Raw genomic sequence first — 113,281 nt, 5'->3', positions numbered from 1 at the left:
ACCTCACAATCTAAACTAAAACCCAATTGGCTAACAACTTAAAACTTTTCTAAACAGGTAAAAGCAGTGGAGAGCTGGGACATGCCTGTGAGCACGTCCAGCACAGATATCTTGGTTAAAGTACAAGGACATAGAATGTACTGCGTGCCTGTAAGCATGGTGTGTCTAACAGCTACATGGGAGAGGGCTTAACAAAGTTATTAGCACACTTATTCTTTAACAAGAAAGGAAACTTTAAAAAGGAACTTTTCTGCTTCCCCCAGTACCATGATATATATATATATATTTTTTTTTTTTTAATTTTTATTTTAGAGACAGAGTCTTGCTCTGTTGCCCAGGATAGAATGCAGTGGCTCAATCGTAGCTCACTGCAGCTTCAAACTCATAGGCCTCAAGCAATCCCCCCACCTCAGCCTCCCAAGTAGCTGGGACTGTAGGAGCATGCCACCATGCTTGGCTAATTTATTTTTTATTTTTTTAGTAGAAACAGGATCTTGCTGTGTTGTCCAGGCTGATTTTGAATTCCTGGCATCCACAGATACTCCCACCTCAACCTCTCAAAGCACTGGGATTGCAGGTGTGAGCCACCTTGCCTAGCCTGTACCGTGATTATTTAAGAGAATATTCTTGTCGTTGAGAAATATGCATTATAGTATGAAAAGATAAAGGGTCATAATATATGCACTGACTCTCAACTGATTTCAAAAAATGAGTCTAATCCATTTAGAGAGAGAATGACAAAGCAAATTTGTCAAAATGTGAGAAATAGATAAATCTGGGTAAAGAGAGGTCTCTGTAACTAAGAATAATTACAAGAATTCAACTTTTCTATAAGTTTGAAATTATTTCAAAATAAAAAGGTTTTGACTATAGTCCTCTGCGGTACCAGCTGAACCATTGAAGGATGCTATACAAAAGGTTTTTAAAGGGCATATAAACAAGAAAAACAGCCAAATGAGGACTAGGGTATATAAGGACAGTTCCAAGTATCCAGTCAAATTCTGACTGTAGCTTGTTCTTTTTTATCTACTTTCTTTAAAGGGTTCTTACTCTCAACCTCAGAGAGCTGCCACGACATCCTAGGTACCCCATCCAGCTTCTTACCTTCCCAGGCCCTGGCCTTCCTCCCTGTGAAGGGCACCATCTTCCTTCCCCAGCCAAGGGGAGGCTGGTCCTAGGTCCTAGAGTCTAGGATACTTTGATTCCTTTGCTCTTTCCGAAAACAAAACCAAACAACAAAAAACCATTCTGACATTGCAACCCACTCAGGCAATTCCAATGCCTTTATTTTCCTATTGAGGAAAATATCATTTCCCCAGGCCAAGGGCAAGATGGGTGACGAACCCTGGGAATGGCCGCAACCGTTCTGCAAGTAGTAGATCCACAGCATAGGGTTAATAATTTATGCTACTAAGGTTAGGCTATTAAGGCTATTAGGGAACAAAAAAAGGAAGAAGAAAGAAACTTTTTTAAAAAGGCTATTAGGGGGTACGGCCCTAACACACACACACACCTATGAATTAGATATACCTGTCAACAGAAGCTGGTCAGATCCATGGTTAAGAGCCAGATAAGATGGTCTGAATGGTGACTTCAAAGTTGTGTGACTGGCTGGGTGTGGCAGCTCATGCCTGGAATCCCGGCCCTTTGGAAGGTTGAGGCTGGAGGGTTGCTTTGAGCCCAGGAGTTTGAGACCAGCCTGGGCAACATAGCGAGACCCTGTCTCTATTTTATTTATTTAATTTTTTAAAAAGTTCTGTGACTGGGGCCGGGCACACTGGCTCACGCCTGTAATTAGGCAGGCAGATCACGAGGGCAAGAGCTCGAGACATCCTGACCAACATGGTGAAACCCTGTCTCCACTAAAAATACAAAAATTAGCCGGACATGGTGGTGGTGTGCACTTGTAGTCCCAGTTTCTTGGGAGGCTGAGGCAGGAGAATCACTTGAACACGAGAGGCGGAGGTTGCAGTGAGCCGAGATCGCGCCATTGCACGCCCGCCTGGCGACAGGGAGAGACTCCATCAAGAAAAGAAAAAAAGGCTGTGTGACTGAGAGCAAGCCAACTAGTGCCTGGAGCTCATTAACTATTCACGCAACAACAGTACCCACCTTGTAATACCAGACAGTATTTTGGGAGGTAGCAAAATGTAAGCTCTCTGCTCTCAGAGGTTACATTCCAATTGGGTGAGACAGAAACTTTAAAAATAAATAATTAAAATATAGAGTATACCATTATTGAATCCAGAGATTTTGAGGCTGAATTTTGGGAAAGGAGGAAAAGAAGCATCAGTTTTATGAAGTTGAAAAAAAAAAAAACCCAGGTGATTAACTGATTTTATGTTCTGTTCTTCTGGCCTCTCTTTAAAATATTTCTGAAATGGAGATGATTTAAGGAATCTGAAGATTTTATTTTTGTTTTTGCTTTCTGGCTTTGAGTTGAAAAGCAGACTTTTTTTTCTCTTTTAAATAGCTTTGGCCGGGTGCGGTGGCTCACGCCTGTAATCCTAGCACTTTGGGAGGCCGAGGTGGGTGGATCACCTGAGGTCAGGAGTTCAAGACCAGCCTGGCCATCATGGTGAAACCCCATTTTAAAAAAATAAAATAGCTTTATTGAGATATAATTCATACACCACAAAATTCATGCACTTAAGTTTAAAATTCAACAATTTTTAGTGTATTCAGAGTTGTGCAACCATCATCACAATCTATTTTAGAACATTTTCACCATCCCTAAAAGAAACGCTGTACCCATTATCATCATTCCCTGTATCACCCTACCTCCAGCCCCTGGCAGCCATTAACCTCTTTTTTTTAACTATAGTTGAGACATTTTGCAGATACACAGAATCCTTTAAGAGGATACATTGATGGTCTCCAAAATTCTATTGTTAGAGGAAATTAAAATACCATTCGAAACAAGAACAACTATGTTATAGGGGAATTACTAGTAATTTGTGAAATGCTTTTTTTCTCTAAATGGTCAAAATCATTGTGTCGGAGATTTGGATGTTCTTTTGCTATGGTTTGTACAGTCTGTATTTAACTCTTCAAATAACTTTGGAAGACTTTTACATGGCCACGTTACTATTTCCATAAATGATACTTTTTGGAATTGGAAATAACAAAAAGTTCTGGCAGACTTGTCACTTGTCCTTAATAACTCATGTAGCTGTCTCTTTCCCAAAAAGGGACTGAGACGCAACACCAGCTAGGATTTTAAATGTTACATGGATGGATGTTTTTATGTATGACAGTCACAAAACCACGGGACATACAGTTCATTGTTGTCATTATTGTTCACTTTTCTATTGTTTAAATTGCAGAAGAAAAGTCTTTGTGTGCATGTTAAGATTTTTCAAGATTGATAATTACTTAAGGCCCTGGTCTCAAGATACAATCAGTGCCGATTTTGTTTCAGTGTCACCAAAGTAAAATTGATTATAGGATGACTCTGCTTTTTTCTCTCCTGGTAAAGGTTTTTGGGAAAAAAAGTTCCTCTCTTACACTGCCTTTTAATTTTACTTTTTTGAGACAAATTATCACTCCGTTACTCAGGCTGGAATGCAGTGATGCAATCACAGCTCACTTCAGCCTCAACCTCCTGGGCCCAGGCAATCTTCCCACCTCAGCCACTGAAACAGCTGAGACTACAGATGTGCACCATTACGTCTGGCTAATTTTTAAAAAAAAATTTTTTTAAGAGATGGGGTCTTGTTATATTGTCCAGGCTGGTCTTGAACTCCCAGGCTCAAGTGATTCTCCCACCTCAGCTTCACAAAGTGCTGGGATTATAGGCATGATCCACCACACCCAGCCACATAAGTTCTCCATTATTTTGTTGAATGTTTTATTTTTTGAGACGGAGTCTCACTCTGCCAACCAGGCTGGAGTGCAATGACGTGATCTCAGTTCACAGCCACCTCTGCCTCCTGGGTTCAAGCAATTCTCCCACCTCAGCCTCCCAAGTAGCTGGGATTACAGACACCCACCATCATGTCCGGCTAATTTCTGTATTATTAGTAGAGACAGGGTTTCACCATGTTGGCCAGGTTGGTCTAGAACTCCTGACCTCAGGTAATCCACCTGCCTTGGCCTCCCAAAGTGCTGGGATTACAGGTGTGAGCCACTGCGCTCAGTGGGTTGACTGTCAGTAAATTTCAAAAACACTGAATGTTAGTAAACTTCAAAAACATACCAAAAGAATGCATTTGGAATTTTAACTTTATTATTTTCCTATTACAAAAGTAATGCATGTTCATTACATAGTAAAAGGAAGGGAGATCAAAAGATATAAAGGAGTCTATTTTTTTCGTTTTGTTTTTCTAAAGCAGTCTGTTTTAAAATTGCCTATTATCCTATTCCAGGGAAAACTATTAACATTTTGCCATATGTCATTTTATCAGCCTTTTCCTATGTATTTTTTAACACAGCTCAGATATGACTATATATAAAGTCTTGTATCTAGCTTTTTCAACATAAATTACATTAGTTATTTTTACGTTAATAAAAATTATCTTTGTAAACATCATTTTAATGGCACAATAACATTCCATCATATAGATATGCTGTAATTTATTTTAACATTCTCCTAATATCAAATATTTAGTTAGGAGGAAGAGTTAGTAGGTCAAAGCATATAAACATTGTGCAGGTCACTGTGGCCTAGAAAGGCTGTTATTTATTCATTTTTATTTATTTATTTTATTTTAATTTTGAGATGGAATTTCCTTCTGTTGCCCAGGATGGAGTACAGGGGTGTGATCTCGGCTCACTGCAACCTCTGCCTCAAGCAGTTCTCCTGCTTCAGCTTCCCGAGTAGCTGGGATTAAAGGTGCACGCCACCACACCCAGCTAATTTTTGTATTTTTAGTAGAGACAGGGTTTCACTATGTTGGCCAGGCTGGTCTCAAACTCCTGACCTCAAATGAGTCACCTGCCTCGGCCTCCCAAAGTGCTGGGATTACAGGCATGAGTCACTACACCCGGCCTCAAAGGCTGTTCTTGAGAGCACAGGGAGGAAATGCAGTGACTCTGAGGGGTGATGCCAAGGCCAGCAGTGAGGAGGAGAAGGCTCACAGGTCCTGGCCGAGCCGCTCCAGCTCGTTGAGGAGGAAGTCTATATCAGCACAGGTCAGCGCAGGGTTGGCCACAACCACACGGAAGAAGTTGCCCCGGGTGCCGTGGGGCTGGTAGCCAATCATCATGGAGCCCTCCTTCACCATGCGTTCCTTGAGCACAGGGGCCACCTGTGGGAGGGTGGAGAGAGATTCCAGCTGCAGCCTGGGGTTGGCTGACAGGTAGGCTGGCTTCTTGGCCTGCCAGGCTTCCAGAGACCCTTCTCCCTCCCACCCAGCCACCTTCTGGGGGTAGCAGTCCCCTCTGACCTTGACCTTGGCCCCAGTTTATCTTTTCTGCCATATCTAACTGCTTGGCCTTCTCTGTCTTCTGCTTTCCTCCCCATTTCTCCTTTCTCCAAGAAATCTGTCATGTGGGCCATTTTCTGGCAAATCTTGACTTTCTCCTGATTCCTAACACTGCTTTACTCTAACTTCAAGCCTTGGTCATCTAAGGCTTAGTCAACACCCTCTTCTCCCCTCTCTTAATTCCTGTAATATTTTTGATAATATTAATCTGTGCCCTGTGATCTAGCAAGTCATTTACAAAATTGCCTTGAACACATTGTTTTCAAGTGGGTAACTCTTGTCTTACAATAACAACTCCATAAGGGTGAGAACACTTGTCCCTTCAGATCATCTGTAGCACCTGGCAGCACTCTATCTTTAGGGAGCAGGATATGACACAGCTCATCACCTGTAGGTGGCATTTCTGGACTGACCTTCCCAGGTTGCTCTGTCCCCAGCATGGGTGATAAGGCTCTTCCATGATCTTTCTGCCTCATATCTGTCCTGAGCCAGAGGTCTCAGCCCAATTGCCAGCACAGGGCTCTGTGTACTACACACTGGTGACTTCTCTGATTTCTCCTGTAATACCCCCCTTCTTCTTATTTTCCAGAAACATACCTTCTTCCCGATCTCCATCCCCACCCCTACCGAAAAAGAGGGCGCCCACGCTTCAGAGCAAGAAATCGTCAAGGGCACCTGCCATGCCGCTCCCAGCCAGCAGACGGCAGAAGCGCATAAACTGCATCAGCTCCCTAACCGGTAAGCAGAGCAGCAGAGCACCCCTACCTTCGACAGCCTTTTGTGGTAATCTGGACTATCCTGCTTCCCTCGAAGGCTGGGGGGCACGAACCAGAAACACACATTGACAAACTCAGGCTGAGAGGAATGAGAAAGAGGAAGCTGTGAGCTGAGGCAGGGTGACAGTTTTCCCTCTCCCTGCGCTTTTTTCTCTACCAGTGCTTTGGTTGGGGGTTGGGGGCCGCAAAAGAGAAGGGGGTCCTACCTCCATGACTAGCTCAAACCCTTCCCGCTTCTTCATTTCCTCCACCAGGTACCTGTGAACAGACAGTGAGAAACCACAGGTCAGGAGGAAAAGCAGAGATCCAGAGACAGAAGAGGACCACAGAGAATGAGCCACAGAGAGACAGAGAAAAGTAATCCTATGAGTAGGAAAGGGGGAGGGGTATGGACCCAGGAGAGGGAAACAAGGACAACCCCCACACACACCCTCCACCCGCCTACCGGGCAAGGGCAAAGGCCTGGTCGATGCGCAGCTCCAGCCCTTGACTGCCCTGTGCCTTCCACATGAGCCATAGCTTCAGACAGTCCACGCGGCGGCCACACTGCACCACCTTGTCTCCGGTGTCCAGTTCCACATCGTAGAACTTGTCCTGCTGGAAAAGGTAGCTGGCCTGGGCACCATGGCAGCGCTTGAGCAGGTTCTGTGTCAGGGTGAGGACACTGTTAGACCCTACCCTCTCCACTGAGGCTTTTTTCCAGGGCTGCACTGAGCGGGTGGTAGCTCAGGACACCCTGTTCTTTCCCTGGAACCAGGCAGCACTGCTGGGACCACTGCCTGCTGGCTCCAACCTCTTTCTTTGGGTGTCCTCCCAATACTCAGTGTTCTTCCCAAACTCTGACAGCAACTTCAAGCTAGAAACTCCAGGATACCTCTGACTTCAACTTCAAGCTGGAAACTTTTCCCTTTGCGTGAAGACAGGACCCTGGGGGAGTGAAGGAGCCTAAGACAGGGAAGGGTGGTAGCAAAGATGCAGCTTCAGAAGGGATGGGGTAAGGAGAATAAAGAAAGGCCTGGACCTTATCTAAGGTGGGATAGAGAAGGCAGCACTCCAGAGAGAGAGGTGGGGCCGGTGCAGGGGCAGAGGCAGACCCACCGAGGTGTCCTGGAGGAGAAGTGCAGAGCATTGCAGGCCTGCTGCGAGGAGCTTGTGGGGATTCCAGGCCACAGAGTCAGCCCTGGATGGGGTAGAGCAAAGGCAGGTCAGTGGCCCCTCCTCCTTTTCCAGACCCCTAGTAATGGGGCTTTGGTCTTACCCTCACCCAGCATCAGGAAGAATTGATATGTCTGACCTCCCAGCTCCAATCCATGCTCTCTCCAGTCCCCCTCCCATCAGCCTCCTTCCCCAGCCATGTTAAACTCCCTAGTCCATGATGATTCTCTGGATCAATGGTTTGAAGGGTGGGATTTGGGAAGAAAGGGACCATATGCACCTCTGGATCCCATCCAGGAGATGCCTGTGTGTCTGTGACAGCAGGACGCTCCCACCCCAGGCAGCCTGTGGAGCAGGAGGAACAGTGTGGGCCTTGGCCTTGGCTCAGCCCACCCCACCATACCCACCAAGCCAAGTCCCACTCACATCCACATGCAGCCATAGCCCATGACGCTGGCACACATCAGCAATTGCCTCCAGGGGGTCAAAGGCCCCTAGCACAGTGGTACCAGAGGTGGCACTGACCAGGAACGGCACAGCACCCTGTTGCCAAAATGTAGAGGGAGAAAGACATAAAGTCATCTCAAAAGCTACTCAGAGCCTAGTGCTGGGCCCAGCTCTAAGCTGTTTGCATGCCTAAAACAGCCATTTCAACCTCACAACAATGTATTACCGTCCTTTTTAATGTGCAGGTAGAAACATTGATGTTCAAAGATCCAAGCAGAAGCTCCAGAGATGGACACTGAACATAGGTCTTTGAACCTAGGTTTTTATTTCTAAAGCTCATATTCTCAAAAAACCTTAATGTTTTACTAGAAGATCTAAATGCTACTGAAAAAATTTTGAGCCAGGTATAATAGCTCACACCTATAATTTCAGCACTTTGGGAGCCCAAGGCAGTAGGATTGGCCAAGGCCAAGAGTTCAAGACTATCCTGGGCAACATAGCAAGACCATCTCTAAAAAAAAATTTTTTTTTTAATTAGCCAAGTGTGGTGGCTCATGCCTGTAGTCCCAGCTACTCAGGAGGCAGAGGTGGGAGGATCGCTTGAGCCCAGGAGTTTGCGGTTACAACGAACTATGACTGTGCCACTGCATTCCAGCCTGGGCAACAGAGTGAAACTCTGTCTCAAAAAATAAACAGGCTAGGAGCAGTGGCTCATGCCTGTAATCCCAGCACTTTGGGAGGCCAAGGCAGGCGGATCACTTGAGGCCACGAGTTCGAGACAAGCCTGGCCAACATGGCAAAACTCCATCTCTACTAAAAAATACAAAAATTAGCTGGGTGTGGTGGCACATGTCTGTAATCCCAGCTACTCGGGAGGCTGAGGCTGAGGCTGAGGCAGGAGAATTGCGTGAACCCAAGAGGCAGAGGTTGGGTTCTGAGCCAAGATCATGCCATTGTATTCCAGCCAAAAAGAGTGAGATTCTGTCTCAAAAATAAATAAATAAATTTGAATAGTACAAAAGTTTATGCAGACATTGAATTAGTAATTTTAAAAACTACCACAAGCTGGATGTGGTAGTTCATGCCTGTAATCCCAGCACTTTGGGAGGCCAAGGCAGGAGAATCGCTTGAGCCCAAGAGTTTGAGACCAGCCTGAGCAACCTAGCAAAACCTCATCTCTACCAAAAAAATAAAATACACAGGTATATAGTGACGCACCCCTATAGTCCCTGCTACCTGGGAGGCTGAGGTAGGAGGATCACTTGAGCCTGGGGGATCAAGGCTGCAGTGAACTATGATTACACTATTGCTCTCCAGCCTGGGCAATGGAGTGAGGCCCTATCTCAAAAAAAAAAAAAAAAAAAAAACCTACCACAGTGGGAGTCTGAGACAGGAGGATCACTTGAGCCCAGGTGGTCAAGGCTGCAGTGAGCCCTGATTGTGCCACTGCACTCCAGCCTCAGCAACAGAGCAAGACTCTGTCGCAATTTTTTTTTTTTTATGTTAAAAGGAAAAGGGGGCCAGGCGCAGTGGCTCATGGCTGTAATCCGAGCACTTTAGGAGGCCGAGGTGGGTGGATCACATGAAGTCAGGAGTCTGAGACCAGCCTGGCCAACATGGTAAAACCCCATCTCTAAAAAAAAAAAAAAGAAAAGAAAAGCCCAGGCCCAGATGGCTTCACTGATGAATTCCATCAAACATTTAATGAAAAAACTGATAACAGATCACAAACTCTTCCAAAAGACAGAATATACAAAAATCAATTTTATCTCTATACATATTAGCAACAATCTAAAAATGAAATTAAGAAAACAATTTCATTTACAAAAACACCAAACAATAAAATACTTAAGAATCAATTTAACAAAAGAATATACTCTGAAAACTATAAAACACTGTGGAAAGAAATTAAACCCTAAATAAATGGAAAGATGTTTCATGTTGATGAATAAGCACAATTCCTATCAAAATCCCAGTTGCCCTCTTTGCGGAAACTGACAAGCTGATCTTAAATTCATATGGAAATTCAAGGAACCCAGACTGGCCAAAAACAATCTTGAAAAAAGAACACAGTTGGAGGACTCACACTTCCTGATTTCAAAACATACTACAAAGCTACAGCTGAATCAAGACAATGTGGTCTACAGGATAGACATGCAGATCAATGGAACAGAACTGACAACCCAGAAATAGCAGTCAACTGATTTCAGTTTACAGTCAACTGATTTACAAGAATGCCAAGACAATTTATTGGAGAAAAAACTGTCTTTTCAACAAATGGTGCTGGGACAACTGGATATCCACATCACACCCTCATATTAACTCATATTGGATCATACGCCTAAATATCAGAGCTAAAACTATAAAACTCTTAGAACAGTGGAGTGAATCTTTTAAACAGAGAGTTAGTTTAGATATAACACCAAAAACAAGCAACCAAAGAAAAACTAGATAAACTGGACTTCAAATTGTAAAACTTTTTTTTGTTTTTTGAGATGAAGTTTCACTCTTTTTGCCCAGGCTGGAGTGGAATGGCGCCATCTCAGCTCACCACACCCTCCGCCTCCCAGGTTCAAGCGATTCTCCTGCCTCAGCCTCCCGAGTAGCCTGGATTACAGGCCTGCGCCACCATACCCAGCTAATTTTGTATTTTTAGTAGAGGTGGGGTTTCTTCTTGTTGGTCAGGCTGGTCTCAAACTCCCAACCTGAGGTATCTGCCCTCTTCAGCCTCCTAAAGTGCTGGGATTACAGGTGTGAGCCACCATGCCCAGCCAATTTAAAACTTTTGTACTTCAAAGGACACTATCAAAAAAGTGAAAAGTCCAATAGCAAAGACATGGAATCAACCTAAGTGCCCACCAACAGTAGATTAAATTTTTTTAAATGTGGCATATATAAACCATGAAATATTATGCAGCCATAATGAAATGTCCTTTGTAGCAACATGGATGCAGCTGAGGTCAGTATCCTAAGTGAGTTAACACAGAAACAGAAACCCAAATACCACATGGTCTCATAAGTGGGAGCTAAATACTGAGTCCATATGGACAGAAAGATGGGAACAACAGACACTGGGGACTATAAGAAGCAGGAGGGAGGGGAGCAAAGGTTGAAAACATACGTATTGGGTACTATGCTCACTACCTGGACGCCCCAAACCTCAGAATCACAAAATATACCCTTATAACAAACCTGCACATGTACTTACTGAATCTAAAATAAAAGTTTCAAAAAAGTAAAAAGCCAACCTATAGAATGGGAAGAACATATCTGAAAATCACATATCTGATAAGGGACTTACATCTAGAATATATGAAGAACTCCTATAACTCAGTAATAAAAAGACAACATAATTTTTTAAAGGGGCAAAGGATCAGACTAGACATTTTTTCAATAAAGATATAAATTACGGCCGGGCGCGGTGGCTCACACCTATAACCCCAGCACTTTGGGAGGCCGAGACAGGTAGATCATGAGGTCAAGAGATCGAGACCATCCTGGTCAACATGGTGAAACCCCATCTCTACTAAAAATACAAAAATTAGCTGGGCATGGTGGTGCGTGCCTGTAGTCCCAGCTACTCGGGAGGCTGAGGCAGGAGAATTGCTTGAACCCAGGAGACGGAGGTTGCAGTGAGCCGAGATCAGGCCATTGCACTCCAGCCTGGGTAACAAGAGCGAAACTCCATCTCAAAAAAAAAAAAAATATATATATATATATATATATATATATATAAATATAAATTACTAAGCACATGAAAAGATGCTCAGCATTACTAATCATTAGGGAAATGCAAATCAAAACTATGATGAGTTACTACCTCACAACCATTAGGATAACACCTATCAAAATAACAGAAAATGGCCTGATGTGGTGGCTCATGCCTGTAATCCCAGTACTCTAAGAGGCTGAGGTGGGAGGATGGTTTGAAGCCTAGGAGTTTGAGACCAGCCTGGGCAACACAGTGAAGTAAGATTTTGGTAGAGATGGGTCTCTACCAAAAATAATGTTTAAAATTAGCCAAGTGTGGCAGTGTGCACCTGTGGTCTCAGCTACTTGGGAGGCTGAGGTGGGAGGTCAAGGCTGCAGTGAACCATGAACATGCCACTGCACTCCAGCCTGGATGACAGAGCAAGACCCTGTCTCAAAAAAAAAAAAAAAAAAAAAAGCATTGACAAGAACATGAAGAAATTAGAACCCTTGCGCACTAGGAGAATGTAAACTGGTACAGACACTACAGACAACGGTATGGCAGTTCCTCAAAAACAATTCAATAGAATTACCCTAGGCTTCAGCAATTCCACTTCTGGGTATACGTCCAAAATACTGAAAGCAGGATCTCGAAGAGATTCCAAACAGCAACCCAAACAGATTAATGGATAAGTAAAATGTAACATGTATGTACAATGAAATATTATTCAGTCTTAAAAAGGAAGAAAATTTTCACATGCTACAACTGGATGAACTTTGAGGACATTCCGCTAAGTGAAATAAGCCAATAGAAAAAGACAAATACCATATGATTCCACTTACATAAGTACTTAGAACAGACAAAGTCATGTAGACGGTGGCTGCCAGAAGCTGGAGGAGGGGGTAATGAGTTGTTGTTCAATGGATATAGAGTTTCAGTTTTACAAATTGAAGAGTTCTGCTGGGTGCAGTGGCTCATGCCTGTAATCTCAGCACTTTGAGAGACCAAGGTGGACGAATCACTTGAGGCCAGGAGTTCGAGACCAGCCCGGTCAATGTGGCAAAATCCTATCTCTACTAAAAATACAAAAACTAGCCAGGTGTGGTGGCAGGGGCCTGTAATCCCAGCTACTCAGGAGTCTGGGAAAGAATTGCTTGAACCCAGGAGGCAAAGGCTGCAGTGAGCTGAGACTGCGCTACTCTACTCCAGCCTGGGGGACAGAGTGACACTTTGTCTCCAAAAACAAAAACAAAAAAAACAAGATGAAAAGAGTTCTGAAGACTGGTTTCTCAACAATGTGAATGTATTTAAGACTACTGAACTGTACATGTAAAAATGGTTAAGATTATAAATTTTATGTTACACACACACACAAAAAAAAGGTAGAACTTGCAGTAGATTCTCAACAGAGACCCTACCGGCATGTAGAGCTATCCTTGCACACTGCAGAAATGTTTAGTATCCATGTTTCTCTCTCAGTAAATGCAGTAATGCCCTCTGGCTAGAATCACAAAACAGCACAAAATAAAACAGCTCCACACACTTCCAAATGCTCCCTTGATGACTGGGAGACTAGGGTGGATGGCAGCATCAGCCCCAAGCAAGTACCCATGGATGAGGAAGGCTACAGGTAGAGTGGAAACAGTCCAGGCAAAGGAGGGAAGCTGCTCCTGCTCCATATTTTCAATTCCAGAAATATCCCATGGCCTCTGCACACACACAGAATCTTCTTGTCTACCCAAAGGAGCACAACCTAGTTCATTTCTTTTCTCCCTTCCAGTCTCAGCTCAACCATCCCTTCTGAGGGAAGTCTTCCCTGACTCCTTCACCTCTTGATTAGGTCAATTATCCTGTATTGTGTGCTCAAAGAGCACAATGTACCTCACCATCTTAGCACATATGCAGATTTGTACACATATTTGTGAATGTCAGTCTTCCTTACTGGAATAAAAGTTCTATGAAAAACAAAATGGGTGAAAGATCTGAATAGACATTTTTCCAAAGACATACAAATGGCCCATAAGCACATGACAAGAAGGTCAACATCATTAGTCACCAGGGAAAATGAAATCAAAACACAATGAGATCCCACTTCACACCCAAAAGTGGTATAATCAAAAAAAGATACAACAAGAGCTGGTGAGTATGTGGAGCAACTGGAATCCTCATACATTGTTGGTGGGACGGTAAACTGGTGCAGCCACTTTGGAAAACAGTCTGGCAGTTTCCCAAAAGGTTAGATACAGAGTTACCATATGACCCAGCAATTCCACTCCTAGATATATAACCAAGAGAAATAAAAACATATTTTCACACAGAAACCTGTACACAAATGTTTATAGCAGCATTATTCATAATAGCCCCAAGTGGAAACAACCCAGATGTCCAACAACTGATGAATGGATAAATAAATGTGGTATATTCATATAATGGAATATTATTTGGCCATACAAAAAAATGGAGTTCTGGTATATGCTACAGCTTGGATGAACTTTGAAGAGATTATTCTTTGTAAAAGAAGCTCATCACAAAAGGCATGTATAGCATGATTCCAGAATTCAGAACAGGCAAATCTATAGAGACAATAAGTAGATGACTGGTTGCCTAGCACTGGGAGTTTTGGGAGAATTAGAGAGCAGCAGCTATAGGGTATGGGGTTTCTTTTGGGGGTGATAAAAATGTTCTAATACTGATGATGATGACATTTGCACAACTCTGCAAATATGCTAAACCACTAAATAGTTCCCTTTAAGTGGGTAAATTATATGTTAGGTGAATTACATGTCATGTGAATTATATATCAATAAAGCTATTATCATAACGTTTATATAATTAAAAAGAGAAACAGGCCGGGCATGGTGGCTCACGCCTGTAATCCCAGCACTTTGGGAGGCTGAGGCTGGTAAATCACCTGAGGTCGGGAGTTCAAGACCAGCCTGGCCAACATGGAGAAACCCCGTCTCTATTAAAAATACAAAATTAGCTGGGCGTGGTGGCGCATGCCAGTAATCCCAGCTACTCAGGAGGCTGAGGCAGGAGTATCGCTTGAACCCGGGAGGCGGAGTTTGCAGTGAGCCGAGATGACATCATTGCACTCTATCCTGGGTAACAAACGCGAAACTCCATCTCAAAAAATAAATAAATAAAATAAAAAGAGAAACATCACTATTCTCATTGCTGTCCTTAGTGCTACTGAGAGGTAACATCCATATATGAATAAATACATGCTGTTTTCTCTTTTTGTTTTGTTTGAAATGGAGTCTCACTTTATCATGCAGGCTAGAGTACAGTGGCACGATGTCAGCTCGCGGCAACCTCCACCTCCTGGGTTCAAGCAATTCTCCTGCCTCAGCCCCCTGAGTATCTGGGACTACAGGCATGCACCACCACACCGGTTAACTTTTGTATTTATAGTAGAGACGGGGTTTCACCATATTGGCCAGGCTGGTCTCGAACTCCCAACCTCATGATCTGTCCTCCTCAGCTTCCCAAAGTGCTGGGATTACAGGTATGAGCCACCATGCCCAGCCTATACTGTTCTAAATAACAAAAATGTGCTCATAATGTCCATTCTATACTACAATTTGCAATATATATTTAATATATATAGAGGAGATACTTTCATGTTAGTATATATATTCTTACCTTGTTCTTTTTAAATGGTTACCCAGTACTCTAATAATAGTAATAAATAATAATAACAACAAAGGGCCAGGCGCAGTGACTCACGCCTGTAATCCCAACACTTTGGGAGGCTGACGATGGCAGATCATGAGGTCAGGAGATTGAGACTATCCTGACCAACATGGTGAAACCCTGTTCTCTACTAAAAATACGAAAATTAGCTAGGTGTGGTGGTGCATGCCAGCTACTCAGGAGGCTGAGTCAGGAATCTGGGAGGCGGAGATCGCAGTGAGCCAAGATCACACCACTGCACTCTGGCCTGGCAACAAGTGAGATTCCATCTCAAAATAAAATAAATAAATAAATAACAACAACAATTTTTGAGACTCCATCTCAAAAATAAATAAGTAATAACGACAGCAATACCAGCAGCTTGTATTTATACAGTGCAGCTAAATGCCAGGCGCTCTTCTAAGTCTTTACATATACTAATTCATTCAATCCTTACAATAACCCTGTGTGGCAAGTTCTATATTCTGTCCATTTTACAGAGGAAGAACTGAGACACACAGATATACCATAATTTATTTAGTCTACTAATGGTCATTTAAATGTTTTTTAAAAACATTTATGGCCAGGCATGGTGGCTCACACGTGTAATTCCAGCACTTTGGGAGGCAAGACGGGTGGACTGTTTGTGGTCAGGAGTTCGAGACCAGCCTGGCCAACATGGTGAAACCCCGTCTCTACTAAAAATACAAAAATTAGCCAGGCGTGGTGATGCACACCTGTAATCTCAGGTACTCAGAAGGCTGAGGCATGAGAATCGCTGGACCCCAGGAGGCAGAAGTTGCAGTGAGCCGAGACTGTGCCACTGCACTCCAGCTTGGGCGACAAAGCAAGACTCTGTCTCAAAAAAAAAAAAAAAAAAAAGAATTTACATTTATATTTAAACATAAAACATTTACCCTTTGTTCCAGGAAATATTCTCATGTACAGAATTCCACACACTTGTGATGATGATTTATAACATAAATTCTTAGCAGTGGAACTCTGAATCGGAAAGATACATCTAAAATTGTTGGCCCGGCATGGCGGCTCATACCTGTAATCTCTGCACCGTGAGAAGACAAGGTGAGTGATCAATTGAGCCCAGGAGTTTGAGAGGAGCCTGGGCAACATGGTGAAACCTCATCTTTACCAAAAAATACAAAAGTTAGTTGGGTGTGGTGGTGGACGCCTGTAATCCCAGCTACTCAAGAGGCTGAGGATAGCTTGAGCCTGGGAGGGGTACATTGCAGTGAGCCGAGATCACATCACTGCACTCCAGGCTGGATGACAGTGAGACTTGGTCTCAAAAAAATTTTTTTAATAAAAAAATTTTTAAATATTTAAATAAATTTTTAACATATTTAAAAATAAAAATAAACAAAATTGTATAGATGGTGCCAAAATGCCCTCCAAGGTGGCTATAGCAGTTACATACCCCTCAAAGTGGAAGAGAGTGCTGGTGTCCCCTCATCCCCACTACTCACAGCCTTCACCAGTTCCCCTCCCCTCCTCAGCCTCTCCCTGCGCAGACCCTTGCAGCCCACAGGAACCTTCCACACTACACTGCAGGCCTCCAGCACCCTCCCTGTGGTGCTGCCTGGGACTTGCTCCTTGACTCAGTCCTGTCTCTCAGAATCCAACCAGTCCTAGGTGTCTGGGCAGAGCCCCAGAAAGCAACATAGTGACCTCACTCCCAAGCTCCCCATGGTCACTTCAGCCTACAGGGGAGATGGGAATGGAGATGAGGAGGGCGATGGAGGGTTCCTTGAGCAGGGAGAGCACAAATAACCCTCCAAGAAGGCTGGAGGCTCCACTACCCCACCGACCCTCACTCTCACCTCAGCCTCGGCCATACTGATCTGCCTCTCCAGATCCTCGGGGACCATTCTCCCTCTGAAAAAAAAAAAGGAGAGGGTAGAGCAGGGACAGGTTCTCTGTTGAAGGCAGGGTAAGATGAGGTTAGCAATGAAGAGATGACAGTCCTGGTTTTTCCCTCAGGGGATGAAATAGATCTCAGGGCAGAGAGCTAAGATCTCTCTGGGGAGAGATTTTTCTCTCAGGGCAGAAATAGCTCTCAGGCTCTGGGAGACAGGAACAGCAATTCTACCGAATAGTGAGGGGAGACAGGTTCACCAGTGGTAAGGGCTTGATGCCAGAGCATTCTGGCAGCAGGAAAGTACACTGTGCCAAGGTGGGTCACAGTCATGTGGGCCGAAGGACCTTCACCTCTCATCAGCCTTGACCACTCGGACACTGTCAGTGCCAAGTCCCAGAAACGCAGCTCCCTTCTGGATGGAGTAGTGACACTGAGGGGAAGACAGAGGGCAGGTTAGCACAACTTGATGGGGTTGGGAAGAAAAGGTAAAAGTCAAGTATGAGCTGCAACAGATAGGATCCTGTAGACCACGGCTTCTCAAATGTTAGTGTGCATACGAATCATCTGGTTAAAATGCAGATTCAAGTCTGCTAGGTCTGGGGTCTGGGGTCTGGGGTGGGGCCTGAGATTCTGCTTTTTTTTTTTTTTTTGGAGACAAAGTCTTCCTCTGTCTCCCAGGCTGGAGTGCAGTGGCACAATCTCGACTCACTGCAACCTCCACCTCTCAGGCTCAAGCAATTCCTGTGCCTCAGCCTCCTAAGCAGCTAGGACTACAGGCACCCACCACCACACACAGCTAATTTTTTTGTATTTTAGTGACAGGATTTCACCATGTTTCCCAGGGTGATCTCAAACTCCTGAGCTCAGGCAATCCACCCACCTTGGCCTCTCAAAGTGCTGGGATTACAGGCATAAGTCATTGCACCTGGCCAGATTCTGCATTTCTAACAAGCCCCAGGTGGTACCAATGCTGCTGGTCCACAGACCACACTCTTGAGTGGATAGAGTATGGACTGCATCCACTGCACTCACGGCCCCTCCTCTTCCCCAAACTGAAGGCAACATGAGCAGGAGCAGTCACTTGGCCTCCTTGATTGGAAGGAAGCACATCTGCCTGGGAGCAGGCTGGCCTTGGAGGATGTGGGGAGGGTAGGGAGAAGACCTGGAGGGTCTCTACTTAGCTGGCTGGAGATTAGAATCAGGAGCCCAAGGTTGGGCCTGTGCCTCTTCCCCACCTCCTTTGATGTGAATAGGGCCAGGGGCGGCAGTGTGCGGAGGCCCCTCTGCTTGCAATCCGGGTAGCGCTGATAACGGGCCAGATTTACAGCATACATGTTGGAGATGGAGCCACCTGTCACAGGGAGGGGTGGTGGCAAGGGAAATGGGCAGTGGATCAAGACTGGAGCTTGCCTCCCCTTCCTTTTCCACCAGAAGAGCTCATCAAAGAAGCAGGTATGACTGGCTCCCAGCCCACAATTCCCAGGATCACACCATCCCAGGATCAGTAGATCCTCTTGACCATACCCCTCTACACCCAGTGCTGCCCCCAAGAGACAGCCTCTGTCCAGAGACAGCAGGCACTAGACCAGTGAAAGGGTGACAAACACGAGCATGAAGGGACCGGGCAGCCTCCTCCCTGGCCTGGTCTGGGCCCAGCTGGAGAGGAACCATCCCTCCCTGCCAGAGCAAGGGAATAGCTGGGGAGGAGAAAGCCATAAAGAGGCCAAAGGAAAGTCCCCTCCTTCTCACATACCAGGGCAGAAGATTCCATCCCCAGAGCTCCAGCCCACCAGGGCCCGCAGCTTCCTCAGCACCTCCTCTTCCATGAGCACAAACACGGGGGCGATTTCATACGTGTACCTGCCAGGAGAGAGGATGACAAGAAACGACAGATGGGGAGGGGCTGCCCAGACAGGCCCTTAAACTGCACAGGAGTCACAGAAAGGAGGTGATGAGAACGAGCAAAGGAAGAGTCCAAAGAGAACCAGTTGGTGACAGAACTAGGGAAGCAAGAAAGAAAAAACAGGGATCAGGAGGCCTGAGGCAGTTTGGAGAAAGGGGGTCCAAAGGATATGAGGAAAAACTCTCTGCTGCCAGGGATTCCCAGACAGTAGAGAGGGAGCAGAACCATTCTCTTCCCCTACCCTCAGGCACCTCTCCAGCAAACCTAAATCCTTTGTGGGCTGGTAGAGGGGCCTTGGGATGCTCACTGGCTGGTGTTGAGGCTCTCGGTGATAATGCGCCCGGCCAGAGCATGGGGATCCAACCCTGAGAAGAGCTGGTTGAAGAACCGAGGGTGACCTGGAGAAGAGGAGCAGGGCAGGGAGCTCAGAGTGGAGCTCAGGGCAAACTCCCTAGTCTCCTCCTCACAGAAGCCGGGACCCACCGGTCTTGACACTGTAGCGAATCACAGCCCGGCAACGGTCCAGGATCTGCTCCTGCGACTCCCCCTGGCTCCGCAGCTCCAAATCCAGCAGCTTCTTCAGCTCCTCAGGCTCCTTCCACTCACAGACCTAGGAGGAGAGCCAGGGATGCTGGGGGCCTGGGATGCCTGTGGACTGACTGTCAAACCACACCTCCACAGACACGAGACACGGTCAACCTGCACTAACAACAACTTCAGGATGTTTTCAAAGCAAAACCATGAGAATGAACAAGGGTAGAGAACACGGTAAGACCCAGCATGTAAATCCCTGAGGTACCCCGCGGGACAGGGACGAATCCTGGGGAGAAGTTTATCAAAGGAGGAAAGTTCTGAGCCAGATTTGGAAAGAGAACAAGAAGTCTTGATGGGAAGGAGGAGGCGGAAAGGATTTACCTTCTCAGAGGCACTGGTTCCTTTCTGAATGGCCTCACCCACAACAATCCCAAACACCGCCTGGAGCAAGGCTTCCACAGCCACAGGATCCCCAGCATGGGAGGAGAGTGCTTCTGAGTCAGCCATCAGGATCTGTGGCAGAGCAGAGTCATTCCCTACTCAGCCTGGTACCCTACCTGGACCTACCCAGCAGGAGCCCCCTCCCCAAATGGGCCTGAGGTCCGAGTCCTGCAGCTCAGTCTCAGCCTCCAGTACACAGACAAGGGCAAGTGAGAGTGCCCAGGGTGAAAGCCAGGGGGAACAGGTGGGAGAGAAAAGGCAGTCAATGCTGAGCAGGTGGACTCTAGTGGCCATTTCCACCTGAGGCAGAGACAAGCAGCTTACCTTTCTGCTCAGGAGAGCCAGAGGCAGGGTGCACAGCTAGCGCCTCAGAATGGTAGGACCAAGACAGCAGAAGGAGTGGGGTGAAAACAGCAGTCACATGGCCATGACATAATTCTCATGACCTTTGCCCTAAACAGAACTTTGACAGATTTGGGATAGGGACAGCAGGGTGAGGTGACCCTCCCTGAATAATCATTAGCTGACAGAAGGAGATGGGAAATGAGATGAAAGGCAAAACCCGTGGTACATTAACCCCAGAGAGGCGAGAAGCAGAGGATCAGCGCAGAAGAGGGGACTCGCACTGTGCATCCCAGGGCCCAATGTGGGGGTGCATCCCAGGACCCAAGAAACTGCCACAACTGACCCTGGAGACTGAGGGAGAGGGTACCTGAGAGGCAGGGACGTAAAATCCTTTTTTTTTTTTGAGATGGAGTCTTGCTCTGCTACCCAGGCCAGAGTACAATGGCATGATCTCAGCTCACTGCAACCTCTGCCTCCTAGGCTCAAGCAATTCTCCTGCCTCAGCCTCCCAAGCAGCTGGGACTGCAGGCACCCACCACCATGCCGAACTAATTTTTGTATTTTTAGTAGAGATAGGGTTTCACCATGTTGGCCAGACTGGTCTCAAACTCCTAACCTCAGGTGATCCACAGACCTCAGCCTCCCAAAGTGCTAGGATTACAGGCATAAGCACCTAGCTGACATAAAATCCTTTAGGCATAACTCTAGATAGGTCAAAGAAAAAATCCTTTAGGCAAGCCTCATAGGCCAACCTCTTTTGCATCCCAACCCCCAAAGTCTTTTCAGAACTGCCCTGCTTTCTAAAGCCTTCACCTAGAGCAGGAAGAAAAGGGGTTATACTGAGGAAGCATCTGCTAAACAAGTATGATCCTGTGCCTTCTGGGCTGGGAGTCCTGTTTGTAGTGAGCACCAACTGTGTACACCCCATGGTGCTGGGGACTGAGAAAGGCCCCTCTCCCCACTGGGAGGACACAGACACATAAGCAGCAGTTACAGACCAGGGCATGGCTGGATGCTGACCCTAGGTATCCTCAGAATTCAGGAAAGGAGGAGATGGATGGAGGCTGAAGGCTGAGAAAGATCTACAGTGGAACTGGAGCTGAATCCCGAGAGAAGGCAGGAGAAATGGGGTGGGTGACAGGGAGGAAGAGAGGCATTCAGGGGTAAGAGGAGGCAAGCTATGAGCTTACAGAATAAATGAACAGGGCCTGTCCTGAGGTCGGTAGTGGCACCGGGCCGGCAGGAGCATGGGAGTGAAGGCAGGGTGGGCAGAGCTTCATGAGCACATGAGGAGTCATGAGTGTCAGCCAGGCCAAGGAATCAACATTTTATCCTGCAGAAAATGGGAAGTTGCTGAAAGACTGTGTGGCAAGGAATAATGCAGTGTGATGGATGCTCTCAGAAGACTAATTTATAGTAGTAGGATGCAGGAGAATGAACAGGCTCTTGCAGTAAATGAGGCAAGAGATGATCCACACTTGAATAAGAGCAATGTTAGTAGAAAAAGACAGAAGAACCTGCAGGCATGCTCATTCCCTGTATTATGCTGAATTCAACATTTAGGGGAGCTATGCTGCGGGAGAAGGAAGACTCAAAGATGACCGTGGGATTTCAAGCCTGGGAGACTGGAAAAATGATGGCACCCCTCAAAGAAACAGGGATGCAGAAAGGGGAAACTGGATAGAAATAAAGTGGTTATTGCTTGGAAAGACTCATCCAAGTGGAAGTCTTCTCAAACTACAGATACTCCTATGGGAGGGGGTCAGGCCCACAGCTCTGATGAGATGCTGGAATGGAAAGCAGGTTTGAGAGTCAGGGTATAGCTGAAGTCTTGTGATGGGCTCCATTCCTCAAAGGAGAGAACATTCAGGATGGGAGGAGGAATCAAACACCGAGGCCTTGGGGACCCCCCAAATGACAGGGCAAGAAAATCAAGAAAATCTGGAGAGGGAGCAACCATCCTCAAAATGGGCTGGTCTAATATAATCGACTACCAACAGCCAGTAGACCTCACACCACAGTCATGCACCACAGAACGACGTTTCAGTCAATGATGGATCATTTTCAACGGTGATCCCATACAGACTATAATGAAGCTGGAAACTCTCCTAGTGACATCGCAGCTGTCACAACACCACAGGGCAATGCCTGACTCACTGGTTTGTGTTGATGCTGGTGTAAACAAACCTACTGTGCTGCCAGCCATATAAAAGTCTGACATAAAATTACATACAGTACGTAATACTTGATAAGAATTATAAACAACTGTTACTGGCTTATATATTAACTACAGTTATCATTATTTTTTTAAAAAGGTAACTGTAAAACCTTAGCAGGTCCTTCAGGAGGTATTCCAGAAGAAGGCGTTGTTATCTTAGGAGACCACAGTGTTATTGCCCCTGAGGTTGTGGAGGTGGAAGACAGTGATACTGATGACCTTGACCCTGTGTAGGCCTAGGCTAATGTGTGTGTTTGTGTCTTCGTTTTTAACAAGAAAGTTTTCAAAGTAAAAGAAAAAAATTAAAAATAGAAAAAGCTTGGTGAGGTGTAGTGGCTCATTCCTGTAATCCCAGCACTTCGAGAGGCCAAGGCAGGAGGATTGCTTGAGCCCAGAGTTCAAGATCAGCCTGAGCAACATAGGAATACCCCATCTCAATAAAAAATTTTAAAAATCAGCAGGGCATGATGGCACACAACTGTGGTTCTGGATACTCAGGAGGTGGAGGCGGTCATTTGAATCCATGAGGTCAAGGCTGCAGGGAGCTATGATCATGCCACTATACTCCAGCCTGAGCAACAGAGCAAGACTGTCTCAAAAAAAAAAAAAAAAAAAGGCCAGGTATGGTGGCTCACACCCAGTATTTTGGGAGGCCAAGGAGGGCAGATCACCTGAGGTCAAGAGTTCGAGACCAGCCTGGCCAACATGGTGAAACCCCATCTCTACTAAAAATACAAAAATAAGCTTGGTGTGGTGGTGGGTGCCTGTAATCCCAGATACTGAGGAGGCTGAGGCAGGAGAATCACTAGAGTCTGGGAGGCAGAGGTTGCAGTGAGCAGAGATTGTGCCACTGCACTCCAGCATGGACAACAAGAGTGAGGCTCCATCTCTAAAATAATAACAATTGTCAACACTGAAAGATATTCTACATAAAAATACAGACTTCCAGCTCCTTGTGAAAAAAAAATTCAGAAGACCTGATAACCTAATAAGACCTGACTTTTAAAATATGAACAATCAGCTATAGTTGGAGCTGCCCTTTTATTAATAATACGCCCTATTCCATATGCCCTATTCCCACTCCCACATGTAATCATTTTTATTAGTTTATTGGGCATCCTTTCAGAGTTTTTAATACAAATAACTAACAAATGTGAATGTATATTCATATTTTCTGCACATAAGATAAAAAGATAATTATTTGCACATAAAAGATAATACATAATTACTGCACTTTCTTAATTAACAATATGGGGACGATCTTTTCATATCAGTACATTTAAAATTTCCTCACTTTTTAAAAAATATAGTTTTACTGAGATATAATTTACATACCACAAGGCATACCCCTTTAAAGTGTACAATTAAGTCGCCAGCCATGGTGGCTCACACCTGTAGTCCTAGCACTTTGAGAGGCCGAGGCAAGTGGATCACTTGAGGTCAGGAGTTTGAGACCAACCTGGCCAACCTGGTGAAACCGCCAAGCGTGGTGGTGCATGCCTGTAATCCGCAGGAGGATCACTTGAACCCAGGTGGCAGAGGCTGCAGTGAGCTGAGATCATGCCACTGCACTCCAGCCTGGGCAACAGAGCAAGATTCTGTCTCAAATAATAAATATTTTTAAAAATAAAGTGTACAATTAAGTGGTTTTTCATAAATTCATAAAGTTGTTACAACCATTATCACTCTCTCACTCCAGAACATTTTCATCACCCAAAAAATAAAAAACTCAGTAGCAGTCATTTCCTATTCTCCCCTTCCCCGACCCTGGCAACTACTAATCTACTTTGTTTTTCTATAGATTTGTCTAGTCTGGCCATTTCATATAAAAGCGGTCATATAATATGTGGTTTTTTTGTGACTGGCCTCTTTTGCTTAACATAATGCCTTTAAGGTTCATCCAAGTTGTGGCATGTACCAGTATTTCTTTGTATGGCCAAATAATATCTCACTGTATGGATATACCACATTTTATCTATCCATTTCAGTTGATGGACATGAGTTATTTCCACTTTTTGACTATTATGCATAATGCTGCTATGAACATCTGTGTACAAGTTTTTATGTGAATATGTTTTCAATTCTCTTGGGTGTATACTTAGTAGTGTGGAATTGCTGAGTAACACAGTAACGATGTTAAGCCCTTTGAGGAACTGCCAAACTGTTTTCCACAATGACTGCACCGTTTTACACTCCCACCAGCAGTGTATAAGGGTTCCAGTTTTTCCACATCCTTGCCAACACTTACTATTGTCTTTGTTATCATAGATATCTGCGTTTTTAATTTGCAGAGATTGCCTACATCCAGAAAGGTTGTACCAATGTATAAAAGTCCCTGCATCCTCAGCCTCAGCCTCAGCAAGAGTATGTATCAAACTTTTGAAACTGGGGACTAAAAAATGGTATCTCAGGGTTTTAATTTGGTTGAATGCCTATATTAGTCCATTTTGCTATATTAACAAATGGCTTCAGAATCCCACTGGCTTATAACAAGAGAGGTTTCTCTCTCTTTCATGGCTTACATTGGTAGTGGTGTTGGCTACAGCTCTGCTTCAGGTGCCTTTATTCCAAGACCCAGTCTGAAGTAACTGCCCTCATTTGGGACACATTGTTTTAATGGCAGGGGAAAAGAACAAAAGGCAGAGAAAACCACACCCTCACTCTTAAAACTGCTGCTCAGACCTGGCATATGGCATATCTGCTCATACCCACTTGACCAAGGCCACATGGCCAAGCCCTAGGGCAGTGGGATAAGGACATATATTCCTCCCACAGAGGGCACTGTGAAGTGCATGGCAATGGGGGAAAATGTAAACTTCCCTTACAAGATCATTGGGTGCTGGCCCATAGTAGGGTTATTCGTTGTTGTTTGAGATAGAGTCTCACTCTGTCACCTAGGCTGTGCAGTAGTACAATCTTGGCTCACTGCAACCTCTACCTCCCAGGTTCAAGCAATTCTCATGCCTCAGCCTCCCGAGTAACTGGGATTCTAGGCATGTGAAACCACGCCCGGCTAACTTTTGTATTTTTAATAGAGACAGGGTTTCACCATGTTGGCCAGACTGGTCTCAAACTCCTGAGCTCAAGTGATCCGCCACCTTGGCCTCCCAAAGGGCTGGGATTACAGGTGTGAGTCACGGTGCCCGGCCCCACAGTAGGGTTTTGTATTGACTCACCTTAGACTGCACTGCCCTCCTCCCTCATTTACAGATTTCTGAGTACGAACCACTGATATAAAAGCTTCTTTTCCTTCTCCCTCAGGGATGCCCTCTCATTTTTCCAACTCTGCATCCTACCTCTTTCTCACAGGATTTCACATTGTTGAAACCTCACAACACACCCACCTCTAACCACCTCCTCTTCACAGCCAACCTTCTTTAAATAGTTATCTCCGGGCCAGGCGCGGTGGCTCATGCCTATAATCCCAGCACTTTGGGAGGCAAGTGGATCACGAGGTCAAGAGATCAAGACCATCCTGGTCAACAAGGTGAAACCCCGTCTCTACTAAAAATACAAAAATTAGCTGGGCATGGTGGTGCGCGCCTGTAGTCCCAGCTACTCGGGAGGCTGAGACAGGAGAACTGCTTGAACCCAGAAGGCAGAGGTTGCAGTTAGCCGAGATCATGCCATTGCACTCCAGTCTAATAACAGCGAAACTCTGTCTCCAAAAAAAAAAAGAGTTATCTCCATGCAGCTTCCACCTTCAAGGTCACCACATCCAATGGACACATCTCATCTTTGTCCTGTTTGGCCCCTCCGGAGCCATTCAACATAGTTCACCACTGCATCTTGAGACATTTTCTTTCACTGGCTTCCACATTACTACTCCAGTTTGCCCCCTCTCTCTGGCCATTCCTAGCTTCCCATACATTTTCACTTTCCTCTGGCCCTCCTCTAAATGCTCGAGTTCCTCACAATTCTGTCCCAGGGCATCTTTCCTCTGTATCTGTACTAGCTCCTAGACAACCTCATCCATGCCCAGAGCTATCTGCTGGTGACCCCTCCCTCTGAGACCTCTCCTGAGCTCCAGATCCCTGATGCCACCTGCCTGACCTGAAATTCCCATAGGCACTTCACACTCCGCAAATGAGCTCCTTATCAGCTCTCTGAAATCTGCTTGGGTTCCCCAGCTTGGTGAATGGCACAATCTTCTACTGGTTGCTCGAACCAGAGATTTTAACTGATCCTAAACTGATTTTTCCCTTTTTATTATTATTATTATTTTTTTTTGAGACGGAGTTTCACCCTTGTTGCCTAGGCTGGAGTGCAATGGCATGAACTCGGCTTACCACAACCTCCACCTCTCGGGTTCAAGAAATTCTCCTGCTTTAGCCTCCCAAGTAGCTGGGATTACAGGCATGTGCCACCACACCCAGCTAATTTTGTATTTTTAATAGAGACGAGGTTTCTCCATGTTGGTCAGGCTGGTCTTGAACTTTGGACCTCAGGTGATCCACCCACCTCAGCCTCCCAAAGAGCTGGGATTACAGGCATGAGCCACTGTGCCCAGCTCCCCATTTTATTTTTTAAATTATTTTATTTTTTTTTAGAGACAAGGTCTCTCTCATTCTGTAATCTAGGCTGAAGTGCAGTGGCACGATCTTGGATCACTGCAGCCTCGAACTCCTGGCCTCACACAATTCTCCCTCCTCAGCCTCCCACCTGGGATTACAGGCATGAGCCACCATGCCAGGCCTTTTTATTTAATCTTTTTATTTAAACTTCAAAGGCTGTTGCAACATTTTCTCTCTCTTCTCCAACAGAACACTAAAACCTATCTATCAACACAACACTAACACTTGAATAAAACTTCACTTTTTTCCTCTGGGGTATGTTGTAACTTTTTTCCTTAAAAATACAGCATTTTAGAGCTGGGTGCAGTGGCTTACGCCTGTAATCCCAACACTTTGGAAGTCCGAGGCGGGCAGATCACAAGGTCAAGGAGTCTGAGACCAGCCTGGCCCAATATGGTGAAACCCCATCTCTACCAAAAATATAAAAAATTAGACAAGCGCCATGGCACACGCCTGTTGTCACAGTTACTCAAGAGGCTGAGGCAGGAGAATCACTTGAACCTGGGAGGCAGAGGTTGCAGTGAGCCAAGATTGCACCACTGCACTCCAGCCTGGGGACAGAGCGAGATTCCATCTTAAAAAAAAAAAAATTAGCTGGGAATAGTGGCACTTGCCTGTGGTTCCAGCTACTCCAGGCGCTATGTGGGAGGATCACTTCAGCCTTGGGAAACAGAAGGCAGAGGTTGCAGTGAGCTGAGATCTTACACCACTGCACCGCACTTCAGCCTGGGTGACAAAACCATACCCTGTCTTAAAAAATAAATAAATAAAAATAAATAATAAAAAACAAACAGTACTTTAAAGGAAAAGTGGTAGCTTTACAGTGAGGAAACCTGGTGGACACTACCTTGCCCAAGTAATCATCACCAATAAGGGGACAGGCTGACATCATGGGCTTCCCAATGTGAAACACTCAACGTCCCCTACACAATATTTCTGTCAAAAATGGAGAACCCAAATCTAATTGTGACACAAAAATATATTTAAATTGAGGGTCATTCTATAAAACACCTACCCTCTACTCTTCAAAAATGTTAGTGTCATGAAAATTAAAGGGAAGATGAGGAACTGCTCCAGATTGAAGGAGACTAGAGATATTATAACCAAAAGGAATTTGTAGTCTTAGACTGGCTCCCGGATAAGGAAGAAAAATTTCTGCTATGAAGAACATTACTGGGGCCAGGTGCGGTCGCTCATGCCTAGAGTGAGGCTGAGGCAAGGCAGATCGCTTGAGGTCAGGAGTTCGAGACCAGCCTGGCCAACATGGTGAAACCCCATCTCTACTAAAAATACAAAAATCAGCCAGGCATGGTGGCAGATACCTATAATCCCAGCTACTTGGGAGGCTGAAGCAGGAGAATCACTTGAACCCAGGAAGCGGAGGGTGCAGTGAACCAACATCATACCACTGTACTATGGCCTGGGCATCACAGCAAGACTCTGTCTCAAGAAAAAAAATAACATTATTGGTACAACTGGTGGAATCTGACTATGGATGATACCATAAATGTTAGTATTCTGCCAGTGTTAAATTTCCCGAATTTGATAACTGTTTTGTGGTTACATAAGAGAATGTTCTTATTCTTAGAAAACATGCTAAAGGAGCATAACGTCTTCTTTTTTCTTTTTGAGATGGCGTCTCACTCTGTCACCCAGGCTGGAGTGCAATGGTACGATCTCAGCTCACTGCAACCTCCGCCTCCTGGGTTCAAGCGATTCTCCTGCCTCAGCCTCCCGAGTAGCTGGGATTACAGGCACGCACCAACACGCCTGGCTAATTTTTGTGGTAGAGACAGGATTTCACCATGTTGGCCAGGCTGGTCTCGAACTCCTGACCTCAGTTGATCCACCCACCTCGGCCTCCCAAAGTGCTGGGATTACAAGTGTGAGCCACCATACCCAACCTGGCACTTCTCTATGTTTATTGACATATGATTCACATGCCATAAAGTTCACCCTTTAAAAGTAATTCAGTGGTTTTTAGTATATTCACAATATTATGCATTGATCACCGCTGTTTGATTTCAGAACATTTTCATCACCCCAAAAAGAAACCCCTATACCTATCGGCAGTTACTCCCCATGCATTTTTTAAAATACTGAAAAAGGGCTGGGCGTGGTGGCTCACGCCTGTAATCCCAGCACTTTGGGAGGCCAAAGAGGGCGGATCACGAGGTCAAGAGATTGAGACCATCCTGGCCAACATGGTGAAACCCCATCTCTACTAAAAATACAAAAATTAGCCGGGCATGGTGGCACATGCCTGTGGTCACAGCTACTCAGGAGGCTGAGGCAGAAGAATCACTGGAACCCAGGAGACGGAGGTTGCAGTGAGCCGAGATTGTGCCACTGCACTCCAGCCTGGTGACAGAGCAAGACTCCGTCTCAAAAAAAAAGAAAATACTGAAAAGGAAAAAGACTTCAAAATATTCATTTGTGGTTATTTCTGGGTGTTGTTTTTATAGATGATTTTTAACTTTCTTATTTATACACATTTATATTTTTATAACTTTATACAATCATTTCACATTGCTTATGGAATTAAAATAAAGGTTATTTTAAAACAATGTAAAAATTAGCCAGGAACGGTAGCTCACACCTGCAATCCCAGCACTTTGGGAGGCCGAGGTGGGTGGATCACAAGGTCAGAAGTTCGACACTAGCCTGGCCAAGATGGTGAAACCCCGTCTCTACTAAAAATACAAAAATTAGCCAGGCACAGTGATGGGCACCTGTAATCCCAGCTACTCAAGAGGCTGAGGCAGGAGAATCGCTTGAACCCAGGAGGTGGAGGTTGCAATGAGCCGAGATCACACATTTGCATTCCAGCCTGGGCAACAAGAGTGAAAACTCCATCTCAAAAAAATGTGTGTGTGTGTGTGTGTGTGTAATTATTTTAATATAAATATATATATACAATAAACATATGTATAAACTAGCCACGGGTATGGTGGTGGGTGCCTGTAATCCCAGCTATTCAGGAGGCTGAGGCAGGACCCACTTGAACCCATGAGGCGGGGGTTGCAGTGAGCTGAGATGGCACCACTGCACTCCAGCCTGGGCAACAGAGCAGGACTCCATTTCCAAAAAAAAAAAACTACAGAGGAATTAAGGTGCTACAAGATTTCTAAAATATACAAATCATCAGGCTCAAGGAACGTCCCTTGTACATTATGTAGTTTCCCAACTCCTTAATCCACTGTTATCAAAGGTCTAATGGAAAGCAAAGGGAGCCACACACTGCTTGTCTCTATTATGCAAGCGCTCAACCCCTGCTGGCTCTCAGGGAGGGGAATGGGTTCACTTTGCTCAGCAAACATTGACTGGGTGCCTACTTCTGAGCATCTGGCTGGCATTACACCAGGTGCTGCGTCTGCCCTGTGGGCTCCAGCTAACAGGCTGGCAAGCAAGACCTGCAGGTAAAATAAAGGGATAATTGCCACAAGAGGAGTTAAGAGGTCACCATGGAAAGGCAGGAAAGTTCAACTGGCCCAGCGCAGGCTTCAAGGGGAAAACACTAAGGCTCTCTTTAAGGCAATAGAGAACTGGTGCAGGCAAAGACTCAGCAGGAATCATTGCAATGCTATTTGAATAAGTGATGGAGTGGGCCTGAGGGAAGAGAAAGTTAGAGAAGGTCATATAGGAGGAGGCCTGCCTGGGGACAAAGGGATCTAGGCAGTTGTTTCCTGGAGCACTTTCAGCCAGGTTTATGGTTAGAAAGTTAAAGCACTCTGTGCTATCAACAAACCCCACTGACTCCACACCCACATTAATAGAGGTACAAGAGGTACAAATTATCCTATCTTTACCATCTTTTCTCTGTACTTTCCTGGGTGGAGAGAATTAAGTCTTTTTTTTTTTTTTAAGATGGAGTCTCATTCAGTTGCCCCCCACAGGGTGGAGGCCAGTGGCACAATCTCAGCTCACTGCAACCTCTGCTTCCCAGGTTCAAGCGATTCTCCTGCCTCAGTCTCCTGAGTAGCTGGGATTACAGGTGCATGCCACCATGCCCAACTAACTTTTGTATTATTAGTAGAGACGGGGTTTCACCATACCATGCTGGTCAGGCTAGTCTCGAACTCCTGACCTTGTGATCTGCCTGTCTTGACCTCCCAAAGTGCTGGGATTACAGGCATGAGCCACCCTGCCTGGCTGAGAACTAAGTCTTATCCTTCATTAAATAAACTAATAGAAAACAGGCACCCCTCACTACACACTGGAGTCTGTTGGGGGGAATAGGGGAGGGACAGCGGGGGGGTGGGAAGCTGGGGAGAGATAGCACGGGGAGAAATGCCAGATATAGCTGAAGGGGAGGAAGGCAGCAAATCACGCTGCCACGTGTGTACCTATGAAACTATCTTGCATGTTCTTCACATGTACCCCAAAACCTAAAATGCAATAAAAAAAAAAAATGTGGTACATATACACCATGGAATACTATGCAGCCGTAAAAAAGAACAAGGTCATGTCTTTTGAGGGAACATAGATGGAGCTAGAAACCATTATCCTTAGCAAACTAATGCAGAATCAGAAAAAAATACTGCATGTTCTCACTTATAAGTGGGAGCTAAATAATAAGAACTCATACACACAAAGAAGGAAACAACACACACTGGGGCCTACTTGAAAGTGGAGGTAGGAGAGGGGAGAAGAGCAGAAAAAATAACTATTGGGTATTTTGCTTAGCACCTGGGTGATAAAATAATCTGTACAACTAACATCTGTGACAAGGGGTTTACCTATATAACAAACCTGCACATGTACACTTGAACTAAAAATAAAAATTAAAAAAATGGCAAAAACAAATAAAAAAAAAAAGAAAAGAAAAGAAAACAGGCACCCCTCAAACCTTAGTTTTCATCTTCTTGACTGTCCACTCCCCTCCCCCAGGGCCTTGCACAGAGGCATTACACAAACATTTGCTGAATCAATCAATGATTTACAGGTACTGGAAAAAAAATGCTGCATTCTAATTACATTTGATTTGCATCAACCAAGAATCTGTAGTAATGATAACAGATTTCCAAAGGGTGTTTTTCCTTCTCATCTGTTAATGATTTACAGGTACTGGAAAAAAAATGCTGCATTCTAATTACATTTGATTTGCATCAACCAAGAATCTGTAGTAATGATAACAGATTTCCAAAGGGTGTTTTTCCTTCTCATCTGTTATTTCATTTGACCTTCACAGTAGCACCAGAAATCAGCCTAAATAGGTATTTATGCATTCCTGATTTCAAGATGAGGATTCTTAGCTGAAAGAGGATGAACTAACTTGTCCAAAATTACAAAGGTGACATAAGAACAAGCCTAGATGGCTGAGTTTCTGACTTTAGGCTACCTTTTCCACTGAGTCACATTTTAAGTATGGCATTTCTCACTATTTCTCAGCATTGACCAAAAAAAAAAAAAAAAAAAAAAAAAAAAAAACTGCAGCTAAGATAAAAACAGCAACTGAAAATATACAACCATAAGAATATCAGAAGGAAATACAGGGAAATACTTAACAATATTGAGGTATCATGTCACAAAAACCCAAGAGCCACAGGCAGATTTGACAATGAAAAACTTTTTTAATTCTGCATAAAGACACCATTAAAGTGGTTATGGGTAACTGTTGGCTTTACTTTTCCCACTCATTATTTTTTTTATTTTTTTGAGACAGAGTTTCACTGTTGTTACCCAGACTGGAGTGCAATGGCACGATCTCGGCTCACCGCAACCTCCGCCTCTTGGGTTCAAGCAATTCTCCTGCCTCAGCCTCCCGAGTAGCAAGGACTACAAGCGCGCACCACCATGCCCAGCTAATTTTTGTATTTTTAGTAGAGACGGGGTTTCACCTTGTTGACCAGGATGGTCTCAATCTCTTGACCTCGTGATCCACCCGCCTCAGCCTCCCAAAGTGCTGCGATTACAGGCGTAAGCCACTGCGCCTGGCTCCCCACTTATTATTTTATTCACTCAATGTTTTTCAGAATGTTTTTTGCTGTCCTTGCAATGATTCTTTTCCATATAAAATTTTAAATCCACTCCAAGTTCCATGTAAAATCTTGTTTTAATCACAGTTTGCTTTAATTTAATCTGCAGCAAAAACTGATGTCTCTACAATATTAAGTCTTCCTATTCATGTGCATGGTAAAACTCTCCATTTAATCAAACTCTTTAAATTTTTTTTTTTTTTTTTGAGATGGAGTTTCGCTTGTTGCCCAGGCTGGAGTACAATGGCGCAATCTCGGCTCACTGCAACCTCCGCCTCCCAGGTTCAAGTGTTTCTCCTGCCTCAGCCTCCCCAGTAACTGGAATTACAGGCATGTGCCACCACGCCCAGCTAATTTTATATTTTTAGTAGAGCCAGGGTTTCTCCATATTGGTCAGGCTGGTCTCAAACTCCTGACATCAGGTGATCCACCAGCCTCCGCCTCCCAAAGTGCTGAGATTACAGGTGTGAGCCACCGCACGCAGTCACTCTCTAAATTTTTAAAAATTTATTAATTATTTTAGAGAATAGGTTTTGCTCTATCATCCAAGCTGGAATGCAGTGGCACGATCATGGCTCACTGCAGTCTTGAACTCTTAGGCTCAAATAATTCTACCGTATTAGCCTCCTGACAGGCCTGTGCCACCACACCGGGCTAATTTTTTAATTTTTTGTAAACAAGGTCTCACTATTTGCCCAGGCTGGTCTTAAACTCCTGGCCTCAAGCAATCCTCACTTCCGCCTCCCAAGGCACTGGGATTACAGGTGAGAGCCACCTTGCCTGGCTAAAATATAATGTTTTTATTGTGAATTATTCTATGGTATTTTGGTGTTGGTTATATTCTTATATTTTATTTATATAATTTTTGTTTGTTTTTTTTTTATTTTTCAGAAGAGAAAGAAAAAGAGGGAAAAAGAAATATTACTTCATTCCTAAAATGGGTATCAATAATGGCCAATCAATATTTTGTGTGTTTAAAGTGGATAATATAGATTTCGTGTGTTTAAAATGGAGAGCTCTATTGAGTTTATTTGTTCTGGATCTGAGTTCAAGTCCTGGATATCGTTATCAATTTTCTGTCTCGTTGAATCTAAATCTCATTATGGGTCTTATGTATCTGGGTGTTCAGATCTCTTATTATTACATTAATCCTTTTACCCTTGTATCCTTGTAGCTCTGAAATCTATTTTATTAATTGTGAGAATTGCAACTCCTGCTTTTTATTTATTTATTTTTGCTCTCCATTTAATTGGTAAGTTTTTTTCCAACCCTTTGAGTCTTTGTATGTCTTTAGATATACCGTTAGATTTTGTCTGTATCTTTTGATTGGGGGATTTAGTCGATTGAAATTTAGGGTTACTGCCATTTGATATTAACTGGCTATTTTATCCTTTCGTTGATGTAAATTCTTCTTTATGTTAATGCTCTTTACTTTTTGGTGTATTTTTAGAAAGGCTCATACTGGTTGTTCCTTTCTATGTATAATGCTTCTTTTAGAAGTTCTTGTAAGGCAGGCCTGGTGGTAATAAAATCTCTGAGTACTTGCTTGTTCCTAAAAGATTTTATTTTTCCTTCAATTGTAAAGCTTAAATTGGCAGGATATGAAATTCTAGGCTGAAAGTTCTGTTCTTTAAGTATATTGAATATTGGCCCCCACTCTCTTCTAGCTTGTAGGGTTTCCGCTGAGAGATCTGCTGTAAGCCTGATAGGCTTCCCTTTATGGGTAACCTGATCTTTCCCTCTGGCTGCCCTTAATATTTTCTCCTTTGTTTTGATCCTGGTGAATCTAACGATTATGTGCCTTGGGGTTGGTCTTCTGGAGGAATATCTTTGTGGTGTTCTCTGTATTGCCTGGGGTTGAATAGTGTCCTGGTTTGCTAAATTAAGAAAATTTTCCTGGATAATATCCTGAAGAATATTTTCCAGCTTGAATTCATTCTCTCCATCACATTCAGATACACCAATCAAACGTATATTAGGTCTTTTCACATAGTCCCATATTTCTTGAAGACTTTGCTCATTCCTTTTTATCCTTTTTTCTCTATTCTTGTCTTGTTTTATTTCATTAAATTGGTCTTCGACCTCTGATATCCTTTCTTCTGCTTGATCCATTCAGCTATTTAAGCTTGTACATATTTCACTAAGTTCTCGTGTTGTATTTTTCAACTCCATAAGTTCATTTGTATTCCTCTCTATATTGTCTATTCTTTTCATCATTTCATTGAACCTTTTTTCAAAGTTCTTAGTTTCTTTACATTGGGTTAGAACAAGTTCCTTTAACTCCCAGAAGTTTCTCATCATCCACCTTTTAAAGCCTATTTCAGATAATGGAACACAGTCTTTTTCCATCAGGACTTGTTCTGCTGCTGATGAGTCCTTTTCCATCAGGGCTTGTTCCGTTGCTGATGGGTTCTGATTTTGGGTATACTCGGCCTTCTTAAGCTGTTTTTTTCCCTTCATTGTAGATGAACCGCCTTTCTAATTAGGTTTCTGAGTTGATGTCCGATTTATTGATTCCCAGTGCTGGGATCCGAGCAACCCACTGTGGCGGCCTAAATAGCAGTGATAAAACTGATGGTGCTCTTCTGCCCGGGAATCTCTGGTCTGGCTTCCCTATTGAGTCCGCAACAAGCGGCCCTGACTTCCCGGAGCTCCAAACTCCAGTCAGTAGGGGTAGCAGTCCCGTTTGCTCTGCATGAAGAGCTGCTGCTCCGAGGCGCCGGCAAAACCGCTGCGGCAGCCACAAGAGTCGCGCTGGCGACCCGTGGGGCTCCTTCACTGGGAATCGGCTGATCCGTGAGTGACGAAAATTCGTCTAAAAGTATGGCGTCGTCTCGTTCTCTGAGCTTTCACTGGGAGCTACAATCCCGAGCTGTTAGTGATCAGCCATCTTGGATCTATAATTTTTGTTTGTTAATCTGACATCTGGTCATGTTGCTGAACTCCATAGTTTTGATACACTGTCAACTGTTTCTCTTTGTAAGATGAATATATGTGAAACCAAGGAGGCTTTGGGGTAGCAAGGAGGTCTCCTAAAAACATTAGTTTTAGGCCAGGTGCAGTGGCTCACACCTGTAACCTCAACACTTTGGGAGGCCGAGGCGGGTGGATCACAAGGTCATGAGTTCAAGACCATCCTGGCCAATATGGTGAAACATCTACACGACAAAAAAAAAAAAAAAAATTAGCTGGGCATGGTGGCAGACACCTGTAGTCCCAACTACTTGGGAGGCTGAGGCAGGAGAATTACTGGAACCCAGGAGGCAGAGGTTGCAGTGAGCCGAGATCACACCATTGCACTCCGGCCTGGGCAACAAGAGTGAAACTCCACCTCAATATATATATATACACACACATGTATATATATTCGTTTTAATAGTAAACATTTCTGACTTGTTCCTATCAAAAATAGACATGTTTCAAATATTTTCCCATAAAGCATGACTTTATCTCAAAAGCTGAAAGTGAAAAACCGAGAGAAAATATGTTAAATGCAGATGACAAAGAATAAAGAGCTATTATCCATAACACAGAAAGGATCTCTACCATCAATAAGAAATATACACATGATCTACCTTTTTTTAAATGGGCAAAGGATATAAAAGACAATTTACAAAATTAATTCAAAATCGTCAAAAAGCAATATAATAGTCCCATCTATTTGGAAGGCTGAAGTGGGAGGATCATTTGAGCCCAGGAGTTGGAAACTAGCCTGGCCAACAAAGCATGGAGACCAATCTCTTTTAAAAAATAAAATTAGAAAAAAAAAAGGGGGCAGTAAGAAAAGCTTAATTTCACTATTAATGACATGCAAATTAAAACAATTAAATACTATTTTTCATCTATCAAACTGGTAAGTGAATAAAAAATTCATAGCATATACTAAATATTGCCAAAGTTGTAGGAATAGGGAACATTCACACACAGTTCTGAGTGAGCATGGGAGTTATTACAAACTTTTGCAATTCATTTTCACAGAATCTATTAAAATTTTAAATGCACGTATCTGGCCAGGCATGGTGGCTCAATCCTGTAATCCTAGCACTCTGGAAGTCTGAGGCCATTGGATAGCTTCAGACTAAGAATTGGAGACCACCCTGGGCAACGGGGCAAAACCCCATCTCTACAAAAAAAAAAAAAAACTACAAAATTATTTAGGCATAGTTACCCACATCTGTAGTCCCAGCTACTTGGGAGGCTAAGGTGGAAGGATTCCTTGAGGCCAGAAGTTTGAGGCTGCAGTGAGCCCTGATCACAGCACTGCACTCCAGCCAGGGCGACAGAGCAAAACCCTATCTTTAAAAAAAATAAAAATAGGGCTGGGCGTGGTGGCTCACAGCTATAATCCCAACACTTTGGGAGGTCGAGGCGGGTGGATCACAATGTCAAGAGATCCAGACCATCCTGGTCAACACGGGAAAGCCCATCTCTACTAAAAATACAAAAACATTAGCTGGGCATGGTGGTGCATGCCTGTAATCCCAGCTACTCAGGAGGCTGAGGCAGGAGAATTGCCTAAACCCAGGAGGCGGAGGTTGTGGTGAGCCAAGATCGCGCCATTGCACTCCAGCCTGGGTAACAAGAGCGAAACTCTGTCTCAAAAAAATTAAAATTAAAATTAAAATTAAATAAAAGTAATAGGGCTGAGCCTGGTGGCTCACACTTGTAATCCCAGCACTTTGGGAGACTGAGGAGGGTGGATCTCCTGAGGTCAGGAGTTTGAGACCAGCCTGACCAATATGGTGAAATTCCATCTCTACTAAAAAACACAAAAATATTAGCCAGGCATGGTAGCAGGTGCCTGTAATCCCAGCTACTCGGGAGGCTGAAGCAGGAGAATCGCTTGAACCCACGAGGCAGAGGTTGCAGTGAGCCGGGATCGTGCCATTGCTTTCTAGCCTGAGTGATGAGCGAAACACCGTCTCAAAAAAATAAAAATAAAAAACAAAACTAAATTTTTAAAAAAGCACATATTGGTCGGGTGCGGTGGATCACACCTGTAATCCCAGCACTTTGGGAGTCCGAGGCAGATGGATCACCTGAGGTCAGGCGTTCAAGACGAGCCTGATCAACATGGAGAAATCCCATCTCTACTAAAAAATACAAAATTAGCCGGGCGTGGTTGTGCATGCCTGTAATCCCAGCTACTCAGGAGGCTGAGGCAGGAGAATCACTTGAACCAGGAGGCAGAGGTTGTGGTGAGCCAAGCGCCACTGCATTCCAGCCTGGGCAACAAAAGCGAAACTCTGTCTCAAAAAAAAAAAAAAAAAACACATATCCTATCTACAAATCCTTATAAATGCAAAAAGGTAACTAAGGATGTTCATTATTGCATTATTTATAAAGCGAAAAAATCTGAAACCTAAATGTTCATCAAGATGGGACTACACAAAGCGCACATGTAAACTGGAATACTGTGTAACAATTTTTTTTTTTTTTTTTTTTTTGAGACGGAGTTTCGCTCTTGTTACCCAGACTGGAGTGCAATGGCGCAATCTTGGCTCACCGCAACCTCCGCCTCCTGGGTTCAGGCAATTCTCCTGCCTCAGCCTCCTCAGTAGCTGGGATTACAGGCACGCGCCACCGTGCCCAGCTAATTTTTTGTAATTTTTAGTAGAGACGGGGTTTCACCATGTTGACCAGGATGGTCTCGATCTGTTGACCTCGTGATCCACCCGCCTCGGCCTCCCAAAGTGCTGGGATTACAGGCTTGAGCCACTGCGCCCGGCTGTGTAACAATTTTTAAAATGTTAGCTGGCTTAGATGTCTAAAATACACTGTATGGTGCATTATAGGTGCTCAATAAATACTGGATGAAAAGATTTTTGTATGAATGCAGAGAGAAGCCTAGAAGCATATGTTAACAAACTGGAAAGAATGACTTACTTCAGGATCATGGGGTAAGTAGAGAGGGAGACTAACATTTTTGTGTCTTTTATACTTTTGCATTGTCGATTTGTAAAATAAGTAGGAGCTGGCAGGGCGAGGTGGCTCATGCCTCTAATCCCAGCCCTTTGGGAGGCCTAGGCTGGCGGATCACTTGAGGTCGGAGTTTGAGACCATCCTGGCTGACAAGGTGAAACTCTGTCTCTACTAAAAATACAAAACAGTAGCCGAGCGTGGTGGCACAGGCCTATAATCTCAGCTACTAGGGAGGCTGAGGCAGGAGAAACGCTTGAACACGGGAAGCAGAGGTTGCAGTGAGCCAAGATCACACCGCTGCACTCTAGCCTGGGCTACAGAGCAAGACTCTGTCTCAAAAAATACTAATAATAAAAAAATATGTAGGAGCTAATTTTTTTTTTTTGAGACAGAGTCTCGTTCTGTCGACAGGCTAGAGTGCAGTGGCGCAATCTCAGCTCACTGCAACCTCCAACTCCCTGGTTCAAGCGGTTCAGTAGTAATTTTCAAAAAAGGTTTAAAGACTTATTCCTGGTGATGTTTCTTTATCTCTCTCTCTCTCTCTCCATTTTGTCTCTGTTTTAGAATGATCCTAAAAGCACACACACAAAAAAAAATGTGTTTTCAATGGCTCATATCATGAAGTGGCTCAGGGAAATGAAATCTGTCTACAAAAAAAAATGGTTGCGAATCCTTGTCTTTTTTCATCATAAAGATTTTTTTTTCTTTTGGTATCATCATTACTTCTCCTAATGTCAAGACGTTGTATCACTTACAGCAGAAATGACTTAAGTGGAATTGACACCCCCTTCCATCAAGCGTATTTGCAGTCCATCTTTAGCAGGGCCTCTCTCTAATGGCTAAGGCTAGGGAGAAGAATTTGAAGATCGTCTGGTTTCCATTTTCCTAATGCAGCCTGGCATGGGGCAAGTCTCCCGAAAGGCTAGTCTACTGGGGGAGTCAGGGTCTTTTCCAGCTATGGAGGCTAATGTTCGATGCTTGACGGTCTGGAATAAAGGGGGAAAGGAAGAAGGTAACCAGGCTGGCCTCGGGGTGTGCAGACCATGGCTGGGGCTTCCACTTCTGCAGGGACGTGACCAGTGTGGCCTCGGGCTACTCAAGGAACGCCTATGCAAGAACACTCATTTTCAGACTGTGGTTGAGCGCCCAAGGCAGGAGTGTGCAAAGAAAGGTAACGCCTCTCCCAGCTGTCCCCAAAATCTGCAGATCTGGGCCTGATGAAAAAATGTTCGGAGAACCATCTCGACCGAGTTTCGTGAAAAGGCTGGGTACGAACTACTCTGGCTCTACTTGGGGCGCCGGTTCAGAGAGATGGGGAGAACGTCCACGAGGGAGAAAGAATGACGGCGGTTTTTCAAGGAGTGTGAACCAGCTCACCTAGCAAACCCTCCTCCCACCAAGTACCCAGCAAAGGACCATCTCAGGGCCAAGTTTCCTGCCCTGAGTCTCGATGGCGGCCGGGGCGCACCCGCGCCAGGGCGCACGCGCGGACCTCCGCGCTCCCTCCTCCAGGCCTTCCGCGCACGGCACCGCCCACTCACCAGCTGCACCTCTCTGCACGTCCCCAGCCTCACCCGCTCTGAGGCTGCCCCTGCTCGTCTAGCTCCCGAGCCCGGAAGTGGATGCGGCCGCTTGGCGGAGAGGACGAGGGGGAGGGGGAAGTGCTTCCGGGGAAACGGGCCGGGGTTGGTGTTTGTAAACTTGCCTCGGTCCCGGTGGGGGCAGCGGCGGCCGCGGGGTTGGCAGGGTGTGCTGGGGCCTGGAGGAGGCGCCGCGCGGCCGGGGAGCCAGCGGGAGGCCGCGCCTGGCAGGTAGGAGCACGCCCCAGAGAGCGCAGCGTCGTCCGTGCAGACGGCAGCGCTTCAGTAGCTCGCAAGCCGTGGGGCACCGCGCGGGAAGGGGGAGGGGAGGGGAGGAGGGGCGCGTGGCAAAGGGAGGGGGCTCTCCGGGAGAGGGAGGGGAAAGGCCGTGCGCGCACACCGTCGCCCGCCCGCCCGTCCCACCGCGTCCGCGGCCCAGGAGAGGGGGCCAGCTCGGAGGGGACACGGGCGCGAGCACGCACCTCGCGCGCTTCTCGGTGCTCTCCGGCTCTGCTCCGGGTTGGTGCAGCGGGTGCAGGGGCTGGCTGGCCTGAGCGAGCTTCGGGCTTCGCCTGCCTGCCCTCCACCTCCGCAGCGACTTTTCCTACCTTCGGGCGGACGCGGAGAACACGCACGTGTGGGCACTGCCAGTCCCGTTTCTGCCCGCCACCGAAGCACCCAGCGGCGGCCCTTGAGCTTTCCTCCACCCTAGTCTGGCCGCCTCTGTAAACTGCGAGCTTTTCGGGCCGGCCCACTGGGCACAAAAGCCCCAAAGGATCTCCACCCCCTTCGTCCATTCCTGAGATGGCAAATCTAAGCAGTTGCCATGTTGGCAGAGTTCCTCCATAGGAAGCCCCAATTACTTTTGCTCCTGTTGGCTTTCCCTCCTTGCCCAGGAGACCAGTTCCTCCTATTGACCTAGAAAGAAAACTCTTCTTGACTCATGTCCTCGTTCTGAGCTTCACAGAGAGCGCCCAGCAAAAAAAAGTTCACATCGCACATTGTAAAGGCCTGAGGATGTTGCACTTAGCAGCCCCCGTCTTCCTTTCTGGTTTCAGATTTCTGAAACAGATCGTGAGTTTCATCAAGAGAGTTCAACTGGAAAACCAAGACTGGTAGACTTTTTCTTCAGACAATAGGCAGGAGCCAGGCAGAGTCCAGGGATTCTTGGAACACCCATCTTTTCTTTGGAGGACGCTAAGTTCTATTTGAAGACAAAGTTCAATATGGCAACAGGACTCATGGGACACAAAGGAGTCGTTACCGTGATTTGGTGACAGTTCTTCAAAACAGCAGTGTCTTAAGGAAAGGTGGACCAAGGAACTCCTGAACTTTTGGGTTGCATTAAGTGAGAAATCAGCATGGCTCAGGTAAAAAGCTCTAGAGTCCTCCTCCAAGATCACTGGGAAGCCTGTTTGCAGTTTCACTCTTGAATGCTGCCTTAGTCAACACATTGACCAACCCCAGTGATCCAAGCTCTGTATTAAGCACCAGGGGGAGATCTAGAGGAAGGAAAGGAGACAGGCCACAGCCCCTGCCTTCAGGGAGCTTCCAGTCAAATGAAGGAGGTAGGCTATACTGCACCACAGGCACTGATGGGACATTTGCAAAGCAACGAGTACTCAGTTTACATTTGGTACATTAAGTGCTGAGGGGTGTAGGGGAGTGAATAGTACGGTGAATGCTTCGTTTGTTTTTTTAACAGGAGTTTATTGAGTTCCTGTTACATGCAAGGCATTGTGCTAGGACTACGAAGATGAATAAGATTGTCCTTGTCCCCAGTGAGCTTCCAGGCTAGTTGGGGTGGGGGGAGCGATGAAAAGACAGTTATTTATTTTTATATTCACAATGCCTTGTGTAGGGGCTAGCTAGTAGTAGAGAGACTCTGACTCTGTTGATTGAGGAAAGTGCAATAATAGGGTAGGAGAGATCAGTACTTCTGCTTGGATAGAAAAGATGAAGCTTGAAAGATGCATAGGATATTGCTAGACAAGCACAAGGGTGTTTGGACAAAAGGAACTGCATGGGCCGGGGCGTAGAGTCATGGGAAAAAGTGATGAGGTTCCAGGTACTGCAGGTAGTTTGGTAGTTATGGAGCAAAGGATTTAAATGGGGATAGTTACAGAGGTAGTATTGACAGTGATAGGTGAGGAAGTTGTTCCCTGCAGTAAGCAGAATGTAACCCAAGGGCCTTTTATGCCTTGCTAAGTCAAGCAGCAGAGTAGCCTCAGATCAGTGTATGTAGAAGGTTATTATTGTGGAGATAGAGGACGGATTGGAGAGACAGAATGAGAGCTAGGCTGTTGTAGTCACCTGAGTAGAATAGCTGTGTGCAGGTATCTCCAGAGCTTCTCCCAACTTTCTTCTAGGGAACCTCCCCTACCAGTCTCACCAGGATGACAGTCTGATTGTAGCATCATTGGCTTTCCTCCAGCTGCTTCTGAATGCACAGCTTCCTCCTTTCCATATAGAATAGAAGCCGGTCAGTTTCTTCTTCCTTTAGCTTTCGCAGCCCACTTCTCAGCATTGTGTTCACTCTTCTGAGAAGGCTGCCTTCCACTAAGGACTCAACTTTGTACTGGACACTTAAGCATTTTACAACTTAGTTTACTTCTCATCAACCCTGTGAGGATAAGTATTATGACAGGCATTTTTCATATAAGGAAACTGTGGCTTGCAAAGGTGGAATAACTTGCCCAAGATTACACAGTGCAAACAGCTGAGCTAAGATTTTAACTCTGGATCTTTCACTCGAAGTCCCAGAAGGTGGAGGGAGGGGTCCCAGAATATACTGATCATCCAAAAGTAATTTCTTCATAAATTTGGGAGTTTGATGACCAACTTCTTAAAAGTTTTTTTTTCTTTTTTTGGTAAGAAAAGTATTTTCTTTAATGCTGGCTAACCAAGTCAGTCTGAAGAATGTAGCAGTGGAAAAAGGACATTTACTCAAATATAACTTTGCTTAGGTAATTTTTTAAACTATTTGTGGAGCAAGGAATGTGAAAAAAATGTAATAACACATGCACACATGTAAATACCCTAAGAGGTCAAGATAAATAACTCCAAAAATCTTTCCAAGTGGTTTAATTTTTGTATCAGTTGCAATTGGTAATACTTAGGGAATTTAAAATCAAAAGGGAGAAATGGGCTGTTATCCCAGCACTTTTGGAGGCTGAGGCTTGAGGATTACTTAAGCTCAGGAGTTTCAGACCAGCCTGGGCAACATGGTGAAACCCTGTCTCTATAAATACAAAAAAAAATAGCCAGGCATGGTGGCGCTCTCCTGAAGTTCCAGTTACTCAGGAGGTAGAGGTAGAGGATTGCTTAAGCCAGGCAGGTCAAGAATGCAGTGAGCTCAGATTGTGCCACTGCACTCCAGCCTGGGTGACCGAGTCTCAACCAACAAACAAAAAGGAATCTGATAGAAAATACAGTTGGCACCAGCAAGATCTGCCAATCAAAAGTGGGCACTGAAGCTGAAGGCTGTTTTGCTGTTTTTCTTTTGTTGAGTTTCACTCTTGTTGCCCAGACTGGAGTGCAACAATTGGATCTCGGCTCACCGCAACGTCTGCCTCCTGGGTTCAAGTGATTCTTCTGCCTCACCCTCCCAAGTAGCTGGGATTACAGGCATGCGCCACCACACCTGGCTAATTTTGTATTTTTGATAGAGATGAGGTCTCTCCATGTTGATCAGGCTGGTTTCGCCCAACCTGTGTTGTTTTAGTTTTTGTGCTTTTTTTTGAGACAGAGTCGCACTCTATCACCCAGGCTGGAGTGAAGTGAATTGCTTGAACCCTGGCTGGCTCCCGGGTTCAGGCAATTCTGCCTGAGTAGTTGGGACTACAGGTGCATGCCACCACACCCAGCTTATTTTTTATCTTTAGTAGAGATGGAATTTCACCATATTGGCCAGGCTGGTCTCAAATTCCTGACCTTATGATCCACCTGCCTCGGCCTCCCAAAGTGCTGGTATTACAGACGCGAGCCACTGCACCTGGCCCAGCTAAGGGCTGTTGAGAGAGGAAGGAGGAATGTCCCAAAGGAATATCCCATGTCTGTGGGTTAGCAAGATGGAACCTCCTACCCACTCAAAGTTGAGGCCTAGAAATACCTTCAAATAAATATGTAGCCACACACAGTACCTTGCACAGTGCTGACAAAGGTGTCAGTAATACTTGATTGTTTACTTGATCGATATTTAAATGCTGAGGGATGAGAAGTTGTTCCTGGTGAGATGAGTTAGGGAGGACTCTTGAAGGAAGCAGGCTTTGGCAGCGAGGAGGGACAGTCCCTGGAGAGAAGCAGTTTGTAGCTGGGTGTAAAAGGTAGTTCTTTAGAGGATGGCAGCCTGGTTTTGCCCTGCCCTGCCAGGTGACCTGACACCTCATCTCCTTTCAACTTAGGCAAGTCTCCTGGCTTGTGAAGGCCTAGCAGGTGTGAGTTTGGTTCCCACTGCAGCCAGCAAGAAGATGATGCTGAGCCAGATTGCCAGCAAGCAGGCCGAGAATGGCGAGCGGGCAGGTAGCCCTGATGTGCTGAGGTGCTCGAGTCAGGTACAGCGCTTGAGTCCATTGTGGCACCTGGGGATTGGGTGGCCCGAGCTCTCTGCCAGGAGACACCATGCTCTGATTCCTTGATGCTTCTGCATAGGGAAGTGGGACAAGGGGATCCGGCTGGGGAATGGTTGAACACTGGTATTTCAGAAAGCTAAGGAAGGTCTTTTCTGTACCTTCAACTCTTTAAGACCAGGTGCTTGAAGAGGAAATAGTTGTATACTTCCTCTAAGCCTTTGGGGCAGGTGGTTCACTCTCATTTATGAATTTTGTCTGAGAACAGCATTGGGTCTCATCTTGTGTTCTGAGATGGACTGTGAGTTTAGATTTGATTTGTCTTCAAAGGGTCACCGAAAAGAGAGTGATAAGTCCCGGAGCCGCAAAGACGATGACAGCTTATCTGAGGCCTCTCATTCAAAAAAGACTGTTAAAAAGGCAGGTAATGGGGTGATCCCCCAAACGCATACAGTTTGGTAATGGGGTAATATTCCTCCTCCTTCTTTCTACCATGTATCCTGACCTTTCCCTAGATGCTTTGATCGTTCATAGCCAGCGAGTGAGCCCCCAGATTTCATCCGGAGACTACCTTGGTAGTTGACCTCTAGCTTTGCTGGAACAGTGATGGTACAGGTTGGGGAGCATGAGATCCCAGATCCGACGGCATAGGAGCAGGCAGGCTGCAGTTCAAGTCATACTCAGAGTGCTGGGTTTGACAGGGTAGACAGCTTATCCACTCCACCTCCTTCCCCAAAGGGTCTCTTACCTCCACGGAGTACGGGAGATGGCAGTACCTTTAGACAGCATCAGAGAGGTTCCTTTCTCCAACAGCTGGAAGTGGACCCAGAGTAGAACAGTCTCTCCAGGAAGAGGGCAGTGGTGGCCTCATGACATGCCTGATTATTGCCCCCAGGTGGTGGTAGTGGAACAAAATGGTTCTTTTCAAGTAAAGATTCCCAAAAATTTTGTTTGTGAACACTGCTTTGGAGCCTTTCGGAGCAGTTACCACCTAAAGAGGCACATCCTTATTCATACTGGTAAGTCTCTTCCTTATATTCAAAGGGGGAGAATAGTCTATCACTTGTATTCCATGTCTGTGTGTGGCTCTCATTGGGTTTATTTTAATGGGTAAGTATTAGAAATGAAGGAAGAAGATAAGTCAGTAAAGCAGAGAGATTGCATGGCTTTGTTTCTGGTATCACTGAGACCAGCAGCTTTGGGGACCACTCCCTATTTATGATCACTTAGGTGTCTACATATTACTAAGAGTTAAAGTTTCTGAGAAAATAACTGGAGTGAAGTCCCTACCGTACATACCTCCCCACATTCACTTCTCTGTCTCCACCTGGGCCAGGTGAGAAGCCATTTGAGTGTGATATATGTGATATGCGTTTCATCCAGAAGTACCACCTGGAACGCCACAAGCGTGTGCACAGTGGTGAAAAGCCTTACCAGTGTGAACGGTGTCATCAGGTAAGGCTCATCCCCACTACGACCCCCCCACACACACTTTTCCTTTCCCAAGAATCAGGGCCAGCATCCACTCCTACCTGACAAACGAGCCACCGGCATTCCTCACCTTAATAGTTAGACCTTAGCACATCAGGGTGAAGTGCATCTGTCTGGCCTCATGCAGCTAATCATGGGGAGGAGCAGTTAGAACATTGTAATAATAATAATAATAGCATTTCATGAGCACTTCCTCTATGCGAGGCATTGTGAGAGCATACTTTACATAGACGATTCTATTTAATCTTCACATTGACTCCCTGAGGTAGCTGTGTTGTCTTTATTTCACATATGGGAAAACTGGGATTCAGAGAAGTTAAGTTTCCCAAGGACACAGCAGATCACGAACAGAGCTGGGATTCAGTCCAACTTCAGAGCTCATGCACTTTGGAGGAAGAGATACAATCTTTGCCCTGGCGGTCAGTATCTGATCTGATGAGAATGTAAGAGCTGGGGCCAAAACAAGACAAGAACGAGATGAGAAATGATAATAGTTAACACTTCCTGGATGCTTTGCTAGGTCCTAAGCTTTGCTCCGCACTCTTACATAGAATCTTCAGAACACTAGAATAAAAGTTCCATAAGGGCAGAGACTTCATCCCTCTGGTTCTCTACTCTGTATCTGCGTTGAGATAGATACTCAATAAATCTTTGATGAATAAAGCAGCTGTGCTGTGAGTAGGTACTTTTAGCCTCGCTTTACAGTTTTGCAGAGGAGTGTACAGATTCTGGGCTGTTAGGTAACTTGCCCAAGGTCACACAGCTGCTGAGTGATAGAACCAAGATTCAGACCCAGGCGCCCTGGCTTGAAAGCTTACATTTTCCACTACCATGTGCTCCTGCTGTCTGTGCACCTGCTGAGGGGATGGAAAATGCGGCATCTGCCTCCTATGAGAGGAAGGAGTTAGCCAGCAGGTAGCTGAGTTTCTCCTCTCAGGCACTTAACCCTCCCTTTCTTCTCAGTGTTTCTCTCGGACAGATCGATTACTCAGACACAAACGGATGTGCCAAGGGTGCCAGTCCAAGACTTCCGACGGGCAGTTTTCTCTATAGGCGCAAGGGGCCCCGGGTGGTGGGAGTGATCAGAAGAACCTACCGAAGAGCGCACCCTCTCTGGTCTGATGGTCCCACCACCGCCCCGTGTGAACCTGTCCCGCTCCTGGAGGAGTGGACCCAGGAGACCAGAAGAGTGCATCAGGGGACAGTGGCCCCAGAACCTCAGCTCTGTAAATAATCTGAGACTATGAGTATCTCGGGGAAGTTCTTAACAGCATTCCTGGGTAGGAGAGCTAGTCCCTGGACCCTTGGCTGAGGTCATAGGTGGGGACTCAAGGTACAGGACCAAGACTGAAGTGTGGCTCCCACAACCTTGGACTCCAGCTGGCAGCTGAAATGGAAAAGATTGGGGAAGGAGATTTGTTTGTTCTGTTCTTGTTTTTGTTTATCCAAAAGCAATTTCAGCAGGTAAACTGTGGATACAAGTAATCCAGCGGCATAGAGTCCTGGTCCAAAGTAGGGACTACAGCTGCTCCAACACTCCCCAAAAATTGGGTTTTTAGTTGTAGTAGCTCCTCAGTGTTCCACAATCCTGCACTTCACCTTCTTCTGAGGGAGAATAAGATCAGGGATGGCAGCTGAGCTTACTTTGGCCTCCTTATACACTGTAGGGACAAGAGGAAAAATGGGGTGGAGCAGACAAGGGCTCAATCCAAAAAGAGTGGATGGCACCTCTTCCTTTCTCAAGGGAAAAGGAAGAGTTGTGCCTATGGGTGTTGTCATGGCCCATGTCACATTGGCACCTGATGGCGTCAGCTCAAGTGCCTTTAGGAAGGAACTTGGGTGAGCATGGCCATGAAGCCCTTTTCTTCTTTTTGGGGGCAGTCGGTCTTGGAGATAGTTTGTGGCTACCTCGCTGCCATTGACTCCTACAGTGAGACAGATGTGTTGAACAAGGAGTCATGGATGTCAAAGTGGGTCTGTCTCCTTGTGCCCTCTTAGGAACAACCCAAGACTGGTCCCAAGTTGACTAACAGCTGCTCAAGAGACAAAGGAATCTGGGGCGTGTTGAGCAGTAGGCACTGTTCTCCCTCCCCAAGTCCTATCACTGTATTCAGGTAGAGGAGGTAGGGAGGGGTCTATCCTTTGGTCCCAAAAAACAAGATCTCAGCTTCCCTCCTGGTGGTCATCCCTACCCAATAGAGTGGGGGATGGAGGTGGGGGTGCTGCAGAGAAAGGCTGAAGAAGAAACCTAATGTATGTTTCATTCTTAACCATATACTTTGCTCCTCTCTGCTCCAGTACCACCACCTTGTCCACCTCCAAAAAAGTAATCAGGGGTGTGTCTGTATGTGAGAGAGAGAGAGATGAGTGCTTGTATTTGTATGCTTGTAGGAGATGGCATATTATTGAGCCAAACCCTTCTCTGGCCCTCACCTTTGGGGAGAATGAGTGGAAAATAGCCTCCTCTTGCCCAAACATGAAGGGTGCTTGAGGTCTCAGCAGAAGCTGAAGAACACAACTTAGGGAACAGAAGGGCTTTTGTTTCGGAAGGTTTTTTTTTTTTTTAATTTTATTTTTAGATTAATTCAACAGCCTGGTGGTTATGGTGTTTCTAACCAAGCCCAGGGCTTGTGAACATGAATTTTCTAAGATGAAATAAACCTTTTCTTTCTGCTAAAGAAAGAATCCTTATGGGAAGTTCTGGGGTTTGGTTGACCCCACTGGAACCTGACCTGACCTGTGGTGGGTAAGGGAACTAACTGTCTTAGTAATCATGGAGACTGGGTAAACCTGAATGCCAAGCTGTCAGTGAGGTCTGAAATGGGAACCTCCTGGAAGTGTGATTTCATTTCCCAGAAAATGTAAAGAATGGGTAGCAGCAGTGATTCCTGGCTGTCACCTATTCTGGGGAAGGGGGTTGGGGAGGGGGTTGTCCATACCTCGATGGTATGAGTATTTCAGGGAAAAAGAAAGCAGGCATGGCACCCATTCGATTTTCCCTAACAGCATCTGAGATCCTTTTGAGGAGACGCTGAGGAGTGTTTGCTGCCGTTTACTCTTCTAGCTTTGTGCTGACACTCCCATTTGATGTGCTCCAGAACTTAGACCTGAGTCCTTGGATCAGCCTCGTGGTCCCTGCAAGCAGGGGCATCTTTCTGCATGTGAGCCAGCCCCCTTCCTGTTTGAGGGTTCTGCTGGAGCTGGGCTTTTCCTGCCCTTCACTTCTGGGGTGATTCACCCCACATCTTCCAGCACCCTGTAACCCATTTAAAAATGTTTAGAAAACTATCCTCCCAAAAAATGCTTTTGAAAATGAGAGGCCTTCCTCCCTGCCACTTACAGCTAATCTGTTTGGGTTAGGGGTGTATGTGGAGAGACTCACATGAGTCTCACATAAGTGATCTATGCTCTCATGTGTACTAATGTGTGTACTGGGTCAGAAGGTACCCTGGGCTCCCACACACATTGGTTTCCTGTCTGGGTAGGTGGGAGCGAGGGAACTTCAGAGGGCATGTGCGAACAGCCATAGCAGGCCACCCCTGCTGAAGACCCAGTGAGGGAAACTCGGGAGCAGGTGGTTGGTTCAGTTTCCGTGCTGATGTCTGGGGCAATGGATGTGTGAGAAGAGAGGAGCAAAGCAGTGAAAGGAGTGATTTGGCATCCAGAGGGCCCAGGAGCCCCACGGACACCGCAGGGCACTGACTCAAGACCTCTGCTGAGGCTTCTGGGCCCAATGCCCCACCCCTGCTGGCCAGCATGGGGCCTAGCACTGGAAGATGCCTCAGGTGTGTCTGAAATGGGGGAGAGGGAAATAGGGCAGGCTCTCAGAGACAGGATGGGAAGTTGGAGCCTGGGAAAGAGCAGTGCCCGTTCCAGGTGGGCTGCTGCACCAGCCCCTACGACCCTACCAGCCCTGCCCTCCCCAATGCCCAAGTCTTTTCCGTCCACCCCAAACAGCCTCGTCATCACTTAGCTACTGATGATGCCCATGGCTTGACATTGGAGGGTTACAAGTAGAGTCCCACCACAGCTTCTGACCCTATCCCCAGATGCCCTTTGCCTCTGCTGTGGCCCTGGGGTTTTATCAACTGTCCCCTTCCTACCCTTCCTCTCCTCTTTGCCCTTTTTTTTTAATATACTTATTTTGCTATGGGGGAAGGGAATATCAAATGGACAAGATCACTTTTAAATGGTAGTTTTTATAAGATGTTATAAACTTGTATCTTTTTACCATTAAAGTGCAGTGTATGTTCCTTCGTGATATATTTAGGTTATTTAAATAAAAGGAAAATGGGGCTTTTCTACATATTATCTTCTCTTTGGGGAAGCTTTTTCATACTGGTTTTAGTTGTTTTCCTTTTTTCTCCCTAATAATCATCCCACAACTTTGAGCACCCTGTAAGCCATTTTAAAACCCCTTCTCCACAGAGGAGCAAACAACTAGGAGCAAAAACAGGGCATCAGTTCTGAGCAAGAGGAAAAAGCACATGCAGCAGGATAGAAGGAGGTTAGACACCAACACATGCAGTGTCTCTGGTCTAGGACCCACCTGCATCAGCAGCACTTGAGAATTCACAGGCCCTCTCCAGACCTGGCTTCCTGGATCCCAGGCTGCACCTCAGGAGTCTCCTGCACATTTGCATTTGGGCACATCTCCCTGCCCTCAGGTGGCAAGAGGTGGATGGACGTGTTCTTTCCCAAGGCCCAGGCTATAAACAGTCTCCTTTGGCCTTGAGGTAAAGCAAAGTGACAGCTGTGGTCTGAGGTAAGACTCTTTATTGTATACTTGGGTGGGGTAACCCAGGTAGATGCAAGGTTGCAGCCATAGGAAGCAGCCCTCTTGGGTGTCACTCTGAAAACGGAAGTAGAATGGTGACTGTTCCTCACCAGTTAATTAGTCCCCTGCCAAGGTCTTACAGACCCACCCTTCCTCTCACCCTCAGTTCCCACTGTCCTCCAGGGAGAGGAGCCTTGGGTGAGTGTCCTTTCTTCCTTCCTTCAGAGAGTGGGACTGTCTGCCTCCCGAAAGCGAGGATTGATGGTGGTTGTGATGGCGCTTTTGTAGAGTGGATTACTGTCCTGGGGAAAGACATTGCAGATTATAAGCAAAAAGCCCCAGGACTCCTCGTCCCCTTACTAGACCTAAGAGGCCAGCCTGCAACTTGAGCTGAATCCTAGGAGCTGATGGAAGTCAGCAGAGGGGTTGGTTACATGTGCCAGGGGCTGGGGGAACCCAGTGGGGAGGAATCAGGGCTGGGCTTGTGGTGGGGAAACACATAAAAAGGGGCCTAACCAGGAGGTCTCACCTGCTTCCAGTTGAGTTGCTGCCGCTCCTTCTCAAAGCGACTGTATTCCCGACGGTCATAGATTTCCACCAAGAGCCGGTAAGCCAGGACCAGCCCCAGCCCCACTGCTACAATGCCTCCTACACAGCCCAGCACAATGGCCTGGGTGTGGTCTGCTCCTTCTGTGGATGAGAAACCCAACATACTTTTGGGAGCTGGAGCATAGGGACAGATCAACAGTTGCCCACAGTGTGTCCAGCCTCTCCAACTTTATCTGTCACTGAAAGCAAAGGGAATCCAGCAAGGTCCAAGGTTGTACCCTCACTGCCCAGAGTCTTAGCTTTGTCCACTTGCCCAATTGCTTCTGCCTTTGTCCTGGATTCACAGTACTGCTTCAGCCCCCAGCCTGTTTCCCATTATCTTCACTCTGCATCCCCAGAGTTCTGAGACCCTGCCCATCAAACTTCCAGGGTCTGTGGTATCCATGCCCACTTACTTTCTTGGGGTCTCACTCTGAGCACCACCCTGCCTCTGGCCTCATCCTCCACCAAGAAGAAGAACAGCTGGTTGTCCAGGGTCCTCTCCTTGCACCAGCCATCATCCAAAAAAGGGGCCAAGGCCAGGGTCACATTGGTATGGGCACAAGCTGTACTGCAATTGGTGGCCAGGGGGCCAGTCCCGAAGGCTCCACACTCTGCACAGTCCCTGTGTAGTAAATGCCAGTAAGTTACCAGCTGGGCAGTTGTCACCCAATGGCCCTTACCCAGCTACAAGCAGGAAGGAGAGTAGGCAGATTGGAGTGGTTCAACAAGCCCCACTGTGCCCCTGCTCCCAAGATGCAAGACCTGAGGCCCCACCTGTTTCTCTCGCATGGTGTCTTGCAGCCTGGGCATTGGTCGCATAGAGCACCATAGTAGCCATCTGAGCACTGGCATCGGTTGCATTTGCAGAGTCCATGCCCACTGCAGAGCCCTCCCTCGGGACTGATGCAACTGTCCATGTCCCCACTGCATTCGCATGCTCTGCCCGTGCGGTTGCCATGACAGTGACATACTCCACATTGGCAGCGACCAAAGCCTGGGGTAGAGCCATGCAGAGGGTGACAAGCATACTCCACACACACAGTTGACCATCACGTGGCACCAGAAGGCCACGCATCCAATCTTTTTCAAGGATGCCAAACACACCCTCTAACTCATACACCAGAATCTGACATTTGCCCTCCATGCCAGGAGACTCCCAGAACCTAAGTGCCTTTGGGAAGGCCCCTCAGATCCCGCCCTTCTCCCCAAGGTTCCAGGTACCTCCACAGAGGATGCCCTCATGTCGCTCACAGCTGGCATCGTCACACTCGCACAGATGCCCAGAGCTCTGTCCACTGCAGCTGCAGCGTCCACATTGGCACTGACCCCTTCCACTGCACAGAGGCCCTGTGCCATTGGGAGCCCGACACCCAGATTCCAGATCTGAGGAAGACAGCTCAGCCTCGGAGCACTCACAGAGCCGACCTAGGCGGCCAGGGGCACAGCTGGGAGGGGTAGGCAAAGGAGAGAAGTGGGTCAGAGAGTTTGAACATCCCTGACTTGTCTCTCCCAGGAGCCTCTAAACTCATGTTCTCAAAAGAGTTGGAGAGAGACTAGCAGCTGAAGGGATGATGAGTACAGTGGAACACCGAGTGGAGTGAGAGAGTGGAGGGAGCTCCGGTCAAGGGGAGGGCCTGGACATATCTGGGAAGCCTCAAGGGATGTCGAGGAGACTCCTGAGGGAGGATGGAAAGCAGCAGAGGAATATGGGCCAGGGTTGGTCGTTTGTGGGGAGCCAGCTAGGTGAAGGGAAGAGGAGGCCCTCACCTGCACACCCCACATTGTAGGTGTCCCTGGCCATCACTGCAGTGGGGCACGTGGGGCTGCGTGTCACTGCAGTTACAGTCACACAGCGTGTGTAACTCCACAGTCAGCTCCTCTGAGAAGCCAAGGGCCCGGAGCCTCAGGAGATGGGGCTCTGGGAGGCAGTGGGTGGCTTGGAGAGTAACCCAGAAATTCACCTGAGAACGGGGTAGGCAGGAATCAGGTCACGGTTACACACACACCCCAAACCCACCAGTCATCCAGAACCTCACCCCTTAGTAAATAAAGGGATGGGGTCATAGTAACACCCATCTCCTAGAAAAATGTCTGAGGAGGCCACTCAGACCACTCCGGGAAGGATGGATGGAGGGCCACCCCGGGCTCTCGTCACATGCCTGCCCCCATCTTTTCCTGCCTGCTTCATTTCCCACTCCCACCTCCCGCTGCACACCTGCCTGTGCTAGCTGGCTCTCACCGTCTGGTTGATTCGAACATGGTTGCACTGTCCTCGATCCTCAGCCTTGCCCTCCCTCTTCTCAGGACCCTCACACTGGGATTCGTAAGAAATGTGGACCCCAGGAGGGAGTGGAGAGTGTTCAAGGGTCACAGTGGAAGACAGACTCTATGGGAAGAGAGTGAGTGGATGACCATATGAATGCAGGAAAGGACCACACCCCCACTTTATGTCCTCTCCAGGTGTTTCCAATTCTGCCAGCACTCTGCCCTCTGCCACCTGGAGCTCCTTTCATTCTGCCCGGTCAAGAGGCATTTCCGGAGGGAGGATCCATGAGAACCTTGTGTAGAATATACAAGATCCAGAGGCCTCTAATATAGCATTTCAGTGCAGCTGGCAGCAAGGGCCACTGAGGGTCACAGGCTGGCCAGATGCTGTAAACATGCAGAGACCATGTTTGTGAAGCCCCACACCAGGACACAAGCTGGTGCATGCCAGGTCTAAAGGGCAGATTCATTACAGTTTACCCTAGGAAATTTGATACTGTCTCAGATTTTCTTGCCGTTGGTTTAGGAGATGGTCCTTGACCTCAAGAAACTTACAGTCTAGTTGCAGAGATAAGACCTAAACACTAAGATTTTTTATGGTGCCTTCTACCTGTAAAATTCTATGATTCTTATTCAGATCACAGCTCGAATTGTTTATAAACTTAGTGAAAGCAGGCTCCAGATCTCACATTGTTATGTACAGACTGACTAGGGACAAATTCCAGCCCTTCTGTTGGTTATCTTTGTGACCTTGGACAAGTCACTTAGCCTCCTTGTGTGGGTTCCCTCATCTGTAAAATAGAGATGATAAGAGTTATGAAGCAAGGCTTTTGGTGGGGTTAAATGAAGTAGCAAACAGTACGTACACCTAGGATGGTGGGTGCATGAAATAGAAGCTCAATGACTGTAACCTTCCTTTCTTGCCTAGAGCAGAGCTCCAAGCTCTCTGCATGTCAGATGTTTAAGATTTATGAATATAAGATTGCATGGGTGAACAATTAATGACAGCTATGTGCAAACTATTGGTAGGAGCTGTGGAATATTAGACCAAAAAGTGATCATTTCCTCTTAATTCTGCCACCCCACCAAAGGGCCCCTTTCTGCCTTTCCCCAGTGCCCACCCTCACCATCTCCCCCTCCCCTGGCCCCTTACATTATAAGCGTCCATAATGAGCTGTACCACATTGCTGGAGTCCTCACTCAGCTCCCCCACTGCAGACTTAGGAATCAGCTTACTCAGCTCCTGAGTTATGGGGAATTAAGGGTCACAGCTCTAAGAAAATGGGCTCCTGGGGGTCTGGAAGGAGGGCATATGGGGGGCAGAGAATGGATCTTTGGGGGAACTGAGAAAGGCTGAGGTGGGGCTGGGGATCTGACATGTAGACAGCTCTCACCTCGTAGACAGGCAGTGCGGTACTGGTGACAGCAAAGATGGGCTGGATGTTTGCTGCAGAGAGGGCCTGGGCTACCTGACCCACAGAGGGGTAGTCCTGGGGCAGGAAGCAGGGACAAGCTGAGTGCCACAGGTCTCCCCCACAATATGCAAGGTGCCCTCAGCCCAGGGAACCCAGGAACCAAGGTTCCACCAGCTGGAGGAGCCCTGGAGGCTTGCTAAGGAATAGAAAGGAGGTAGGGAATGGAGTGACAAAGGTGTCCTGTCTCGGCAACTGAAAGGAGGAACTGCTGGGGTAGATGGCAGGGTGGTTACTGGTGAGGACTGTGAGGCTGGGAGTAGGTATCCTGGAAGGAAAGAGGTGTGGCTCAGATGGGGAGAGGCAAGGTGATGGTGGGGACTCACAAACTCTGTGCTGCGACTGTAGAGGCCATTGCTGTCCAAGTGGCAGTGCCCATCACTGGGCATGAAAATGCCACCCAACTTCCCATCCCCAGCTGTGTGGAATGTGTCATCTGAAGTGAACACCAGCAGCCGGGACACATTTCTCCAGCCAATCTGCTCCTGGGGTACAGTGCGGGTGGTAGGCTGTGCACCTGGCCATGGCCCTTGAGCCACCCCAGCCAGCTCTGGGAGGCAAGGATGTGGCCAGCCTCACTCTGAGTCAGCTTGTCCATCCCCTTGTCTCCAGTACCTTGCTTCTCCCTGCTCTCCCCAGCCCCCCAAACAAGGCTGCTCCTAGTGGAGGCTCGCTTGTGAATTAGAAAATCATGCCTCCTCCTCAAGATATTTTACTCCAACCCACCAGGTAGTTGTTAAAATATGTATACAAGCTACAGCAACTATGGTATGAATGGTACCCCCTAGAATTGTGCACTATGCAACCATCCGGGCAGTCTTATTCCCAAACAGAACTCCAGACTCAGCTCTCTGTCCCACCTCCTTACCTGGCAGAGTGCAGCCTGCAGAATGGCATCAAAGCCACCTTCAGGCGAGTCCAGATTGCCGGACACGCTCTGGCGCCCCACCTCCCGCTCAAAGGCTTGCGCATCCGCCGTCAGGGACAGCACATGGTGAAAGCTGAAGGGTGACTGGCAGCGCTCCAGCCGGGTGGGGCAGGGGTGGCGAAGCTTTGAGGGCACTGTGCTCACAAAGGGCAGCACCGTTTTGTCCACGAAGGAACCAAAACCTGGGAGAGGAGAGGAGAGGAACAAAAACTGTACCAGAAGTCACAGGGCAGCAGCAGAGGACTCATGAGAGTGCTTGATGGCAAGTGGGGTAGGGAAGACTGTCATGGAAGAGATGATGAGAGAGGGTGCACCCAGGGGGCAGGAACCCAGTAACTGGCAAGCAAAGCAGTCAGACCACCGGCTCAGGAAAGTGGTGGACAGAGGACACTAAGAGGAGGACACAACTCTGGGGACAAATGGGAGCTTCCTGAAGGTCAAAGGTGGCTCAGGCATAGGATGTGATAGCAGCATAAGGCAAAGGAGGGAAATCTGCATAGAGGAGAATTGGCCCAGAATGTGGAACCAGGGACAGTGACATCTTGGCCTTGTCCAAGGGACACTTGCATCGGGGCAGGTTTTAGGTTGGTAGGTCCAGGGCAGCTGTCCAGGCCCAGAGAGGACCTGAACACGGTTTCTCCAGATGCTAGGTCTCAGCTAGACCTGTAAAACGAAGAATCCTACTGGACAGTCTCTTGAGTCCTCTCCAGCTCTGACCTAGAAGATGGGTGTCTTTGGGGAGAGTTGCAGGAACAAACCTGTGGCCTGGCTAGATCTGTCAACAACTGGGAGGGCAAGTCGGGGCCCTTGTGAGCTGAGGATGTTGGCAAAGGCTAAGGCAGTGGTTGACAGGCAAGGGCTAACAGGGCAGGAGTCAGCGCTCGGCTCACCAATGCGCACAGAACGGGTAACCTCCTGCAGCCGGACCAGCAGAGCGTGCCCGAGCTGGCGCACGCGTTCCAGGTCGTCCTTCATGGAGTAGCTCAGGTCCATAAGGTAGTATAGGTCCACTGGGTATCCCTCGGCACGGAGGAAGCGGACCTGGAGCTGCTGGGGCTCCCCTGGGGGTGGGTGGCGGGCGCGGGTCAGCAGAGGGCATTGGAACCCCAGCCTAGACCTCTGTCCTGGTCCCGCCGGCCTTAACTCACCAGGCCTCAGCGTGACCCGGACCCGCTGCGGCGCCAGCTGGGTGGCACCCTCTCCGCGGGTGCCCTGGCCGAGCGGCTGGTCCTGCAGCACCTCCTGCCGGCCGCGAGGCTCCTCCAGCTCCGCCGGCGGACAGCCGCGAGCCAGCAGCTCCTCTCGCCCGGCGCAGCGCCGTTCCTCCGCTTCCCCCGACGCTGTGAAGTTCTGCTCAGCAAGAAAAGGTTTGTCGGGACCGCGTCCTGCACAGGCCCTCCGCCCCGCCCCCTGAACCACCCTGCAAGCCCCTGATTCCCTCCCCTCCTCTTCCCTACACAGCTACCCTGGAACTCCGGTCTTTTTTGTTGTTTGTTTTGTTTTTGAGACAAAGTCTCACTCTGTCGCCCAGGCTGGAGTGCAGTGGTGCGATCTCCACTCACTGCAACCTCTACCTCCCGGATTCAAGTGATTCTCGTACCTTAGCCTCCCAGTAGCTGGGACTACAGGTGTGCGCCACCTCACGCCCAGCTACTTTTTGTATTTTTCATAGAGACGAGGTTTCTCCTTGTTGGCCAGGCTGGTCTTGAACTCTTGACCTCAAGTGATCCGCCCGCCTCAGCCTCCCAAAGTGCTAGGATTACAGGTGTGAACCACCACACTCAGCCATTTTTTTTTCTTTTTTTTTTTTTTTCTGCTATAAAGACAGGGTATTGCTTTGTTGCCCAGACTGGTTTTGAAATCCTGGGCTCAAGCAATCCTCCTGCCTCAACCTCCCAAAGTGCTGGGACTGCAGGCATGAGCCACCACCAGTGGAACTCTGGTCCTTTCTTCTTTGTCAGAGCCCCACTTATCTCAACTCCCCCTTGCCCCAGACACCTACCCCTCTGCTCCCCCATAGAGCCACAGACTTCCTGTTGAGATCTTAGAGACTTTACTACCACAAAAAAATGGGGGCCTTGCCTCCTAGGCCAACCTCCCCAGCAAGCTCACACCAAAATGGTAAGGGGGTCAGACTAAAACACACAGCTCCTTGGAAGGGGAAGGAGGTGCCCCCCGCAATGTGTCTGGGACTGGTTGGGAAGCCACAGGGGAAGGAAATGGTTAGAGCGGCTCCTCAGCTGGCCCTGGGTGTCAGCTCCTAATTTGGGGGTTGGAGAAGCCAGACACAGACCCAATTATCTCAAGAGCTACAGCTCCCCAGCTCCAGCCTGGCACCTCTGCCTCTCTGCCTCATGCAGACTCAGTGTCTACCCTTCTTGTCCTCTCAGATTCACTGTATGCCTTTCTCCTGGGTCCTCTAACATCTGTAGCCCTGTCTCCGCTTGAGTTTGCCCTGATCTCTTATCTGGGCTCCCACACTGATCTAACCCTCCACCTTCCTCTGAGAGAGGCAGACCTGTGCCCATCCCAGCTCAGGCACCCCTCCTGCTCTGCTGCTCCATGAGTACTCTGTCTCTTTAAAGCATAAACAAACAACAGCCTTGTTTGAGGAGCCAGGGAGATGCCTGCTCCCTAGCATCATTCTTGGCCATTTAGGTAGCTGAAGCCTTTCCAGTCCCCCTCAAGCCCATAGGCTTCCACCCCTTCCCTTTCTACCTGTCCAGTCATAGGCTGCTACACACCCAGGAACAGAATGCCCCCACCCTAAACACAGACTTAGAAATCTAACCACACAGTTTCTGCTATGGACTGAACTCTGCACCCCTACCCCACCCCACCCCCACCCCCATCCTGTATTGAAGCCCTAACCCTCCATGTGATGGTGTTTGGAGATGGAGCCTTTGCGAGACACCTAGGCTTAGATGAGGTCCTAAGGGTGGACCCTCTTGATGGAGTTAGTGCCCTTACAAGAAGAGAGGCACCTTCTTGTTCCCACTCCACCCACCTACCCCCTCCCCACTATGTGAGGACATACCGAGAAGGTAGCCAGTCTGCAAGCCAGGAGGAGAGCCCTAACTGGGGAATCAAATCAGCCAGCAATTAGATCTTGGAATTCCCAGCCTCCAACATTAAGAGAAATAAATTCTTGCTGCTTAAACCACCCAGCTTGGCCGGGCGCAGTGGCTCACGCCTGTAATCCCAGCACTTTGGGAGGCCGAGGCGGGTGGTTCACGAGGTCAAGAGATCGAGACCATCCTGGTCAATATGGTGAAACCCCGTCTCTACTAAAAATACAAAAAATTAGCTGGGCATGGTGGCCCGTGCCTGTAATCCCAGCTACTCAGGAGGCTGAGGCAGGAGAATTGCTGAGGCAGGAGGTGGAGGTTGCAGTGAGCCGAGATCACGCCATTGCACTCCAACCTGGGTAACAAGAGCAAAACTCCGTCTCAAAAAAAAAAAACAAAACACCCAGCCTATGGTATTTTGTTATGGCAGCCTACACTGGCTAATACCTTTCTCACATATTTACATGCAAAACAGCTTCCTTTCCCAATACACAGGCATGAATTCCCACAGGCACATACTTTCTCCCAATTCATGGTCACAGATTCTCTCCGTATATACACAAGTACATGGATACAGATATAACTTTATGTACACAGGAAACGTGCACACACACACATATATCCACACACAGGAGTCCTATGTGAATAAACTCAGTTGAGACCGTAACGTGTACCTAAAAATCATACATGTGCCCACACAATCACACATATATATCCAGGCTGCACATACACATACACATGGTTCAAGGACCATAGGACCATCTTTACCAGTTGTTTGCACCACGCACAGCTGGGGTGCGAGAGGATGCACTTCTGGCAGGAGGGGGCTGGCTGGCAGGAGCCCAGCAAGGATAGGTGAGGGTTCCCCCATTTTGTAGCTTCCCCTGTGGATGGGATCTTGGCGTCCAACTCACTCTCACCTCTGCTCAGGACCAGTAGCAAAACAACGACGATTGGCAAAGTCACCATGGCCTGTAATGGGAAATAAAGGACATGTGGGCCCTCAGGGAGGACCCTTAAACTCTCAGTCCTCTGAACTTAGCTGTGGCTATCACTCTCAAAACTCTACCCCAAATCTTTATCTCCCCTCATAGTTTCACTTCCCCTGTGGATTCAGCAGTTTCTTCAAAATGATGGGAAGGGGCAGGTACCAGGCAAAGGTAGGGGCCTCCTGATGTGATGGGTCACACCTGTAATCCCAGCACATTAGGAGGCTGAGGCAGGTGGGTCACCTGACCTCAGGAGTTCGACTTGGCCAATATGGCAAAACCCTATCTCAGGAATACAAAAATTGGCTGGGCACGGTGGCTCAAGCCTGTAATCCCAGCACTTTGGGAGGCCGAGGTGGGTGGATCACGAGGTCAAGAGATCGAGACCATCCAGGTCAACATGGTGAAACCCCGTCTCTACTAAAGATACAAAAAATTAGCTGGGCATGGTGGCACGTGCCTGTAATCCCAGCTACTCAGGAGGCTGAGGCAGGAGAATTGCCTGAACCCAGGAGGCAGAGGTTGTGGTGAGCCGAGATCGCGCCATTGCACTCCAGCCTGGGAAACAAGAGCGAAACCCCGCCTCAAAAAAAAAAAAAAAACAAAAATTGGCCGGGCGCAGTGGCTCACGCCTATAATCCCAGCACTTTGGGAGGCCGAGGCGGGTGGATCACGAGGTCAACAGATCGAGACCATACTGGTCAACATGCTGAAACCCCGTCTCTACTAAAAATACAAAAAAATTAGCTGGGCGTGGTGGCACATGCCTGTAGTCCCAGCTACTTGGGAGGCGGAGGCAGGAGAATTGCTTGAACCCAGGAGGCAGAGGTTGCGGTGAGCCGAGATTGCGCCATTGCACTCCAGCCTGGGTAACAAGAGCGAAACTCCATCTCAAAAAAAAAAAAAAAGAATACAAAAATTAGGGCCAGGTGTGGTAGCTCACACCTGTAATCCCAGCACTATGGGATGCCAAGCGGGGGGGTGGATCACCTGTGGTCAGGAGTTCCAGACCAGCCTGGCCAACATAGTGAAATCTCATCTCTACTAAAAATACAAAAAATAGCTTGGTGTGGTGGCAGATACCTATAATCCCAGCTACTCGAGAGGCTGAAGTGGGAGAATCGCTTGAACCCGGGAGGTGGAGGTTGCAGTGAGCCAAAATCATGCCATTGCACTCCAGCCTGGGCAACAAAAGCGAAATTCCATCTAAAAAAAAAACAAATACAAAAATTAGATGGGCGTGGTGGCATGCGCCTGTAATCCTAGCTACTCGGGAGTCTGAGGCAAGAGAATCGCTTGAACCTGGGAGGCGGAGGTTGGAGTGAGCCGAGATCGCGCCATTGCACTCCAGCCTGGGCAGCCTGGGCGACAGAGCAAGACTCCATCTCAAAAAAAAAAAGGTAGGGTCTTCAGAGACACTGTCCTTCCTGTGTGCAGACTTCATGTGGCCAGGGTGGGCAAATGGCCTACTAAAGAGTCTGGGGACTGGGCCTGGAGGCACTAAAGTCTGCACCCAGGTCTATTTACCAAGATTCCAAGCTGTAGTGGTAGCAGAACCGAACAGGAAATGGACCGGATTCTGGTCCTGCTGCAGTCCCTCACTGGCTGTATGGCAAGTCAGACCTCTCTGGGCATTAGTTTCCACATCTGTAAGGTGGAGGAGTTAGATAAATAATCTGACATACTTTGCAGTTTTCACAATCTTGGATTCTAAATGAGAGAAGAGGGTCAGTGAGTGGGAATTAGGAAAAAGAAAGCTAGAACAGATGAGGGTGAGTGTGTGACAGAGTCAAGGGAGAATAGTTCTACTTGGTTGACATGGTAGCAACAGGAATGAAGATGAGACCACAAGAACTCTCTGCAGGTTAAGAGGAGAAAGAAGGCCAGCGTGGGCAAAAAAGTTGTCTCTTTTCTGTACTTTTCAAGAAGATAATCCAGATTGAAGAAAGAACCTGGAGGCAGAGTAATTTCTCAAGTGACCTTTAGGAAAGCCAACCAAATTCCTGACTTTAAAAAACATAAATTTTTTTTAAATGAGCAGGTAATTTGTTTACCATGCTTCAAAAGTCAAAAAGTTAAATCCCATTGGCCCTTTTTATTGCAGAAATGGAAAAGCTGATTCTAAAATTTATATGGAATTGCATGGAACCCCAAATAGTCAAAATAATCTTGTAAAAACTTACTGCAGAGCTACAGTAATCAAGACAGTGTTGGCCGGGCGCGGTGGCTCACACCTGTAATCTCAGCACTTTAGGAGGCTGAGGCGGGTGGATCATGAGGTCAAGAGATCGAGACCATCCTGGCCAACATGGTGAAACCCCGTCTCTAGAAAAAATGCAAAAAAAATCAGCCAGACGTGGTGGCACATGCCTGTAATCCCAGCTACTTGGGAGGCTGAGATAGGAGAATCGCTTAAACCCAGGTGGCGGAGGTTGCAATGAGCCAAGAATGAGCCATTGCACTCCAACCTGGGCAACAAGAGTGAAACTGTCTCAAAAAAAAAAAAAAAAAAAAAAAGACAGTGTTGGCTGGCTGCAGTGGCTCATGCCTGTAATCCCAGTGCTGGTGGGAAGACAGCTTGAACCCAGTAGTTTGAGGCTGCAGTGAGCTATGATCATGTCACTGTACTCTGCCATGGGCAACAGAGTAAAACCCTGTCTCTTAAAAGGAAAAAAACAAGACTGGGCTTGTGGCTCACGCCTGTAATCCCAGCACTTTGGGAGGCCAAGGCAGGTGGATCACTTGAGATCAGGAGTTTGAGACCAGCCTGGGCAACATGGTAAAACCCCATCTTTACTAAAAATATAAAACGTAGCTGGGCATGGTGGCGAATGCCTGTAGTCCCAGCTGCTCAGGAAGCTGAGGCACGAGAATCGCTTGAACCCAGGAGGCAGAGGCAACAGTGAGCCAATATCAGGCCACTGCAATCCAGCTTGGGGGACAGAACAAGACCCTGTCTCAAAAAAAAAAAAAAAAAGAAAAAGGAAAACAAAACCACAATGAGATACCACTTCATATCTACTAGAATGACTATGATCAAACACTGAAAAATAACAATTGTTGTTGAGAACATGGAGAAATTGGGATCCTTTACATTACCATGTAAGGAATATTTTTATATTTTTATGGTACAATCCCTGTGGAAAACAGTTTTTCTATTTTTATAGTTCAGTTCCTCAACTGAGCATGGGATTACCCTATAACCTGGCAATTCTACTCTTAGGTATACACACAAAAGAATTGAAAACAGGTATTCAAACAAAACTGGTACAGAAATGTTTACAGCAGCGCTATTCACCATAGCTAAACGGTGGAAAGAACCCAGATGTCCATCAGCTGATACACGGATAAGGAAAGGTGGTATATCCACACAACAGAAAGTTATTTGGCCATAAAAAGCAATGAACTACTGATACATACATGCCACAACATGGATGAACCTTGATACATGCTCAGTGAACAAAACCATTCATGAAAGATCACATATTTTATGATTCCACGTGTAGAACATATCCAAACTAGAAAAATCCGCAGATAGAAGGTAGATTAATGGTTACCCAAGGTTGGGGGAAGGGGAAATGGAGAGTGGCTGCTTAATGGGTAGTTTGATTTTGGGGTGATAAATGAGTTCTGGAATTAGTGAATTTACTTAATGCCACTGAATTGTACACTTAAAAGTGGTAAAAATGTATACAACGTATACATTTTGTGTATCTACCATTTTAAAAATCAAAAACTCAAAAAGTTAAGATGATGAGAAATCTCCTACCCCATACGCCATACCCAGTTTCCACACCTACCCTAAATAAATATCATTTATTACTATCTTTGTTTGTTTCTTTTGTTTTGTTTTGTTTTTTGAGGCAGAGTCTCACTCTGCTGCCCCAGCTGGAGTGCACTGTCGCAGTCTCAGCTCACTACAACCTCCACCTCCTGGGTTCAAGTGAGTCTTGTGCCTCAGCCTCCCAAGTAGCTGGGATTACGTGTGTGTGCCACCACACCCAGCTAATTTTTGTGTTTTTAGTAGAGACAGAGTTTCACCATGTTGGCCACACTGGTCTCGTATTCTTGGCCTCAAGTGATCTGCCCACCTCAGCTTCCAAAATTGCTGGAATTACAGGTGAGAGTCACTGTGCCCAGCCTGTCTTTGCTTCTTACAAACTTTCTAGAGATTGTTTTGTGCATATACAAATTAACGTGCATATGCTTTTTATTTATTTATTTATTTTTGAGACGGAGTTTTGCTGTTGTTACCCAGACTGGAGTGCAATGGTGAGATCTCAGCTCACCACAACCTCCGCCTCCTGGGTTCAAGCAATTCTCCTGCCTCAGCCTCCCGAGTAGCTGGGACTACAGGCAAGCGCCACCATGCCCAGCTAATTTTTGTATTTTAAGTAGAGATGGGGTTTCACTTTGTTGACCAGGATGGTCTCGATCTCTTGACCTTGTGATCCACCCGCCTCAGCTTCCCAAAGTGCTGGGATTATAAGCATGAGCCACCGTGCCCGGCCACATATGCTTTTTAAATGGTAGACTCAAATGCCATGATTCTTAAAATGGTAGAAAACACAATTTTTCACTTTTTTCCTTTAACTACTTTTTTTGGAAATCTTTCTACCTGAGAAAGTTAAAAATGTCCCCTGTTTTTTTTTTTGAGACAGAGTGTCACTCTTGTTGCCCAGGCTGGAGTGCAATGGCTTGATCTTGGCTACCGCAACCTCCGCCTCCTGGGTTCAAATTATTCTCCTGCCTCAGCCTCCCAAGTAGCTAGGATTACAGGCATGTGCCACCACACCCCGATAATTTTGTATTTTTAGTGAAGATGGGGTTCCTCCATGTTGGTCAGTCTGGTCTCAAACTCCCAACCTCAGGTGATCCACCTGCCTCAGCCTCCCAAAGTGCTGTGATTACAGGCGTGAGCCACTGTGCCTGGCCTTAAATTGTTTCTAGTTCACCATGACAAATGATGCTGAAAAGTTGTATATTTATTTATTTATTTATTCATTTGAAAGAGAGGGTCTTGTTCTGTCACCCGGCTATAGTGTACTGGTGCAATCATGGCTCACTGCTGCCTTGACATCCCAGGCTCAATTGATCCTCCCACTTCAGCCTCCTAAGTAGCTGGTATTACAGGTGCATGCTACCATGCCTAGCTAATTATTTTTGTATTATTTTGCAGAAATGGGGTTTCCCCATGTTGCCCATGCTGGTCTAGATACTCCTGAGCTCAAGCCACCCACCCACCTTGGCCTCCCAAAGTACCATGAATCCACACATGACCCACCACGCCCAGCCAAATGTCATGTATTTATTATTTCACAGGTGTGCAACTGAATCTGTAAGATAAATCCCTGAAAGAAGATGTGTAGGATAAATAGATAGATATCATTTGTAATATTGGTGTGTATTTCATATACATTCTTATGCTAAGGAAAAAAAAAATATATATATATATATATATATGGATATTGCCAGCATAAGCTCCTCAGGGCTTACACTGGTCCACATTCCCATCAGCAGTGTATGAGAAAGGCCAACTAACTCCTTGTCATAAACCATTTGCATCTTCTTCAACCTGGGCCCAGAGTCAGGTCCAGATACTCTGCACAGAGTGTGAGGAAGGGTGGAGTGCTGAGTCGTTGAACATCCTGGTCCTGCTCCCCACCACCTGTGACCACAGACGCCATATATAACGGAGCCTCCGCCCCTTGGGGAAAGGCTGGCCCCAGCTCAGCCTCAGTGTAACCTCAGCCCTGCTTGCTGTGCGTGCCTGTGGTCACGGAGGCTGGAGATGCTGCAACCCAAAGCCGGGTTTTGACTCATCTCTCATAAGTGGAGCCCCTGCTGCCACACAGGCTTTTCAGAGACCTCAAGCCCACTCATCTCCCTTTAAAGGGGGCCCTGGGACTCCCTGGATGGCCCTTTCCTACCTTTCTTCCCAATTATCCTCTCCTCTTCCCTCCTTGGAGGTACATGTTCTGCCACCTATTTCTCTGTCTGCTTCTCTGTCTCTCTCTGGCTCCTTTCAATTCAAAACTTCTATTGCATCTCTCTGCTGCTTTTCTCTGCTCCACTTCTTCATAGGCTGTTTTACTTCCTTTTCCCCTCTGTTCCTAACTACAGAATGGCAGAATCTTCTACTCCATCCCCCTCCTTTTACAAATGGAAACCTAAATTCCACGAGGCCAGGGTCACCCAGAGAACTAGGGGCAGGGCAGGGCAAGGCAGGACAGGGACTGAGGTAGGCCAGGCCTCTGCTGTGCTTGCTCCTTTCCTCCCTCCAATCCAGGCACCATCTCCATCAATAGTCATGTTCTCTCTCCACTAGCCCTGATGGGCTCTAATCGCATTTCTCTTTCCTTAGGCGTATTTTCCAGTCTTCTCTTCCCTTCCTGGGACCAAGTGATTATTTCCATTTTTCTGGACTCCATTCTGACTCCAATACACACCCTGTGGCCCCCCTCAGCAGCTGAGAAACAGAGCCACCTCTCAACCCATCCATACCTCCCAAGTTAATCAGAACCCTGGGCTGCCCACTGGGAGACACAAGGAGGGAACAGAACTGAGCTGCTGGGCCACAGTGCCCCAGGAGAGTGGAGTCTGTGGCCAACATGCAGATTGGGAAGAAGTCTGAGCTGAAGACAGAGCATTAGGCACCAGGGATGGCAGCTGGGGGTAATGTTGGGAGAACCCTACTTCAGCATAATCCTTGGCACATGGCAGGCACTCAAATGACAGCACTCGTATACATCCCCACCTCCTTTCCCTCTTGCCAGCCCTACTGTTGGGAAACTGACGCAAGAGAGATTGGGCTTTGGGAGAGGTGGGGGTAAGGGCTGTGAAACCAACCGGAGGAGGGAGCCAGCTCAGAGGATCTTAGGAATGCAGAAAGGAGTTTAGAACCTTTCTTAAGTCTGGACAGGACCCTCCATATCCAGATCAAAGCCCTCTTCCCAAGAGGTTGGGACCAGGTAGGCCTGGGCAGAAGGGCTGGTGCCCTGGTACTCACAGGTGCGTGCAGAGCAGCCCTTCCTCTGGTGACAGCAGCAGCCTTTGTGTACTGATCTGGGAGACTACAGAGGAGGAAGTGACACTCCCCAGGGTGGAGAAGATTTGGGGTGGGTGGGGGTGACTGATCTAGAAGGTGGAGCAGATAGGGGTGGGGCTGAGCCAAAGGAGTGGACGATACAGAGACCTGGAAGAAGGAGCTCATTTATTGAGCCCCTCTCATGTGCTGAACGTGACACATTATAATTAACCCTCACAACCACCTCATAAGATAGGGGTTCATATTCCCCCAGCCCCCAATTTTACAGATGCAAAGATTGAGGCTTAGAAGCAGGAAATACAGAATTTTGCCTAAGGTCCCACAGCTAGTAAGTAGCTAGTCTAGTATTTAAAAAAAAAAAAGACTGGGCACGGTGGCTCATGCCTATAATCCCAGCACTTTGGGAGGCTGAGGCGGAATTACTTAACCAGCACTCGGGAGGCTGAGGCAGAATCGCTTGAACCCAGGAGGCAGAGGTTGCAGTGAGCCAAGATCGCGCCATTGTACTCCAGCCTGGGTAACAAAAGCGAAACTCTGTCTCAAAAAAAAAATTTTTTTAATTTTAAATTTGTATTTTTTAATTTAATTTAATTTCTGAGACAGGGTCTTGCTCTGTTGCCCAGGCTGGAGTGCCATGGTTCGATCTCAGCTCACTGCAAACTCTGCCTCCCGGGTTCAAGGGATTCTCCTGGCTCAGCCTCCAGAGTAGCTGGGATTGCAGGTGTGCACCACCATGCTCAGCAACATTTTATATTTTTAGTTGAGACGGGGTTTCACCATGTTGGCCAGGCTGCTCTTGAACTCCTAACCTCAAGTGATCTGCGCACTTCAGCCTCCCAAAGTGCTGGGATTACAGATGTGAGCCACCGTGCCCAGCCTTTTTTTTTTTTTTTTTAAATTTTTGAGACAGGGTCTTGCTATGTTGTCCAGGCTGGTCTGTAACTCCTGGACTCAAGCAGTCCTCCCACTTTGGCCTCCTGAGTAGCTGGGATTGCAGGCACACCCGGCTGGTCTGGGATTTAAATCCAGGTCTGCCTACCTCCATAATTCATGATCTCATTTTCTCATATAGGAAGGAACTTGATAGGAGGGAATAGAGGCAGTAAGTACTGTAGAGACATGGGAAATTAGAGACTTATTCATTTTAAAAACCCAGGATCCATTGTACTAGTGGGGTTGACTGCATAGGCTCTGGAGCCAAGTTGCTAGAATTCAAATCCTGGCTCTACTACTCATTAGTAAGCAGTAAGGACCTTAGTTGAATTACTTAACCCTTCCGGTGGCTGTTTTCTCATCTGTCAAGCAGGACTCATAGGACTGTCGTGAAATTTTAAATAGATAACTTATTTCAATTGCCTATAAGAATACCTAGCACATACGAAGGGCTTGATAAGAGTCTTAGTAGGGATGAGAAGTAACAGAGGTGAGAAGTGAAGAGGCTTTGAGAAATTCAAGGTCCAGACAGATAGAAACTTGGAAGAGAGAGGCCTAGGGCCAGGCTCAGAGCACGTGACTGGGGGGCCAGAAGCCAAGACAGTAGTGAGGCCTAGGAAAGGGGTGGAGGAGGTGAACTGGGAGAAGCAGCGAGTGCAGCAACAGCTGAAGCCAGGCAAGGCTCTCCCTGCCTGTAGGGAGAGCAGGAAAATATTAATGGGATTTGCTCCTGGCCCACACTGATCCCTAAGAGCTTTGAGAAGGAGCTAGACATGAGGTTTGAGTTCACAGGTTCATCTCCCCTACCAGAAAGAGCACTCCTTGTGGGCAGGGACTGGCTCTACCAGGCTCCCTGCTGGAGCCACAGCACCTAGCCAGATACCCGTCTTATAGTACATGCTCAATAAATCTCAAATGAATTGCAGAAGTGTAGCTGCTGGGAGGAGGCAATTGGGGAAGAGGGGCTCCTTCTCTGGGTGGGCTTGGCTGACCTCAGGCTATAGGATAGCCAGGACCTATACCCTTCCCCCATAACCAGGAATTACCATGACAATGACCCTCCTTCCCCACAAGCCCTGTGGTTTCCTCTAGAGCTTCTTTCACTTTCTTCTTCTGCTTCCCCCCCCCCCCCGCCCCGGCCCCCCCCCGCCCGCCCCTAGCCCTTGCCACTCTTCTTTCCCCTACTCCCACATCCTCAACTTTTTTGTCATATCGACAGGTCACCACTGAAGAGGTCCAGGAACAAGGTAGGTAAGGCACCGTCAGAGGGAAGGTAGGACATGGAGGCAGGGCTCGAGGAGAGTAAGAGAGGGAAGGGAAGAGTACAGGGTGCAGCAGCAGAGGCTGAAGGCACTGCAAAGGCAAGAGGGAAGCTGTGTGGGAGCAAGGACAGATATTCAGAGAGAAGGAACTGTACAGGGAGGCGGCGGTGAGTGGAGGTCATGGGGTAAATCGCCGGAACAGAGAGGGTAGGGGGAGTGAGCCATAAGATGATAGTAGGGTGGGTGGAGACAGAAGGCGGGAGAGCTCCCTGGGTGAGGGGCTGGTGTAAAACAGAAACACTATAGCTTAGATGCAGGCTGTGGTTCTTCTCTTCTGGGGCCAGGAACCCTCATGAGAACTAAATGAAACTTCAGACCGGGCGCAGTGGCTCATGCCTGCAATTCCAGCACTTTGGGAGGCCAAGGTGGGTAAATCACTTGAGGTCAGGAGGTTGAGACCAGCCTGGCCAACATGGTGAAATGCCATCCCTACTAAAAATTCAAAATTAGCCAGCCATGATGGCAGGCTCCTGTAATCCCCGCTACTCGGGAGGCTGACGCAGGAGAATCGCTTGAACCCGGGAGGCGGAGGTTGCAGTGAGCCAAGATTGCACCACTGGGCAACAAGAGTGAAACTCCATCTCAAGAAAAAAAAAATAATAATAATAAATAAATAAATAAAACTTCAATGGACTCCTTCCCCAGAGAAGAGCAGATATGCACATATGCATAACTGGAGGTGGGGACAGGCTTAAAGACCTCTAAAGTCCATAAATGCATTCCCAGAGATCCACAGGATCTAACATAAAAACCCACATCAGGCTGAGCGGGTTGGCTCACGCCTGTAATCCCAGCACTTTGGGAGGCCAAGGCGCGCAGATCACCTGAGGTCAGGACTTCAAGACCAGCCAGGCCAACATGGAGAAACCCTGTCTCTACTAAAAATACAAAACTTAGCTGGGTGTGGCAGTGCACCCATGTAATCCCACCTACTCGGAAAGCTGAGGCAAGAGAATTGCTTGAACCAGGGAGGCAGAGGTTGCAGTGAGCCAAGATTGCACCACTGCACTCCAGCCCGGCAACAGAGCAAGACTCTGAACCCACATGTGGGTGGCTGTGGGAAACCTGGTCACTCAAGGTGAGTCCCCATGGCTCCCCTTCCCCCATCCTGTCCTTACTGCAATCCAGGCACATTTCACCCTGTTTTCTTTGTTCCACCGAGAAAGCTGAAAAGTCCAATCGATTACAAGCTTTCCCTCCTCACTCAGCTCCCTCTCCAGGCCAGCTGCTCATTTCCCTACCAACTCCTAAAGGGAGCCACATCGCATGAGTTTCCATCACTTTATTTTGCAAAAATAGAAAACTCAGCAATATGCGATACAGCGGGGTAGAGGGGAGATGTAAACAGAGGGGAGGGGACAGCACCCTGACCCCCCAAGAGAACACGGGGAGCCAGTGGGACTCTTATTTGGCAGCTAAATACAAACTGGGGATTGGAGGAAGAAGGGAGGGGTCACAGGGGCCCTGGGCTCCCCCCACCCAAGACCCCTGGAGGAAGGGGTCAATTCCAGGGTGTAAACAAAAGCTAATAAATAAATAGAGGCTTCCTCTGGGTCAGGGTGGGATCAGCTAAGCAGCATCCTCCCTCCCTGGGCCAAGCTGCTCTGGGGGGCAAAGGGTGGAAGGCACTAGGGAAAGAGGGATCCCCTGGCCCCTCTGTAGTGTAGAAGGATCCCTGCCCTGATGGCTGAGATGGGGGGCAGGAGGAGCCCAAGGCACATGACAGGGCTGGGGGAGGGACCTGTAACGGAGGGCACGGTGTGAACTCTGCACCTGAGCCAAGAGGTACAGAATGGACCTGCATCTATCCGTCCCTTTCACCCTCTGTCCCTGCCCCAGAAATGGAGGGCCCAGCCAGCCCCCACCCTGAAATGGCACAAGGACGGGGCACAGAGGCTGGAGCACCCTGCAGGTGCATCGCACAGCATTAGGCACCAAGGGTAGGGGCAAGAAGATGGGCTCAGCCCTCCTCATTCACCCCCCTTTTGGTCTCTAGTGTTCCTGTTTGCTCCCAGAGAGCCAAGCACCTGGCAGAGAAAGGGGCTGTGGAATGGCAGGGTCTTCCTCTTGCCCTGGGGAGCCTAGGACTCTGGCACCTGAGGGGCAGTGCTGAGATTTTAGAGTCCAAACCCAGACTCACCCCTCTGCCTTCTCTCCTGGTGGGAGCAGGGCAGGCCCCCAGGACTGGCAAGGGAGCCGGTTAGATCGGGAAGGGGATGAACACAGAGGCACCCCTGGAAACTTTGGCAAAAACAAGGAGCTCATTGGAAGGGGTGGGGAGAGGGCAGAGCAGGTCCTCCCCCAGTCACTGGCGGTCTGGGAGATGGTCAGTCTGCTGCCTGGAGCCCCAACCCCCTCAGTGGGGAGGTCAGGGGCCCTGGTCAGGCTGGGGACTTCAGGCCCCCTTTGCCCTGGCCCCCGGGAATCTCATCCTCGCTAGAGGCATTGGGGTGGGGACCAGGCTGCGAGGAGTCATCCTCAAACATTTCAGGGTTCTCCAGCATCTCGCGTATCAGAGGAGGCATCGGGCCTGGAATTTCCATCTTCAGGGTAATGGCCCTTTCAGCTCCTACAATGGAGAGGCAAAGAGGCTCAGGAGGACAGAGGCACATGGCCCTTAAGGTCATCTCCCTAAGCTTTTTCACCTACCCCTGCCTTCCCTGTGCTGGGAGTTCCCAGCACAGGCCCACCACCTCTCTGTCCCCAGCTCATCCTCTTCCCACTAGGCTTCCTGGGTGCCACTCCTTTGTCTGGAACCTCTACTTGGTCTTCTCTACCAGGCCTGCTGGCCATTTGTCCCATTCTTGCAGGCTGTCTCTTCAGAGAGCACATTGCACACAACCTCCAACCAACCCCATTCCCCAACCACCCCGTTCTCCAATGTCCAGGGCTTGCCAGTTGTTCCCAGCCCTATGCCTGCCACCACGCCCAGCTAATTTTTCATATCTTTAGTAGAGACGGGGTTTCACCATGTTGGCCAGGCTGGTCTCGTGATCCACCTACCTCAGCCTCCCAAAGTGCTGGGATTACAGGCATGAGCCACCACCCCCAGCCCTTGCCCTGTTCTTAATAACATTTATTACAGGCCAGGCACAGTGGCTCACATGTGTAATTCCAGCACTTTTGGGAGGCTGAGGCAGGTGGATCTCAAGGTCAGGAGTTCAAGACCAGCCTGACCAAAATGGTGAAACCCCCATCTCTACTAAAAATACAAAAATTAGCCAGGCGTGGTGCAAGTGCCCATAGTCCCAGCTCCTTGGGAGGCTGAGGGAGGAGAATCGCTTGAACCCAGGATGTAAAGGTTGCTGTGAGCGGAGATCACACCACTGCATTCCAGCCTGAGCGACAGAGTGAGACTCCATCTCAAAAAAAAAAAAAAAAATTTACTACAACAGCTAATATTTATGGAACACTGTGTTCCAGACATCCTTCTACACCTGGACTGTCCAATAGAACTTGCAATGACGGGAATACAGTAGTCATTAGCCACATGTGGCCACTAAGCATCTGAAACGTGACTGCTGCAACTGCAGAATGGAATTTTTAATTCAGATTCAGCACAATTCTTTTTTTTTTTTTTTAAGATGGGGTTTCACCATGATGGCCAGGCTGGTCTTGAACTCCTGACCTCAGGTGATCCACCCACCTCGGCCTCCCAAAGTGCTAGGATTACAGGCGCGACCCACCGCGCCTAGCCGATTCAGCACAATTCTAAGTACACTGTATGTGTTGTAATTCTAAGTACACTGTGTGTGTTGTGGGGTTTTTTTGGTTTGTTTTTTGGATTTTTTTTTTTTTTTTTTTTTGAGACCGAGTTTCGGTATTGTTACCCAGGCCAGAGTGCAATGACGAGATCTCGGCTCACTGCAACCTCCGCCTCCTGGGTTCAAGCAATTCTCCTGCCTCAGCCTCCCGAGTAGCTGGGACTACAGGCGCGCGCCACCATGCCCAGCTAATTTTTGTATTTTTAGTAGAGACGGGGTTTCACCATGTTGACCAGGATGGTCTCGATCTCTTGACCTCGTGATCCACCCGCCTCGGCCTTCCAAAGTGCTGGGATTATAGGCGTGAGCCACTGCGTCCGGCCGGAATTTTTTTTTTTTTAGAGGCAGGGTCTTGCTGGGTCACCCAGGCTGGAGTGCAGTGGCTATTCACAGATACAATCATAGCTCACTGCAGCCTCCAACTTCTGGCCTCAAGTGATCCTTCTCCCTTAGCCTTCTGAGTAGCTGAAACTATAGATGTGCACCATGGCACCTGGCTTTACATTGTATATTAACAAATTTAGTCCTTAAGACATCCTTATGAGGTACCTGAAAAATATGCAGAAAGTTTTATTGGACAGTACAGGTTTAGAAGCAATTTGCCCAGCCAGGCACGGTGAATCGCAAGGTCAGTTCAAGACCAGCCTGACCAACATGGTGAAACCCTGTCTCCACTAAAAAAAAAAAAAAATACAGGCCGGGCGCGGTGGCTCAGACCTGTAATCCCAGCACTTTAGGAGGCCTAGGTGGGTGGATCGCGAGGTCAAGAGATCGAGACCATCCTGGTCAACATGGTGAAACCCCGTCTCTACTAAAAATACAAAAATTAGCTGGGCATGGTGGCGTGCGCCTGTAGTCCCAGCTACTCAGGAGGCTGAGGCAGGAGAATTGCCTGAACCCAGGAGGCAGAGGTTGCAATGAGCCGAGATTGCGCCATTGCACTCCAGCCTGGGTAACAAGAGGGAAACTCTGTCTAAAAAAAAAAAAAAATTAGCTAGGCCTGGTGGTGCATGCCTGTAATCCCAGCTGCTCAGGAGGCTGAGGCAGGAGAATTTTGAACCCAGGAGACGGAAGTTGCAGTAAGCCAAGATCAAGCCACTGCACTCCAGCTCTGGGCAACAGAGTGAGACTCCGTCTCAAAAAAAAAAGAAGAAGAAGGAATTTGCACAAAGTCTCCCACTACTATGTGGCAGAGCAAGGATTCCAGGGTGGGTTGCCTGGTTCTCTATCACTCTGTTCTTGTCTCTGCCTGTCCACCTGTCTGACCTGGGAGACAAACAGCCCTGGGAAGACAGAGCGGGGACGCTCACTATGACTAACCCTTAGTGCTGATGCCCCGGAGGTCGGTGATTTTCATGAGCATCCTTGGGAACATGTAGGGCTGGCTGGGCCGCCGGCGCCGGGCGTACAGCCTCAGGGCTTCCAGCAGTGGCTCCTGCAGCTTGTCCACTTTTTCCGGCTCTTCCAGGTCCATGCGGTCTATGGGGACAAATATAGTGGAGTGAGAGGGGAAGGAAGAGATGGGGAAGACACAGTAACAGATCCCCAACTGGCCTTTTGGGAAGCCTGTACAGGGTCTGAGAAGTCTGTGGACGGGGCCGGGTGCAAGAATCACCAGAGGAAGAGACCACTGGGTCCTCCACGCCCCCTCCCAGTCAGAGATCCCACATGGAGAGTGGTGGGAAAGGAGACCGAGCACTGAGTAGACACCAGGGGGCGCCCCCGCACCTCCACAGATGAGGCAGATGGCGCTGAGCAGCCCTGTCTCGGTGTCATCCATCTCCAGGGGCAGGAGCTGCCCAGCAAAGGCAAAGACAAGGTCTGTGAGTGGCCCGAAGCCCGCATTGTGCATCTGGGTCCGGTTCAGGGTCAGCCCATCGGAGAAGGTCATGGTGTCCTGCTCTGGGGTGTACCTTGTGCAGATCCGCAGCATCTGGAGGTGGGGGGTGGGGGATGGTTAGTGCTCTTTCTTGGGGTGGGGAAAAGAAGAAATGAGTGGAAAGTGAGGAAGTTAGGTCCCCAGTGAGTGCAACCTGAGGCAGGCATGGAGAAGGCAGAGGTGCAGGATCTGAGCCTTGGGAGAGGTGGTCCTGGGAAGTCAGGTGGAGACAGGGCATCCAAAAGTATAGGATCATTGATCATAGGGGCAGGGGCTAAGATAAAAAGAGAACTGAGGAGTCCCACATATGTGGCAGGGGGTTCAGGGTAAGGAAATCTTTGCATGGATCAAGGAACTATTGAAGGTCCCATATGAGGGTTGGGGTGTGGCAGGACCCATAGGACCTGACTTACCAGGATATCTAGGCAGGCAGCCTTGAGCAGAGTGATCTGGTCAGCAATGCTGAGCCCTGTAAAGCCAGGCAACCTCTTGGCAAACTCCACGATCTTGATGATGCACTTGGTGGCCAGCTCACTAAACTTGTCCCACAGCCCCAGATCTAGCTGCACTCGGTGGTCTGCACTGGAGTTCTGTAGTGGGGAGGAGTAGGAGGTTAGAAAGCAAGCTAAGGCCCACCTCTGGTGGCTGTCTTCTCCCTACCAATATCCCAAGCCCTCCTCTGCATTCTAATGCCCTCTTTGACCTCAGCAACAGGCGATAGCCTCCAATACAACCCAGCCCCATTCCCTGGAGTGAAGAGTGCGCTGCCCTCACTGGGCTCTGCCCATTCCTCACCGTGGTGTACTTGCCCAGCTGGCAGAGTGAAGGGAAGGTCTCCTGATGGGCTTTGCTGACCTTGGTGATGAGCTCTTCTAACTGGGGGCTCAGCTCATAGCTGTCAGGTGACCCTTCCTCCTTCACCTCTTTCTTCTTCTTGTTCCGGTCATTTCGCACAGCTTGGGGGTGGAGGTGCAAGGAGAGGGTCAGGACCCTCAGAGCCTCCCTTTGGGTGTCTTCTCTCACCCTAATTTAATGTGCTCAGTCCTTATCATGCATATCTATCCCCTGGCACTGTAATTAGTGCCTCAGTTTCCCTATCTCCTATATTAGCTCCTGTTCCCGGGCTGGTTCTCCCCAGCCCCACCCAGAGCCTGCAGCCCCTGCTCCCTCCCCAGGCCATGGCTCCATCCTGCCCTTCCTGTCACCCTGCAGGAGCTGGGGGAGGGGGGGCAGGATATGCAGGCGGCAGGATATCCACTTATAGCCTTGGCAGCACAATGGGGGGGGTGGAGAGGAGGAGCCACCCCATATCCATCTTTGGCTCAGTCCTGGGAACAGGGGAGGGGAAGGGTCTGGCAAGCCCACCCGCTTCATTTTCCCCATGAAACAGGGAAATAAGACCCTACTTATTCACCCATTCAGAGGAAGGGTCAAGCTTCCTGAGTGGGGAGAATGGGAAATGGTGGGGCCTCCTGGGTGAATGGAGCTAATCAAATAAGACCGGCCTGGGAGAAGGCGGCACCCCAGGGCAGGCCAAGTCTCAGAGGTCAGGGAAGTAGGAGTGGCCAGAGGAAAGAAGGCCACAGCCATAGGGTAGGACCACAGTGCTCCTGCCCAGGCCAAGGATGGGAGCCTACCTTCCTTGGACATGCCCACTTCGAAGCACTTCTGTAGCCGGCAGTACTGGCAGCGATTCCTGGTTACCTTGTTGATGATACAGTTTTTGTCGCGATGACATGTGTACACCATGTTCTTCTGGATGCTTCGGCGAAAGAAGCCCTGGAATTGAGGGAAATGGAGAGGGCCTCTGAAGCACGATGCTGGGAGCACCAGCCTCTCACTGGCCTTGCAGGTTGCCCCAGGCCTCACCTAATCTATTAACCGTCTATGCACAAAGCAGTGCTGCTCACACATAGCCTCTGTGTGCCTGGTCTCTTATCTTACTCCAGTAACTCTGGATCCCCGCCTGCCCACCCCCCACCACATACATACCTTGCAGCCTTCACAAGAGCTGACTCCATAGTGGTAGCCAGAGGACTTGTCATTGCATACGAAGCATGGCTTGTAGACCCGAGGAGGCGGAGGGGGCGAGGGCGAGCTGGGCACCATCTCCTCTGAGCTGGTGCTCTGTGTCTCCACCGCTGGGAAGGAAGCAGTGATGTGAGGGTCAGAAGAGAAGGACCCCACAGACCTCCAGGCTTCCTCATCACACACACCCCATGTGCATTGGTTCCTTGGCCCACGGTGACAGCTGTCACTACCACAGTGCACTAGTTCCAGCAGTAAGCACTTCCAGAGTCCTCTAAACCGCCACTATTACCAAAGCTTGTTGTGATCCTGGTCCACCCTCCACAGTCTAGCCAACTTGTTCACAAGAATGCCAGCCATTGGCTGGGCATGGTGGCTCAGGCCTGTAATCCCAGCACTTTGGGAGGCTGAGGCAGGCAGATCACAAGGTCAGGAGATCGAGACCATCCTGGCCAACATGGTGAAACCCCATCTCTACTAAAAATATAAAAATTAGCTGGGTGTGGTGGCACCCACCTGTAGTCCCAGCTACTTGGGAGGCTGAGGCAGGAGAATCACTTGAGCCCAGGAGGCAGAGGTTGCAGTGAGCCAAGATTACACCACTGCACTGCAGCCTGGACAGAGCAAGACTCGGTCTCAAAAAAAAAAAAAAAAAAATGCCAGCCCTCACCCTATATAACATGCTTAATCCTCCAAATTCCAGACCAAGGCCATTCTGGAAATTGACTTCTCTGGGCCTGTTTCCCTAATGATACAGGGGATGGATAGAAGGGTTAAAGCCCTGCAGCTCTGCTCTTTAGTCACTCTCTGTCACTTTGGTAGATCCTTGTCAGGTAGTCTACCTCCCACTGTCTTCCCTGTGGGGCAACAGCTCTGGGGGTGGGTAGGCAATTACAGCCTCTGTAGCTGGCACTGACCAAATGACCTGCTGGGATGCTTAGCAGGTAGACCAGGACCTCATTTCCTCTCCAGTAGTACAGGGGAGATAACTCCTCAGGCTCTTCTGTCTCACACTATCCCCGAATAACCACCAGAGACAGCACGGAGCAGATGGGGCACAGCTCTCAGGGGAGTGAGTTAGAGGATGCACCATAGCCTTGGTTCACACCTGAAGAAACAGAGGCCACAGGAGGGGAAGTGACCAGCTTAGTGCCACACCACCAGCGGATCTAACTGGCTGTGAGTCAGAGAAGTTGGGGAAGGGGAGACTGAGGTTTGCTCAGTTTCTCAGGTCTGAAAGCCATTGGAGGTGTAGCAAACTAGAGAAGTCAGGTGACAGTAGGTTAACAGGACTGATGGGGGTGGGGACCTATTTCTGGACCCTCTCTAAGCTTCTGTCTTTACTCTGAAAATACCCAATTGCAGCTCAAAAGGGGTCTCAGCCCCACAGTATGAGGAGAACATGCTCTGCTCTGTTCAAAAGGCTGCTGGGTAAGAGAGAGAGAGTGTGTGTCTGTGCATGTGCGGGGGTAGGGGGGAGGTCTTCAGGTGGTTGGTTGGTCTTCAGAAGCTGGGGAAATTTATAAATTATTCAACCTGTAGGACCTGTTGCCCAAACCTCGAGGGCCCAAGTTAATGCAAAAAAATTCCTAGGACCCTCCCTAAGGTATGTCCCACGAACCCACCTCATAAACACCTTCTTCCTTCTAACCCTCTGCAGTCCACCTGGTCAGAAGTCTGCCCCACTGCAGCCTGAAGGGTGGAAGGAATGCCCAGGATGCAGGGGTTCCAGGCTAGCTCCACCCACCACACAGGAGGGAAGCCCTCCCCATCCCCAACAAACGCACACTCAATTAGCATAAGAATCCTGCCAGAGTGAGATTCCCCAGTGAAAAAGGAGATGAGGGGAGGAAAGAAGGGTGCCTGGAGTCTATTCAAGACTAGGGACGGGGTCTCCAGGAGGGGCCGGTGCTGAGAGACGTGGGGAGGGCTGGAATGCCTTTCCCAACCTCTCCTCGCTCCTCTGGCCCACCACTGTGTCTTCCGAGGGCACGTGTTCTGTGCCCAAGGCCTGTGCGTGGGGTGGTGCTCACTCAGGCACTGACGCCCTCCCTGCCCGCAGAGCGCTGCCTCATTTCCTCTCTTGCACAAGGGCCTGGGTGCGGTCAGACTGGCATGGGGCAGTGCCAGCAAATTATAAGACTGGGAGCCTCAGGGAGACAGGCCTGGGGGCAACTTTTCCCGTCTAATCGACACTGTCACATCCCCATCTCCTGAACCCAGAAGTGCAGCCTACTGACTCCGAGGTCAATCTGTGGGTGGAAGGCCCAGAAAGCTAACTGGGTCTACTCCAATCAGATCTCCTCCCCAGCCCTGGGCTTAGACCCCACCATTGGGTTGCTGCTTCTGGGCTAGGCAGGGGCCCCTGCTGGGGAGGATGGGGGTGGGCTCTGGGTTTTTCTCCTTTTAAAGCCCAAATTGCTGAAATTGAGGAAATTCCTGACCAGGCTGCTCGGAGCTTCAAACAAACTCTTTATAACCGGCTGTAAACGCTCCCAGCTGCGAGGCCCAAAGCTGAGCAGCCTGGACTCACAATCTAGCACACACCTCCTTGGAGACACACACACTCTCAGAGGTTAACAACACACAGGGGACCAAAGCAGGCATATTAACAATAGGCTTCTAGAACCCTCACTAGATTCAGGCACAGACACACAGCCAGAATAGAGGTACGCTCCAGCTACACCGTGGAGGTAGATGTACAAGTCACAAGGCTGATACACAACACCCAGCAGTCTGCCACACAAGGGAACAGTTCTACCACCAAACACCCCAACCTGCCAACGCAGCACCAGGACACGAAAGCCTCCAAATGGGCACACACACATCCAGCCCACCCCTCCCAGCTGCCTTTCCTCTGAAAGTTTGTGTAGCAGGGGCAGGCCTGAAGCTGGCTTTGTGTGCCCACTAGGATCCGCGAGGCCAAAATTATTGGCCCAAATTAAAATGCAAAAATATACTGCCAGTCAAGCCCAGAGGGCTTCTTCCATAGGCCTGAAAAAAAGAAGGGTCTCCGCCCAGACCCCAGGAACCCTTCCTGGAAGATTCTTTCCATCTCAGCACCCCCACAACATACAACATATCCCAACTCCCCATACTATTGCGCCATGAGAGGAAAGTTAAGAATTCACAGGGATTTGGTGCAAAGCAGTAGTTCCATGCTTTCTCTGCCCTTTAAATGACACACTTTTAGTTCTTGCCCCACCCCACCCAAAAGTAAAGTCCTGGTCTCCGGGTTTGCCATCTCCCTCTTCCAGTCTCCCAGTTGTTAAATCTGAGCAGCTCTGCTCTGGAACCAAAAAAAAAAAAATCCGAACTTGTAAACAGCGCTGCCGGGTGCCAAGGAGCGAGGCGCGTTGGCGGGGCCTCAGTGACCTGGAGTGCGTACTCCCCCAGCGCCAGCCGCCCCGCCTGCTGCCCGCCCCTTCCCACCCTTCCCCGTGTGCCCCCAAGCCCCTAGTCCCCGGCCGTCCGCACCCGGGCTTCGAGCACATCCCAGCCCAGGGTAAATTTAGGGGGTGTTCCACGCTCCAGTCCCAGCCCCTCCCCACACCCCACCCCCGCCAGGCACTGCGGCCCAAGCTTCAAAGCCGCCTCTCATCTGGACTTCATTTTTACTGCCTCTCAGTCCCCAGCTTTTTATTACCGCTCTGGAAAGGGGTTCCAGGGCCCCAGGCCTGGCATCTCCCATTTCACGGAGGGGGAAGATAGGTATTTGGGGACCCAGGAATGGTACTCGCCCTGCCGCTGTCAATTCCAGGCCAACCCCCACCACACGCACAGACTTTGCTTTCAACTTTTCGGTTCCTGCTGAAGTTGTGTGTGTTGGACCCACAGGAAAAAGTCGTCTCTCTGTATATAACCGCATACACATTTCCAGACATTTCTTTCTTATATGGGGCGGTGGGGGGGTGGTGGCGGGCAGAGCTCAGCCTTTTCCACCCGGCATGAGAACACACAGGATGCACTCTCGAACACAGCACTTTCCAAAACCGCCCTCGCAGCCACGCAGGGGCACACGCCCTCCCGGCCTCAGGCCACAAACATCCCCTCACAGGCCATGTGGACCTGCCAGCTGTCGCCGGCGACACTGGTGGAGACCCTTGCTCCCACACCCACACCACCTATGCAAGGCGCTGCACACTCCAGGGATTCACGCGCTCTGCAAACAATCTTTTTTACACTGCCAGCTTCCCACATGAGCTTTACAAACGCCACCCACGGTCCTGAGTGCCATATCCTTCCAGGGTCACAGACCTCAGGGCACACACTACCCACACACCTCGGTCTCTCCCTATCCCCAGGAACTCTGGAGTGGCATCAACCACAGGTTCGAGCTGAACACCCACCATAAAAACCACACATACTCCAAACACTACTGCACACACGTAAAGAAGACGATGAGGCCCCTACGTTTAAAGGGCCAGTACCTTACATAGAAAGGGCCAGAAGCTCCCCCTTGCACCTCACTTCCACCCTTTACACACAGAAAGAGTAAGTCCCAGCCTCTCCTGCACCCTACACCCCAGCCCCGGACTCGGGTACCTACATTGCAGGCTGGCGGGTTGCGGCCAGGCAAAAGACTCAAGTCCGGCGAAACAGGAGCCGCCAGTGGCTCTGCGCAGCAAGCCGGCCCCGGGCCCTGCAGCCCCGTACAGCCGTCGCGGACCCGGGGCAAACGTTTCCATACAGTCGTACATCGCGACCAGGCTTGGAGGGAAGCTGGGTGCTAGGAACACCAAGGACCCGCAGCCGATTCCCCCTCCTCCCCCGGCGGCGCCCCGCTCCAGCAGGGGGGGAGGGGGAGGGCTAACATCGGGCGCTGGGCTGCCTGCGGGGTAAGGGGTGGGCGGGGAAGAGGGGGGGATCCCCAGCAGGGGAAAGGGACTGGGCGGGGCGCGAAGCTGGAGCTGCCGCTTCAGCCTCCGTCCAGCTCTATCTGGGTCCCTAGGCAGCTAGCTCTGGGGAGACCTTTTTTTAAAAGCGAAGCCCGGAGGGGTGGGGGGTGGGGCTTGGAGAGCGAAGGGGGCCGGGCACTGAGATGAGCAGAGCTGAGAGTGGAGCGCACACATACACAAACATACACTCGCTCCGCGGCGCGCGCGCTTGCTTCAACTCATATATGTGCATGCATTTTATCTTGTCAGGCACCAAGAATTTGCAAATATGCAAGAGTGCATACACTTGTGAGCACGCACACAAACTCATAGGTGCACACATGTTTGTACAAACACCTTGCTCGGGAGAATGCTTGCAAGCATACTCTCCACAGCTCAGAGGCTTTGCACGCATTTGCATTGAGGCGCGTGCCCAGGTCGGGGTTGGGGGAAGGAGTGGAGGAACCAAACATAAGCATTTCCTTTCAGTTTTCCCCCTCCCCAAACTCTCCCTTTTTCACACTAGTCAATACAGAGGTGTTAAGGTGGACTGGGGAGAGGGGAACGTGGAGGTCCCCCGCGCGCGCCAGGTCTCCTAAGGCCCGGGACCTGCACTACCTCCACCCCTCTCATTCCCAGGCCTGGTTCCGCCCTCACCCTCCGCGCGCGCGCTTCAGGGCCGAACAGTGCATTCCTGCGGCTCGGCGCGCGCTGCCTCCTCCTGGCTTCCCGTCTCCCCACCCCCGGTCCGAGGGCCGGAGCGCGCTCCCGCCGTGAACTCTCCGGGAACCCCCCTCGGGGCGGGTGGCCGAGCGCGCTCACCTCCTCCTGACCCGGCCCCGCCCCTCCCACCCCGCCCAGGCCGTCTCCAGCGCTGCCGCGGAGTCCCCCGCCCCCCTCCAGCGCCGCCAGAGTCTATCCCTCCTAGCCCGAGCGGTCCGCCCTCCGCCGCGGCCCGGGCCGCCTCCCTCCGAGTCCCTGAAGCCCCATCCCGCAACTAACGCTCCCTGAGCGCCTCGACCGTCTCTCTCGATGCTCCTTACTCGAACCTAACTTCACTTTTAGAGCACAAAACTACCCCCTAAGCTGTGCCTGCCGTGCCAACTGCGCCTAGATGAATCTGCCCCTTAGTGCCAATTTCCCTCCTCCAGTTTCTCAATGCCAAGGGATCCCTCGGCAATAGCTGCCCTTCTGGTCACTGACTGTTCTCAGGGTCTTTAAATAACCCCCAGCCTAGGCATAACCGCCCTCCCTTCGGTGCCACGCTAGTGCCCCTCAGATCTCCTAGGGCCGCCACACTGTTTCTTGGGTTGCCCCTTCCGGCACTGAGCGCCCTCGCCCGGCGGAGAAGGGGGTGAGGTGGGCGGGGGTTTGGCCACGTCAGAAGTTTGCCCTGGCCCGGCCGAGCCGAATGGGGGACCCTGGCCCCGGACAGCGCCAGCGGCGGCGACTCCCGGAAACCGCCCCCTCCCTCGCGCCCCGCCCTCAGCCGCCCGGCCGCCCGGCCTGCCTGCCCAGCCGGCTCTGTCAGCGCGGCTCACACGGGCAGCGCCGAGGAGCGGGAGCGGCGCCCGGCCCGGCCCTTACCCCGCCAGGCGGTTGTGGCTGGGCCAGGGCGGGGCGCGCTTTTCTAAGAATCTGTTGTACTGGGTGGGGGGCGCACTGGGTGCTGCAGGAGTGGGGCGTCTGTTGGAAGAATAAAAGGCAGGAAGGGGTGCCAGAGTAGGCGAGGGATGGCGGGCGCGGGGGGAGGGGCGGAGGGCTACCCGGGCTGGGAATAGGCTTGATTTGTGGATGGGGGGGACCTCAAGGTGGCAAGGCTGACTGGGGGGCCTGATGCAGGGATGAGGAGGGAATGCATTGCTCTTTCCAGCCCAGTGTAAGCTCCCCGTCCTCCCCAACCCCAAATACCCATTTCTGAATCCAGCCACCACCCACAACCAAAAAAAAGAAAGGAAAAAGGAGGGATAACTTTCTGAATCAGAATTTGGCCAGCGGCAAACAAACAAAAATCAATTGAGTGCAAAATACGGAGTACCCCCCAAAACAAGAGGGAAAGAGCCTTGATTAGTCAACTTCGAGCTGTCAGTACCCCACCTCCCCCTCAGAAATCTGAAAGGTCCCAATTAAGTCAGGCCTGCCTGGTTGGTAATTAGAACCAGAAGTGGCCAGGCTACAGGGAGGGGGGTTGGGAGGAGGGCACAAGAGGAGTTGGGGGAGGGCTCCAGGAAGCCATGAGTCCTCAATAGCCCCCGTTTCTCTTCACCAGATGCACCCCACTCCTCATCACCCCATCTGTGTGTGCTTCTCAGACATTGCACAGAGGGGGCCCTTAGGACCAGGCATTAGGATGTCAGGGCTGCCCTCCCCATCAACCATGACCCCCCCATTCTAGACAGACTTAGTACAGCCCTGGGGAGAAGGTAAGAGGATGGGGGATCTAGTGCCCCTCTTTTCCCCAAAGTTTCCCCAGCCCTTATTGCAGCAATTAGACCCATTAGCCTTCTAGCATTTCATGGGAACCAGATGTTCTCCGCCAGCCTGATGGGAGTATGAAGGGGGGCTGCTGCCTGACTCACCCCTTTCCCTATGATCCCCACCACCAGGGCAGAACCCCTCCCACCTAGAGCCCCACAAAGGCATACCCCTAGAGGCAAAGAGGAGTGCACCCCTCCCCAACTAACAAGGCCGTTAGCACTCAAATTCTTTTGGGATCACCCCTCAGAGCCCCTGCCACCCTGGCAATGATGAATTTGGCCAGGATGAGGCAAGGCAGGAACAGCTAACTCCTTATGCACCCCTCCTTTCCCTCCCTGCCACCTTCTGGATGGGGCTTGAGGATAACTGGCTTTGAATTCCTCACACTAAATTCTCCCTTTTTTCTAAAACCCTTCCTCAAGAAGCTGAAAAGGGGGCATTTCAAAGTGAAGCAGGCCCTGCCAGAAGGGTAAGTCCTGAGGTAGGAGTCCCACCTGAAGGGCCGTGGGAGGGCTCTCCGGAGGAGGGGGCAGCAGAAGAGCAGAAGAATTGGGAGGTGTGAATGAGAGTGGGGCCCAAAGCAGGGACAAGAGGTGTGCTGGGCAAGATGGGGGCTGGGACCGGGTAGGGGGCCAGGAGAGGGGGGTGCAGCCTGGGCCCTGGCGGCGGCTTGCCCGGCTCCCCCCGCCAAAGAGGTTTCCTGTTGCAATCAAAGCCCCGTTTGTGTCGGCCTGGAGCTGGAGCCTGTGCCGGAGGAGGAGAGACCCGGGAGGGGAGGGGAAAAGAGGCTGGGGTTTTTTCCTGGAGGAGGCCTCACTGCTGCCTACTCACTGCCCTTACCCGCCTGCTTGTTCTCCTTCGCTCAGTGCCTCACTTCTCTGTGTCTGCACCTTTGGGCCTGGGTAGCTGTCCCTTGTCTTGTCTGTGAGTCTCTCTTTCTCAGTTTCTTTTCAGCAAGACTGTCTCTGTGCCAGCCTGTCCTCAGTTTCTCCATGTGTGGTGACTTAGTGTGGTGAAGTCTGGGCTCCTTGGCCCAGGTACAGTGGCCCCACGGCCAGGGCAGTGTCACCAGGTTCAGAGGATAAACTGGGCTGGGTCATCAGGACCACAGCTTTCTGCTCAGGGTTGGGAGGAGGGCAGGGCTTCCTTTCTCTATCATCACACTCTGTTCCCTGTAGAAAGCTAATCTAGAACACACTAGGATTCACAAACGTAGAGATGCACAGGGACAGAGACGCCAGGGGTTTCATGCACGTGCATGAGTACACACCCGAATGCGCACACACATGCATACACACCCCTCTGCTTTCCATGAACACAGGCCTGTGCTTGCCTCAGCAGCACCCACTCCCCCGAGCCTCCCCTCCACCACCACGCTGTTCCGAGATGCCTGTCTCACCCCATTCAGACCCTGAGAGAGCCCCAAGAAGTAGAGCAAGACTTCAATTCTCAACAAGGATGTCCTCAAGGTGCCAGGGACCTAGCAATAACAACTAAGAGTGCCAGGGAGAAGTGCCAGACCTCTTCAAGGACCACCTCTCTGTCTTAGTCTATGTGAGAGAGAAAGTGTGTGTGTGTGTGTGTGTGTGTGTGTGTTCCATAGAATAAGAGAGAGGGTGATGAGATGCACAAACTCAGGGTGACTATGCCTTTGGCAACAGATGTAGGCCTCTAAACCCTCTCCACTAGATGCTCCCAGCCAAAAAGGGACAGCAGGTCAAGGAAATGAGAGAGGATACTCTCTCACCCTTCTGCTACTCTCCCACTGTGGAAGGCTTCCCAGACTCCTGGATCCCTTCCTCTCCCCTCAGTGCCCCTCTCCGCTACCACTAGGTGCTGCATGCCCCACCCCCATTTAAGCCTTGTAGGGACCCACCCCCAAGCCTTCCCCTCCTGCCTCCTCCTGCCACCTCCCTGCCCAGGCCTGTCCTTCCATGCTAGCCACACCCTCCCCAGCTCCCTGCCCTGGCTCTGGCTCCTCCCTTGGATTTCTCCTTTCAGCCCCCTCCATCAGCACAGCCTTGGAAGATGGAGCACAGCCTGACCACTTCCCTACCTTGGCCTCACTTTGAACCCCGACCTTGATCTCAGTGTTTCCAGGGCACAGGGGTGCAAGGGGGACCTCACTGGGGACTGACTACTAGCTCTAGCATTGTCCCCACTACCATTATCTCTCACCTCTGCCTCCCTACTCCAGCTCCTTTACTTGCCTCTCCCAGAACCTGGGAAAATCAAGTCCCAAGAGTCTGAGTTGTAGGGTTCTCTGCCAGAAGCACATTCATGTGGGGAGGATCGTTCCTTCCCACTTCCCGAAGTCCCTAGGACAGATTCATGAGGTGAAAATGAAGTATGGGGAAGCCCAGCTGAAGTTTCCAAAAAGGGGACTTTGTGTTCTCTTGTTCACCTACATGCCACTCAAAAACCCCCATCGGACTACAGACATGCCACCAGCAGGCCTCACCAAACGCCAGACACAGCATCAGCAGCACAAAGAAATCCCTCCTCACTCCTCACACTGACTGTTGCACACACTGGAATTCTGTACATGAGTAGAGGCTCAGGGAGATGCTGTGCACACAACTGCAGCAAGTCTGGAGGCACCGCACACTCGCCCCTTCTCCAGATGAACACACTCTTTCCAGTGGAGCTGCCAGCCCCACCTAGTCACCCCCTTCACATGCAGACACACAACGGCTCTGAGTGCCCCCTCCTGGAAGCACGGCCACTTCTCCTCCACCTCTGTCTCTGCGCTTGTGGAGCCATAAAGGCTGTGCCTTTATCTTTTTGTCTTTTTTTCTCCAACTCTGTCTGTCTCTCTGAAATTGGTCCTTCCCCTGCCCTTCAGTCACCTTCTCTTGTCCCCAATCAAGCTTTCTCTTAACCAACTTGGCACTCCCACCTGTAATGGCCTGGCCAGGAGGAATAACTACCAGCTGGAGGAGAGGGGTCCCAGAGGGAGGAGGAGAGGCCCAAGCCTTGCCTGCTGTCAGCACTCAAAAGCTTAACCCAAAGAGGGCAGGCCTGGGGGACAAGTAGGGATCTGCACAGCATGCAGGCTCTGTGCCAGACCTGCAGGGAGGGGAGGAGCCCAGAACCCACATCGCTGGAGGAAAGGATGCTTCTGGAACATCCCCTCCACCTCTCTTTCGTACCATTACTTGGTACAAAAGCTACCTCCTTTGCAGTCATTTCCATCCTTCCCAAAACCAAGAAGCAGAGTCTTCAGTAACAGGGTGAGGAGAACAAAAAAAAAAAAGAAGCACAGTATTCTGACCCCACAAATCTTTAGGCACCTGGCACAGGATTTCTTTCCCCTTTTTGCAGCCTCCACATAATTCAAAGCAACTTCACAATTTTTTTTTTTTTTTTTTTTGATAGAGTCTTACTCTGTCACCCAGGCTAGAGTGCAGTGGTGCAATCTGGGCTCACTGCAATTTTCACCTCCTGGGTTCAAGCAATTTCACTGCCTCAGTCTCCTGAGTAGATGGGATTCAGGCACCAGCCAGCATGCCCCACCGCGCCTGGCTAATTTTTGTACTTTTAGTAGAGATGGGTTTTTTTGTTTTTGTTTTTGAGATAGAGTCTCACTCTGTCGCCCAGGCTGGAGTGCAATAGTGTGATCTCACTCAATGCAACCTCCACCTCCCCGGTCCAAGTGATTCTCCTGCCTCAACCTACAGGATCCTAGCATCCTATAATAGCTGGGATTACAGGCATGCACCACCATGCCCGGCTAATTTTGTATTTTTAGCAGAGATGGGGTTTCACCATGTTGGCCAGGCTGGTTTCGAACTCCTAACCTCAAGTAATGCACCCACCTTGACTTCCCAAGTGCTGGAATTACAGGCATGAACCACTGCGCCCAGCCTTTTTTGTGTGTGTGCAATGGCGGGATCTCAGCTCACCACAATCTCCGCCTCCCAGGTCAAGCGATTCTCCTGCCTCAGCCTCCTGAGTAGCTGGGATTACAGGCATGCACCACCACACCCGGCTGATTTTGTATTTTTAGTAGAGATGGGGTTTCTCCATGTTGGTCAGGCTGGTCTCGAACGCCTGACCTCAGGTGATCTGCTCACCTTGGCCTCCCAAAGTGTGGCTGGGATTACAGGTATGAGCCACCAAGCCCAGCTTTTTTCTTTTTCTTTATTTCTTTTTCTTTTTTTTTTTTTTTTAGACAGATTCTTACTCTATCGCCCAGGCTGGAGTGCAGTGGCAAGATCTTGGCTCACTGCAACTTCTGCTTCCTGGGTTCAAGCAATTCTCATGCCTCAGTCTCCCAAGTAACTGGAACTACTAGTGTGCGTCACCATGCCCAGCTAATTTTTGCATTTTTAGTAGAGACAGGGATGTTGGCCAGGCTGGTCTCAAACTCTTGGCCTCAAGTGACCCACCTTCATTGGCCTCCCAAAGTGCTGGGATTACAGGCATGAGTCACCGTGCCCAGCCCAATTTCACCTCTTGATCACAGAGCCAGGTGACTGGCCTCCCAGACTCCTCTGCTTCCCAGTCTGGCTCCCCCCAACTCCAGGCTGCACGCAGGCAGCAACCTCACATTGCACCAGAACCAACCCCACCTGCCCACACAAAAGTGTTCCCCTCTACTAGCTGACTGACCCAGGAGGCAGTTTTAGCCACCTCCCTCCCCAGTTTTTAGGCCTGCTACCTCCCTATCCTATTTGAGCAGAATTCTCATTTGCAAACACTTCCATTAAGTCCACATCCAAACTCCTTCCTCACCACCACTGCCACCCTCTGTTACTCACTACTACTCCATTAGGCCAAACCCCTGTCCCCTGCCTGCCTTCCTAACTGGAGTGCCAACTTTCTTACCATCCACCCTCCAGATACCCTCCTATTTCCATTTGCCCTCATTTCCCAAGATCCCTGAGACTCACACAGAGAGGCCATCTCCTTGGGGAGGTCAGGCTGGCCCAGGCCCCGGAAGCTAGGGCTCAGCATCTCGAAAGGCGGAGACCCCCTGAGTGCCCCTGGGAAGGCGAAGGGGAAGCCTGCCCCTGGGTAGCCAGATCCAGGCCCCAGGGCACCAGCCGCAAAGAGTCGCTCCTTATTGGTGGCCATGGCAGCTGCGATGCGGGAGTCCCCTGTGGTCTGCAGTGGGCGGGGGAGGTCTTCAACCACAGCCCCCGCCCATGCCCACTGGCCCAGCCTGGGAGGCTCCGTGCCCGCCCTGCCTGGCCTGCCCACTGGGTCTCCAAGCGTCCTAGGGAGAAAGAGAGAGAAAGGAGAGATGAATGACCACCCTGAGGTTCCAAGCCCCATGACCCTCTCTCAGTCGCAGTCTCCCTCTGTGCTGCTACGGGTTATCCTGCCCCAGCTCAGGGCCCCTGCAGTGTGGTAGAGAGGGCAGGTCAGGGGGTTACACAGACTCCGAGAAAGTCTCCAGAGGAGCTCCAGGAAAGGGTGAATGGAGGCCCCGAGGTGAATGATGAAGGTCTGAGGACTTCTGGGGGAGAGAATTCCTAGACTGGGAAGTGATCGTAAATCACCACAACTGGGCTAGGCATTTGACCTAACCCCTCACGTCAGTCCTGTGGACTGGGAGTTATGATTCCCATTTCACATATGGGTGAATGGAGGCCCCAAGGTGAATGATGAAGGTCTGAGGACTTCTGGGGGAGAGAATTCCTAGACTGGGAAGTGATCGTAAATCACCACAACTGGGCTAGGCATTTGACCTAACCCCTCACGTCAGTCCTGTGGACTGGGAGTTATGATTCCCATTTCACGTATGAGGAAACTGAAAGGAAGGGACTGGCTTGAGGTCACATGGCTGCAAGTGGGGGAGCCAAGATGCAAACTCTTTACCATCCTGGTGAAAGCAAACATAACTCTGTTACAAGCTGGGGGCCCTACAGCTCTCTGGAGAGGACTATAGGGCAAAGGTTAGAGGAACAGACTCTAGAGCCAGACTCCCTGGACTGTACCCCACCACTTGCTAGTGGTGGGACTTCAGGCAGTTACTTAATCTCGTTGTGCCTCAGTTTCCTCATGTGTCACTTGGGACTAATAATAGGGCCTACCTCATATGGTTGTTTCAAGGACTGAATAAGTTAACCAATGTCAAGTGTTTGGGATAATGTAGAGCACATGGGAAGTGTTATGTAAATGTCTCATATTATTTCTCTTTGTACCTTCTTTTCCTCCGTAGCTCTGCTTTATTAAGCACTTCCCTCTCTATTTTCCTCAACACTCCCTCTTCCCATTTCCCCTCCCAATTCTTCCTGTCTCCAATTTTTCCTCACCCCTTAAGCCTTCTTCCTTCAAATCTAAGGATGTTGATGGAGTCCCCACTTGTGCCAAGTGTATGATTCGAAGGAGCTGCTTCTTGGTCAGCTGACTTGACTTCTCTGCCTCCTTTTCTTTCTCATCCCTGGGCTCCCTGTTTCTGGGAAGTTCTCCCTGCATCCTCTCCTCCCCCAAAAGTAGGTTTCCCTCTAAGAGTTTGAACCTGAGCCCAAGGGAAGAGGAAGAGAAGGAGGTAGAGAGGGAAGATGGGAGTCCTAGTGCTAAGTAGGTTGTTCCTATCCTGATCCTCTGACAAGGAAAAGGTTGGCTTTCCCAGGATCCCAGAAGTATTTGCCTCTTTAGGCAGTTAGTGGGCAAGAGAGGAAGAGTCACCCCAGCCTGGGTATCTCCACTGGCCAGAACCATAACAGATTGCTATGAAGGGCAGAGAAGGGCCGAGAGACTAAAACGCAGAGAGACCACAGGGTGGGCAGGCCCAGAGGTAAGGGATGGATATATCTGCCTTTCTTTTTTATTTGAGACGGAGTCTTCTCTGTTGCCAGGCTGGAGTGCAGTGGCGCAATCTCAGCTCACTGCAACCTCTGCCTCCCAGGTTCAAGCAATTCTCCTGCCTCAGCCTCCTGAGTGCTAGGACTACAGACTCATGCCACCACGCCCAGCGAATTTTTGTATTTTTAGGAGAGACGGGGTTTCACCATGTTGGCCAGGATGGTCTTGATCTCCTCATCTTGTGATCCGCCCGCCTCGGCCTCCCAAAGTGCTGGGATTAAAGGCATGAGCCACCACGCCTTATCTGCCTTTCTTTCCGGCAGTATTTGCTTCTAGGATCTATAGCTCTTAGTCTTTGTACCTTTGGTTTTTATTTTTGTTTTTGTTTGTTTTTCTTTTTCTCCTCTACCTGGCCTTCAAGCCCTTGCGGATAAACTGTCATGAAGGTTACAAGAACCCAGACCCCAATGCTATCACACTTCACTCAGCCCTTATGAATGAAGCAGCCCCTGCCCCTTACCATGGCACCACCCATACACCCAGCCCCTCAAGTTCCTTAGCCCAGTGTCTTTGCAGACCCTAAAAGTCTGAGCTCCAAGCCCCCAGGGTCCCTCTCCTTTTCCTTCTATTCCCTCCAAAGTCCTCATCCCTAGTTAAGCCCAGATGGAGCCAGGAGTCCAGGGCCCCTGAGGCCCCTGGGCCACAGCTCAACTGGCTGGGCCACATTCCAGGTGGATTAACCCCTCCAATGACAAGGGTAAGAAGCTACTAGAGGACTCCCCCATCCCCGTGTTCCCGGGGCTTAGACTGGGAAAAGGGCTCTCTGCCTGAGCCCTCCTTGTCTTTGCTTCTCACCTACAAATGGGAAACACAGACCTGTGGGTAGGGTAGTGGAGGGGGGAATCCCTGCAGAGGGATGCTCAGCTCCTGGTCCTCACCAAAGAATGAGGCTGGACACCAGCCAAGGACAAAATAAGCGGAAGGCCAGGACAGCTCTCCCTCGCCTTCCTCTTATTTTGCCTCAGAGAAGGAACTTGGGAGTTGAGTGAAGAGAGGAAGGGAGCAGAGATTCCTCCCATTGCAGAACCTTGGTTCTCTGCCTTGGCTGGGAAGAGAAGGGGAGGGTCTTAAATCCGGGGTAGAGGAATGGACTAAGGAATTGAAGGCAGTGCAGAGTTAAAAGGAAATCCTAAACTGAGGCCCCAGATGCCTTGGTTCTTTGGGGGACTCGTGGAAAGTAGAGAACATTCTTCCTCCAGTAAGATGCCATCTCAGATGGTGAGGCGGGGGGATGACGGACCAGGGAAGAGGGGCTCTTACAAAGCTGCTTCTCTTAGAGCTGAGGTGGAGTTGAGGGGAGGGTATAGATGAAGGGGGCTGCCGGATGGAGGGGGGTGCATTTCCCTGCCGCCCTGCCCGCTCCAGAGCCTGGAACAAAGCTGCTCTTGTCGGCCGCTCTCCACCCGCTGCCCCCCTCCCCTCTGTATAAACACGACCACCTTTTTCCATGACCCCATCTCCAGCCTGGGCAGAGAACCCAGGCATCCCCTGCTCTAGCCTGGGCCCCCAGCCTGCTCCCCAGGAGGCAGCACTGGGCCAGACTTCTTTGGCCTTGTGCCATTCCTGGGGGAGTTCAGACCCTTGAGTCTCCACCTCTCATCCCCAGGTGCCCTCCCTCCACCCTACTAGCCCCAGGGAGGGGCAGTGCCCAGGAGGCAGGCAGGCAATGCCAGTGGAATGTGTGTGGGCATCAGAGGGCATGGGCAGGGTGGGGCAGAGGGGGAACTGGAGGTGCCAGTTAGGTGGCTTTCTGAGCCAGGGGTGGGGGTGTGCCGGAGTGTGGGGGGGCGTGCCCCATGCTGCTTACCAGACTGTAGGCCACAGTGCGTGCCTGCGTGTGTGTGTTTGTGTGTGTGTGTGTGTGTGTTTGGGATACCCAAGCTCCAGGCACCCTGCACACACTATCCCCCCTCCCCCATCTTCTCTCTACTTGCCTCAAGGATATGAGACACTGGCTGTGGTCCTTAACCCCAACTCAGCATCTGAGGAGTCACCCCAAGGGCAGAAGCCTCAGACCTGAGGACTGGGATTCCAGCTGCCCAGACTAAAGCCCTACAGCGGGACGGTCATCTCAGCTTCTTGCCCTGAAGACCCCCTACACAGGCTCCCCTGCACCCACCAGCACTAACAACCAAGCATCTTCTTACCCGCTGGCCGCCTGCAGAAACTCGCTCCTACATATTGGATCAGGTTGAGGGAATTTGGCCGTAGCTGCTAAAGACAGAGAGGCAGCGTCAGTGGAACTCTGGGACTAGCACACCTGGGTCCCCATCCCCATCTTCCTTCTCTTCTTTTGTTCCATTTGGGCTTCCCTCAAGAATACTCCAGAAGTGCCCCCCATCTTGGATGGAGGGAGCCTGGGCTGGGAACGTGTCTGAGGGAATCCAGAGCTTCAAGGAAAGTTCATAGATCCCTATCCTATGCACTCCGAACTCCCGGACGCGGCGGGCCACGCTCACTTGCCTCTGGACCTTTTCCTTGCCTTCTGATGTCCAAGCTGTGCCATTCCACTGGTGAGGGAGGAACTTGGACCAGCGTGGAACATAAAATCTACCCCTCAGAGCCCGGGGGTAAGAGGGTGGTAGTCTTTCCCCGCGAGAGGAAACCCTGTCTTCTCTCACATTCCCAGCACAAAAATATAAGGAGGAATGCCCCCTGGCTGAAGACTTCCCCAAATGCTGTCCCCTGCTATGCACCAAAATGAAGAAGGGCAGATGACCCAGCCCATCCTCAGCCTGTTAAAATCTTCCCATTCCCTACCCACTGCAGGGCTGGCCCGGGGCGGGCAAGAAGCCCTCCTCAAGGAGGAGGCCAGCCTGGCCAGCCTCGGGAGGGCATTCGCCCGTGCGGCTTCTCCGCGCCCCCTCCCCCAGCCGCCTCGGTGGAGGACCCGGGCGACGGGGAGGGCGAGCCTGCTTCCCCGCCTGACTCACCTGGAGGGGGAGGGGAAAGGGAGGCGGCGGAGCCCTGAGGTCCCGGCGTCGGGCGGTCTCTGGGATGGAGCGTCGTATTGTCCGGGGCTCGCAGTACCGGGGGGTTCCTGGGGGGCACGGCTCTAGGCTGGGACTGTCCCGGGGCCTCTCGGAGCCCGCCCGCCCACGTGACCGCCCCAAAATATCCGACACATTTTCTCCCAAACCGCACACTGACTCTGCAGGCGGGGACACGGAAAATATTTTCTTTCTTTTTCTCCCTCCCCACCACCCCCCCACCTCCCTCCCTGCCCAGCTCCCTCCTCCCCCTCCCGCCCTCGCTCCTCCGCTCCTCCCTCCCCTGCCTGCCCCTGCCCGGTTCCCTCCTCTGTGCCCTGGGGCTGGGGGGCGGAGGGATGGGTGGGCGGGAGGGGAGCTGGGCGGGGCGGCCCAGGACGCCTGGGTCTCTGCCCCTCCCATTTGCTGGGCTTCCTTGACTCCATCCCCTGGGAGGCCGGGCAAGGCTGGCAGAGGAGGTCAGGGTCCTGGCTCCGGGATGCCAACCCTTTCTCTCTGGCATTTTCCTCCTTTCTGCCTTTTGGGGGGACTAGTTGAGTTGTCTGTGGCCAGGCTGTGACTCCTCCGAAGCCAGTCTCTGGTGCCTCCCCAGGGTAGGCAATGGGGCAGTACCCACTGCAGTACCCACAGTACTCCCAGCGCTGGAGTGGAGTGGCCCGGCAGGAGTATGCCTGATCTACAATAGATGCTACTGCCCTTACTCTTTGCTCAGTCTTCACCTACAGGTCCAAGTAGCCTCTCCCTTCCCTTAGCCCACCTCAGTCCTTTGGTCCCAGGAGCAAACTGGTTGACTGCTGGCTGTCGATGGGGGCGCTGAGGCCAGGGCTCACAGTCATCTTCCCTGTCATCTTGCCTGGAGTAAGCTCCAGGAGTTAGGGCCCCTGGGCCCCTGGCTGCCAATGTTGTATCCACCTTTAGGCCTGGGTTTGGAGGGAGAGAGGCTGGAGAGGAGGGCAGGAGGAACTGTGGCTTGGAGTGGGAGGAGCCTTGGGCTGGGTGTGAGAGAGAAAGCCCAGGCAGAGGGTGTGTGTCTGCCCTAGCCAGCACCGGCCTGCCTGCCTGCCTGCCTGCCTGGTAGATGTGCCATGAATGTTGTTGACTCTGGGTGTGTGTGTGTGAGAGTGTGTGTGTGCGTGCATATGTGAGCGTGTGCGCCTTTGCAGCCAGTGCCGAGAGTCAGTGTCTGTGTCTGATAGGGGCATTCTCTGCTTCAACATAGACAGACTCTCAACCCTAGAGTGAGAACCCAGTGGTTTCACTCTCCATTCTACTGAGGACAGAGGGAGAGAAAAGAAGGGATCTGCAGTCCAAACACTCCCATGGGGACTGGAATTGGGAGGGAGAAAGAGGAGAAGGGGAGCATTAGAGAGGCTGAGCTAGGCTGGTGGGCTGGACAGACATACCCAAAGCACCTTCCCCAGCAACGGACCCAGGGTGGCCAGGACCTGGGACACAGACGGGTCACGTCACATTTTCCATCCTGGAATTAATCTGCTCTGTCGTCACTGCCTCCTGGGGGCCAGGTGTCCTCCCTCCTGCGAAAGGCCGCTTTTGACAGCCAAAGTCAGGTGAAGAAGAGCGAGGAAAGAAGATGCATGCTGCGGTTATCTCAGGAGAACGGGAGACGGCAATGGGGGTGCGGACAAGCCCTCCCTTTCACTCCAGGGATAGGAAGAGCTGGGAATAGGTACTCCAGGGTCCCGTCCCCAGGTGGCCTAGCTGCTATTGACTTTGCTTGGTTACCCTGGGAGCAGCTCTCAGAAGTGTGAAAGGGGCGGGTGTCAGGGAGTTGGACCCAGGCGTCCAGGCTGGGGTGGGATGGCGCCCTGCCTGTGTGGCAGGGATCCGGCCAAGAGGCTGCAAATTTAACCCCTCCTTCCCTGCCCTAGTGGTGGCTGGCGGGAGGAGGGCGGGCCCAGTTGTGGTTTGGGAATGTGGCCCTAATTTCCCCCTCCCCCTTCCAGCACATCTTTACTTGGTTTACAGTGAATGAGCCCCCTGTCCTTACGAACCAGGCGGGGGCACCACTCCCTCCCTGGCCGGGCATTCTGACACAGAACCAGGCTCCACCTGTGACATTCTCCCTGCTGGGTATCATCTCTCTGAACTGTTTCTTTCTCCTTCTGTAGAGGGGCTTAGGGTTGGTCCCAAAGATCAACAGCTGTAGCTCTGAGACTGTGCATCTAGGTAGCAAATGGCGCCAGGGAAGCTAAATCGGAGGACAAAACACTTGGGGCAGCCTCTGAAGACAGAGGGAGTCAGAATTCCAACTGTCTCTGCCTTCCCTTTGTCTTGGTTTGTCGGTCTGTCTGCCCGAGTCTTTGTCTCTGGTGGGCGTTTGTCTATCCATCCGTCTTGGTAATTGTAGCTCCTCCCTTCGGGCGGCCTCCTCGTCCCCAGCCGACGACAGCAGCCAAGCATCGATGCCCAGGAAGACCCGCCCTATACCGGCCCCTCCCCTTGGGATTCCCACTGCCTCCACCCCGCCCCCTCTACCGCCCCTCCCCAGGACCCAGTGACTGGGGTCTGTTCACTGCAGCCGTCTGGAAGTCAAACCAAACAGCAGCAGCAGATTTGGGGACAGGGAAGAGGGGCATTGTGAGGGTTTCAGATCCTTCTCCCCACCCTCCACTCCCCAGCTTGCCACAGAGCCAGCTTTCTGTCCAGAGGTTCCAGGAGGAGGCTTGGGAAGAGGGCTTCCCACTCTGGAAACTGGTGGAGAGGACTCCCCTCATTCCTCTTTCCCTTGGGTCATCCCTATTTCTGGGCTTTGCTCTGTGTGTGGCTGCTCCACTCTGTCACTCTGGCAACTTGGAGAAATGATATCTCGGGGGCCCTAGGACCAGGCTTTTTTTGCTCCCCTCATTCCAGAGCAAAGACCAAAAGGAGAGATTCTGAGGAGGGGAAAAGGATGTCACACCTGACCTGAAAGTCATGGGGTAATGACTGATTCAGTGTCCTGATGCTGGGGGGTGGGCGGACAATGGTGAGGGTGCAAATTGCCCCACCCTAATTTTTACCCTCACCCCTCCCAACCCTCCAGCATCAGGACACTGAACAGGTCATTTCCCTGTGCCCAAATCTGGTGGTGTGGAGATGTCCTATGCCGTGCTCAGAGGTGTCTGGCAGATGTCTATGGGGGTGGCAGGTTGCAGCCCCCAAGGACATCATTAAGGCATGGAAGTGCTGTCAGGGCTTGGAGACCAGGGCACCCAGGGAGAGTGTGATGAAAACATGTTTTGTACAACATGTGTCCTCTCCTTTCCCTTCCTCCTCTCCTCTCCCACCTCTTCCCCCATAGGCAGGCTGTGTGTCAATGCTGGTGCCAGGCTTGCCTCTGGTGCTTGCTCCACTCCACGCCTTGTACCAGGCCTATTCTGCTGCTTGCCAGCTCGTTGACTCTCCTGGTGAGCGAGTTTGTGTGTGGAAGGTCCTTACCAGCCCCAGTGCTGCCCAGATCCCCACATAGAATAAGGACTTAGTTTTGTAGCTCAGGATTTTAGGATTAGCCTAAACAGCTCTGGGAATTTCTTTCCTGAACAGGCACCATTCATTAATGCAACAAGTCTTTATTAGGCATCCACTATGTGCTAAGTACTGTGCTAGGTCCTGGGAATACCCAGGTGTGGTCCCTGGCAGGTTTACAGTCTAATGGAGTCAGATGTTAACCAAATAATCCACAAAACTGCAACTAGAATAATCAGTGTAGAAAGGCATGAGGGACCATGAGAATGGAGCAGAGGAGTATTCTATCCTGCCAAGGAAGTCAGGAAAGCCTTTGGAGAAAAAAATCAGGGGAGATTAGAGAGAAGGAAGGGCAGCAAAATATATGTGCCGCTCAAAAGTATGTGCAAAGGCCCTGGAATTGAGGTCCTGTCTCACAGCCACTCTGTTCTCTCAAAAAGAAGAGGGGCCTTCCATTCCTGTGACCTGCTTGGATTTCAATATGCCATAAGGAAAGGATGGTAAGCACCTCCTCGTGGTCATAGCAGGACTCTGAGACACCTGAATGCATTCATTTCCTCCAGAAAGGGAAACAGAGACAGAGAGGGAAGAGGACTCACAGGCTGAGACTTGAGATTCTACTACAGAAAGCCAGGCCCCATGCTGGCAAATCCTCTGGGGTGAGGGATTCCTGCGTTTGCCCAGCTGGAGCCTCACCAGACAGAAAGTCTTCTCCTCTGAGCCTGCTCTACCATGCCCCAACTCCCCCAATCCAGTCCTGACCTGTCCCACTCCCTGAAGCTAGCACGTCTGCCTCCACAGTTACCTGGAGTGTGTGTGTCAGGCAAGTGCTACAGGTGCCTGCCAGCCAATGTGTGGATAGACATAGCTGTCTGCTTTACACAGAATCTCCATCCAGGGGATGGGGGTTCTCTCTCCTCTGTCCACTGGAGAGCTTCCAATTCCTCCTGCCCAAAAGCCAAGGTTCTTCCTATCTGAAAAGAAATTGGGAGCCCTTTGAAAGAGGGCTGTGGCCCTCTCTGTGGCTGGGCCTCCTCTAGAGCAAACAAAGAGGTCATGGGACCAATGGGGTTAAGTCCCAGCCTTGCTCTGACCCACTTTCCTCTCTGTGCCCACATCCCCTGGGGCCAGGGTGTTGGGTGGGGCCAGCATGGCACTCCCACACCCACACCTGGGACTTCCCCTGGATGGAAACTCCCAGAACCCAGGCATCCTGCTTCCCCTGCCAACTCCTACCAACTGCCTGGGTTCTGTTCAGCTTCAGTTACATCTCCCTGTCTGCCAGCCTTTCACCAAACTACATCTGTGCCCCAGCCCACACTTTGGCGTCTGACTGCCCATTCTGGTGGACTCCTTTGAAGAAAAAATGTGGAGCTGGGGGGAGGGGGTTGTTGAGAAACCATGTTTTGTTGAGCATCTACTATGTGCCAAGTATTGTGCTAGACATGTACATTATCTCATTTAATGTACATTTAATGTACAAGGCAGGGAAGTCCAGAGAGCCAGCAATTATCATCCCTACTTAACAGGGCAGGGAGCAAGAATGGGAGAGGTTAAGTGGCTTGCTCAATATCACACAGCTAGGAAGTGGCAGAGTTAAGATGGGAACCCAGATATTGGCTGTCCGGAGCTCTCTTCACTATAGCAGGGTTCCTCCACTTCTCCTGCAGCTGCCCACCTCTCTAGGGTGTGAGAGTTGAGAAATTCAATTCAATCCAATTCAGCAAACATTTATTGAGTATCTGTTATTTATTTATTTATTTTTGAGATGGAGTCTTGCTCTGCTATCCAGGCTAGAGTGCAATGGTGCAATGTGGGCTCACTGCAACCTCCAGTTCCCAGGTTCAAGCAATTCTCTGCCTCAGCCTCCCGAGTAGCTGGGATTACAGGCGCCCATCACCACGCCTGGCTAATTTTTTTTTTTTTTTTTTTTTTTGTATTTTCAGTAGAGACGGGGTTTCACCATCTTGTAGGCTGGTCTTGAACTCCTGACCTCGTGATCCACCTGCCTCGGCTTCCCAGAGTTCTGGGATTACAGGTGTGAGCCACTGTGCCCAGCCGAGCATCTCTTATATGCAGGTTCTGATAGGTACCAGAAATAAAGAGATCACTGTCCTCAAGGTCTGGTGGGAAATACGAGCACATGGACTAGGAAGTGTCTAATGTCAGCTTAATGACCTGAACAAGGTGGCAGGGAGCTGAGAAAGAAGCAGTACTTTTATTTCCTCCTTCTGCACAGAGTATATAAATATATTATAAACAGTATACAGGACAAATGGAATAAAGCCAATACTTATTTCATTGCCATCCAGGAAAAAAAAAAAAAGGAGTATTTTCTATACTTCAGAAGTTCCCCATGCATCCCTTTCAAAATTCCCTCAGACCTCTAAGAAGAAACCATCATCCTGACATTTGTAAAGATCGTAAACATGGAAACTTGTTTTTCTTTATAGTTTTAGCACCTGTGTATGCATTCATAAATAACACAGTTCAACTTTGCCTGTTTTTGAAGTTTCTGTAAAGGGAATGATATTCTGTTACTTTTTGCTTCCTACTTACTTTGTTCAACTTGTGAGATATATCCAAGTTATTGCACATAACTGTCTGCCTATTACTGCATAGTATTCATTGCATGAATATACCAGAATTTTTTTTTTTCATTCAACGGTTGGTGAATGTTTTAGTTGTTTTCAGTTTGGGCTGTTATAAACAATGTAGCCATGAACATTCTTGTACATGTTTCCCAATAGACAGATGCACAAGTTTTTCCAGGATATAGAACTAAGTCAAACTGTATATACAGCTTCAATTTTATCAGATAGCACCAAATTGATTTCCAAAGTGGCTGTACAATCATACAAGAGGCAGAACATCCTTTTGTTTTGTTTTTTTCTTTTTTGTGAGATAGAGTCTTGCTCTTGTCACCCAAGCTGGAGTGCAATGGCACAATCTCAGCTCACTGCAACCTCCACCTCCCAGGTTCAAATAATTCTGCCTCAGCCTCCTAAGTAGCTGGGATTACAGGCGCCCACCACCATGCCAGACTGATTTTTGTATTTTTACTAGAGATGGGGGTTTCACGATGTTGGCCAGGCTGGTCTTGAACTCCTGATCTCAGGTGATCTAACCGTAAACCCCTTGGCCTCCCAAAGTGCTGGGATTACAGGCATGAGCCACCTCGCCCAGCCAAGAAGCAGAACATTCTAACCAGGAACAGGCGCAGGGCCAAGAAGACCCACACACTTTCTTGTGTAAACCCTCAGAAGTTTTCTCTCTTTATTTATCTTATTTATTTTTATTTTTTATTATTTATTTATTTTTTAGACAGAATCTCACTTTGTCACCTAGGCTGGTGTACAGAGGTGTGAACACAGTTTACTGCAGCCTTGACCTTTGTGACTCAAGTGATCCTTCAGCCCACAAAGTAGCTGAGACTACAAGAGTGGACCATCACAATTTTTTTTTTTTTTTTTTGAGATGGAGTTTCGCTCTTGTTACCCAGGCTGGAGTGCAATGGTGCAACCTCGGGTCACCGCAACCTCCGCCTCCTGGGTTCAAGCAATTCTCCTGCCTCAGCCTCCTGAGTAGCTGGGATTACAGGCACCATGCCCAGCTAATTTTTTGTATTTTTAGTAGAGATGAGGTTTCACCATGTTGACCAGGATGGTCTCGATCTCTTGACCTCGTGATCCACCTGCCTCGGCCTCCCAAAGTGCTGGAATTATAGGCGTGAGCCACTGCGCCAGGCCTTTTTTTTGAGATGAAGTTTCACTCTTGTTGCTCAGGCTGGAGTGCAATGTGCTATCTTGGCTCACTGCAACCTCTGCCTCCTGGGTTCAAGTGATTCTCCTGCCTCAGCCTCCTGAGTAGCCAGGATTATAGGCATGCACCAACACATCTGGCTAATTCCATATTTTTAGTAGAGAAAGGTTTCTCCGTGTTGGTCAGGCTGGTCTCAAACTCCCAACCTCAGGTGATCCATCCACTTTGGCCTCCCAAAGTGCTGGGATTACAGGCGTGAGCCACCACGCCCAGCCATAATTTTTTGTCTTTTTTGTAGAGATGGAGTTTTTGCCATGTTGCCCACGCTGGTTTTGAACTTCTAAGCTCAACCTATCTGCTCACCTAAGCCTCCCAAAGGACTAGAATAACAGGTGTAAGCCACAATGCTGGCCCTTATTATTATTATTATTATTTTTTTTTTGAGACAGTCTTGATCTGTTGCCAGGCGCCAGGCTGGAGTGCAGTGGTGCTATCTCAGTTTACTGCAACCTCCGCCTCCCGGGTTCAAGTAATTCTCCTGCCTCAGCCTCCCGAGTAGCTAAGACCACAGGTTCGCGCCACCATGCCCAGCTAATTTTTGTATTTTTTACTAGAGATAGGGTTTCACCATAGTCTGGATCTCTTGACCTCATGATCTGCCCACCTTGGCCTCCTGCAGTGCTGGGATTACAGGCATGAGCCACCATGCCCAGCCTATTTTTATTTTTAATTATTATTATTATTATGTGAGACAGGGTCTTACTCTGTGCTCCAGGCTGGAGTGCAGTGGTGTGACCTCAGCTCACTGCAGCCTCTGCTTCTGGGGCTCAAGCGATCCTATTGCTTCAGCCTGCCGAGTAGCTGGGATTACAGGCTCATGCTACCAAATCGGATAATGTTTTTAATTTTCTGTAGGAAACTGGGTCTCACTGTATTGCCCAAGCTAGTCTCGAGCTTCTGGGCTCAGGCAATCTTACCCTCTTGGCCTCCCAAAGTGCTAGGATTACAGGTGTGAGCCACCTCACCCAGCTGGTTTTCCCTTTTTGCTTGGAATAAGATCCAAGTCCCTGCGATGGCACACAAGGCCCTGCATGGTAGGACCCCTGCCTTCATCTCTGACCTGTGCCACTATGGCTCTCCCCATTGCTCCTGGCACTTGCTGTCCCCACTCTCTGGAATGCTCTCCCATTAGATTTTTTTTCTTTCTTTTTTTGAGACGGAATCTTGCTCTATCACCCAGGCTGGAGTATAATGGTGGGATCTCGGCTCACTGCAACCTCTGCCGCCAAGGTTCAGATGGTTCTTCTGCCTCAGCCTCCTGAGTAGCTGGGATTACAGGCACCCACCACCATGCCCGGCTAATTTTTGTATTTTTAGAAGAGACAGGGTTTCACCATCTTGGCCAGGCTGGTCTTGAACTCCTAACCTCATGATCCACCTCTCTCGGCCTCCCAAAGTGTTAGGATTACAGGTGTGAGCCACCGCACCCGGCCTCTCTCATTAGATATTTCCATGGCTTGCTCTCTCACTTCCTCATGTCTTTGCCTCAGTGACACCTTCCCTGACCACTGAATTTTAGATTACCACCTCCAGCCTTCCTGATTCCTCTCTCAGCTTTATTTTTTCTCCATAATCCAGCCATTTGGGTTCCATTCTCCCCAGTCAGCTCTGCCTCCTATGCCAGGGCTTGACAGACTGCATCTCCCCCAAAGCCCTTAACGGTGGTCATACCTGACTAGGGGCTAGTCTAACTGCCACTTCTGATGGAGTCACCTCTCTGAGTCACTTTTTATCACATCACCCTGGGATAATAAGAATAGCCTTTCTCATGCTCTTAAATAAGCTTAGTTATGTGTTTGTTTACCCATTTGTTTTTTGTCCCCACCTCACCCCACCCCTTGCTTTTATGGGAACTCCGTAAGAGAGGAAACTTAGCCATCTTGTTCACTACCAAGGTCAGTGTCTGATGCATACTAGGCCTCGAATAATAGTTGGCCAGGCTGCTTGTCAATCTCCCAGAGACAGCTGGGCACCTCCACACTCACACCGGGGACTTGCTCTCTCTGGAAATTCCTATAACCCAGGCATCCCGCCTCCTCTGCCAGCTCCCAAGTACATCCTGGACTCTGTCTCTCAGAGCCCTCCTGTGGCCACTGCTGTCGCCCACTGCTGCTTCCCTGAGTCCCCTATAGGAGCTGTTTGGGAGACCTGAAGCAGCAGTTCTGGAGGTCAGTGTTGGAGAGACTCCGACAGACAACAGGGGCTTAGAGCTCAAGAAATGCTTTTTGAGGCCAGGCGAGGTGGCTCGCGCCTGTAATCCTAGTACTTTGGGAGGTGGGGGCGGGCAGATTGCCTGATCTCAGGAGTTCGAGACCAGCCTGAGCAACATGGTGAAACCCCGTCTCTAGTAAAATACAAAAAATTAACCAGGTATGCTGGTGTGTGCCTGTAGTCCCAGCTACTCGGGAGGCTGAGGCAGGAGAATCTCTTGAACCCAGGAGGGAAGCGAAGATTGCAGTGAGCTGAGATTTCGCCACTGCACTCCAGCCTGGGTGACAGAGCGAGACTCTGTCTCCAAAAAAAAGAAAGAAAGAAAGAAAGAAATGCTTTTTGATTAAGTAAAGGAGAAGAGTTCAGAGATGACAGGGCCTTGCCAGGTGAACAAGGGAGCAGGGGCACTCGGAGCAGAAGGACCAGTGTGAACAAAGGACTGGAGGTCTGGGAGTCCACGTCATATTTAAAGAACGCATTCTGATCTGGTGCTGTTGGAGGATTTTCAGGGGAGGGGGGTAGCAGGAGAGCTTTGGCGGCCTGGAAAGGGAGGGCTGGAAGAGGAGGGCTGGATGTGGAGGGCTGAGCTCCCTGAAGGATCAGCAAGGCTCAGCATGTCTTAGGTTTAATCCTGCCCCCCACTGTCCGCCCCTCCTACTCCATCCCTGTCCTCCCCTCACCCAGCCCCCAGCCTGGCCGCAACTGCAGCTGGATGGACTTCTCTCTGGGCCTACGCTTGGGGCCTCGGAATAAGAAGGCTGCCCACCAAGAGCCTCCTGCCCGCTCTAGGCACGGTCCACCTGCTGCCTCTCCTTGTCTGTCCTGTCCCCCCTCTGCCTGTTCCTTCCCCTGCCCTGGCTATCCCCCACGCCCCTGCTCCTGCACTGCCTGTCCCTCTAATGTAGCTCCCTGCCCTGCTTGTCCCAGCCTCCCGGGCCCACCCTGTACCTGCTCTTGCCCCTGCTGCCCTGCCTGTCCTCCCTTGACTTGTCCCCATAACTCCTGTGTCTCATGCTCTGGTCCACCCTTGACCTGCTCTCACTCCTCACCCTGCCCGGTTTACCCTTGCTCCAAGAGCCAAGCTGCCTGCTTGAGCTCCCGTTTAGGCTGCGGTGGCAGCTGTAGCTGTGGCCAAGGGGCTACCTGGGGGCCTCCAGGCTCCATTGGCTGCTGTAGCTGCTGCTTCAGGGGACAATCACGCACTTCTCGGGGGCACTGTCTGATAGTTTAGGTGGACTGTTGCCCACCAGAAGACTGCCAGTCTCCTGGACTACTTCTGTACTGCTGCTCTGGCAAGGAGGCAGGAGCTGCGTGGAGTGGGAGAGGGATCAGCTGGACCCCTCCCTTAAGCAGGTAGAGGCAGCCGGCTGCTCAGAACCCTCCTTCCCGAAGTCCTGGGGAGGCAGCAGGGGGAATCTGCTTTGAAGTTAGCGTCTGGGTGTGCTCCTGCTGGTTCCAGAACCTCTTCCTCTGCAACCTCTGGGACGGAAAGTGTCCTTCTCAGAGCCTCCCCCACGACCCCTGAAGGTGAGCAAGTTTGTCATGTCTTCCCCTCCACTGAGCCTCCATTGGAGTCTCCTCTGCAGTTCACATGAATAAATGGACTCTTCCTCTAGAGGAGTTGGAGAATCCTGGTCCAGAAGATTGACCTCTCACCTTGAGTCAGACAGAGGGGGTCAGTGGCTTTTGGACCAGAAGAGGAGGCTGAGTGGAAGACATCTGGTTCCTCCTTCCACTTGGAACTCCTTGGCATCCTTTGTGGTCCTTTGTTTATATTTATTTATTTATTATTTTTATAGAGACGGGGTTTCATCATGTTGGCCAGACTGGTCTTAAACTCCTGACCTCAGGTGATCTGCCCGCCTTGGCCTCCCAAAGTGCTGGGATTACAGACGTGAGCCACTGCACCCAGCCGGTCCTTTGTTTCTGGCCAGGAACCCTCTGCCTGGATGTCTGGTCTTTCAAATCTCTGAGAGCTCACTCAGCCTCATGACCTCAGTCTTGCAGCAGTGCTCCCATCTGTGACATCCAGGCTCATCTGGCATGGGGATGAGGGAGGCTGGGAACCCTTGACCCAGGCTCCTAAGGGCCACATCCACACAGTTAGTTGTAAGTCTGTCCCTGGGGTTTGGGGCTGGGAGATGGGACAAGCCACCAAGCAATAGCTGGAAGTGGGAGACTCCCGTATCTGCCTGGGACAAGCTGCTAGGCTGAGAGCCCCTCAGCACTGCTCCTCATCTCTCCTGTTTTCTGGCTCCTGCACTAATCTGCTTCAAGCTTCTTTTTCTTAGCTTCCTTCTCTAGGACTCCTTCTGTTCTTGTCTTTCTGTTTATCTTTCCTTCTGTCTTTCTACTTCGCTCTCTCCATTTCTGTTTCCTCCTGTCACTGGGACATTTTGCCTTCACCTATGCCACATCTGTCTTCCCCTCTCTCTATCCCTCCCTCTATTTCTCTATCTAATTTGAAATCAATTTAACATATGTCTTCAGCACCATGGGAAAGGTTAAAAAAATTAACATATGTCTTTTTCTTTCCCCTTCTGTGTCTCAATCCTTGTCTTAATGTCTATTTTCTTCCTTAGTCTTTCCTTTGCCCTCATATCTCTCTGCTTTTCTGTCCTATTCTGCTTCTAGGTGTGTTTCATTCTTTTTCGTTTTTTATTTCGTTTTTTTGTTGCTGTTGTTTATGTTTTTGAGACAAGGCTCACTCTATCGCTGGAATCCAGGGGTGCAGTCAGAGCTCACTGCAGTTTCTAAGTCCTGGGCTAAAGTGATCCATTTCAGCCTCCCGAGTAGCTGGGATTACAGGCATGCACCATCACTCCTGGATAATTAAAAAAAAAAATTATTGGGGCCGGGCACTGTGGCTCACGTCTATAATTCCAGCACTTTGGGAGGCCGAGGCCAGCAGATCACCTGAGGTCGGGAGTTGGAGACCAGCCTGACCAACATGGAGAAACCCCATCTCTACTAAAAATACAAAATTAGCCAGTCGTGGTGGCTTATGCCTGTAATCCCAGCTGTTCGGGAGGCTGAGGCAGGAGAATTGCTTAAACCTGGGAGGCAGAGGCTGCAGCGAGCCAAGATAGCGCCATTGCACTCCAACCTGGGCAACAAGAGCAAAACTCTGTCTCAAAAAAAAGAAAAAAAAATTTTTTTGTAGAGACAGGGTCTCACTATGTTGCCCAGGCTAGTCTCCCCTGACCTCGAGTGATCCTCCCACTTCAGCCTCCCAAAGTGCTACTATCACAGGTGTGAGCCACTGCACCTGGCCACATTTCATTCTTGATCTCTTCCATTTCTATTTCTCTTTCTTTGTCTCTCTTTCTGACTTCTGTGTCTGGCTGCTTTTTCACTTCCTATCTCTCTTTCTGCCTCCCCATATTTGGTTTGCTCTTGTGCTACCCTGTCACCCATCTCCTATCTCCCTGGGTCCTGCACAACAGTGCACACCATGCCTGTCTCATGTCTTTGTCATTGCTGGCCAAGGGCCAGAACACTGAGCTCTCCACCAGTGTCTGTCATGGACACACAGTCCTTGCCCTGGACTGATCCAGGGGTAGACATGTCTTCCAGAACAGCCCTTCCTTTCCCCACTCACTATTCAGGTCATTCATTTCTGCTCAGCTTTAAGCCCAAGCCTCTTTTCTTTCTTTCCTTCTTTTTTCTTTTTTAATGATGCTTCTCCCAAATTCTTATTCTGGAAGTTGACAATTAAAATATACAAATAAGGGGCGAGGTGCAGTGACTCAGGCTTGTAATCCCAGCACTCTGGGAGGCAGAGGCAGGTGGATCACCTGAGGTCGGGAGTTCAAGACCAGCCTGACCAACATGGAGAAACCTCATCTCTACTAAAAATACAAAATTAGCCAGGAATGGTGGCACATGCCTGTAATCCCAGCTACTCAGGAGACTGAGGCAGGAGAATCACTTGAACCAGGGAGGTAGAGGTTGCAGTGAGCCGAGATCACGCTATTGCACTCCAGCCTGGGCAACAAGAGCGAAACTCCATCTTAAAAAATAAAAAGAAACAGCCAGGTGCAGTGGCTCATGCCTTAATCCCAGAACTTTTGGAGGCTGAGGTGGGTGGATCACTTGAGGTTAGGAGTTTGAGAGCAGCCTGGCCAACATGATGAAACCCCATCTCTACTAAAAATACAAAAATTAGCTGGGCGTTGTGGTATGTGCCTATAATTCCAGCTACTTGGGAAGCTGAGGCAGGTGAATCGCTTGGATCTGGGAGTCAGAGGCTACAGTGAGCTGAGATCCCACCACTGCACTCCATCAGGGCAACGCTGAGACGCTGTCTCAAAAAAACAAAAAAGAATTAAGCTCTTATGCTGCTTGTATGTATAAACTATATTTCATGATAGCCAAATAGCTCTAATTGGTAAAGACAACTTCTTATTTACATAATAGTTCCAGCTAATGTGGAAGGAATATGGAATTAGAAAAATCACCATTTTGTAACTCCTAATGAAGTAACTGATCAAACCAAGACTCATCTAACGGATGAAACCAAAGATGATGGGTGATGAAGAACTTTACAATGGGATATTGAGCGGCCACAACGTAACCCCACGGACGCATCATAGCTTCACTAAAAGTGACACAGCCAGGCACTGTGTACCTCCTGATGTGATGCAAGCTGAAGCACTCCTCACCACCTATGAAGGAATCTTGCCAAACAAACAACAAAACTGAACAGAAACCTAATCAAACCTCTAGTTCAGACTTCCATTTAACAGGAAATACAGGGAATGGAGGAACAAATAAAATGACACAATAAGGAAGCAGGTAAACACCTCCAGAATACGGACATTCTAAAGGAAATCTGACCCCATTTCTTCAACTAGTGAATGGCTGGGGGTAAAAAATGAGAAGGGACTTAAGAAGACAACTACTACATGGAACAAGTGGACCTTGCTTGGTTCCTACTTTGGACAGCTCAACTGTAAAGACAATTGGGGACATGTAATTATGGACTGGGTATCTATGATAACAAGGAAGCAATGCTAATTTCGTTAGATATAAAAATGGCTCGGCCAGGTGTGGTGGCTCACACCTGTAATCCCAGCACTTTGGGAGGCCAAGGCAGGCAGATCACCTGAGGTCAGGAGTTCAAGACCAGCCTGGCCAAGATGGTGAAACCCCATCTTTATTTTAAAAATAAAATAAAAAGAAAAAAATTAATAAAAATAAATAAATAAAAAATAAAAATGGCTCTTGGGTTATAGAAGAGAAAATCGTTATTTCCTAGAGCTGTATGCTGAAGTGTGATGTGAAGTGACCTATTTAATTTTAAATATTTCAGCAGAGAAAAAGGACAGAAAGGGAGGAGTAACAATAATCAGTAATTGTTCAATTAAGAATATGGAAGTTCTGGCCGGGCACAGTGGCTCACGCCTGTAATCCCAGCACTTTGGGAGGCCAAGGCGGGTGGAGCGCCTGAGGTTAGGAGTTTTAGACCAGCCTGGCCAACACTGCAATATCCCATCTCTACTAAAAATACAAAAAAAAAAATTCGCTGGGCATGGTTTCGGGCATCTGTAATCCCAGCTACTCGGGAGGCTGAGGCAGAAGAATTGCTTGAACCCGGGAGGCGGAGGTTACTGTGAGCTGAGATTGCACCATTGCACTCCAGCCTGGGTGACAGAGTGAGATTCTGTCTCAAAAAAAAAAAAAGAATATGGAAGTTCATAGAACTATGCTCTCTTCCTTTGTGTACATTGGAAGACTTCCATAGTAAGAGTTTTAAATGATGCTCCTCTGGTAAGCATGGTTTCTAGTCACTCCCAGAGCATGCTCCCCACTTGCCCTGAAAGCCAAGACTTCCCCCTTTGGCTCCCCAGACACAGATCCCAGCCCTCTCTCCCCTCCACCAGGTCACCCATTATCCCCTGTAGTTCTCCGCTGGCACAGTCCCCACATTTAGGACTTTTCCCAGCTGTGCTTCACAGCTCTGAGGGGCCAGAGAGACCTTAAAGAGTATGCATATTTTGGCCAGGCGCGGTGGCTCACGCCTGTAATCCCAGCACTTTGGGAGGCCGCGGGTGGATCACGAAGTCAAGAGATCGAGACCATCCTGGTCAACAAGGTGAAACCCCGTCTCTACTAAAAATACAAAAATTAGCTGGGCATGGTGGTGCGCGCCTGTAGTCCCAGGTACTCGGGAGGCTGAGGCAGGAGAATTGCTTGAACCCAGGAGGCGGAGGTTGCGGTGAGCTGAGATCATGCCATTGCACTCCAGTCTGGGTAAAAACAGTGAAACTCTGTCTCAAAAAAAATAAATAATTAAAAGAGAGTATGCATATTTTGTGTAGGTCCTACAATAAACAAAAATAATCCAAAATAATGTAATCTTGCTTTTGGTCTCTGTTAGGTGCTTCTGAGCAAAATGCAATACAGTAGAAAACTGGCCTCCATCCTGTGGAACAGAAGGCAAGGGATGTAAGGTCATCCTGTCTCATCCACTGCCTTCAACCAGGATGACCTCCACCCCAAAGGAAATACCACTAAGAATTCAGAGACTCACTGTCATGAGTTTAAGGGGCTAAAGCCCAGGACTGCGATGGAGGGCACTTACTGAGTAACCTTGGGGAAATCATGATTTTTTTTTTTTTCTTTTTTTTAAAGACAGGGCTTGCTCTGTTACCCAGGCTGGAGTCCAGGGGTACGATCAGAACTCCCTGGAGCCTCAAACTCCTAGGCTCAAGCAATCCTCCTGCCTCAGCCTCAGGAATAGCTGGGGTTACAGGCACCCACCACCATGCCCAGATAGGGATCTCCCTAGTTGCCCAGGCTGGCCACAAACTCTTGGCCTCAAGAGATCCTCCTACCTCAACCTCCTAAAGTGCTAGGATTAGAGGTATGAGCCACCAAGCCTGGCAGAAATCATGATTTTTTTTTTTTTTCAGACAGAGACTCACTCCATCACTCAAGCTGGAGTGAGAGGTACAATCCTGGCTCACTGCAACCTCCACCTCCCGAGTTCAAACGATTCTTGTGCCTCAGTCACCTGAGTAGCTGGAATTACAGGCGTGCAACACCATGGCCTGGCTATTTTTTGTAGTGATGGGGTTTTGCTGTTGGCCAGGCTGATTTCGAACTCCTGGCTTCAAGCAATCCACCCGCCTAGGCCCCCCCAAAGTGTTGGGATTACAGGTGTGAGCCACCACGCCCAGACAATTATGAATTTTATCTTAGTATTTCTACATGAAAGCATGGAAACCACCACCCCTTTCTACTCTCCACTAGTTTGCCAGCTAAGGATGAAAGCACTTTGGAGCTTGTAGGCTATAAATCAACCGTTTTATCATAAGAAAATATTTCTCCAGGCTGGATGCAGTGGCTCATCCCTGTAATCCCAGTGCTTTGGGAGGCCAAGGCGGGTAGATCCCTTGAGGCCAGGGAGTTCAAGACTTTTATGGGACAGGGTCTCACTCTGTCGCCCAGGCTGGAGTGCAGTGGCATGATCTTGGCGCACCACAACCTCTGCCTCCTGGGTTCAACTGATTCTCCTGCTTCAACTTCCCAAGTAGCTGGAATTACAGGCGTGCACCACTACTGCCTGGCTAATTTTTGTATTTTTAGTAGAGACAGGGTTTCACCATGTTGGCCAGGCTGGTCTGGAACTCCTGACCTCAAATGATCCACCTGCCTTGGCCTCCCAAAGTGCTGGGATTACAGAGGTGAGCCACCAAGCCTGGCCAAAAGAAAGTATTTCTCCAGATGTGATCCCAAACTCTCCCACCCTATCTTTAGAATAAAAAAAAATGCAACATTTACTGATCTGCTGTGCAGATAGGTGAACTAGCATAATTGCAGAAACCATGTGAACTTGAAACTGGAAAGATGGGGGTCCCAGTTCTGACTCTGCCTTTTACTATGTAACTCTAAACATGTTACCTAACCTTTCCACTCTGGTTAGTATCTCCTGTATGGATTGTTGTGAAAGTCAGATGAGATGATTTCATCTATAGCAGTTAGACTAAACCTTCTTAAAATTCCTTAGGTACATAATAACTGATAAGTGTTAACAGTTAATATGGGTCAATACTTTTGATAGTAATTTACATGATTCATTCATTCATTTATTCATATAATTTTTTTTTAGACAAAGTCCCACTCTGTCGCCCAGGCTGGAGTGCAATGGTGTGGTCTTGGCTCACTGCAACCTCCACCTCCCAGGTTTAAACGATTCTCCTGCATCAGCCTCCCACGTAGCTGGGATTACAGATGCCCACCAGCACAACTGGGTAATTTTTGTATTTTTAGTAGAGATGGGTTTTCACCATATTGGCCAGGCTGGTCTCGAACTCCTGACATGGTGATCCACCTGCCTTTGGCCTCCCAAAGTGTTGGGATTACAGGCATAAGCCACTGCGCCTGGCCTCTATTCATAGAATATTTATGGAATATTTATTATTAATACATATCAATGACGGTTTTAAGTATTGGGAATACAGGTGAATAAAATAGATAAAAGTCTGTAGGGAAAATAGACAGTAAATATTTATTTATTTATTTACTTACTTACTTAGAGTCAAAGTCTTGCTCTAACACCCAGACTAGAGTGCAGTGGTGCAATCTTGGCTCACTACAGCCTCCGCCTCCCAGGTTCAAGCAATTCGCATGCCTCAGCCTCCCGAGTAGCTGGGATTACAGGCACGCACCACCAGGCCCAGCTAATTTTTTGTTTGTTTGTTTGTTTTGGATGGAGTCTCAGCTCACTGCAACCTCTGCCTCACAGGTTCAAGTGATTCTCCTGCGTCAGCCTCCTGAGTAGCTGGGATTACAGGTGTCTGCCACCACACCCAGCTAATTGTGTTTTTAGTAGAGAGAGGGTTTTGCCGTGTTTGCCAGGCTGGTCTTAAATTCCTGGTCTCAAGTGATTAGCCCACCTCAGCCTCCCAAAGTACTGAGATTACAGGTGTGAGCCACTGCACCTGGCAGTAA

The 113,281-nt window shown here is 49.3% G+C and overlaps 5 protein-coding genes across 39 annotated transcripts; 2 read left to right on the top strand and 3 right to left on the bottom strand.

Annotated features, from left to right (window-relative positions):
• Window positions 1–4,206: 4,206 nt before the first annotated feature.
• Window positions 4,207–41,460, bottom strand: CSAD (cysteine sulfinic acid decarboxylase). 26 transcript variants are annotated; one of them, XM_078336583.1, is made up of 17 exons: window positions 40,663–40,852; window positions 28,916–28,976; window positions 20,249–20,291; window positions 19,865–19,996; window positions 19,433–19,559; window positions 19,257–19,347; window positions 18,800–18,906; window positions 18,282–18,397; window positions 17,397–17,476; window positions 17,009–17,063; window positions 7,784–7,900; window positions 7,638–7,702; window positions 7,301–7,382; window positions 6,648–6,847; window positions 6,409–6,460; window positions 6,192–6,281; window positions 4,207–5,249 (listed from the first exon to the last, which is right to left on the bottom strand). In XM_078336583.1, the coding sequence occupies exons 4-17, from the start codon at window positions 19,988–19,990 to the stop codon at window positions 5,076–5,078; spliced, it is 1,482 nt and encodes a 493-aa protein (XP_078192709.1). In that variant the 5' UTR covers window positions 19,991–19,996; window positions 20,249–20,291; window positions 28,916–28,976; window positions 40,663–40,852; the 3' UTR covers window positions 4,207–5,075. The 26 variants fall into 26 exon arrangements, with proteins under 26 accessions (XP_078192709.1, XP_078192696.1, XP_078192689.1 ...); XM_078336570.1 differs by lacking the exons at window positions 20,249–20,291; window positions 28,916–28,976; window positions 40,663–40,852 and adding exons at window positions 16,225–16,314; window positions 21,460–21,602; window positions 40,503–40,581; XM_078336563.1 differs by lacking the exons at window positions 20,249–20,291; window positions 28,916–28,976 and adding an exon at window positions 16,225–16,314 and having other exon boundaries at window positions 40,667–41,275.
• Window positions 40,631–50,906, top strand: ZNF740 (zinc finger protein 740). 4 transcript variants are annotated; one of them, XM_002752516.7, is made up of 7 exons: window positions 40,631–40,772; window positions 41,600–41,911; window positions 44,945–45,094; window positions 45,440–45,529; window positions 46,005–46,128; window positions 46,446–46,564; window positions 47,564–50,906. In XM_002752516.7, the coding sequence occupies exons 2-7, from the start codon at window positions 41,903–41,905 to the stop codon at window positions 47,651–47,653; spliced, it is 582 nt and encodes a 193-aa protein (XP_002752562.1). In that variant the 5' UTR covers window positions 40,631–40,772; window positions 41,600–41,902; the 3' UTR covers window positions 47,654–50,906. The 4 variants fall into 4 exon arrangements, with proteins under 4 accessions (XP_002752562.1, XP_035112551.1, XP_078192710.1 ...); XM_035256660.3 differs by having other exon boundaries at window positions 41,600–42,109; XM_078336584.1 differs by having other exon boundaries at window positions 41,438–41,911.
• A 453-nt stretch (window positions 50,907–51,359) lies between these two features.
• On the bottom strand, window positions 51,360–67,767 carry ITGB7 (integrin subunit beta 7). 4 transcript variants are annotated; one of them, XM_054238499.2, is made up of 17 exons: window positions 67,700–67,767; window positions 62,218–62,337; window positions 61,774–61,896; window positions 60,470–60,673; window positions 57,782–57,983; window positions 57,524–57,694; window positions 56,574–56,815; window positions 56,032–56,190; window positions 55,628–55,723; window positions 55,387–55,476; window positions 54,208–54,354; window positions 53,736–53,929; window positions 53,190–53,413; window positions 52,743–52,962; window positions 52,382–52,590; window positions 51,907–52,067; window positions 51,360–51,679 (listed from the first exon to the last, which is right to left on the bottom strand). In XM_054238499.2, the coding sequence occupies exons 4-17, from the start codon at window positions 60,668–60,670 to the stop codon at window positions 51,599–51,601; spliced, it is 2,397 nt and encodes a 798-aa protein (XP_054094474.1). In that variant the 5' UTR covers window positions 60,671–60,673; window positions 61,774–61,896; window positions 62,218–62,337; window positions 67,700–67,767; the 3' UTR covers window positions 51,360–51,598. The 4 variants fall into 4 exon arrangements, 3 of the variants coding, with proteins under 3 accessions (XP_054094474.1, XP_017831579.2, XP_035112541.2); XR_008473841.2 differs by lacking the exons at window positions 61,774–61,896; window positions 62,218–62,337 and having other exon boundaries at window positions 51,360–51,452; window positions 51,538–51,679; XM_017976090.4 differs by lacking the exon at window positions 61,774–61,896.
• A 3,493-nt stretch (window positions 67,768–71,260) lies between these two features.
• On the bottom strand, window positions 71,261–94,982 carry RARG (retinoic acid receptor gamma). Of its 4 annotated transcripts, none has more exons than XM_035256649.3 (10): window positions 94,769–94,982; window positions 93,983–94,049; window positions 89,915–90,240; window positions 77,629–77,777; window positions 77,274–77,415; window positions 76,432–76,592; window positions 76,050–76,226; window positions 75,486–75,690; window positions 75,078–75,236; window positions 71,261–72,562 (listed from the first exon to the last, which is right to left on the bottom strand). In XM_035256649.3, exons 3-10 carry the CDS (start codon window positions 90,096–90,098, stop codon window positions 72,375–72,377), a joined length of 1,365 nt encoding a protein of 454 aa, XP_035112540.2. In that variant the 5' UTR covers window positions 90,099–90,240; window positions 93,983–94,049; window positions 94,769–94,982; the 3' UTR covers window positions 71,261–72,374. The 4 variants fall into 4 exon arrangements, with proteins under 4 accessions (XP_035112540.2, XP_078192685.1, XP_078192687.1 ...); XM_078336559.1 differs by having other exon boundaries at window positions 93,983–94,046; XM_078336561.1 differs by lacking the exons at window positions 89,915–90,240; window positions 93,983–94,049; window positions 94,769–94,982 and adding an exon at window positions 83,199–83,371.
• Window positions 94,983–104,990: 10,008 nt separating this feature from the next.
• LOC128928692 (uncharacterized) lies at window positions 104,991–109,472 on the top strand. Its single transcript, XM_054239250.2, has 2 exons — window positions 104,991–105,850; window positions 108,743–109,472. Exon 1 carries the CDS (start codon window positions 105,036–105,038, stop codon window positions 105,552–105,554), a length of 519 nt encoding a protein of 172 aa, XP_054095225.1. The 5' UTR covers window positions 104,991–105,035; the 3' UTR covers window positions 105,555–105,850; window positions 108,743–109,472.
• The last annotated feature ends 3,809 nt before the right edge of the window (window positions 109,473–113,281 follow it).

Source organism: Callithrix jacchus, chromosome 9 (assembly GCF_049354715.1).
Source record: "Callithrix jacchus isolate 240 chromosome 9, calJac240_pri, whole genome shotgun sequence".
NCBI lineage: Eukaryota > Metazoa > Chordata > Mammalia > Primates > Cebidae > Callithrix > Callithrix jacchus.
Note: the sequence above shows the minus strand (reverse complement) of the source record. Positions and strands in the feature narration are given on the sequence as shown.

Excerpts from the sequence above, each read along its gene's own strand:
- LOC128928692 (XM_054239250.2), top strand. The coding sequence starts at position 105,036 with ATGGACTTCTCTCTGGGCCTACGCTTGGGGCCTCGGAATAAGAAGGCT.
- RARG (XM_035256649.3), bottom strand. The coding sequence starts at position 90,098 with ATGGCCACCAATAAGGAGCGACTCTTTGCGGCTGGTGCCCTGGGGCCT. Across the intron at positions 77,416-77,628 it reads GCTCTTGTGAAGGCTGCAAG|GGCTTCTTTCGCCGAAGCAT; the intron begins GTATGTATGTGG and ends CCTCAATTCCAG. Across the intron at positions 76,593-77,273 it reads AGTGGGCATGTCCAAGGAAG|CTGTGCGAAATGACCGGAAC; the intron begins GTAGGCTCCCAT and ends TCCACCCCCAAG.
- CSAD (XM_078336569.1), bottom strand. The coding sequence starts at position 41,338 with ATGGACGAAGGGGGTGGAGATCCTTTGGGGCTTTTGTGCCCAGTGGGC. Across the intron at positions 7,703-7,783 it reads GGCTATGGCTGCATGTGGAT|GCTGCCTGGGGTGGGAGCGT; the intron begins GTGAGTGGGACT and ends CCTGCTCCACAG. Across the intron at positions 7,383-7,637 it reads CTCCTGGATGGGATCCAGAG|GGCTGACTCTGTGGCCTGGA; the intron begins GTGCATATGGTC and ends TACCCCATCCAG.
- ZNF740 (XM_002752516.7), top strand. Across the intron at positions 45,530-46,004 it reads CAAAAAAGACTGTTAAAAAG|GTGGTGGTAGTGGAACAAAA; the intron begins GCAGGTAATGGG and ends TATTGCCCCCAG. Across the intron at positions 46,565-47,563 it reads AGTGTGAACGGTGTCATCAG|TGTTTCTCTCGGACAGATCG; the intron begins GTAAGGCTCATC and ends CTTTCTTCTCAG.
- ITGB7 (XM_054238499.2), bottom strand. The coding sequence starts at position 60,670 with ATGGTGACTTTGCCAATCGTCGTTGTTTTGCTACTGGTCCTGAGCAGA. Across the intron at positions 53,930-54,207 it reads ATGTTCGAATCAACCAGACG|GTGAATTTCTGGGTTACTCT; the intron begins GTGAGAGCCAGC and ends CCCCGTTCTCAG. Across the intron at positions 52,591-52,742 it reads ACACCATGCGAGAGAAACAG|GGACTGTGCAGAGTGTGGAG; the intron begins GTGGGGCCTCAG and ends TTTACTACACAG.